The sequence below is a fragment of the Dipodomys merriami genome, unplaced genomic scaffold (assembly GCF_024711535.1).
Source record: "Dipodomys merriami isolate MVZ:Mamm:240054 unplaced genomic scaffold, mDipMer1.0.p SCAF_2, whole genome shotgun sequence".
NCBI lineage: Eukaryota > Metazoa > Chordata > Mammalia > Rodentia > Heteromyidae > Dipodomys > Dipodomys merriami.
This window is the reverse complement of record NW_027203381.1, coordinates 634,734-778,912: the sequence shown is the minus strand read 5'-3', so window position 1 is coordinate 778,912 and position 144,179 is coordinate 634,734. Positions and strand designations below refer to the sequence as shown.

Here is a 144,179-nt window from a genome sequence, read left to right as displayed (position 1 = left end):
ACTGGTCAGCCTACTCGAGCAGCCTGCAGAAATGTGCTGAGAATCCCTGCGTTCCTGCAGACCATGCAGTTCCCGGTGGAGGGGCTGCGGCCGGGTTCTATGTCTGCATGAGGAGAGCATGCTAAGCCAACCACAGGGAGCTGTGGACATACAGGCCAGACACCATGTCCCTGGAATAAAACCAAAAACCATTCTAGATAGAGAGCCCAAATATCCCTCGTGAACCGTTAGGGGAAGCGATACCAGCCAGTAAGTGTTTGTACAGAAATGCGGAGATGCCGTTGGTGGAGGGCTCACGGGGGACCTGGGGTGGGGTGTCGTGGCGGAGGGGACACCGTGAGGGCGGGGAGAGCAGGCGGGAGACTCACCGGAAGCACTGGAGGCCTGTGGGGAGTTCAGCGAGTTGGATGACCAGAAATTCTAGATTCAAAATGGTGCCCTGACCCTGGACGCCCAGTGCTTGTCCACCCTTGCACACCGAAAGGCCTGGAACATGATAAATAAAGGAAAGTCAAGAGCCCATGGAAGAAATAAATTGAGGAAAAACCACTGGACACACTGGGCCCTCACCTGTGAGAACGTGTTGGAAAGTGCTTGGCTACCTGTCGCTTTGTGCTTTGCTGGTCTGGCGCTACTCACGACCTCCCGAGCATCCGGGTCTGCTGCAATGTCTCCGCCTGTCAGCAAAAGCACCAGCACACCCGTGTGGGTTTCCATGCTGATGTGTTTGCCACCCCGTCCCTCTACACTCCTACCATTCAATATGGCAGCCACCAGCACCGTGTGACTATTGCGCATTGGATGCAACCTACATCACTGAGCCTTGCAGATCTGGGTCAAGAAAAGGTACAACACGCCACGATGGTTCTCGTATTGACTTTATGCTACCGTGGCACGAAAGGACACATTGAGGCAGATACACAGCAGCACCAATACTCACCTCCCATCGCTTCTTAGAGGAGATGCATGGTTCTGTGTGTGCAGCCTGCGCTGCATTTACAGTGTTGGTCGGGGCGGCCTCCTTGCTCCGGTCTCCCGGAGCCTCCTCGGCATTCAAGGCCCCGAGCTCTCCGCAGAAGCTCTGTCTCCAGCCTCCGGTGGTCCATCTCCCTCCTTGGTGTTGCATCTTGGCAGTGGCTCCACTCTGGCTTTGGCCCCAACTCCAGACAGCCACCCCTCCCCCAGGTCTGTGCCCAAACTACCTCTTCCTACCAGGCACAGTGGCGGGCCTAGTGCCCTGTCCAGGGAGGCCTCCCCTTCGCTCAGCCTCACCTACAGAGACCCTGTCTCCAGACAAGGCCACACTACAGGTGCGGGGGTCAGCACGTCAGCAATTGTTCTGAGGACACAGCCTGGTCCATCACCAGGAGCACCTGAAAATGGGAGGAGGCAGGTGTGAGGCATGCTGCGCCCCCATCCGATGGCGGGGCACACTGCACACGCCCCCTCCGATGGCGGGGCACACGCACACGCCCCCTCCGATGGCGGGGCACACTGCACACGCCCCCTCCGATGGCGGGGCACACTGCACACGCCCCCTCCGATGGCGGGGCACACGCACACGCCCCCTCCGATGGCGGGGCACACGCACACGCCCCCTCCGATGGCAGGGCACACGCACACGCCCCCTCCGATGGTGGGGCACACGCACACACCCCCTCCGATGGCGGGGCACACGCACACACCCCCTCCGATGGCGGGGCACACTGCACACGCCCCCTCCGATGGCGGGGCACACGCACACGCCCCCTCCGATGGCAGGGCACACGCACACGCCCCCTCCGATGGTGGGGCACACACACACACCCCCTCCGATGGCGGGGCACACGCACACACCCCCTCCGATGGCGGGGCACACGCACACGTCCCCTCCGATGGTGGGGCACGCGCACACACCCCCTCCGATGGCGGGGCACACTGCACACATCCCCTCTGATGGCGGGCACACTGCACACGCCCCCTCCGATGGCGGGCACACTGCACACATCCCCTCCGATGGCGGGGCACACGCACACGCCCCCTCCGATGGCGGGGCACACACACACCCCCTCCGATGGCGAGGCACGCGCACACGCCCCCTCCGATGGCGGGGCACACGCACACATCCCCTCCGATGGCGGGGCACACGTACACGTCCCCTCCGATGGCGGGCACACTGCACACGCCCCCTCCTATGGCGAGGCACGCGCACACGCCCCCTCCGATGGCGGGGCACACACACACACCCCCTCCGATGGCGGGGCACACACACACACCCCCTCCGATGGCGGGGCACACGCACACATCCCCTCCAATGGCGGGCACACTGCACACGCCCCCTCCGATGGCGGGGCACACGCACACACCCCCTCCGATGGCGGGGCACACACACACATCCCCTCCAATGGCGGGCACACTGCACACGTCCCCTCCGATGGCGGGGCACACGCACACGCCCCTCCGATGGCGGGGCACACTGCACACGTCCCCTCTGATGGCGGGCACACTGCACACGTCCCCTCCGATGGCGGGGCACACGCACACACCCCCTCCGATGGCGGGGCACACGCACACCCCCTCCAATGGCGGGGCACACACACATCCCCTCCGATGGTGGGGCACACACACACACCCCCTCTGATGGCAGGGCACACGCACACACCCCCTCCAATGGCAGGGCACACGCACACACCCCCTCCAATGGCGTGGCACGCTGCACACATCCCCTCCAATGTCGGGGCATGCTGCACACGCCCCCTCCGATGGCGGGGCACACACACACGCCCCCTCCGATGGCGGGGCACGCGCACACATCCCCTCCGATGGCGGGGCACACACCCCCTCCGATGGCGGGGCACGCGCACACATCCCCTCCGATGGCGGGGCACGTGCACACGTCCCCTCCGATGGCAGGGCACGCACACATCCCCTCCGATGGCAGGGCACACGCACACGCCCCCTCCGATGGCAGGGCACATGCACACATCCCCTCTGATGGCGGGGCACACACACACATCCCCTCCGATGGCAGGGCACACACACACATCCCCTCCGATGGCAGGGCACACGCACACGCCCCCTCCGATGGCGGGGCACACGCACACATCCCCTCTGATGGCGGGGCACACGCACACACCCCCTCCGATGGCGGGGCACGTGCACACACGCCCCCTCCGATGGCGGGGCACACGCACACATCCCCGGACACACATTGCCATTTGGCCTGAGAAAGTGAGCTTCCTTCCACCAGAGCCTGTGTCTGTCGCCAGCCTCCCGGGGCCTCCTCCTGCGGTGCTGGACTCTGAGAGGAGGCTCCCCGGGCTCCCCGGTGTCAGCAGTAGGAACAGCATCATAGGGAGCACAGGTCCTGCGTGGGGGACACGGGCTGAGCGTGTCGAGGCATGGCTGAGGGCAGCCAGGACCCAGCAGGTAAGACCAAGCCATCTTTGCCACGAGTTCACCTGCTCTGTCTGCAGGAAAGGAGCCAAGGGAGGGCGGGGCGGTAAGCACGAGGGAGGGCTGTGCTGCTGGAGAAGGAAGCAAAGACTAGATCCGGCCTTCTTGCCTCCACCACAGGGCAGTGCGCCCTGCCCTGGCCGGGCCTAGTGCACGGGGCTGGACATGGGTCCCTCGGGTCCCTGGAACACTGCAGTCCACACGTTTTCTCCGCATGGCTGGGAGAACACTGGGTCATGCCATTGTCTTCCTGCATGAGACAAATTCGGCTTGTGCTGTTGGTTCAGAACACCCAGCCAAGTGGAGCAGGGGTAAGGGAGGGTTAGGCTCCCCTAGCCCTGTCAAGCCTGGGTACTAGCTCGTGCTTTTGTGGCTGTGGCCTGGCAAACGACCCCCTAGCTCCATCCAGTTAGGAGTCTGTGCAATCACAGGGAAACAGCCGTGGGTGGAAACCCATCCCAAGACCCTTAGGAACACACGTCCACCCCACTGGCCAATCAGATCAGGCTCATACCCTTAGGGAGAGGAGAACAGGAACTGACTCTAGGCGTCCCTTTCTGGGACCTTCCTTGCACAAGGAGTCCTTTTATACTTTCCAACAAACCCCTTCTCTGTCTGCTTTAAACTTTTTCCTGTCCTTTGATTCTTCAATCCGTGGGGAAAACAAACCCAAACCCTAGACAGTAATAGAAAGACCCAGAGGACAGCAGGGAAGGGCGCTGAGAATAACAGTACCAGGCAAGAGCTTCGCGTGTGCCAGCAAGACGCAAGGACACTTTGGCAACGTTGGAACCTTTGCAGTGGAACCTTTCTGTTTGGTTTGTGTAGAGTGGAGATAGTGGCTGTGGTGATGACTCCCAAGTTGAGCCCCACAGAATTTCCAGTACTCTTAGACCCATAACAGCAGAAGGCCACCGGAGAGCCAACTACACAAACCTAGTCCAGACATAAGACGTGAAGCTTACTCTCGAGGCCAGCCGCCTGTACGCAGCACATTCACTTCCCGGTCAGCATTTCCAGGGCACCGAGGAGACCTCAAGGCTCTGAGGTTTAAGTGGAATTAAACAAGGAAAGGGCTTCTCCACCCCCATTTTGTCTCCTTCGGTAAGATGTATAGAAAATGTAAGGCTTCCTTACCCCAGGGTAAGTCACAACCCAGAACAGACCCGTGCCAGGCTCCAAACGGCACTACTGACCCCTGGTGGCCAGAGCAGGGCACGCCACACCTCGTACCCTCTGGTGACTGCACAAGCCATCCACAGCTCCAGCCCCGCCATCACTCGGCCATCAGCAGAGAGACGTCGGGGACTTGGATCACTGCTGCCAGGATCCACTAATGCACCCACTGAACTTGCTCTCTGCCTACTTGGCAAAGCACTGCCAGGCAGAGGCCTGCCAGCTTCTCCTGCGCCCAAGGCCCTTGAGTTGGGAAAGATTTGTTTGCTGTTAAATCTTAGTTATACCCCTCGGTGAAATCTAAGGGGAAAAAATTCTTTCCCAATGTCGCTGTCGGCAACGTTTGTGAACCCAGAACTCCGTAACGACATTACCAGAAACAGACAGAGGGGCCAGTGGATAAGTTAGAACGCATTCTCCAAGTAGCATGGAAGCCTGATGGGTCCCAGACACGGTGTGACATGGAGGTGTGGTGAATCGGAGGACCTCTGGGTGCATGTCTGTGTCTCCCACACACACACTCCTTCCCAACGCTCACATTTTACACCAACGATTTTGAGATTTTTCTCTCTTTTGATCTGTGAATTCTGAATATGAATATTTTCTGAACTGCTGATGTACAGAAACAAAATGTAAAACTATTGAATCAAAGGAAGTGGTGTAATTTTCTCTCAGAGAACCTGTATTTCACACGTGGAGTCCATCAGAACTTGGAGACAAAGGAATTTGCTGTACACTGAGTGTACACTACCCCATTGTCGATCTGATTCACTCCATGCCCAGCGTGATTGCTCCAGCACCATCAGCTGTCGGGACCAAGTTTGTCTTTCAGGGAATTTTCATTACCATTGCTTCATGTGCCTGAGAGATCTATAAGGCATTTTTAAAGGTGGAGATATTGCCAGTGCTCGTGTATTTACCCGCAAACTATGAAGAATGTCCAGAGTAAAGCGAAAGAGGAAACAGAAGAAAGGGAGGGAGGGTTTTTCCTCAAAGTTATGGAATTGGTGATGTGTTATAGATATGATATAGTGTATTAACAGAGATAGATAGATAGATAGATAGATAGATAGATAGATAGATAGATAGATAGATAGATAGAGTATATGATAGTGTTGTATTATATTATGTATTGGGAGATCAAATGAAACACTGCTGGGTTGGGCCAGGCTATGCCTGACTCCTTTTTGACTGGTCAGAGGTACCAAGTTAAACACTCAATAACTGACACCTTTAGGGAATTCTTTCCTATAAAGTTATAAGGACATTGAGAAAGAAAGGGCCAGGGGCTGGGAAGGTGGCTCAGTGGTAGAGCACTTGCCTTGCGGGCATGAGGCCCTGGGTTCAATTCCTCAGCACCACATAAGCAAAAAGAAAAAAGCCGGAAGTGGCATTGTGGCTCAAGTGGTAGAGCGCTAGCCTTGAGCTGAAGAGCTGAGGGACAGCACCCAGGCCCAGAGTTCAGGCCCCATGACAGGACACAAAAAAAAAAAAAAGAAAAAAGAAAAAAAGAAAGGGCCGGGTACAGAGGATCAGGCCACAAGATCCTGGAATTGATGGCAGCTAAGGCCCACCGCGCCCTTCACCTGTCCGGTGCCTCTCATAACGGGGGGGGGGGGGGGGGAGGGGGGGTGGGTACCGTGGTGTCACCTGGAACAAGCAGGACAGCCACTCTGACTTCCCAGGGGCAGGAAATGCTGCTATCTAAGGGAAGGTGAGCTAATGCAGATATTTTACTCCTCAGTACCTAGATGAGTTGCAATCTATGTCTACAACAAAATCCAAAACTAGGCAAATATGCGGATGATTCTTCCCTACTGGGGCAGAAGGTGTGCTGTCTGCACTAACGCTGACCTGACCTCGGCCACTGGCAATGGGGGCACAGATTCCATTCCCAGGCCCCCCAGGTCCCGTGCTACCAGATGAGCTTGCAGCTTGACACCCGGTGCCTGGCACAGTTACCCTGAAGTTACCTGGTGGCTTAATGTCTTCCATTCCCTAGACATAAATTTATTACTAAGCCAATATGACTCGGATTAAAAAGGCATGAAGTCCCACCCAACCCACTGTACGCCCATCTGGGAAACAAAGAAGCATGTGGAACCACTGTAAGGATTCGTCCCTAACGTTATCCCGGTGACATGCTGATAGATCACTAAGAAAGACCCTTCTGTAAATACTTTAACGTCTCCTCTCTGCTATCAACTCCAAAAATGATGCCAAGTCAAAGACCCGAATTCTTTCTACACACTGCCATCAGCCAGTTTCAGCCAGTTACAGCCCTGCTCCGGGAAGCTGCTCAGATGGCCACCCAGAGGGACACAGCACAGGCTCTGCCTGGAGGAGGAAGAATGACACAGCCCCGTTCTATCCAGAATGACAGCAAGAAAAGGGACTGCCCCGAGGCCCAGACAGAGAAGGCAGCAAACGCACCCAGCACACCAGGTAACTGGAGAGGCAAAGTTCCACCTCCGCCTGACCTCGGTGAAAGGCTCCCCGCCTTCTCCCTGGGTGAATGGAGAGAGACAGGAAGCAGAGATGAGGGAGAGATTAAATAGAGAAGCTACACGAGTCAAACGGCACACTCATTACACGCACATTTGAAGTAGAAGGTTTTGCAGTATCCCTCTTCCTAGTGCAGGTGAAAGTGTGGGTCACATCCACTTCAGGCCGTGGACACCGGCCTGCCACTCTCTAGGCTGCTACATTTCACAAAGCACAGCTAACGGAATGATGGATGGGGAAGTCGCTTGGGCCGTAGCCAGGGGCTCTCTCCTTCTGTTGTAAGACCTGCATCCAAATTTGAGGCTGTGAAATAGCTTGGGTGATCTTAATTTGACAGTTGTCAACATTTCAAAACCACTGCCAAGTTAAACCAAATGGAAGATTTTGATCAGGCCTGGCTCTGTGTGTGTGTGTGTGTGTGTGTGTGTGTGTGTGTGTGTGTGTGTGTGTGTGTGTGTGCGTGTGTGTGTGTGTGTGTGTTGTGTATATCAGAGAGCTGCCAATCTGAGCCTGATGATACACCTGTGCACACGTCTTCAGTCACATCTCATTAACATCTCTCCACATGATGGATTCCACCGGAGGAGGAGAAAACATGGCATTTCAACGTCAGTAAGTTTGGTCCAAGAATGAGTACAATGTGCAGGTGAAAATGTTTCATTAGTGGATTAAGCCCAACACTGTAATCTAAAAATAAGGAAAATATTACACAGAGAGGCAACATCTACATTCAAAGAAGTGGGATACAGTCACAGTCATAGACAGAACAGCTTGCACTTAACCCCTGCCTAGGCTTCTCAGCATGAACATCGCAGTCTAAACTAAACCTGAGGACATTTGAGCCAACTCGCACAGGAAGGAAGCACAGCAGAAGCAATGCTAATGAGTGTGAAGGCAGGGAGACGCTCCTCGGACTTGCCACGGACAGAACATCTCTTTGGGAAGTTAAAGCTTTGGCAGATTAAATAGGGGATAACCAAGGGAAAGAGATTAAAATTAACATGCAAAATATCTGAATCCACTGTGCCAGAAACACAGCCACGGACTTCGGTGGGCTCAGGTGGGCTGACAGTCTCTGGTCCCTTCTGTCAGGGCCAGATATTTAAGTTATGAGGATAAGAGAGGAGCCTGTCTTTTCTACCAAAGTGCATTGCTTCCTGCTTTGGCTGGTGGCTTAGCCCTTGTTCAGGAAAAGAGGAACTGCTTGGGATAAGGAAGTGCTTTTGAAAGGTAAGGTTTTTGTCCTAACCTGGTTTCTTTTCAAGATGGACCTGTGACACATCTCAGATTGTTCAAGAAATAGCAAAAGGTACGGGTATGTTTAGGGATTACTTGGTACTGTTAATCTGATCTCTAAGTCACCTTATATAAATACATTTTACCCACTTCAAACTAGCCAATCACAAGTGAGCCTGTGCTCAGCCAATCAGAGCCGAGAGGTGGGCCTGCTGTGCAGAGGATAGAAGTGTCCTGCCTGCTCTGTGTGCTTGCTCGCCAAGTTTTTTGGTGGATGGCGCACAAGCAAATTTTGCCTTGCTGAGACAGGAGGAGGAGGAGGAAGAGGAGGAGGAGGAGGAGGAGGAGGAGGAGGAGGAGGAGGAGGAGGAGGAGGAGGAGGAGGAGGAGGAGGAGGAGGAAGAAGAAGAAGAAGAAGAAGAAGGAGGAGGAGGAAGAAGAAGAGGAGGAAGAGGAAGAGGAGGAGGAGGAGGAAGAGGAAGAGGAGGAGGAGAAGGAAGAAGAAGCAGGAGGAGGAAGAAGAAGAAGAAGAAGAAGAAGAAGAAGAAGAAGAAGAAGAAGAAGAAGAAGAAGAAGAAGAAGAAGAAGAAGAAGAAGAAGATCCAAAAGAAAAGAAAGAAATTGTGAGGGGAGGAGGAAGGATTCATTTTTGAAATTTGCTTTGCTGTTTTTCTTGTTTCCACCAAACTGAAGTCTTCCATACAAGTATGGTCATATGAATAGAAGGCCCTATTTGAGAACAGTAAGTCAGCTTGGCAGAGTCAAAGGAGCACTTGTAAAAACACATGAGAAACAAGCTGGCAAAAACAAATCCATATAGGCCCACAGGGGAGGGGAAAAATGTTCTTAAAAAGTGGATCGAGATTTCTGCTTAATGCTGTAAGTACTTCCGAACATTTTACCACCTGGACTGGGCTATGATCACAAGTCACCACACCAGCCTTCCCACTGCAGCTCTCATGGATGCTGAAGTGACATCTCCAAGAGACCTGGTGCCCTATCCAGTGACCGCCTGTCCAGTGACTGCCTGTCCAGTGACCCCGTACCTGTCCAGTGACCACCTGCCCAGTGACCACCTGCCCAGTGACTGCCTGTCCAGTGACCCCGTACCTGTCCAGTGACCACCTGCCCAGTGACCACCTGCCCAGTGACCGCCTGTCCAGTGACTGCCTGTCCAGTTACACCCTGTACAGTGACCCTACCTGTCCATTCACCCTGCCTGTTCAGTGACCCCACCTGCCCAGTGACCGCCTGTCCAGTGACTGCCTGTCCAGTTACACCCTGTACAGTGACCCCACCTGTCCATTGACCCTGTCTGTTCAGTGACCCCACCTGCCCAGTGACCACCTGTCCATTGACCATCTGTTCACCCCACCTGCCTATCCAGTAACCCATCTGCCTGTCCAGTGACTTGCCTGCCCAATGACTCATCTGCCTGTCCAGTGGTTGCCTGTCCATTGACCCGACTCAGAGCCTCTTGGCAGCTCAGCCATCAAATCCATCCCAAGCCACAGACTCACCTGTTTTTGCCATCATCCCAAGGTGCTTTGCACACCCGGGTTTCGGCACTCGAGACCTCTGCCCTAACTCTGCGGCGTCCTCGCACCTTTCCCACATGGATCCCATCAGTGGACTTGGAGTGAGCAGAGCTTTATAGAATTGCTCCATGACCACCAAGGTCTCTACCTTGTCCCCAGTGGCAAAGGCCAAGCTGTGCTTTGTGGGGACAGAACCAGAAGCTACTTCCTCAGTTAGAGCGCGCTTCCTGGCAGCGCTGACCCATGAGTCCTGCTGACCACAGAGGCTCGCGGGGTGTCGCGCGAATGCTGGGGGCAAGCGCTCTGCCACCGGCACGAAGGGACAAGCAGCAAGCAGCCTGCCAGCCTCAGGCCCGAGGGCCGCGGATCGAGAGCAGCAGGGGACAGATGTGCTGCTAACATTTGAGCCGTTTTCATCACGCTTGTCAATTCCAGATCATTGTGGACTTGTAGTTGTACTCACAAATGATTCTGGGAGAGATCTCCTGTAGTCCTTACCCAATTTCCTTGAAGGGTGATATCTCACAAAAGTGTAGCAGAATCTCACCTCCTGCACAGTAGCACTGGGACTGGCAGGATGCAGAGCATCGAGGACCATTCGTGCCAGCCCCACCCCCTGCTGACCCCTGCAGCCGCTAGCCTGTCTCTATTCCTATCATTTTATTACTTCAAGAACAATGATGAAATGAAATCAGACATGATGTAACTCTGGGATTGGCAGGTTTCCCCCAATGTCATGTTTGAGGGACTACTGCTTGCCCACTTACCCACAGACAGCCTCCCACATCTTTCCATTTTGAGTTCAGCATGAATGGAGCTATATAAACACCCAATTATGTTTGTGTGAAGGTAACTGAGCCTGAGTGCAGTAAACGTCCATTTTAAAGCAACCACTGCCCCCCCCAAGTGCTGCTCTACCTTACACCCCAAACAGCAGGGCACAGGATGACCCCGTCATCTGACTTTCACCAGAAATCAGTGTTGGCACTTTCCACCTTTCAGTCCTCTTTTTGAGAAACATGCAATGGCATCTTGTTTGAATTTCTGAGTGTACATCTCCCTGGTGGCTGGAAGCACTGGACATAGTTTTAGGAGCTTCTCTGCCACCCAAGTGTTCTTGGATTGACACAACTGCTCATGACTTTCGTCCATGTCTAACTGGACTACTTCTTTCCTGTCTCCCCTTCTCCTTCTGATGAGCGCATGCAGGGAGCTTGTAGTTCATGCCATGCATTTTCCACTCAAGTTCCTATCTGTGTCTTTGTGTCTTCTCTTGCTTTGTTTCTGCCTTCCATTGCTCTGATGAGACTCTATTTCTTTCTCGCCTTCTCTGTCTTCACTTGGTCAGATAGCATTCCCTGCTAAGCACACCTCAGCAGCTCTTTACAAACCTTTTTAGGTAATTTAACATCTCGGTCATTTGGGGTTGGTGGATTCTCTTTTTGCATTCAGACTTTGGGTGCAATGAGTGACTTTCCACCGGAAACAGACGTGCGGCTGTGGGCTGCACAGCTCTGAGCCCTCGGCCTCACTGCCGTGGGCTTCCGCAGATACCTCTCCAGCGGGGGGGGGGGGGGTGGGAGCTGTCCACTCACAGACACGGGCGGACAGAGCTCTCTGCCTTCCCCGCAGTCTCAACAGACACCTCGCTGTCCTGCGAGCCAGAATGCCCGGCCACTCCCTCCCCCAATGACCCACCCATCACCCAGCCACGTGCCATTAGGTCTCCATGAGTTCAAGTGTTTCCATTGTTTCCTCTGCTTTTATTCTACTACAGTCTGACAGGATACGGAGGATGTTTCAGTTTTCTTATATTTGCTGAACCTTACTTTGTGTCCTAGAATGTGATATGCTTTGGAGAAAGTTCCATGGGATACTGAGAACAAGGTGTTTTGTATTGCTGATGGACAAAGCATTCTGTAGATATCTCTTAGACCCAATTACTCCAATTGGTGTATGGTGTCATTTAAATCTGTACTTTTGCCATGGAATTTTTAATATATTTTATTTATGGCTACAGACTTTATGCAATACTCTTTTTCATGGAAGTTTATTTAGGCAATTTTTTTTGGGTCAGTCATGGGGCTTGAACTCTGGGCCTGGGCGCTGTCCCTCAGCTCTTCAGCTCAAGGCTAGCACTCTACCACTTGAGCCATAGCACCACTTCCACCATTGTTTTTTTTTTTAGGGGGGAGGGAACTGAATGCTTTTTCTGTTATTTAACAAAATTGGATGAGCCAACATTTCCTATATAAATGTTAAAAAATGTTGTGTCTTCTTGATGGAGAATTTTCTTTGTTAATGTGAAATGATCAACTATTTTGATTCACTGTGGTTTGAAGTCTACTTTACCAAATGTATAACTACTCATGCCTGTTTAAAGGGCATGTATGCCTAGACTTTTTCCAGAGTTTTACCTTTCCTATAGACAATAGATGGCCATGTCACACTTTTTGATTCATCTTACAATTTTATATCTTCAAACAAAGAATCGGAACCACTGACACTGGGTGTTAAAAACTGAAAGATGTTAGTATTCCCTGTCATTTCCCTCTAATTTCTTGTTTTAAATTTCTTGTGTTCCTCCTATACTTATTCCCTCATCTGGCAAGACACATTTTTTTCCACTTAGTCTGTTTGTGCTGATCTTCCTTTCTGTGTGCAGGATGTCTTTGAGTATCTTAATGCTGCTGTGGTTTTTTATTTTTGTTTTAATTTTATCATGGAATAGTTTGATTTATCCATCTGTTATGAATGATACCCTCACTGAATACTGTTCACTGGAAGTTGTTGATTTTCAGTGCATGAAAACGATCATTTCTATTCTCTTTGCTTTTAAGGTGTCAGTTGAGAAACTGCAATTAGTTCTGAAGATTCCCCTTAGTGATGCCTTTTGCTCATGGAGTTCATTATTCTTTCCTTGGTCCCTGAACATATTGTTTTAACTGTAATATGTCCTGGAGTGGTTCTTTTCTGATCTGGTCTGTCAGTTATTCTAAAAGCTTCCTGACTCAGAATGAGTTTCTCTTTTTCAAGAAGTGAATGGTTTGGGGCTGTTATTTTGTTTACTATGTGTCTTATACCTATACCTAGCCTTTCTTCCCTCATCAAGACACATAATTTATACATGTGGTCTTTTAATAGAGTCCTAAAGTCTGTTTAAATTACTTCCATATCTTTTATCTTTTGTCTGTATTTTTTTCTACTTTTCCTACTATGTCCAAACTATCTACAAGCTCTGAAAGTGTTCCATTCTTTCTATTCTGATTAAAAGGATTTTGACTTTATCTGTATCTCCAGGAATTTAATTGATATCCTTTTTTTCATGTCTTGCATTAAGTTTCTTATTTCATTAGTTTCTGTATATTTTTAATCTCCTTTAGATGTCCAGCTATATTCTCTTTATGCATGCTTATCTGTTTATTTGTATTTGCTTTAGTCTACATTTAGCTTTTTATCTATATTCTCATTGGATTATTTTACTTGCTTGCTGTGTTCTGTGTTTCTGTAGTTGGCTTTTAAATGTCCTAATTCAATTTACTGAACTTTCCTATCATTCCTCTGAGGTCCACATATGCTGGCCTCTCCTCTTTTTTTGAGAGATTGTCACTGGAGGTGCAGTTTCTCTTAATCTTTTCGAGGTGTGGTGCTTTCTCAGTTTATCACATGTATGTCTGTTGGGATTTATTCATTTTAAGACATCTTACAGTTTGGATTTTAATCACTTGTGATATTCCTACGAAATTCATCTGTATATTCTCCTAGGATGGCATGTTAGCTGGGTTAAGGTGCCATTTCTCACCCTATGTATGGAGGTGTATCTTAGCTCTAATAAATTCACCAGTCCAAAATCCAGCCAGCTATTGACAAATGATAAGATACCATTCTTTTTGCGTGGTGCTGTAAGAGGCAGAAGGATCAAGGCACTGGCTTGCTAGTGCTGTTTAGGGCTTGAATGCATGCTAACTAGAAGAGGTGACAATTGACATTCCCACCTTGTGTCTGATGTCAACAGTTGGTTCTGCTCTGTAATGATACCGCCTTTATTTCCTGGACCCTATCAGGCCAAGGGGACTTTGTTTTCATTCCAAATTGTGTGGAGGAAGGGGAAGTTGGTGGTTTTTGTTTGTCTGGTTTGGGTTTTGTTTTTAATTTATTGTGCAAAACTCAATTTATCATAAAAGTGCTAGTCTTTTTTTCAAATAGTTTTTGCAAATCACAATCACGATTTTTGGTCCTTTATTTTAATTATACCAACTGATTCTTTGAAATTTAAACCAATCTCGAATTTCTAGAATAAGCCCCACTCAGACATGATATGTTAATTGTTAGTGGATTTTGCTTGCTAACGTTGCAGCAAGAATTTCTGCATGCGTATTTATGAGCTGGATTGATCTATAGCTTTCCTGGTCGTTCAGAAGTAAGACTGAAGTTCTCTCAGGTCTTTTCTGGGGAAGCAAAGAGTCCTGTGCCTATCAACCCTTCTCCAAGTTTCCTGTAGACATTTCTTTCACCGGTGCTTCCTGTCGGATTTTTGTCAAGGCTCTCTGCACACATGGTAGCCAATAACTATCACATCAAACAATTGTATCTGATTATTTTCAACAAATATCCTAGGAACAGCGACTTTCCTGCAGAGAAAACTGCTTTGGGTGCAATGGCCTTTCTAGGCAGCTGTGTGGTGTCTCAGGTAAGGCAGGGCTTTCGAGGCCTTCCAGACCCTTCCTAGCTCCCTTGGTGGCTACAGAGCTGTAGCTTCCACAGCCATAGTGGCATTGGGTCCACTCATTTTTAAGGCTGTTTCAAAGTTTGGGAGCCTGGTGAGTAGGCCACTTTACAACATCCCAGAGTTTTCATGACCTGTCAGCTCTTTTTCTACAGGACATCTTCTCGTATCCTTGCTAGCTAGTTCCAAACACGTTGATTCCGGTAGCGTTGCAGGACTGTGGAGGAGCCATGCACTAGTTCCACATTTTCACTGTAACAAATCCACAGACATGGTGACCTGTGGCCACATCAGCATGTCTTCTTATGAACCTGGGGTTCAAGCCTGCAAGGACATACACAGGACTGCAGTTCCACTGCATCCCCACACCTCAAAGTCCTCACCTCCAACCACAGCCACAGAATCCTCTCGGCCACAGAAAATGACACACTCCCAGACTCCAGGGAGACACACATATTTGGGAGCTGTTGTTCAGCCTACCACAAACAAATCTGGGATCCTTATTCTGCCCTTCAGGTATCCCTTTTCATGCTCTTTCTTATCTGCACAGACCTGTGGCATCGACTCTGCCCTCTAACTCAGGCTGAGCTTCCTGGCATCTGTCACCATCCACTAGTCATAATACATGTCACTTTGGGTCCACCACAATTACTCTGTCTCTATTCAACGTTATTCATTTATTCTCATGTCTAGCTAGAAATACTTCTTCCCTTGGGACATGTCACACTTGCCATTTGATTAACATGGTTGTTCCCAACCAGAGGTGGTTTGTTGTTTTTCAGGTTTTGCTTTGTATTTTTGCTGTTATTGTTCTTTTTGTTTTGTTGTTTTTTGCCACTCAGACTCAAATTTGATCAGAGAAGGATGTGTGTGAGCACTCTGAGAATAATCAGTTTTTTCTTCTGGTTCTGGGGAGGACTGTGGTAATTCTTTAACAACCACAGTAAATTTTATTTTAATTGACTCATGAGCTTTTAGTCCACACACTTGAAAACTTCTAGCACCACAGTAAGTCCTTGAAGTTGACTTAAGTAGAGAAAAGAAAGAGTTGAAGGGAAGACACAACCTGTGCCTCTAGCTAATTATAAGAAAATTTACTCTATGAATGTTTGAATTCGGGGAAAGCAGGGGAAGCATAATGAAATGGCTCACCCTGATCCTCAACTTGACCGCTCTGAGAAGTGCCAAGGAGATTCACAGTGCAAGGCCTTCCTCCCGGTGTGCCTGTGGGGTGCTTCCAGAGGGAATTCATTAGGAGGGAGAGGCCGGCCCTCCCATCCCAGAGGCCGGGGCCTGGAGGAAATAGAAAGGGAACAGTGCAAAGCCTGTTAGATGTTCGATAAAAGGCATTCTCTGCCTCTCTTTCCCACTCCCTCCCCCACTTCAAAAAACTCTCCTTCCTGTCTTCCTTGAGGCAGCAGCCTCTAGCACCATGTGCTTTTTTCCTCACCCCAGGCCCAGAGTCAACAGAGAAGATGAATGGACAGAGGCTTCTGAATGCACGAGCCAAAATAAATTAGTGCCCCTTCACATTGCTTATGCCAGGTGTTTTGTCAGGCATGAAAATGTCCGACAAACCCAGAAAGCAAATATGAGTCCACGCAGACTAGCTTGTTCAGAAAAATAATTGATCTAAAACTTCCCATGCAAAAAAGAATTCTCCAACCAACAACACCTGATCAAGACACTAACTCTTCAAATGACCCAGAAAGACCCGATGCATAGTCCCAAAGTACTGGTCCTGATCCTCCCCACACTTTTTAGTAGATATACCATCAAAATTAAGTTTTATCCTCAGTCATGGTGACACATCCCTGTAAAGCCCAGCACTTGTGAGGCTGAAGCACAAAAATCTCATGTTTGAGGCCCGCCTACACTCACTAGCCAGCCTGGGTCAGCCTGAGCAACGGACTGAGACCCTGACTCAAAAGATAAAAGGTAACAATAATTAATAACAATATGTTTAACTCAAATTGATGGTGAAGTGGACTTGCATTGCCTGAAAACACAGGTTCCCCAGAGTCCCTCAGACTGTGAGACCTGGGGCTCTGCACACCGCCCTCAGACTGTGAGACCTGGGGCTCTGCACACCGCCCTCAGACTGTGAGGCCTGGGGCTCTGCACACCGCCCTCAGACTGTGAGGCCTGGGGCTCTGCACACCGCCCTCAGACTGTGAGACCTGGGGCTCTGCACACCGCCCTCAGACTGTGAGACCAGGGGCTCTGCACACCGCCCTCAGACTGTGAGGCCTGGGGCTCTGCACACCGCCCTCAGACTGTGAGCCCTGGGGCTCTGCACACCGCCCTCAGACTGTGAGACCAGGGGCTCTGCACACCGCCCTCAGACTGTGAGGCCTGGGGCTCTGCACACCGCCCTCAGACTGTGAGACCAGGGGCTCTGCACACCGCCCTCAGACTGTGAGCCCTGGGGCTCTGCACACCGCCCTCAGACTGTGAGCCCTGGGGCTCTGCACACCGCCCTCAGACTGTGAGCCCTGGGGCTCTGCACACCGCCCTCAGACTGTGAGCCCTGGGGCTCTGCACACCGCCCTCAGACTGTGAGGCCTGGGGCTCTGCACACCGCCCTCAGACTGTGAGACCTGGGGCTCTGCACACCGCCCTCAGACTGTGAGGCCTGGGGCTCTGCACACAGCCCACAGAATGTTTAACCACGTGCGGTGGAAGAATATGATATTTTTTTCTCTTAAAACACATGGTAGAATTTTATTTTTTTCCCCTCAAAGACATGAAGGCCAGATTGACATTTTTAAGTGTCATATACAGACATTTGGAGTACATTCAAGAAGAAGTTGTAAACAAAGATTACCTCACTAAATGTATTCTTAGCATGATTTTGATTAAATGAGATTTTTTTTTCTCACCAACCACAGTCTCAGAATCGGCCATTTGGCTTCAGAAGGAAACATTAAGCATGACTCAGTTCACTGCCTGGTGCTGGACCAGCTAGGGTCGCTTGCAAATGCTAACAGAATCTGAACATGCTCGAAAGCATGGCGGTGAACACCCACACGTCCCCTTCCTCCCACAGACACGGAGTCTGCGTGGTCATAGCCAACGTGGCCCAAGACATCTCTTCCAAATATCTCACCATGTTCTCCTAGAAATACCGATGCACCTGCGGCTCCTGAGCTGTCCACAGGAAGTACCTGGCCTCCCATTCCTTACCTATATTGAACTCAATTGTCAGAAAGCTAGAAGCCAGGCTGAGTTTGGGCTTTAAGAAGAGTAACGTTTACTTCAATATTTACACAGCAATTCTTCTGTATAAAGGGGATAGCCACAGAGCCTGTGAGCTTTAGGTTTGCTTTGGTATTTGCTTCCTGTCCCAGTCTATCTTCCTGTGCTAAGGAATGTCTCAGAATCCAACACTAAACTTGAAACAAATCGAAGGGAGCACCGTTTGTTTAATGTTGTTTGCATTTTGGAGGACTTTTGATCTACTTCTGCCAAAGGGAACGGAGAATATATCCACTCAGATCTGCTTTGAAGGGTGAGGGGCTGAGGCCCACATCACAGAGGAAGTGGGTAAGCCTGCGGCACAGAGGGGGCAGTTACAATGGAACTAGGCCAACCCAAGGAGGTGCACGCGCCATCCCCAGCTGGCCTGCCCTGTGCTTTTGCAGCAATCTGTCTCTCAAGACACCGGGGACTCTGGGGCTCTTATTTCAAGACCGGGCTGGGCTTCTGAGTTGAGCACTGGGGGCCACGTGGGTATGTATAAAAACGCAGTGTTTGTTTGGGACTTTGAAGGAGTTTTCAGATTAGTGGATGGAAAAACACACTAGAATAGGCCGAACGAGGGGTGTTTGGGGAAAAAGACACTCATTTCCAGGCACCGGAGACTCCCTGGGAAGAAAGACCAGAGGGGCTTACTGTAGTGCCAACCACAGGGCAGTGCTCTGTTCGTGAGGAGGCTTTGCTTGAGGAAAGAGTCAGGCTCACTCTGTCAGTAGAGCACGGCTGTGAACTCCCCCTGGGGTGACAGGGAGACTGGATCTGCATTGCAGATCAGCAGTTCCGGGGCGGTGCATGGATTCCAGGCAGGTGCCAGGGGCTATTCAAATCTGAGCCAAGGATGATATGCCCCCCCCCCCGTGGCCACAGACACTTCCAGGCTGAAGAAGGAGGCCCAGTTCAGATAAATGCCTACAACTGGGGACACAGAACCCTTGTTTCTTCTTCCTGGCCACCATTTCAATCCACGAGGCGCAGGCAGGACCATCACTGCCACCTCCCATCCACGCTCCTCCAGGAGACTTGCAGATCCTCTGCCTGGAGGGATGGTTTGAGGCAAGAGAAAACACATGGGCTATCTTTCTAAAGACATAAAGGCAGGCGGCTTCGTTTCAAACAGCCATGCTTTACCCAGTGCAGGCAGCTCGATACCAGAGAGGCGGACATGAGCACGAGAGGGTGCAGCCAGTCAGCTCCCGGAGGGGCACCCTGAGGACAACACGGGCGCACAGCAGCAGAGAGACGGGTGGGGTAGAGAGAAAGGTACAGGCAGCTGAGATCACACGCAGAATGGTGGGCCAACAGCTGGTCGGTCCACCGGAGGCAAACCCACGGCAGAAACTCACAGGCGGTGTAGATTTAAACCTTTGTAAAGAAAACTTAGGAACCCTTGAATATAGCCCCAGCCTCTGGGAAAGAGGCCTGGGGATCCGCACAGCTCTAATGTTTCAAACAACAAAGACAGACAGACAGACAGCTCCTTGTCCTAGCACAGTGGCAGCACAGAAAGACACATGACTGCTTTGTCCCCAGAGACACAGAACCCAGGCCCTGCGAGGCTAGGTAAACACTATATCCCTGAGTTCCCTTCCTATCCCTCATTGTTCAAGATGGGGGTCTCTCTATGTATCCCAATCTGGCCTTGAACGTGATAGCCTCCTGATCAAGTGCTGGGACTGCAGACCTGGGCACTGTATCCAGTGTACTGTTGCTTAGGTGATCCAGCTGCAATCTGCACACAAAGCAGGATGTCCTGAGCAGGTGGGAGCTGCCCACAGACAGCAAGCCTGTGCTGAGGAGGAGACTGAGCAGGCTGAGGAGCTGGCCCCCGGGCAGCAGAGGTTTGGCCTGTCTTCCCAGAGATCGCACACAGACCACTAACAGCACATGTTCTCCTACATTTGCATTTGCTTCTTTGATTTGGTTCTCACGGGTGAAGCCCCAAAAGTGAACACGGAGAAATCTGCCTTGTGAGGTAATTTCTTCCTTCTCCCCTCCTCCCGTGGAGGCCGGCCGTCCAGCCAGAGGATCTGTTTAGGTGTAAATAACGGTGATGGGCGGGAGCCCCCCTCCGCACCCCCTGGCTTCATTACTGTCATCCATGGGAGAAGGGAGAGCAGGGGTCATTTATTAGAAGTTATTTTCCATGCAAAACACTGCATGTTCCCTGTCATTCAGAAGGCGTCATTCTACAGCCTCACTCACATAGTAACAGGGCTCCAGGTCATAACCTTTTATGACATTTGGAATCCCAGAACCTCTGATTAGCGCCATATTTACATATCCTTCAGTGAAAAAGGCCCTCCACTGAAAGGCACGAGGGCTGTAAATTCATTTGGCCTTTCGTCTAGACTGTACATGAACTCTGAATTCAAAGCAGGGTGCATTAAACTGTATCACTTTGTCTTGTGATGGAGTTTCCATTAGCAGACACCAGTTAACCCTTTGGAGATGGACCAGCCTTTCAAGCCAGGAACATCAATTGTGGGAGGTCTTTTCAATAAAATTAATAGTTGCCACTTACTTGAACTACCTTGACCATCTGATCCCATTTATATGCTTCTGTATAAGAGAAATATTCATGTCCAAATCAGTCTTGATTTAATGGCCTCCACAGGCTTTGAAATGATGGAAATTTACTGGAAGTTTAAAGAACATCATTGAATTATTGCATCGCCACCTTATTGGAAGACATCACCAATCATGGACTTTCTGAGCTCCAACAATAAGGTGGCATCTTTCGTTTGCATCTCGTGATCAATAGATGCTTTCTTTTCTTAATTGGCCAAATTATATTATCCCACTGGCTGACACTGCTCTATTAAGTCTTACTCTGGCTTGTTGAGTTTACCACAAGTAGATTGCTGCAGACGGCCACACTTCAACGTTGAGCAGTGGTTCCATCATCTGTCAACTCATAGTTACAGCCTGATTTCTAAAGACCAAACCTAACCTAGAAAATACATCCATAAGTTATGGCAGACTTGTACTGGAAACAGACCATGATATTCTTATTGGAATTCCTGAATCTCCTAGACAGGAGAAACGTGTGAAAGGCCATAAGCCTCCCAGAAACTCATCCTCGAGATGCACTGAATTTCAAAAGACAGATGCATTTTTTAACCTTTTCCTAAAACACAGCCTCCCTCCTGTGAAGCTGAATGTGCGGGTAGCTGGTATAACATTGCATTTCCAAAATTAGCTCCTCTTAGGTATCCTTACTTGCATTTGTTAACTTTGTTAATTTGTTAATTTTGTTTTTAAACCAGGCACTCTGCCCCAAAGTCACGAGTGTAGAAATTCATGTTCTGTATGTGAAAGTGACAGAACTGCCGCATCTAGAGTGGTGGGAAGCCGGGAAGAGTTAGAAAAATCAAAGGTAAACAAACATGGCCCTGGTGGCTCACACCTAACACTCCTAGCTAACTCAGAGGCTGAAGCTGGGAGGGCCACAGGTTTAGGATGGAAAAGTCCCCAAGACTCCATCTCTGCAGAGTGAATTAGATGCAGTCGTACATGCCTGTCATCTGGGCACTGAAAGGAAGCCAAACACTGGTAGATTCGGAGTGGGCCGTCACTGTTCCCGCGGACAGTCAGGGAGGACCTGGAGTCCATCCCCTTTGCTGGGAGTTTGGTTCCCGGCAGCCGGGTTATCAATGAGAAGCCGTCCATTCCGCACAGCTCTCGGTGTGGTAGAGGTACCTGCACCAAACACACTGGTGTGGCACGGGAGGAGGAGGGGTCGTGACACACGTCAGCTGACTCTGAGCCACTCCACCGCGTGGCTGCGTACTGGGCTACTCTCCTCGTCACAGAGAAACAGGCCCTGGAGACTCAGGAGCCTGTGCTTCCTCACATTTGCCGGACTGACTCCTGACTGTTTTAGACACATGCATTTGCTGCAGAAAACACAGTCACACACAGCCCTCAACGCGTTGAGATGACTCAGCAGTGGCTTAGAATGGTGGCTTTTGGTCACATGCATTGGACGAGGTCCTGTGTACACAGATTTGCATCTCAGACAGATAGTTTGTCACCATGCAAAATTGTCTCCATCGGGAGCCATGGTCCAGCTAGCTCCTATGGGATACTGCCCACATAAGAATTTCCCGTCATCATGTGCCAAGCCGATTTTAAAAATGAAGTGCACACAAACCCTATTTTATATATACGGTGGCTCTGAGCGAACAACCAGTAGAAAGCCGACTCCACCTCATTCCAAATGCATTCAGACATTCACTAAGCAAAAGTAAGCACCATGAGAACAAACAATTACGTTATGGTACCCAAATGTACCTTTCATGGACATTTATCTTCTTTCCCCTTCTCAGAAAATGCCCATACCTAGAAAGAAAACAACAATGGAGTGTAAGTACCAAACAGTGACATAAATAGAGTCCATTCTGTGCTTTCTTGTCCCTTCTCTCATCGGCTTCCTGTGCATAGAAGATATAAAATAGACCTTTGAGGATTCCAGGAAATAACTCTCCTTCATGTTCAAATAGCCTATAATATGCACGAGGCGAGCCATGAATATCATTTTAAACCCAAACTGAATTCTGAGCCAGGGGGCTGTGATCCCTTTGACTAGAGAGGACTGGCTATCTCGAGCAAATTTCCCAGAGCAAGTCTGTGAACTCCGTTCCGCACTGACCAATTTCTTTGCACACTGCTGTGGTCACAGACAGCTCACTTAATGCCACGTGAGCTGCAGTCACCCCAAAGGCTGGGGTGAGAACATGGGAGGAAAGAGCGTTTGCCTGACTCCAGAGGTCCAATCCTGCAAAACGCAGCCGCTTTCAGAACCCTGTTACTCAAAGAGGTCAGAGTTGAATGCATGAATGAATAGAGGGTTTTGGAGGACAAAGTGCCAGGCAAATGTCAATTGTGAGCAGAGACAAAAATCCAGAAATCCTGACCAAAACAGAACCCAAAGGGGGTTGGAGAGCCTGCAATCTGAACAAGTTCATTATGTCAAACCCTTCACCTAAATCATAAATGGGTTGACATTAGGTCATGAACTGAAATTTGCTACAGACTGACAAAAACCAAGGTTATAAGAAACCTGTGGGCTGGCCTACGCCCGGTACTCATTACCATATTTTAAAAGTTTCAAACTATGGTGAGGATCCAGTGGGATTTTGCAGTAGAAGCTGCCATGCTATCTGTCAGTGTTCCCCACAGAAGGTAAGGGAGTGGTAAGCCGCACACACTGCACCATGCCTGGGCACGGAGGGCTCTGCCAGGTCCCCTGTGTCCCCTGTACAAATGCCCACTGTCACCTCCGCTGTGAGGTTTCCTCCCCACAACCCTTTCTGGGTGGGTGGCCCCATACAGCAGCGAGGCCTTGGACTGGAGGGACCCCTCCACACACCCCCAGCCCACCCCACACCCCCCGCAAACAACCAGGCTGCCAGCCGCACATGCTCCACGAACCCGGAGACCCGTCTGTGTCCCCAGGGCAGGGGGTGGGCACAGGTGCCACTCTCTCTGCAGGAGCAGGTGCAAACCGCCTGGGCCACGAAACCTCTCACTCTAACTACCACCAGCAAGCTCTCCATGGCAATGCTTTGGTCTGCAAGAGAAGACTTGTTTGTGATTGAGAAGGGACCACTGGGCTCCCAACAGCACTGCTGGCCATAAAAACCTCTCTGAGGACCACACACATCTGGGGACCTGGCTCAAGTGGTAAGTGTCTGCCTAGTAAGCACAGGGTCCTGAGTTCAAACCCCAGGACCAACTACAATAACATAATAGAGACACTAGAACGCATGGCACTCAAATTACATGAATCCATTGGTGATGGGAGAGAACCCTCAATATCAGAGCTGCAAATACTCAGGGCTTCTTTGTGTGGAGAGCTGATGCTCACTGGGAACAAGGTGCATAGTATGGGCGTACATTCCTGAGTTACCCGCACCTACAGAGACCCTGCCCTGGCTGCCCTACAGCTGGGCTTCTCTCAAGCCAGGTGTTTCTTGTTGCCACTGGTTCAGACAGCAGAATCCACCACCTGGGCTCTAGCGTATGGTGTAGTGGACCAGGTGATGCTGTGTAACAACCATGCCATAACCTAACTGGTGCATGTAGTATGTGCTAGAGATAGCCTGGTGACCTAAAACTGTAAGTCTTAATTTTTTTATTGTGAAATAATCTTTAACCCCAACCACAGAGATGGAAAAATAATATCCCCAGGCATATTAATAAAAATACAAAAAGGTTACTTGTATAGTCCCATTTTCCATTTTTATTATTGTTACTTAAGTAATTGTACAAAGAGTCTTCGATTCCACAAGTCAGGTCATGAGTGTAATGCGTTCGGACCAATGTCCTCCTTCTAGTGTCTCCCCATCTCTCCCCACCCCAGCCCTCCACTCAAGCTATGCAGCTCAATCTCTACACAATGTGCATTGAATGTAACTCCACGCGCTCCCTCCGGTACACTCTCCCACAGGTTTCCACTTCCTGCTATTCATTTTGTTAAATGGTTCATTAGTTGCTCAGAGGGTTTACACCATTGGACTCCTTACAGTTCATTATTTTTCTTAAAAATATAATGAATAAACTTACCCAGACATTTTCAATGCCTACATTTTTGCGATTTGAATTCTCCAGGAGATAGTGCAGAGCAAAAAATCACTCGTGTTAATAAGAAGAAATCCCCAAATCCAACAGGTAAATATTCCAAGGTTGATCAAGAGCTAAATCCTTTGGAGACGAATCTCTCCCCGCCTTCCAAGCTATGCGACTTAATTCAAGCCTTTCTCTAATTGTCTACATTTGCTCAATCACTGGGATACCGTGAGCAGTCTTGAGTCTTGGAAACCCATCACCAACATGCTTACCCTAGAGGGGTTCTGGGGGCTCCCTCTGGCCTCACACAGCGCTCCCCCCGCCACTCACTGCCAAGACCTGGGGAACAAAAGCCCGCTGCACTGATCTCAATTTGTTACACTAAAAATGCAAAATTAAAGAAAAATGAGGAAAGCTTAATATTATCAGGGCTTGTGATTGATAATGGGGTGTCATGTTACAATTTTCAATGTTATCAACTGAGTTTTATGTTTCTCTCTTCTAATAGTGACATATTTAACATTTTAAGACTGGATATAATAATTTTATGGGGTAAAATGGATGTTATTAGATGATTATACTATAGTACTCTGTCAAGCTCTTGTATATTAGATACAAAAAGAACTACAATAAAAAGAGAGAATTCTTCCCTGCCCGGAGTGAAGGAAGACCGCCCCCTTGGTCCTCTCCCTGGGCTCTGTGCGGCTGCGGCCCCGTCTGGGGATCTGAGACACCCCACAAAATGGAAATGTCCCCGTCCGCGGCCACCCCTGAGCTTCATTCTCAGGTGGAGCAACCCCACTCCTTCATTCCCTGGAGCGTGTTCCTTGCAAACTGGAGCTCTTGAAGAACAACTCTGGTGACCATTCAGGGAAGGGCTGAGGGATGGTAGCAGCCGGACCTCAGACGCTATGCTTCTAGAAGTATCCGTTGAAGCAGTGTCACTTAAACCTCAGCCCCGGCAGCAAAAGGCAGATCATCTCCAGGAGAGTAGAGGTGTCTCTGGGGTGGTGACTCCACCAGTCAAGGGCAGAGACCAGGACAGATGGGGTTCCGGCTGGTTCCCTGTTGCTAGGAAGGGGCACCGGGGCCCTGTGTGGCCCAGGGCAATTCCAGCACGGGGCAGGGCGCACAGCAGGGGGCTGACGAAAGAGCCAGAGGCACCTCGTTGACCAGATGGGCACAGAGCCGGGGATCCCTGTGACCCTGGACTGTCCTTGGCACACATGCACACACGCGTGGGGCGCCCCGCCCACAGGGCGGGAAGGGCTGACTTATGCTGGGATCACCGGGACAGGTTAAAGGCATCAGCTCTTTCCTTGTTTGTGCTCTTCTTTTTTTTTCCAGTAATAACAGAGAAAGAGGAAATGAAGAAGGGGGTAAGGATGCCAGGCCCGAACAGAGAACAGCCGGTGTTCACCTGCTCACGCGTCTCCTGGCGCGGCATCAACACCTCCATCACAGTGAGAACACCGAGTTTCCCTCGTACCTCATCCTCCGATTATCAGAGACATAGCTGCTCTGCTAAATGCCAAACCTGCAGTTACAGCTAACCATCTTTGTGAGTTTTCTCCTCTCTTCTTTCTTTGGTCTTAAACACATAGATCCCACATCTATAGTAGTTCTTACACAGAAACCAATACAGATTTAGGGATTCATAGTATCCGTATAGAGAAAGAAATAGCTGTGGATTCATACTTCGAGTGTATAATGTGGATATATTTGGTTACATTGCTATTGCAGTTTACTAATATCGGAAATCATAGTAACAAGTCCAGTCTTCACTAAAAACTCCAAAAGAAATACTCTTACTCCAGGAGTAAGAAGCCCAAGAATGCCCAACATGTACTGCTTATGATTTTCAGCACCCGACATAGCTTCTCACCACAGTTCATACAAGGCCAGCAGGAGCCACAGCCTGTTGAGACCCCTAAGCCTCTGGCTGACCTGACTCACAGAACAGCCCAAGGTCAAGTTCATGGTTGAAAAGTCCTCGAGGTCAAGTTCGTGTTGAGTAGTCCCTGTGAGATGTCGACATGCACACCCTTCTGCTCTCATCCTGCGCGTGGTTTATCAATTGAATAATTTAAGATCTCTGACTCAAGAGTCTTCCACAGCAAAATGGAATCAATAACAACAAAAGAACAGAACAGAAAACACAGGGAAATACGGTTCCACTCACTGCCTAGGCCTGAGCAATCAAGCCTATGCTGTGGGTCTGAGCCCAGGACATCTGAGAGCCGGCATTGGACAGGACTGGCCATGTCTGTCCACACACCCTGCTCTCCCCCGTGCAACACAAGGATACCCTGCCCTCCCACTTTCCAAGGCCAAGGCGAGATAGACACGGTGGTCTCCACCAGACAGAAGGAAGGATCCTGTGGAGGCAGGAGAAGTCAGCCACCGAGGTCAGCGCCCTCCTGCGAAGGAGACAGACCAGAGAGTGGCAGAATTTCAAAAACCCACACGTGCTTTATCCTGTAACATGGCGTTGCAGTATGACATGGCTTACCTGCATGGGAAATTGTTGGCCTGAATCCCACCCTGAACTCTCATGTTAAAAGAAATCGCTAGCTAAGAAACAAGATACTGTAGAAGTCAGAAGTTGGCTCAAAATCATTGCTTTCTCTCTCTCTTCTTTCCTTCCTTCATTTCGTTTTGTAGTAGTGGGGATTGAACTCAAGGCCTCACACATGTACACAAATGTTCTAACACTTGACCCATGTCCCCACATTGCTTTTAGTTCCTTTTCAGAGAGGCTCTCAGGCTAACTTTGTTCTAGCCAATCTTAAGCTGAGATCCTGTTCTCAAGGAGCTGGGATTACAAGTGTGAGCCACCATGCCTGGCCTTTTACTGATGTTCTCTAAAGACTCCTGCTGCTCATCTGGCCTCTCCGACGGACGAGTCTGCTCTGAGCTTCGCTATGCGAGGCTGGGGGCTGGCTGCACCGAATGGCATCACCGAAAGTTCTCTATTGCGCTACTGATGTACAGCCGTCCTTCACAGAGGCCGCGCCACCCTGCAGGGGGCAGGTTCATGAGGCAGGCTCTGGGCTGTCTTCAGACCACACGGCAGCTGGAACCGGAGCAGCTCCCCACCATACCCGAGGCCACTGAGCCTCGAGTCCCCCCTTCACTCCACGCCTCCTGGTCACCAACTGTCCCTTCTTCCCCGGGGGCCGGGGACTCCCGTGACACCTTCTACCGGGTTCATTACGCGCATCCGGTGTGGACAATCACAGGCCCGCTGTCCGTCTTGAGTTCCCTTGCTCTTCCCCCCATGCCCCAGGGCTGCCAAGAAAACCGAAGCGTGGTCTTCACGCCCAAGACCAGCAGGTGGACTTCTGATATGCCGGGTAATCGATCGATCGATCTCAGCCCCGAAGCAGCAATGCCAACATCTGTGACTTCCCCCAAGAACAGAAATAAAGTCATCCCTAAAAGGTTATTAATAGATGTAAATAAGAAGTATGTATTAGAGACCAAAATAACTCATTCCAATGCCATGAACAGCAAGGGGAAGTGGAAGAGGGGAGAAGGAAAGCCAGCTTTGAACTTGGTGGGAGAAAAAAAAGTCTGAGAAGACAGTGAGAGGCTCGGTGCACTATTATTAGTGTTATTATTTATAAAGCGCGTTGAGTGAGTAAGACACTTTGCCAAACCCAGACAATAACATGGGCTCTATTTTTACTCAGCAATGGCAGAGACACGGCTCAGAGAAGCCCCACCAAGTCAGATGTTTCAAAGCAAACAAATTCATGTTGCTTTTGTGCTGCCCCCAAATAAGTCAAAAGCCCAGAGAAAATGTTAGAAATAAAAGAGAAAGGAGCCTTGTCGTTGGCAATGTCTTACCCTGTAATCTTGGGGGGAAGGAGGGGTGGAGGGGAGGAAAACAGATTTTAATCACCCTTAGAGTGGCATCAGAAATGTCAACCGATGCAAAGAAAAGTTGTTATTCTAGAATAAGTCACTAGAAAAATCAGTGAACACACACTTTCCATCAAAACCCAAGTGCGGACCACAACATGGAAGCTGCGCCCCGAACGCCGTGTCCTCTGGCGTCTGTCCCGCGGGGCTTCTGCCTCTTGTCTTGCTCCAGATGGCCATGGCACACCCATTCCTGATGGGAAGGGGCGGGCGGGGCGCAGACCTCTGCCCCCTGCATCTGGACGGATGAGGGTCGCTGCTGCTGACGTGTCCTGGTTCCTGCCCTCCGATATCAAAGACCCACCTGTTCCCTAAGACAACGGGTTTATGGGAGCAATTTGGTTGAGCTTCAAATTGCCAAACATTCTAAAGCGGCCATGCTTTAAGTTACAGTGCCACTGAGCTAATTCAGGGACTGTTTTATATTATGACACACTCAGGGCACACTAGGGTGGAGAACACATGGACACATGACAACTTTGTTTTAATTTAACGACACCTATTGCATGAATTGCTAAACAAATGATGGCATAAAGGCAGAGGGCTTCTGCATCATTCACTCTAATGCCGGTAAGAGAATCCAGGACACTTCGGGAACTGACCAGGGAACCAGCCTGGCACCAAGGCAAGGCCCCACTGCGAAAGGAAAGGCTGCAACGCCGTAGTCTGCACTCCAGAACCCAGAGACCCAGAGCACAGCTCGGAGGCGTGGCCCACCTCTCCAAGCACAGGTCTGACTGTACGTCTCAGAACAGACATCAGGCTGGGTGTTGGTAGCTCATTCCTGCAATCCTAATTACTCAGGAGGCTGAGATCTGAGGATCACAGTTCAAAGCCAGCCCGGGTAGGAAAGTCTGTGAGACTCTTATCTCCAATTAACCACCCGACAACTGGAAGTACAGCTGTGGCTCAGAGTAGTAGCACTCGCCTTGATCATAAAGAGCTCAACACCTAGGCCCTGAGTTTGATCTGACAGACAGATCAAAGGCTTGTGACTAAAGGGCGGGTGCGAGTGGGCCGCTGGAGTGGGCCCACTCATGGTCCTGATGTGCTGAGATGGACTCCGTGCCCAGCTGCTATTTTTTATTTCTCACCAGAGATGAGATACCCATCCCCAAACCAAGAAGGCAAGCAGGCAATGACTGAACTGGCAAATCAACATTAAAATGAAGGGGCCTGCTTCAATGGAGACAGATGATGGAAGCGAGCAGACTCCAAGCACAGACATCAATGCAGATAGGTATAAACAGACTCCCAACTGAGTCATGTGACAAGAGGAGGCCTCTCCAGGCACGGGCACAGAGGCAAGGGAGAAGGGAATACCGATCAGAGCCTGGTTCTATCACGTTTTCAGAGGATAGAAGCTAATCTACAGGCCCATCAGGGCAGAATTGGCTGAGTAGATAAAGAGATTCACAAAGTGAAGTGTTCTGGGACCATTAAATGTAATGTCTATTAGCATGGAAGAGGCTCAAATAGGAAATTAAATAAACCAGTCTTAAAAGAACATGCAAAATATAACCCCATTCGGGGGAATATAGAATATTAAATCCTATGATATACTGATGTCACATGCCACATGTAAGAAATTACTTGGAGACATGTTTACCTAAGTATTAATTGTTTATTTCTTTATTATGAGCCTACAGATTTTTTTTACTTATCAGGCTTTTCTAATTTTCTGGTTTATTTATTAAAGGGAAAATAGTTCTAAAAATAAAAATAATGTTATAAGAAGAAATATCTGATGTTATTACAAACCAAAAAGAGAAAGAAGATGGGAAAGACCTAGAGGAAGGAGGGAAGAGAGATAAGAGGAGAAGGAGAGGAGAAAGGGGAGAGGGGAAATCAAGACAGGATCCTGGAAAGGGGAAGGCAGATAAAGGGAGCAAGGAAAAGAGAGGGCAGGAAAGGAGAAGGAAGGAGAAAGGAAGAAGAAGAGAAGAGAGGAGAGGAGAAGAAGGGAGGAGAGGGGAGGAAGGGGTAGAAGGAGAAAAGAGGCAGGGAGGAAGGAGAAGAAGGAAGGGGGGACGGGAGGGAAGCCCACACACAGCACAGGAGGGGACGGGAGGGAAAGCCCACACACAGCACAGGAGGCAGAAACACAAACTGTGGCCCACACAGGTTTCTTTTGTTGACTCTCATCAGCCGAGTTCATTTGATTCAAGTGAGGGAGCAGCACTGGTCACGGCTTCCTCTGCTATTTCTGAACAAAAGGGGGGAAAAATCTGAAATGCGCATAATGAGGTGGCAGAGTGGAGGGTCTCGACTGTGAGAGCCGCCGTCCAAGGGTTTAATATCTCATCATTAGCGAGGGACGCACGACACGTAATATGCTACCCATCGATTTTTCTCCTACCAATTCATTTAAAAAGAATGATGCGGCCAAGTCTGCAAGGAGGCGACAGTAACGCATCAGCCAGGCCCGGCTCCTCATTGAACGCGGCCTCGCAACAAACATGGTTGTGCGGGCAGCCCCCGGACCTGTGATGACACGGCAGCTGCAGGACATGGCCTGCACTCCACCAGCTCGTGGGGAGTTTCTAGAAAGCTCCACCACGGGAGCCTCTGCACCGGACCACCCCACTCCCGTGGTGAAGTCAGGCTCTCGGTGCAGCCGAGGTGACCCGCGTCCCACACACCCGGGCCCTGGAAGTACCCTCCCTTCTCTGCAGAGGTGGCACTGGGTTTGAACCTGGGCCTAGGGAGCATGGTGTTTTCTAGCAAACAGAAAGCATCACAACAGGTGAGATGGAGATATTGGGAAGACCCGGCCCCTGCTCCCCCATCGCACCTTCTTCCCTTGGGAGCAGGGCTCGGCGTCTCCATCTGCCGGCCCTGTCTGCCAAGCCATCCTGGAAACAGAGGCCCCGACGGTCAATCCACGTGAGAGGCTGGGCAGGGCCTCACTGGGTCCAGCCGGGAGAGCACGGAGCGGGGCCATGGAGGACAGGTAACAGAAGAGCAGGACCTCCGGAGGTCACAGCACCATGTCCACCGGCTCTTGGTTTCTTTCACATACTTCCACTGAGTGCTTCTTCGAGGCCCGGCCCCACCTTAACACGTGGTCTGCACTTCCAGCTGATGCTTACTCAGTACTGCCCTGATTCCGAGCCATGCTCCCCACCCACCCCTCCCCACCCTCCCCCCTCCTCCACCCAGCCCTCCCCCTCCATACACATCCCCTGGAAGTCCCTCCCCTCATCCCAGCTCCAACATTACTGCAGGTGAGAATTCTCTGAACCCTTTTCCCCAGACCCAATTCAGGACTCCCGTTTGGACAATGTCAGCGGGTTGTTATGAATTCATCTGAGTGGATATTTATTAGGTACCTCTTCAGTGGTCACATAAGAGGCCTTTTCATTTGTACTAACATCAGTGCTGGTTTTCACTTTTCTGAAAGAATAACTTCTTGCTACAGTGCAGATACATTCATCATCTCTCTTTTTTTCTTCTTCACTTCCTAATGCTTGAAGGCTTTTAAAGGAGGAAACGTACTCTGACTCATAACACTTGCTTCAATATTCTTTATGTCGGCGGTGGGCATCTCTAGAGCCCCATTCTACATGAGTCCTGGGCTCTCTGAGAGGAGAGCTGTGGGGGTCCCCTGCCAGTGCCCTGGGAGCTGCTCCGCTCCCAGGAGCTCTCTGACCATCCTTACAAAGATCTTCCAGAAGAGTGCTCAAGCAAGCAGTAGAGAGCATGTGGCGCTACGAGGTTATTATTTCTTAAGGCACTTCTTCAGTCTCCTGAGTCCTCCAAAGGCCACTTAGAGAACTCGCGAGCACATGCAGGTTGTTCTAGTGCCTTCAGATGGAAAACTCCTGTGGAGGACATCTGGGTTGGGCTGTGGTTTCTTGGCCCCCTTCTTCTTCCCCTCCTTCCTTCTGGCCTTGTCTTAGGATGGTGATGGTGAGGATGGTGATGGCATGCACCATCAGGACTCAGCTAGTCCAGGGATCTCAGCACGAGAAACCACTGATATTCAGCGTATACACGTGAAGAAGGAGCCAAGCAGATGCTGTGTGGCGCGGGGTGAAATGGACTGACAGCAGTAGGGGCTCAGTATGTTTGCAGAAACAAATGATGGACAGGGAATGCACTCAAAATGAGTTTCTTTTCATACGTGACCACTAACCACCATCTAGTGGCAGGAGAGGGCAATTTCAGCACCAGCTTTCTGGAAGGAAATCTACAGCGGGCACAGGTGTCAAGCACCAAGGGTCAGGGCGCCCTGCGTCTCCCTGGTGTCAGGGTTTGGAGAAGCCTGCAATGCGCAGGATATTTCTGGATATAAACGTGGCCACACAGAACACAGAGGCCACGAGCGACAGGCGGTGCGGGCTGGTCAGCTGAGCAGCCTGGTGGCTTCCATCACAGAAAGGAGCCGGGTGGTCAGCCGAGCCCCCCAGGGGGCTGCTGAGCTCCCCGTGCCCAGGGCTGAGTGCAGGACTGCGCATCACACAGCAGAGCGGTGCCTGGTTTCCTCAGCAGATCTGGGGGCAATCAGGAGAAAGTTCTAGTAAATTGAGAGGCGTGAGGAAGGGAACGCTGAGAGGAACGGCAGAATAAAACAGCACCGACGTGAAACACAGAAAGACAGTTACAGCCAAATTATACTACATTATATATCATAATAATATATATAATTTGTATATATAATAATAATAAACAACACACGATAAGCTAACTCAAAGGCTTAGTGCCATCTCAGAACCTGAACCCCTGCTTTCACTGTATTTGATGTTGGTATAATTTGTGAAGGGGAAGGAAAAAACAAATCATTTAACTAGGGATACAGGTGGACCCATTGCAACAATGACATGTACAAGTCATTGTGTTGAAAAACGAACTTTACAACTTTGGCTGGGGTGAGGGGGGGAGTTAACAGGGAGGGGGGAATGGGAAGGGGAAACAAAGGAGGAGGCAACAATGCTTGATAAGAAATGTACTCATTACCTAATTGTAACCCCTCTGTACAGTATTTTCACAATACAATGAAGAAGAAGAAGAAGAAGAAGAAGAAGAAGAAGAAGAAGAAGAAGAAGAAGAAGAGGAAGAGGAAGAGGAAGAGGAAGAGGAAGAGGAAGAGGAAGAGGAAGAAGAAGAAGAAGAAGAAGAAGAAGAAGAAGAAGAAGAAGAAGAAGAAGAAGAAGAAGAAGAAGAAGAAGAAGAAGAAGAAGAAGAAGAAGAAGAAGAAGAAGAAGCTGAACACCACTATGTAAATTGCAGGGAACCTTCCAACCACCAAGTGCTGTAACTCCGACTTGAGGCAAATCCCAAGCACAGAGCTAACCAACCGCGTGGCTATGAGATGCATGGCTTTAGGACATGTCCTGGGATACACATATTCCCAGGGGCCCACCTCCCAGAGCAGATACTCACCAGCTAGTTGGTCGCCAACTGTGGCAATTCGAAGGGGCAAGGGCCCCGTCCCACTGCTTTCGGGGCAGGTTGCTGGGGTCACAGCGGGACATCTAAGAAGGACATACAGACATCAGGTGAAGGATGGAGACAAACACTGACCATGCGCTGTAACTGCTGAGTGATGTGTGTGTGTGTGTGTGTGTGTGTGTGTGTGTGTGTGTGTGTGTGTGTGTGTGTGTGTGTGTGTGTGTGTCAGACCTTACATGAAGCCAGACACACACCTTTCTGGTCCTCCCATAGAGAGGGACACAGAATGCCAGTCTGGTGTTCTGACATGGCCCACCTCCCATGTGGGCTGGCCACCCCTCACCCCTTCCCCTCACAGGGTGCTGTGCCAGCCCACCGGCCACCCCAATGCCCTGGGGCAGGCCAAGGGTGCGTGGTGATGGTGCTGCCCTTGGCACACAGCAGCGGGATGCAGACAGCAGCAGGATGCGCACAGCAGCAAGATGCGGACAGCATCCCAGACCCTGGTGCTCTGTGTGCTGCTCCTGACTTCAGCTCTTCTGCATTGAGAAGTTAGCAATGCCCCCCTGGGATAATGCGGAGCCCAGGATGCTAACCAGAGCCCAGCACTCCCAGTGCTGAAGCGGCCTCTGAAAATGACTTGCACCTGTTGTTCACTCATTCTCTCTCTGGGTCAAGACCCGGAGCCGTCAGCTGACCTGGATGGAGACCATCACTGAGCAAAACACACCTTTGATGGACTCAGGTCCTGATGAGTCCGTCTGGCCTGTGCCAAGTGTGCCAGCCCCCCACCACTCTAGTGTCTGCCTCTGGCTTTCCTCTTCTTCCAGACACATGCACATGCATGCATGCACACACACACAGGCACGCGCACACATACACATGCACACACAAGTGAGCACGCACGCCACTTAATGCCTCCCAGTAAACACACTGTTTCTCCTGGTGCTGACTGGTGGACAAGATGTGTCTTTGCAAAAGCCTCACTCTCAGTGGACGCCACGCAGGAATCACTGGCCGCTGCCAGTCCTGTCTGATGTAACGACGCAAATACATCTTGAATGTACCAGGTCCCAGAAACCCATGCCTCATGGTCCAGCTGAGGTTGAACATCAGCGGCAGGTTTTTATTTTTTGCTGTTACTAGGATTTGAATTCGGAGCCTTGTGCTAGGCTGACGTGATACAGCAGAGCCATACCTCTAGCCCTCCTGCCCACTGCCATTTTGATCTAGTCTTCCTCCAGACGCTCTGCCTGTGCTCTCTTACCCACCTAATTTTAGGCTGTCACCAGTGGGATCACAGGTACATGCCACCATTCCCACTTTGCTCTTGGGACACAGTCTCCTTTGCCCAGTCTGGCTTGGATTTGTCATTGTCCCAATCCCAGCCTCCCCTGTAGCCTAGGATGAGAGGTGTGTGCCACACCACCCAGCTATGCATGCAAGACCGCCCGGGGCTGGTCTTGAACAGTGATCATGTTCTCAATAAGACTACAGACATGAGACATCAGAGCCGTACTATAAGTTTTGTTTTTATTCCACCTAATCATTCCGTCCATTTGATCAAATCCTTCTTGAGTTTCAGGTGGGTTGCCCTGGTTCTGTGGACACGTGGACATGTGGACCTCAGGCCTCTCCCCAAGTAGACTCCACTTCCTCACACCCACTGTGGCCCTCACACTTCCTGGGTCTCCCCACACCCCCAGCATGGACCCAGATTGTACTTCCCTTCCTGCATCTTACCAGGCCAGCCCGGCACAGCGCTGCTACACAGCAGGCAGTGTGCAGGGCAGATGGAAAACACAACTCCCTGCACACGTGCCACAACTTTAGAGCCTGAAATCTTTTGAGCGCATGAGTTGCATGTGTCTCTGGCTCTACGCAAGGGCTTTAATAATGGTAGTTCCCGGAGCGGCTGGAGGCTCTGCCCCTTCCCAGGGTGTGTGTCCTGCTGGGGTGGAGGCTGGCACGTGGCTACATTGCTGGGATGCCCAGGGGACACGCACAACCCTGCCCTGCACCCACGGGTGTGCCCCGGACGCTCACCTGATGTCTGTATGTCCTTCTTAAATGTCCTGCTGTGACCCCAGCAACCCGCCCCAAAGGCAGCGGGACGGGGCCCTTGCCCCTTACAAGTTGCCACCGTTGGTGGCCAACTAGCTGGTGAGCGTCTGCTCTGGCATGCTGTGCCCGCTGACCTGAGGGCGCGGGCGGCAGTCCCCCTTCCCCCCGCCCCCGGTCTTCCTCGGCTGCGGGACCACAGCGGGCTCACCACGGCCTCTGTCCACACGCCTCTCGCTTGAGAGCCGAAGGAAGCTCAACCCACGCCGTGGTGACAGGGACGGGATGCGGGGAGGTGACAGTCATGAGTGCAGGCCCTCAGGGTGAGCGTGCCCTCAGCCAGGCCACGGGCCTGGTCCCCCGCCCTGCCAGGGTGCTGAGGCTCCCCGAGTCTGCACCCGGGACTTCTCAGTGTCCACCCGCCCTGCCAGGGTGCTGAGGCTCCCCGAGTCTGCACCCGGGACTTCTCAGTGTCCACAACAGTCTGTGTTTGCTGCTCGGCACAGTGCAGTAGAGGCACGTCGCTCTATCAGCCAGAGCCAAGCCTGCTCACGTCACCGTCTCTGTCCCTCTGTGTCTCCTGCCATCGTAGGATCCACTGTCTGGGCGGCCGCTCGCTCTGTCTCAAAGCCACTGGTGGCCCACCCTGGGCGAGGGTGGGGGCAGACAGGCACACCCAGGGCACACTGCTGGTCACTTAGTTAGACTTTTGACTACTGTCACCTTTCTACAATGGTAACATGAAGCACACGGAGAGGAAAGCATGTGCCACTGGTTTTATTGCTGTTTCCAAAGGGGAAAACGTGGACCATCACAGCTGCTTCCAATTCAATGTGTTGTGCAGTTGTACAGGGGTGAACATGTGTGCACACACGTGTATATGTACACCTGTGTGCATGCTAATGGGTGTGTGAGGGGTGTGCATGCCTGTGTGCAAGGTCCTGCATCCAAACTGCAGACACCAGTCTTCCACTGAATTCCCACCGGCCCCCGGGGCTGCTGGCCGCTCACACAGCCGGCCCGGCCCGGCCCAGCCCGGCGTCGCATGTACAACAGAGCTGCTGTCTAGCAGGAAGGCCCCTCAGGGAACAGTCTCTGCGCGGTGAACACCCGGGCTGCATGGTGTCTACCCGCAATGTGAACACATGAGCACCGGTGCCCAGCACCTGTCACCTGTAGGGAACTCGGTGAGGTGACCACGCGGGAGGTGGGCATGGCTGGTTGTCACACCCACGAGCTGTCAGTCACCTTGCAGGGATTTGTCCTTGTGTCCAGCCCTTCTCCTAAGATCCAGCTAATAATAATTTGGGAGGGAGGCCCTGTCCTGCAGTCAGCACAGTCGAGAGGCCTCTCAGGAAACCCCCCGCCTCACCACGGCACTTCGCCCCGAGCACCCTGGGCAGCCCAGGCCCAGCCGTCCAGCCGCCACCAGCCTGCTCCCCGGAGCCCTGCTTAAGTACTCACCCTTCAGAGACAGACACACCCTTCCACTTCACCCTACAGAGCGAGGGCCGGCCCACACCTCAGCGGGGCCTGCCCAGGTGTCTCTTTGGTGTGTCCTCCAGTGTGCTAGCACACTATGTCCTGGGAGGGGGAAATGTACATCCTAGAGTCAACATGGATGTGACCATGTGACGTGTTTTTCAACAAATGAGCTGGTGAACGCACACGGAGACTGTGCTTACATATGGAGTATTAACGTTTTTGTTTGTGTCCAGCCAACAAAGCAAACAGCTGGATTTAGACAGGGTGTCATGTGGCCCAAGCCCCCTTCTGGGATGGGGGAAAAATGTCTTACAACTCTCAAGAACTCCAAGATTTGTTTTTATTTATTTCAAATTCCAATAGAATGATTATGCTTTATCTAAATACTTTTTTATCACAACTGAAACATTGAATTATTTTTTTTCAGAAATAGAGTTAAATACATCAATCTAGTTACAAATTCTAATATAAAGAGTACAAAATATAATGTTATAAATTGTATTTTTTTAAAAAGAAATACAAATTCTATGGTTGTTTGCATTTTACTGCCTCAGAGTACCACTTGGCGAAGCTAACGAAGACGTTTCCCTAGGTGGCCACGGTCCAGCGTGCCCCAGGCGGGCAGGGAGCCCCACGCGGGCCGCACCCCACCCGCAGCACCCCTGCGGGGCCCCGGGCCCATCATTTCTGGGGTTTCACGGTTTTGTGGCTGCTCAGTAAATAAAACACTCTGGAGTCAGAAGTTACCGACCTCACAGCCCTGAACAGACGCGGCGCGCCTCCCCTCAGACACAGTGCACATGGGCAGGGTTGGAGCCTCGTGTTCTCGGGGAGGGGAGCTGCTCACGTCTCTGCCGAGGGTCCGGGGTGCCCGCAGTGCTGCCTGCCGCACTCCCCGCGCAGCACCTGCTGGCCCTGGAGCTCCATGGCTCTCCCGAGGACGCTGGGAAGGAGCCCTATCCATGTCCTAGGCGTGTGAGGCTGTCACCCCGCGGGCCTGTGGCTTAGCAGTCGGTCCCGCTCCCAGACAGGTGCACCTCGGGATGGATCTCCACGGCTGCGACAGACAGAGCCAATATCCCTTCACCGCGCGACATGCCCCCAGTGGCCTCCCACTGCAATTCCCTGGAGCACCTTGCTTTCAGAGACCAGTGTCCTTCTTGACTTACAAAATAAATAATATTGGGGAAACCTCTTAAAGCCTTCAATCCTTCTCAGAACAACAGAAAGAAAAAAGAAGAGAGAGTCCACTTGGCTTGAAAAACAATCTGCCTGGTGTTGACAGGGTGAACTTTGACCCAGCTGCGGTCAGCCTGACACTGGCCAGGCCCCGGCTTCAGACCAGACAGACAGCGCCTGCCACTCGGGAAAGACGGTCGAGACGTTCGTTCTCCAAATTAAGGACTACGAGTGATTAACCTGAAAGATCCGTAGAAGCTATCTATGTGTTATTTGAAATGAAGCGTGAGGAGAAGCGGGGGGGAGGGGACCGAGGGAGGGGGCCAGGCACGGGAGGCAGCAAGCAGCAAGCAGGCAGGGCGGAGGGGGGTGGGACACAAGGGCTGCTGCTGCGCATCCAACCCTGCCCTTCACTGTCTGCGTGACATTACACGCAACACTGGGGAACTCCTGGTAGGGTCAGGAGGAGACGACAGACTGGCAGAGGTAGTAGAATGTCAGGAACAGTCAAGAATCCACGGAAATGACCATTGGGCGGGGGAGCACATCTACACACACAGGCTAAATAAATAAGAAAACACAAGTCAACTTAAATACAATGGGGGAACTGACCTAAGTGAATAAACAAGCCAGTCCAATACTGAGGGTGGGTGGAAGAAAGGAGCCGCGCATCCAGGCTGCACGTGCCGGCCAGGCGGCCCTGTTAACTACGGGCAAGGCGCATCTCTGCGCTCCGCGTGGCCCGTCCCAGAAAGCTGCTGTCCTCCGGCTGCGCTCCCACGCACCAGGCTCCAAGCCGGCCGCCGGCCGCGGGGACCCCAGCGCACCCCTCTCTCCAGACGGACTGAGAAGAGAGATTCGTGGGGAGCAAGGACACTTTCAGCTCTAAATGCCAAGTGCCGTTTGGACACAGTAAAAATGTAGACGACACCTTGGTGTCACTTTGGGTACAGAATTTCTTTTAATAAACTAAGACACAGAGAAGACAGACAGGGCCGCGTCCAGAGCCTCTGTACATTCCTAACGGTCACCATTTACGTTCAGCCAAGAAAACAAAAGCCAGACGATGCAGGAATGAGCACTTGGGGCAGCTAGCGAAATGATCAAACACAAATCAACACAAACACACTCACTTCACTGCTCAGTGGCCGAGGACTGTGTCTCTTTCTCGCTCAAAGTAACTTCACAGAGGGCCCCCGTGGTGGCACGGGCCCCTGAGCACGCCAACACGGTGGACCAGCCTCGTACATACCCGGTGTAAGAATAGCCAGAGGAAAGAAGTAAAAAAAATAATACATGTATAATAGAATATAAGCTAGCCAGTTACATTGCATTGTTTGCAAGTGTCACAAAGCCACCTGAACTGTCAAGTAATTTAAACTCAGTAACAAGTAGAATCCAGAACCAAACATCAACTAACAATAACAATAATAACAATAATAATAATAATATAATAATAATAATAATCCAACGTATCATTAGAACAGGAAAACCACACTTCAGGGTGTGTGTGTGTGTGTGTGTGTGTGTGTGTGTGTGTGTGTGTGTGTGTGTGTGTGTGTGTGTGTGTTTAAACAAGTCTTTGTATCAGAAGCCATTTTCTACAAAACTGCAGTAATCCATTACTGTATTAGGTAAACTGTCCCTCTCACCAGTATTAAAGGTTAGGATAATTTCTGTACATGTAAAATTATTGCTTTTTTTGAAAAATATATTTAGCATGCTCATCTTAATCCATTTCCTGCCTTTACAAAATTTCACAATTAAAAAAAAACCCTAGTAAAGCTTTTGCAAAAAATTTCACAGAACATTTTCTTTCAAGGCAGCAGTAACTTCTGATAATGCATAAAATCATATGTGCAAAAATCTGAAACTCTCAGAATATTCCCATCACACGTAGCGTCACGGTAACAGGAAAAGAAAATATCTAGATCTGTGGAATACGATTCAATCTGCGTACACTGCATGGTGTAGTAAGGTCTTACGGGCTTTCACCCCCCACTTTAAAAAACAGAACAAAACAAAACCAAACCCTTGCATCTGCATTCCTATGGAAGAGGTATATAAAGCCGTCCCCACCTCGGCCTGGCTGTCTGTGGACAGCACCAGGCTCAAGGAGGAAAAGACGCGTATTTGCTGGGGTGGTGCAGGGGAGGTGGGGAGGGAACAGAGAGTACCAGAGCTCCGAGGCCCCGCGTGATCTGGGCACCCCAGCCCTGCTCGGGGCTCCTCTGCATTTCTACATCAGGCCCAAATCGAGAGGATTCAGTGGCTAATTGGTAGAGACCTGCAGTCTTTCTTTGTGAGCAGTTTACAGAATGTAGCCCTGTTACACAAAGGTCCTGAGAATAAAGAAAGAAGCCTGCTCTTCCAGTGTCCAACCAGCTCCTTCCCGAAGCAGATCCCACGCGTGCCCACGTCCACGCCTCCCTTGCCGCAGTCAGCAGGGATGGCGGCATGGGCAGAGCGGGCGCGCAGGAGGGCCCGCGGCCCGAGGCTCGTGCAGTCACACCTCCGAACCAGTCCAGCTCGTCGGGACCCCGCCAGCCTGGTCTCCACAGCACCCCAACACCGCCGCCTTCCTTTCCTCTGTTTGCTATTCTCGACACGCACTACGACACGGAGAGCACCGCAGTAGTACTAACGCTCCGTCCACCTCGGTCCCACGTCCCACGTCCTGCTCACATCGCCTCGGTCCTCAGAGCCCCGGCTCTGCTGACAACGTCGGCTTCTCCCCTCCGTGCAAGGCCCATGAGTCTCTCTATTCCAGTGTCTCCAACTTGTCTTGACGAATACGGACGCCTCGAGCTCCCGCCCGGCCGGCCAGCACCACTCGTGTTGGGGGGAGGGGGCACAGCCACGGTGGGTGAGCACGCACATGCGTGGGGGGAGTCACAGGGTTCCGGGCATTGCATCGTTGCTGTGGCTCACAGCTGGCGAGGAGGGGCTGGCGGCTCTGGGCGGGGGTGTCCGGGCTGGAGACGCGGCTCTTCCTCCTGGAGGCATGGTGCTCAGGGCAGCATGGCCGCAGGGATCCCCACGGGGCACTGGCTTGCGGGTGGCACGCCTCTAGGTGTGAGCTCTGTCAGCACAGTCCCTGGGCTGGCACGGCCTGTCCCCTGCGAGAGAAAGGAGACAAGAGAAGCTCAGTACTGCCGTGCGGTTCCCGTGCACGGTGTGCACGGTGTGCTCGGTGTGCACGGTGTGCTCGGTGTGCACGGTGTGCACGGCACCCGGGAACCCTGCCCCCAGCGGCATGGGGTGAGTTCCACCCCCCACAGCCCACCCCCAAAGGATCGGCGGGCCTCCGATAGCTCTTCAATCTGTGTCGGCAGGACAGGGAAGGGCAGGATGGACAAAGCATGGCGCTCCAACACAGGGCAGACGCACAGGGGGGCCGGCAGTTCTACACGAGGCTGAACCAGGGCCCCACAAACATCCAGGCGCAGCGCTGGCCTCACACAGGTCTGCCAAAACTCCGGAGGGCCATCAATAACTGCCACGGCGGGAAACAATCAAAGAATAAAACGATAATACTGGGCATGCGTAGGAGCCAGCACTGAGTTCTCCGATGACAGGCAGCTCACTGTTTGAACAATGGCGTTTACCATCTGAATCCAAAACCAACACGGCAAGATTAATCTTAGTTAACAGTGTTAACCTTGAGCTCCAGTCCTGATCCGCAAGCTTCAGCTCTCAGAATATCCTAGCCTCCGGCTCTGCCTTTGGGAACCGTGAAAATGGGGGGCATCATGAACCAAGCGCTTGAGTTGCTCATTTCAGACCATGGTTTAGGGCTGGCCCTGTACCCACGCCACCTTCCCACATGCATCCTGCAGAGGCAGGAAGAGAGGAGGCAAACGCTGAGGCTGGTGGGTCAGCAGTGCACTTGAGACATGGCCGGCACCACATGAGACCATGTGGGAGAATGCGCTCTGCAGCCCTGCACCTCCTGCCATCGGCTCTGCACGGGGGCACGCGTGGGCTCTGCACGGGGACACGCGTGGGCTCTGCACGGGGACACGCGTGGGCTCTGCACGGGGGCACGCGTGGGCCCTGCACGGGGGCACGCGTGGGCCCTGCACGGGGACACGCGTGGGCCCTGCACGGGGACACGCGTGGGCCCTGCACGGGGACACGCGTGGGCCCTGCACGGGGACACGCGTGGGCTCTGCACGGGGGCACGCGTGGGCTCTGCACGGGGACACGTGTGGGCGTGGGCTCTGCACGGGGACACGCATGGGCTCTGCACGGGGACATGCGTGGGCTCTGCACGGGGGCACGCGTGAGCCCCGCACAGGGACACGCGTGGGCCCCGCACGGGGACACGCGTGGGCTCTGCACAGGGGCACGCGTGAGCCCCGCACAGGGACACACGTGAGCCCCGCACAGGGACACACGTGAGGACAGGGACACGAGGACAGGGACACATGGGACAGGGACCCACGGGAGCCCTGTGCAGGGACACGCGTGAGGACAGGGACACATGGGACAGGGACCCACGGGAGCCCCGCACAGGGACACACGTGAGGACAGGGACACATGGGACAGGGACCCACGGGAGCCCTGCGCAGGGACACAGGTGGGGACAGGGACACATGGGACAGGGACCCACGGGAGCCCTGCGCAGGGACACAGGTGGGGACAGGTCTCCGGGTGCTGCAGAGGCAGCAGCACTAGCACAGCTCCTGGGACTCGGTCTCCACAGCTTCCAGGAAAAATGTCTCCACAATCACTGAGAGAAGAAACAGGCTTTGGATTTCCTTTGCGTGTGTCAGGGAAGCACACGTGCCCAGTAACTGTCACCTCAGAGACAGGCACAAACATGGGCTGTGGATATGAACATGTGCACTGCATCCACACCTGGAGTGGTGTGTGCGTGAGCACATGTGCCATACATAAACATGGTGTCATGTGTGGACATGGTGCTGCGTGTGCGAACATGTCACACATGGCCACAGGTGCCCTGTACGTGACAGGGGTGTCACCTGTGTGAATATGGTGCTGGGGGCATTGTGTCGTGTGCATGAACACAGGTGTTGTGTGCACCTAGATTCTGTGTGGACAGCAGCACGCACACACACACACACACACACACACACACACACACACACACACACACACACACACACACACACACACACACACACACACACACACACACACACACAGGCATCCACTGCATCCACTGGCAGCCTCATCTTTTGACCAGAACACAGAGGCTTGCACAGGGCGGACTGGCCCAAGCATGCGGCCGTCACAGAGGCACAGAAGAGGGCTTCTCTCTTAAAACCGATGGTATTTTTTTAAACTCCAGGACTCAGAAAGTTTTACAAACATTTATTTCCGAAGTGCAGAGTCAAGACAATCTAATGGTTCATGAGATTACTCAGTTACGTCCATAAATCCAGATATACAGATCCTTGCTTTTACAACTCAGTCATCACTGAGATCCTTATTGTATTATCCAATAGACACTGTAGCCCTTACAGAGTTTTAAGAAATGAATGAAACAAGGAAGGAAAGAGCCCCAGAAAAACTCAAACCACAGGGACTGCTTACTTGTACTATTCTGAGTTGTGTTTTCTTCCTACAAGGAAAACAGTGGTCAGAAAATGAGAAGTATAAGCTTCTAGAAAATCTGCATTTTCCTCTCCAGAGCTGGACACATGAGCACCTCAGTGATACTCAAAGTGAAGTAGCGGGCACCAGTGATTCACGCCTGCCACCCCAGCTACTCAGGGGGCTGAGATCTGAGGATCACAGTTCTAAGCCAGCCCAGGGAGGAAAATCTGTGATTCTTATCTCCAAGCAACCACCAGGTAACTAGAAGTGGAGCTGTGGCTCAAAGTGGTAGAATGCTAAGCCTTAAGCAAAAAACCCCAGGGACAGAGCCCAGGCCCTGATTTCTAGCCCTATGGCTTGACATGGGTGGATAACTAACTGGAGCAGCTTTAGGTGTTCTATTTGTGCCCTTCCTCAAAGGCAGGGAGAAGCTTACACAGTCTCAGATGTATGGCAATGACATGCACACCAACCAGAGACAATGCCCCAGGTAGGAGGAATCCCTGGTCATCAAGAAAGTCCGTCTCAAGAAGAACACTCTGTCGGGCCTGTGGGGACCGGAGCCGCAGCCCTGACCTTTGCCCCGTAGCCTGCAGGGCAGTGGCTTCGAGGACCATGGTGCTGGTTTGGGGCAAGCACCAGTTACATTTACCACACAGCTAGCACATTATACTTAAGAGAAAATGGACATAGCCTAAGACACTTGTTTGGTTTTATGAATAAAAAAGCTTCAGCAACTGAGAGCATCTGATCTGTAATGCTTGGAGCCTACAAGATGAGATTATACCTATATTTAATGTACCTACATATAAAATAGATTATACCTGTAGTGAATGTCCCTATAAGATAAATTATTCCTATATTTAAGTGTGCCTACATATAAAAGATTATACCTATATTTAATGTACCTATATAAAAATAGATTATATGGATATTTAATGTACCTACATATAAAATAGATTATACCAATACTTAAATGTACCTACATATAAAAGATTATACCTATATTTAATGTACCTACATGGAAAGATTATACCTATATTTAATGTACCTACATATAAAATAGATTATACCTATACATATAAAATTGATGATATCTATATTTCATGTATATATATATATAGATTATACCTATATTTAAACGTACCTACACAGTTCTCAATCTTATAACAGCATCCCTTGCTAAAATTGAGACAAAGTAGGTTGCCATTTTGTTTTTGCATTTCCTGTTATTTTGATTAATGGAATTATTTCTCCAGCTTAACTACTTTAAAATAACATTGAGAATAATAGGGAATAACTATTAATCATAGTCTTTAAATTGGGGCAAAGAATCCAAACAAATCAGAATAGCAGCATTTTTATTCCAGTAGTCAGTCTGGAGTCTTGACCCTATGCCTGGAAGTGCAGGGGTGGGGAGGAAGGAATTCTGGGGGTTTCAGAACTTACTTTAGTAGTAAAATAATGAGCACATTTTCTCTCTGCAGCACTGCATACTGCTCCCAGCGTCTGCCTCCACACCACAGGCCTGTGGTGCACATACTGCTTTCAAAACATGATAAAAACCAACAATTTCGGGAACCAAAACATGTCTTCACTCCTGTACCCATGTGAGCGCGCAGGTTCTCACGGCATGCGTCTGAGGACCTGGGACAGAGTCCTGTGGTCAGGGCTGCCTTCAACCCAGCCCCAGCGTGCGGGGGTGAGAGGATGTCCCGGGCTGGCGTGGCGAGAGCCCTGCAGCCCGGGACTACGCACTAGCCCCGTGCAGAGCATGCACCACCATGGCCTCTGCACACTCAGAGGGCTTCCAGCTCTTTCCTTCCAGACTGTGTAAACACATGAGATGTGCAGACACACCGTGACCACGCTCTCCCTCCAATAGCACGGTCCCCACCACCACCTGCAGAGAGCGGGCCAGCCTGATGCATCAGGAGATAGGTCCAGAACACAGGACAGCTTGGTGGCCTGGGTTTCTGAAATCCTTGGGATCATGTGAAGGTTTGCACAGGCACATGCAGAAAAGACCTAGCAACGCCATTTCCTCCATCCTCAGAGGCACTGGGGTACGGACAGGCACCCTGATTCCGAGCTGGGTGAGTTAAATCACTGCACTACAGCTCCCTCCACAGCACGCCCCATGACCCGACGGAGGGGATCTGGAGCGTGGAGAGCCCTCGAGACGCCTCAGACACGCCTTCGGAGGAAGATGCAACCCTGAATGTGGCTGAGTCAGGGCTGGGCTGTGTTTGCCCCGGGCACTGTCAACCAAGAACGGCATCTCGAACAAACTGTGGGTAAAGCACAGGTCAATCATCTCTCTCACCCTCCCAAACTAAACAACAGGACCCACCGTGCCTGCCTGGACGACATCCTGTGATGAGCAGAAGCCTGCGTGTCAGTGCGGCCGGTGTCCACGTGGCCGGCTCCCAGACTCCTCTCACAGCGGGGCCTCACCACCATCCCAAGAGACCACCCTCGCTCACCTGTGGGAGGCGGAGCGGGGGCGAACGCCTCTGCCCCAGAACCCCATCTCCTCGCTCATGCCCCTCGCATTCCTCAGAGCACGGCCTGCACACGGGGAGCACCATGACCTGGGAGGACTCACCCAGGACCTCGTGCATCCACCCCAGACCACATCCACCCAGACCACATCCACCCAGACCCACATCCACCCAGACCTGCCTCTGCCGCCAGTCCTGGGAGGACTCACCCAGGACCTCGTGCATCCACCCTAGACCCGCTTCTGCTGCCAGAGCTGGCTGCTCAGAGCCAGCTCACATCGCCACGCCCCTCCCTCCAGACTACCGGACCCCTCCCCCCAGCCAGAGCCCCGAGTCAGCCCACCCTTTCCCAGCCCTCACGTCCACAGTCACATCCTCCACTCCATCCGCCCCCTTCTCCTCCAGCCTCTGAGCAGGGGGTTCCCTGTCTCTCCCATGGATCGCCCTAAGTGCCCTCAGAGGGCAGCTCGGCCACCGCCTGGAGCCCCCACACTGGACTGCCGGTAACCCTGCGCCTACAGCCCTGCCCTCAAAGGAGGGAGCTTTCTAGATCCTGGTGCAAGAGCCCATGTTTGTGACCCCAATAGACCTCTGTCCCACACTGTCCCCTCGTCCAGCCTCACCAGCCGCCACCTGTCACTACAGCTCCTTCCCCATCCTGACCTCGCTCCCTGGCCCCAGTCAGCATGAGGTCATGAGTGTGCAAGCCCTCGTGGTATGAAGTCACGTGTGTGCAAGCCCTCATGGTATGAATTCACACGTGTGCAAGCCTTCGTGGTATGAAATCACACATGTGCAAGCCCTCATGGTATGAAGTCACGAGTGTACAAGCCCTCATGGTATGAAGTCACACGTGTGCAAGCCCTAGTGGTATGAAGTCGCGAGTGTGCAAGCCCTCGTGGTAGGAAGTCACACATATGCAAGCCTTCGTGGTATGAAGTCACGCGTGTGCAAGCCCTCGTGGTATGAAGTCACAAGTGTACAAGCCCTCGTGGTATGAAGTCACACGTGTGCAAGCCCTCGTGGTATGAAGTCGCGAGTATGCAAGCCCTCTTGGTATGAACTCACGCGTGTGCAAGCCCCCATGGTATGAAGTCATGCGTGTGCAAGCCCCCATGGTATGAAGTCACGCGTGTGCAAGCCCTCTTGGGATGAACTCACACGTGTGCAAACCTTCATGGTATGAAGTCACACGTGTGCAAGCCCCCATGGTATGAAGTCACGCGTGTGCAAGCCCTCTTGGTATGAACTCACGCGTGTGCAAGCCCCCATGGTATGAAGTCATGCGTGTGCAAGCCCCCATGGTATGAAGTCACGCGTGTGCAAGCCCTCTTGGGATGAACTCACACGTGTGCAAACCTTCATGGTATGAAGTCACACGTGTGCAAGCCTTCGTGGTATGAAGTCACACGTGTGCAAGCCCTCATGGTACGAAGCACATGCCACTGGCTAAACCACCCACACACCCAGGATGACAGGACCACCCCAATTCCGCCCGGGCCCGGTACCCAGGACCCCAGTCCCAGCCAGGCCTGGTACACAGGACAACAGGACCATCCAGGACCATCCCAGGCCCCCCAGGCCCAGCACACAGGCAGTGCCCCATACAACTCGTGATGAGGGAATATGCGGGGAGCCGGGGCGAACGCCATTACAAGGCGCCGCCCACTTCCTTGCAGCTTTGAGGTAAACAACTCCATATTAGGCAGTGCTTGGCGGGACGGTGGGTCCTGGGCTTTGCGCATGCGCGAGCCACGTAGAGTCCCCAGCCAATCCCGTGGCACCTGGTGACGGTGAAAGGCAGACAACCAATGATAGAACGACACGTGTCCCTATTCCCTATATAAGTGGCCATGTTTTGTGTGCGCGCTCTCTCGCGCTCAAGCTCTCCTACAAACAAGAAGCTCTCCAATAAAGTGTGATCTGAGAAGACTCCTGGTGTGGTGGTCGTTCTTCCTCGCTGGCCGAGAAGGTGTTGGCCCCAAGTGGTGCCGAAACCCGGGACCCACGCGAGAGGCCGAACAGGAGCCAGAACTCAACACACGGAGAGGGGACGTCGGTAAGTATCCCCCGGTATGCTGTTTACTGTAGATTACTGGTTGCTTGCGTTGCTTGTGGTTTGTCTTTCTGGTGGTTCTGCGTTGTGGGGATGACCACAAAGAGGGGGTCTCAAGGAGACCCCTATACCCTTCTTTGAAGGCAAACCGGTTCTCAGCCCTACATGTGGAAGGGCAGGACCAAGAACGCAGTGATCCTGTGAGTGACTCAGAGGAAGAAATGTTAGAGGAGGAGGGAGAGCAGCTCGATCCAGCTGATAATGAAGACTTAGAAGAGGCTGCGGCTGAGTATGAGGCAGACAGATATGGGGGGTGGCGTCCCCAAACAATAAGAGTACCGCAGCAGCCAGAAAGGAGGAAAGGAGCTGGCCCTCACCCGTCGGCCCCCCCGCCGCCGTACCCGCCGGCGGGGCGGAGTCACTTTATAAAAGGAAGCACCTGGTCGCGGCTGGCGGCCGCCTTTCCAGTTTTTGAAAATCCAATTACTAATGAAAGAAATTTTGAGCCGGTTTCCTACTCCCAGCTTAAGGATTTAGTTGAGGCAGTCCGGACTTATGGAGTGACGGCTAATTATACCACTGCCCTGCTCCGAAGACTGACCGTCAATGCTATGACGCCCACGGACTGGTTTGAGGTAGCCCGTACCTGTCTTAATCATGGGCAGTTCCTCGATTTCCGGTCTATTGTTCAAGACAAGGCTCAAGCCCAATACAGACAAAATGTCCGTGACGGGCACCCGGACTGGACCGTAGATATGCTTCTCGGGCAGGGACCCTATGCTGTAGATCAAACAGGATATCCCTTTGAAGTGTATCGACAAGTGAATACTCTTTTTTACAAATCCTGGCGAGCCCTCCCAAACAAGGGAGAGACGGCTGGCAATCTGACAAAAATCACTCAGGCCCCTAATGAGCCATTTTCTGATTTTGTTGCCCGCATGCTAGAGACAGCCGAGCGGGTGTTAGGAAATCTGGAAACAGCCATGCCATTTGTACAACAAATCATTTTTGAACAAAGCACCAAGGAATGTCAGAGGGCAATTACCCCAGTAAGAACCCAAAGCCTAGAAGCTTGGTTAAGAGCCTGCAGAGAAGTGGGTGGCCCCCTGACCAATGCGGGGCTGGCGGCTGCTGTCTTGTCAGCTGCCAGGGCCGCAAAAGATAATAAAGGAAAAGGATGTTTTCGGTGTGGCCAGTTGGGACATTTTAAACGGCAGTGCCCACAAAATGGTGGTCCTGCGTGAAACATGCCCAGGCCGCCAAGGACTCCAGGAGTGTGTCCTTGTTGTAAAAAGGGGAAACATTGGGCCAACGAATGCAGGTCAGTTAGAGACATCAATGGACATCCTATCCCCCAAATTATTCCAAACACTGATTCAAAACAAGAGCCAAAAAATGGGGAAAAGGGCCCTCGTCCCCAGGGCCCGAAAATTTACGGGGCATTTCAGACTCCGGCTCCCGGACAGCACCCACAACAACCCCCCAGCCAAAAAGAGCAACCTCAGGCTCCGCAGGGTTGGACCTCTGTGCCAACTCCGGACGGGTATTAACACAGCAGATGGGAGTCCAGATTGTGGAGACAGACATGACAGGACCCCTAGATGAAGGCACTGTAGGAATAGTTTTAGGACGCTCCTCCTCCACAATGAGAGGATTAATAATTTTCCCGGGAGTGATTGACCCTGACTATACGGGGACTATCAAGGTCCTCTGCCATGTCCCCCATGGAGTGGTGTCCATTTCTCCCGGGGATAGAATCGCACAGCTCCTGCTTTTGCCTTCTCTTCATGGCAACTTCCCTGCTAAGGAGATAAAGAGAGGAGATAAAGGGCTAGGCTCCACTGGAGTCGACCTTACATGCCTGTCCATAACTTTAGACCAAAGACCCATGCTAACTCTCCAAGTGGAAGGGAGAAGATTTGAGGGACTGGTGGATACAGGGGCAGATAGAAGCATCATCCAAAGAGGGGAGTGGCCAAAGCAATGGCCAACTCAAAAATCCTCCCAGACCTTGCAAGGGCTGGGCTATGCTGATGCCCCACAGTTAAGTGCAAAAGAATTGACTTGGAGAACAGACGAAGGCCAGGTTGGAAAAATGCAGCCATTTGTGGTAGACATCCCAGTCAATCTTTGGGGAAGAGATGTGCAGCAACAGCTGAAGCTAACTTTAACCAATGATTACTCTGAGGCCAGTCAGAATATATGAAACAGCAAGGATTTGTTCCGGCCTTGGGGCTTGGTCGGCGTCTCCAAGGATGCAAGGAGCCGATAGAGCCACTTCCTAAGCAGGACAGAAAAGGTTTGGGTTTTTTCTTAGGGGCCTCTGAAAACAAGGCTTCCACTAAAGGTGCAGTACCCATACCTTGGTTAACACAAAAGGCGGTATGGGTTCCTCAGTGGCCCCTCTCTCGAGAAAAATTGGAAGCGGCTCAAACTCTTGTCCAGGAACAGCTGCAGCTGGGGCATGTTGAACCTTCAGTGTCGTCTTGGAATACCCCAATTTTTGTGATTAAAAAGGCCTCTGGGAAATGGAGGTTATTACATGACCTTAGAGCAGTAAATGCCCAGATGCAAATTATGGGGCCCATCCAAAGGGGACTTCCATTACTTTCTGCGTTACCTCGAGAGTGGCCCATTTTAGCTTTAGATATTAAGGATTGTTTCTTTTCCATACCTCTTTATGAGAAGGATAGGGAGCGCTTCGCCTTCACCTTACCCTCTGTTAATCATGAAACCCCGGATGCTCGCTATCAGTGGAGGGTTCTCCCCCAAGGGATGGCCAATAGCCCCACAATTTGTCAACTGTTTGTGGGGGCTGCACTAACCCGTTAGGAAAGATTTCCCAACAGTGCGGATTATCCATTATATGGATGATATTCTGTTGGCTGCGCCCTCGATAGAGATTCCCCATAGAGTGTTTGGGCGGGTGTCAAAAACCTTAGCTGACAAAGGATTGATTATTGCCCCTGAAAAGGTTCAACAGTCTAGTGTTGTTCAATTTCTGGGGACCGTTGTTTCCCCCACTGAGATTAAGCCACAAAAACTTTCCATTCGAACTGGTCATCTTAGAACACTTAATGATTTTCAGCAATTGGCAGGAGATATTAATTGGATAAGGGGGTTTCTTAATATCCCTCGGTCAGAGTTGTTACCTTTGTTTGCCATTTTGGAGGGCGACCCTGAAGTCACCTCCTCTAGATCCCTGACACCTTTAGCACTAAATTCTTTGCAAAAGGTTGAGGCAGCTTTGTCTAGGGCTCAACTTTCACAGGTTGATTTAAAATTACCTATCGATTTATGTATATTAAAAACGAAAAATTATCCCACGGGGGTTCTTTGGCAAAATGGCCCCTTGTGGTGGCTTCATGGCAATTCTGTGGGAGCAAGAACAGTTCAATATTTTCCTGAATTAGTGGCTAAGCAAGCACTTCTGGGCATAAAGTATTGTTTGATGCACTTTGCAAAGATTCCAGATAAATTAATCATTCCATACACCCGTGAACAAGTTGAGGTTTTGGCCGCTACCGTGGATACTTGGGCAGTTCTTGTTTGCTCATTTCCCAATGTAATTGATAATCATTATCCTAAACATCCTTTGCTTGCTATTATTAGTAAAAATTTAGTGCATTTCCCTGTTGTTACTTCAAAGGAACCCCTAGTTAGTGCCCTGACCATCTTTACGGATGGATCAGAGTCTGGACAAGGTGCCTTTTTTGTTCAAGGACACCAACAACCAGTGGTCCTTCATTTTCAGCCGAATGTTCCGCAGGCTGTTGAATGTTTGATTGTGCTTGAAGTTTTTAAAAGATTTGATCAACCTTTTAACTTATTTTCTGATTCCTTATATGTTGTAAATGCCGTTGCTTCCCTTGAAGTTGCTGCTTCAGTTAAGCAGGCCAGCACAATTTCTAATGTTTTGTTACAGATTCAATCCCTTATTTTAAACAGAAAACACCCTTTTTATATTGGACATATTCGTGCCCACTCTATGTTGCCGGGCCCGATGGCAAGGTGTAATGCCCTGGCGGACCAGGCAGCTCGGGCTGTGGCCCTGGTTGCTGCTGATCCTGTAGAATTGGCAAAAGACTTTCATAAATTGTATCATGTACCTGCTAATACCCTTAGGAAAAGATATAATTTACCCAGGCATGTGGCAAGAGATATTGTTAAAGCTTGTAAATTTTGTGTTACCTTTCTTCATCCTCCCCATGTGGGGGTAAACCCCAGGGGGTTGAGACCAAACGCCCTATGGCAAATGGATGTTACTCACCTGATAGAATTTGGTAAATTGAAATATTTACATGTGTCTGTGGACACCTTTTCTGGTGTCATTCATGCCACACCTTTGGCAGGAGAAAAGGTGTCTCATGTCAAAATACACTGCTTAGAAGCTTGGGCAGCTTGGGGAAAGCCCCTTAGACTTAAGACGGATAATGGCCCTGCTTATACTTCCCATAGTTTTCGCGCCTTTTGCGCACAAATGCAGGTTGCCCACACCACAAGATTACCCTACAATCCACAAGGACAAAGTATAGTAGAGAGAGCTAATAAAAGTTTAAAAGAAATGCTTCAAAAACAAAAAGGGGGAATTGCTGAGTCAGCATCCCCCAGGGAAAGACTTTCTCTTGCACTTTTTACCCTTAATTTTTAAATTTTAAATGACAATAATCAGTCCGCCGCAGATCGGCATATGATGGGAAACTCCATGGATATTAAAGACGTGGTCATGTGGAAGGATGTTATCAATAATAAATGGTATGGACCGGATCCGGTTATTACGAGATCCAGGGGAGTTGTTTGTGTTTTTCCGCAGGATCAAGAAACGCCACATTGGGTCCCAAGTCGGTTGACACGACTTGTCAAAGAAGACCAAGAAAAGAAGAAAAATGACTGCGAAATCTCTGATAATGATGATACTACTGATGGTCAAGATCTGCCCCAGCCAGGGATCCTGTCGGTGTTCCCGAGACCGATGCCAGTCAAACATGATGCCAGACTTTTCCCACGATTATTTGTTATCTTTTAGGTAATTGGACTGGTGAATTTGATGAGATGCTGGATCAGCTGCGGATTGCCATTGTTACAGTGAACTCAACGCGAGTGGACCCCGGATTGGTGGAGGGACTCCAGTCTTGGATCTCCTCTGCTGTTTCCTGGTTTAAAGAGTGGGTGGGAGTCGGAATGTTTTTAGCCTGCTGCCTGGGAGGATGCGTGGTCTGCCTATGGTTGGTCTGTCGCCTTCGAGCCCAAACCAGAAGGGACAAGGTTGTTATCTCGCAAGCATTAGCCGCTTTGGAGAGTGGATCCTCACCCCAGATCTGGCTGGCGGCCCTGAGAGGCAATTAAGCCTTACCATCCTGCATAGCCTTAGCACCCCGAGGGATCAGGGGATCCCATTGCACCGGGACAGGTATGCAACTTGCAATTTGGGACAGGGTGCGAGGCAAGTGCACTGCACTTGAGGAGGACCATCTCCTCAAGAAGAGCATGCTGGGTTGCAAGTGGGTTGATGCCCAAGATCCCACCTCTGCAAAAAAGGCATCGGACGGGCCTGGTCATCACTGGGGAAGGCGCCCCTCAGGCGAAGACCAGTGCAAGGTCCTCTCATTAATGTTTTAGACAGAGGCCCAACCTCTACTCTTACCTGTTGCCAAAAACAAAAAGGGGGAACTGCGGGGAGCCGGGACGAACGCCATTACAAGGCGCCGCCCACTTCCTTGCAGTTTTGACGTAAACAACTCCATATTAGGCAGTGCTTGGCGGGACGGTGGGTCCTGGGCTTTGCGCATGCGCGAGCCACGTAGAGTCCCCAGCCAATCCCATGGCACCTGGTGACAGTGAAAGGCAGATGACCAATGATAGAACGACACGTGTCCCTATTCCCTATATAAGCGGCCATGTTTTTTGTGCACGCTCTCTCACGCTCAAGCTCTCCTACAAACAAGAAGGCTCTCCAATAAAGTGTGATCTGAGAAGACTCCTGGTGTGGTGGTCGTTCTTCCTCGCTGGCCGAGAAGGCGTTCGCTGCAGGAATAAATAATGATCCCATCTCCAAGTATTGTTCCAGTTAGGTAATTTAGCACCTATGATGCATGTGTGTCAAAACTCTTTCAACTTTTAAGTGTTGCATCAAGTAATTTCTGCATGAGCAGTGTCATGTGATCCAAAGAAAGCTTATGATGTATGGCTCCTAAAGGCCATAGGAAAAAAAAACTGGATTTACATATTAATTAGTCAGCGTGAAAGTACTCCAAGCATGAAAATGAACAGGGCTGCTCTGTGAGAATAATAAGGTATGTCCCACATAAACCAGAAAAGTTCTCAAATTACGTATCCTCAAAGCAATGGCACAAAATTGCAATTACTGAGAGAAGGGTAAGAAACAAAAGAAAGCAGAGATTTCCACCTCCATTACTGATCTGCTTTTTAATTATTCTGGTCAACAAATCTCTATGGGATTTTCAAGACAAACCCCGAAAGCATTTATGGCAAATTAACTTTCCTTGAAGACCCAGGCTACTGAGGAATGACGAATCAGCCCGAGGTAAGGGGAAAGAAGGGGTCAAGACCCGGTACAGAAAGTCCAGTACCGGACGAGGTGCTGACCAAGCCCAGATTTAGCACCAGGCCTGCAGCCAGTGTGCCAAGTCTTGTATGAAGATCTTGTGCACATAAGAGGACTGAACTCTGGATTTGTGCCACACAAAGCCACAGGGATGGCGGAGGTAACCACTGGAGGTGATGGGGAGCGGGAAGACGCAGGAAGGACCGCGTGGGCTCAGAAAGGCGACGCGGTCAATTAAATGGCTGTCTGAACCACTGCACCTCACATTGTGGAAGCGGGCTCAGGCCGAAGGCAAATGTGGAAAGCAGGCTGCGGTGTGGACCGAGAAACTCAAGAGCCGTCCTCACAGGCCTCTGCTGGGCTTGGGAGTCAGTCACCTGTGTGAGCAGAACGCACGGCCCACTCCAGCTGGGCTGGCAAAACATGCTCATCGCCCACGGCACCACGCCCACAGCCAGCACCGCTCCCGCAGCCAGCACGGTGCCCTGCGGCCACGGCGTGGCCACTGATGTCAAGGGCAAGGCCAGCCCCCTCAGCGGGCTATGGCCCGCAGTGTGTGGAACACCTTTAGCACGTTTCCAGCTCATTTCACAAATGGCCACAGCATCACAAAGTAACTGTTTTACATTTCAAAACTACGGGTTAGACTGAGAGAAACAGCGCTTTAAGAAGATGCACTCGTGTCCAGGCTTCTTGTCATGATCCATGACACAGAGGCTTTACACAAGTCCAACTTCTACGAGGACTTAGGGCAGGCATGAATCTGAATAAAAACAAAGGGACTCGTGACCAGGTAACTTCAGTTCCATCACTTAGCCGAGGCCTGAGGGGCAGCCACCGCCGTGGCACGCCGTGTCCTCAAGTGAACCGTATCCCATCCCCACTGGCTGGATACTGGACTCATCCGGGCTGGACAGCCCCACCTGATACCACCACCCCGACAGGACTGGGTGGAGGAGGAGACCCAAAGCTACAGAGTCCACAGCAGTGGGAGAAAGCCAGAGCAGCAGAGCCAGGCAGGAGTGAGACCAGAGGAGGGCGGGCCAGGGAGAACTCGGACCCCACAAGCCGTGGGAGGAGCCTGTGGGGCAGCTCCACCCTACCGGGTGTGCACTGGTGGCTCTGCGTGACGGCCACACATGCGGGGAGGCACAGCACACATGGGAGCGTGCAACAGCACACACGGGAGCGTGCAACAGCACACACGGGGGCGTGCAACAGCACACATGGGAGCATGCAACGGACGACGGGGCATACAACAGCACACATAGGGGCGTGCAACAGAAGACGGGGCATACAACAGCACACATGGGGGCGTGCAACAGATGACAGGGCGTGCAACAGCACATGGAAGCATGCAAGAGCACACACAGGGGCGTGCAACAGCACACACGGGAGCGTGCAACAGACACACGGGGGTGTGCAACAGCACACACGGGGGCGTGCAACAGACGACGGGGCGTGCAACAGCACACACGGGAGCGTGCAAGACACGGGGGCGTGCAACAGCACACATGGGGGCGTGCAAGACAGGGCGTGCAACAGCACATGGAAGCATGCAACAGCACACACGGGGGCGTGCAACAGCACACACGGGGGCGTGCAACAGACGACAGGGCGTGCAACAGCACATGGAAGCATGCAACAGCACACATGGGGGCGTGCAACAGCACATGGGGGCATGCAACAGCACACATGGGGGCGTGCAACAGACACACGGGGGTGTGCAACAGCACACACGGGGGCGTGCAACAGACGACGGAGCGTGCCAATAGCACATGGGGCATGCAACAGCACACGGGGGCGTGCAACAGCACATGGAAGCATGCAACAGCACACGGGAGCGTGCAACAGCATACACGGGGCGTGCAACAGATACACGGGAGCGTGCAACAGATACACGGGAGCGTGCAACAGCACATGGGGGCATGCAACAGCACACACGGGTGCGTGCAGCAGCACACAGGGCGTGCAACAGCACACACAGGAGCGTGCAACAGACACAAGGGTGTACAACAGCACACGAGGTATGCAACAGCACACACGGGGCGTGCAACAGACACATGGGAGCATGCAACAGACGACGGGGTGTGCAACAGCACACGGGGGCATGCAAAAGCACACACGGGGGCGTGCAACACACGGGGGCATGCAACAGCACACATGGGAGCGTGCAACAGACACATGGGAGTGTGCAACAGACGACGGGGTGTGCAACAGCACACGGGGCATGCAAAAGCACACACGGGGGCGTGCAACAGACACACGGGGGCATGCAACAGCACACGGGAGCGTGCAACAGACACATGGGGCATGCAACAGCACACACGGGGGCGTGCAACAGCACACGGGGCATGCAACACACACAGGAGCGTGCAGCAGCATACATGGGAGCGTGCAACAGACACACGGGGGCGTGCAACAGATACACGGGGCGTGCAACAGCAGGGCCACAAGCATAGACTACAAAACACGCATTCCCATGGAGGACGCAGGCATAAGGCTTTTAAAGGAGGTAGAACGTAATATATTCCCAAGCAGACTCAGATCCAAAACATCCTGGGGGAGAAAGTCTGAACACCCCGTGTTTCCATCCACCGTCAAGTCTCCACCAGTCATCACCCATCACCCAGCATCTCCGCAGGCCCTGACTTGTATGGGGGGCGGGGGGGTCGTAGTCACAGCAAAACAGTGAGCGCACCGACGCGCAGCGGCCGGGGAGCTGTGGGACCTCGGGCAGTATCACAACCCAACACCACTGTGGGAGCAAGCAGTCCGTTAGCAGAGGACAGGCATGCCTGCTGAGTGCACACACAAGCCGCCAAGTCCATTACAGACGCACTCTGGTGGAGCAGACACCAGCCTAGCCCGTGGCTGGAAAACACAATTTCCCGTAACACTTACAGCGAGAGACCGCGATAATGGTGGCCTGGGGCCCTGCCCCTTTCACTTCCGACTCCACGCTGCAGAAGGCAGTCATGGACAGCGTTAATCACTGGTGTGTGTGCACAGGGGCCCTCCTCCTGTGGGACTTGCCATTTGGCCGTGTCATTTTGTATCAGGCTGGCTTCTGGGGGTGTGTGCACTCTGCTCAGGTGGTACTGTCTAAAGCTCTGGACTGCCATGACTCACTGTTAGCTGCCCAGTCAGGTCTCCAGTTGGCTCTTTACAGAGAACTGGGGTCCGTGGGACACCCTGACCATCTTGGCGGGGGGGGGGGCAGGGGGGGAGGGCTCTGAGTTCTATCTGTGTGGTGGCCATATACTTTATTATCATAATCGTGTATGAAGAGTCTAACTAAAATGGAACATTTGCTCCCAGGCTTGACTCCCGTTAAGCCCCGTGGCACACATACACGTTAGGTGCTAGCAAGAGAGTAAGGACAACTGAAGGACGGGTGGGTGACCGCCCTCCCACGTTGCACAGGGGCCTGGCCGTGTGGCGTAGGGCTATGGCACCTGGGTGTGCCCACTTCCCTGGTGGGAAGTCTTGCTGCGCTCCGCGAAGGCCGAGTCCTTCAGGCAGCCTGCCGCTGGAGCGTGAGCAGCACGGCACCGTGTGGCCGTGTTGGCGTGGAGGTGAGGAGGTGGGAGGCAGGGGAGAGGAGAGCAGCGCCGAGGAGAACGTCATTCCTCTGCCTGACAGGCAGGCTGTGAAGCCACCTCCAGGCTGACAAGTGTCAGCCTTCGTCTCGGATCAAGCGCAGGCCAGGCTCCAGGACAAGGTGGGGACAGGGTGGCACCCGGGCTGTGTGGTGGGCACGCGGCTCTGGGCAGCTGGACACCTGTCTCTGTCAGGAGGCACACTGAGCAAATCAGGGACACCAATGCACAGAGACAAGGCGAGAGGACAGCAGACAGTGACAAGAACCACTCTGACCCCAGGAGTCAGACACACAGGCCTTCCCGCCGGCCTGCTTCCCTCTGGGAGGACATCAGGACCCCTGCCAGGACTGGCAGCAGCCCAGGCACACACACAGGGACGGAGGGCCGGCACTTCTACACCTAGCCGTGGGCCCTGGGCTTTCTTCTCAGTCCAGACAAGGAGGAGGAATGGGGTGTATGCACCCCTCCCCTCCCCCACCATGGCTCACTGCTCCCACTGGGTAGCTCCAGAGGATCCCCAGGGGTCTGAGTGCCAGCACAGGGTTCACATAACCCCACCCCACAAGAAAAAAAGACAAGCAGCCTTCACCCAGAAGAGCTCTGCCATTCTTAACCAATGTATCGTTGAGCTGAGCTCTACTTACCTAGCACTGGACATTCAAACGGAAAAAGAAAAGGACAAGGAGGGCACCTTATCCATCGGGATGGAAAGCACATCTCCAGCTGTTTCTCTTGCTCTCACTTACAACGGATCCACAGACCACATGATCGCTTCACCTTACAGAGCGCACCTGTGCGCTGCAGTGGCTTCCCCCCACAGAGCAGGAAGGAGCTCCCAGGAGGAGCAGATCCGAGGAGAAGGAGCGGCACGGGGACCCGCCCTGAGGAAGCTGCGGGCCTCGCGGTGAGGGGTGCTGGGGCCTGCGTGGGGTCAGCACCGCTCAGAGCCCACTGCGGCCTGTCCAGTCGCTGACCGCTCTGGGCAGCAGCGTTCTCTCCTCTCACTCTGGTCTAGTGGAGTCTTGGGAGTTCAGTCCCACTGTGCCGTTGAGTTGCTAGGAAAACCACCTCTGACAACTCTATTTCTCTTCCGTTTTCCTGTGTGTCCCACACAGAATCTCAATGCACAGCCCAACTGCACCACAGAAAAGCTACAAGGTGTGTGAGTGTGTCTCATGTTTACAACATGCTATGCCAGGACCAATCCTTTTCTAAGTGATGGATTTTAGCAGCCGCCCGAAGGACAACGATGGGGAAATCGCAGCACAACTCAATCCTCCCTACACTGGTGCACTGCCTTCCCGTGCATCTTAGCATACCATTGCTTCCTTGCTGATTTTGGTGTTGGTACTGGGGCTTGAACTCAGGACCTGGGTGCTAACGCAGGTTTTTCACTGAGGGCTGATGTCCCACTTCTTGAGCCACAGATTCACTTCCAACTTTTTTGTTGTTTAACTGGCTTGGCTTTGAACCATGCTCCTCAGATCTCAGTCTCCTAAGTAACTAAGATTGCAAGCATGAGCAGACACCTTGACACATGTCCTTTAGGGTGAATACAATCACACGCAAGCCACTACAAACTTCTGAGTTGACCACGATGGTTGAAAACGTCACTTGAAAACCTAGTGAGAAAATGACTAACACACTGACGAACAAACTCAGGGGTGGATGGAAAACTGGTTTTAGAAGTGAAGGGAAAAGGCCCAACCTCACAGTGGCACACAGAGCCTTGCGGCATTTCACTGATGACCCCGTAAGCCACCATCTAAGAAGAGAAAGAAAGCTGAACAATTATCCCAACAAAGAGACCAGAATGTCCTTCCCTGACACCCCACCGACAAGTTCCAGCAAGAAAGACCTTAGGTACTGCTCTGCAGAATCGCCCCGTTCCATAACACAGGCACGCCACAGTCCGGAGGCACAGAGGACCCAGCTTTATTCCTGCGCGGTCATGCCCGAGAATGATCACAAAATGGGCAGGCTTCCATCCTGAGGGTGAAGCTCTGAGCCCTACACGTCCCACCTCTTCTGAGTAGTTTCTAGCTGGCTTTCTTGCTCAAAAGAATGCCACCTAAGCCAGAGAGGAAAATTATCCAAGAAGTAAACTCCTCAGCACATGATGCGTTGCTAGGCTCGTGTATGGTACATGACACACGCCATGACAGAATCACACATGTTGGGCATCATGTACGGTATATGGAACATACCACAGAATCACACGTGCTGGGCATCAGGTACAGTGTATTACCCCCATCCATGACAGAATCACACGTGGTGGGCATCATGTACAGTACATGGAACATACCACAGAATCACACGTGCTGGGCATCAGGTACAGTGATTTACCCCTGTCCATGACAGAATCACACGTGGTGGGCAGCACATGTATGGTGCATGACACACATCCTGACAGTCACATGTGTAGCACCCACCATCATGGGCTCATCTGCTGACAGCCTTTCAGATGTCTCTTTGCACACTCTGGCCACCCCTGACAACATGACAATGCAGTAGCTGCACATTCAGTCAGCCTCCATCGGAAGTTAAGACCTTCAGATCAGCAGAGGACACCAACTAGAAGACACACAGCAAACACACCAGGTGACCGGAGGAAGATGCACAAAGTACTGGCATACCCATATGATAGTACAAAAACATTCATTCTGCCAGGGCTGAGCACATAAGCATGCAGACACACGACTCACAAGTCAGCTACATCCACAGGGCAGTGCTGAGCAGGAGGCAGTCGAGAAGCAAGGCCTCCGGGTTTAGCTTCCGGTGGATGACATGCACATAATGCAACGCCTGCAGTCCCTGGCACCGAGCCCCCCACGCAAAAGCCCCAACATTCTCTTCACCTCCAGAATGTTCACCAGGGAGCTGAGCCTGCTCTGGCTGAAGCAATCACAGGCTTCTCAGACTGTCATGCAAGGAGCGAGGACAGACCCGTCCCAGGGAGAGGGTATGGCTCTGCCAGGAGCAGGGTGCCGGGCCAGGCAGAGGAGGGCAGGGAGGGAGGAGAGCAGGCCAGGGGCTGCCGCACACGGCCTTTTAGCTTGCTGTGCGTAGACCAAGCGAGAGGCCCCCAAAGCTAACGTCACCGGGCTGGGCGACGTTCAGACCCATTGGGGCATTGGGTCTGCAACTGATTTCTCTAGGATGTTAAAAGTGACCCCCGTAGGCAAGTATGTTCTAATACTGAGAAGTGAAGCACACTTCCCCCAAGAAACTCTTTTCAAAGTGAGCCTAAAACGCCCGGGTTTGCTGACTCGTGCCTGACCGCGTGCCGACAGGTACCTTAGAAGAAGAAACAACAATCCAGGAGGAGCGCAGTCCCTGGGAGACCACCCACTCCCTGCCTGGGAAGAACATCATTTAAAAGCCCTTAACACCATTTATTTTTTAAAAATCTTTGTAAGGAAAAGGGAAACATCTCAGGCTACTTGATCTTCCAAATCTGTCACTAGAATTCTCAAACCCCACAGCTCACATCTACATTCTTAGGAAAAAGGAATCAATTCAAGAGCCACTGCCTGGACCCACAGGGTGGTGAGCAGCCTCTCCACCGGGTCTCTTGGGCTCACCAAGTGCTCGCCATGACCAGGAGCTGAAGTGCACAGCCCAGGGAATCTGAGAAGCAAGGTAACAGTCTGCCCATCACCCAGACATTAAAATGTGCCCCGATGGCTCAACCTGCAGATTACCCCACCCACCGAGGCCCACAGATGGCTCAACCCACAGATTACTGGACCCAGGCAAGCAGGATAGCTCACAACCCAAGGATGCCGGTTGGGGTGGAGCTGCGTGGGGGCATGCTCACCTTCCACCTGCTCCTAGCGCACAGAGCACAGCCTGTACCATCACCAGCCGGCCCTAGCAGCCAGGACACAGCGCCTCCTGCAGAGCCTCTGGGCCCACAGAGGCCACAGGGGCCGAGAGCAGCAGGCCCCGGGACAGAGCACACAGGGCTCTCCCGCTGCAGGTCAGCTCCCCCGTCCACCCACATCGCCATCATGCAACGCACCTGTCACCCAGCAGGCACCACGACCCCCACACAGGAGGGACTCCATGGCTGAGTCCACACACCCGCCAGGCCCGGCACCCCACCCCTTGGCATGGCCCCCCCTTGACGGGGCCCCTCTGCTCACCAGTTCCCCAGCCCTGCACCATGTTCCCTAACAGTACTGCCATCTTCCCACAATCTCCGGACTCAGAGGCCATTTTGAGAGGTCCCCTATTTCAAGAACCTGTGGATTTGTTTTAAGGGTGAGGGTCAGGAACAGGGAAAACCCCTCCCAAGGTGGGGAGGGGGAAACCTATTGATTTCATTTGGTTTTTGGTTTTGTGAGGCACGGTTTCATTATATAGTCCAGGCTTGGCCTCCAACTGGCGATCCTCCTGCCTCAGCCTCCTGAGTGCTGTTTGGGTTTTTGACAGGACCTTAACTTCCTAGCATTCTGCATGTTAAATGAGAATGGCCTGTGAGTTCTGTCTGAGAACCAGTGTTGCATCCAAGACATGTAAATCATGGGCAGGAGCAAAACCAGAAAGCCCTCATTAGTGTCCGACCAGGATCCCAGATGCTCCAAAACTTAGAAAAAGCTCTGGGCACTCATACGACACCTGGTGACAAACCCACACCTGACGCTGGTGTGGCTGCACACTTGAGTTCACACATTACTTCAAACGGCTGCATGGAACTACAGCCAAGCTTCGGATCTAAGGTATATGTGAATTCTAAGCAAATTCTGTCTTTAGACTTAGGTCCCGTCCCCACTGTACTGTGAAAACCTTCAAGGACCCAAAGCGCTCCTTCTCCGAGCTCAGCAGCATGGCTAGCCACTAGCGATGCCCGTGGGACAAGAGCAAAGCCACTGCAAGGGTTACTTGGTTGAGAACTCTGGCATAGCTCAAACCCCCAGCTTCTGCAACGTAGGACTTGGGCAAGTCTCTGCTTACCAATCCTGTGTACTGTGTAGTAAGTTCTCCATTGCTTACATATAAAACTGAATACTCAGTTCAAACACACACTCTTAAAAGACAAGTACAATGAGCATCTACCAAGGCTTTGTTAAAATGTTTTCCACAAGAAGGGAGCAGAAAGGACAGTCAGAAGTCGCTGTCCAGGAAGCACAAGAGCCCAGCTCCGGGACTGGGAAGAGCTGTTCCGTCCATGGCACAGCAGGACAAGAGGTGACAGTTCTATCAGAACAAAGGACCGGCCAGGACAGCCCTGGGGCCGCCAGCCGGCAGGAGGGCGCCCGCGAGCTCCCCGGCGCGCAGGACCCACCCCCCACCCGTCTTACCTCTGTGCTCCGGCCCGGGGCTGCTGACCCCCCAGCCCTGGTAGAGTGTGGTGAAGTCCTTTGGAATGTACGTCTTAAAGATGCTGAGGATGTCCAGGCGTTTCTCCTGGCCCTCGGCCGCGGGCTCCTGCTTGGCGGAGTGTATGACGGAGGGCGTCGTCCCGGGCTGGGCCTGCGCCGCGGGGTCCCCTCTGGTGGCTGTGGCGCAGGTGGCCGGCGTCCTCAGCTCCGGGGACGGGGGCTCACGGGGAAGCGGGGACGGCCCCCCTTCGCTCTTCACAGGAGGCGCACCCTGAGGCTGCGGGCTGAATCTGGCTTTCAGAGAGTCCGGGCCGCTGTGCTTATGTGGGGGACCGGAGCTGGCCGCTGCTGGAGACACCCCGAACTTCTCTGTGGGCTTGCTGTTGGCCGCGGGCTGGGCTGCCACCCGGGTGATGACGGAGGGCGTGGGGGTGGCGCTCCTGCCGAGGCCCCCGGAGCCGGCGGGCGGGCCGGGCTTGGCGCCAGCCTCCAGTTTGGCCTTCCCCAGAGGTCCCTGCCCACCGGCGGTGGCGGTGCTGGGTGTCTCCTGGCCGTGGCCAGGTCTGGTCTGTCGATACCCGTCGGGCCCAGACGGGCCCCCGGGACGGCCCTCCCGGCTCTCAGGCAGGCTCGTGGCTTTCGTGGCCCCCCCGAGAGGCGGGGAGCCACCCTTGGGTCCCGGGGCCCCGCCGGGCGCCTGCGTGCGGGTGAAGCGGGCGAGCAGCAGGGGCTGGCACTCCTTGCCGCCGAGGGCGGGCGGGGGGCCCGTGCGCCCGCTGCGTGTTAGGAACGCCAGGCCGCTGCGGATGCTCCGGTAGCCGTTGGGCTGCGCCCAGGGCGGCACGGCGCCGCCGCCGACGCGGTGCCAGATGCGCTTGTGCATCCACAGCACCTCGGGGTAGTAGGTCTTGTGGGCGCAGTAAGGACACGGGTGGACCACCAGCGCGGCCTGCGGGGAGGGCCCCGCCTCCCGGGGGTCGTCCCCGCCCGACCTCGTGCTTAAATCCAGGGGGGCCCCGTCTGGGGCAGGTGCCCTTCTTCCTCCCCCCGACAGCTCCTTGCCGGACGGGTCAGGCAGCTTCTCCTTCGGGCTTGCCGCGTTGGGCTGCGGGCCAGTTCCCCGGGCACCAGGAGGGACGTCGGCTCCGCGGCCCGCACCCGGCGTTCCCGGTGGGGAGTGGAAGGCCGGCATCTTGAGGTCGAGAGCGAGCCTGTGTTGGTCCAGACGCTTGGACGGGGTTCGGCTGCCGTTCTCAAATGTGGATGCCACCGAGGCCGCTGTCACGGGCCTGGACTCCCGGCCGCCTCGGTCCTGCGTGTGACTGCCAAGTCCGTGGCTCTCCTCACCGCCGGAGAGCGCAGCCGACACCACCTCCGTGGAGAAGCAGCAGCGCCGCGACCGTACCCCTGGAGGATGCAAATGCAGAAGGGAGGTTACCATCGCTCATCAGAACACAGCGGGACAGGGGCCGTGGCGGCCAGATGCCCAAGACACGCGCCCGCCCGCACGGGCTGCTTCGGGGCTGGGCCCTCTCCCTTCTCACCGCAGGGAGGCCATGCTACACTGGGCAGACGGACGGGCAGAAATACATACACCAGCGGCATGTCCCGTTCCCTAAACCACAGCTGGCTGCTGGTGAGCACAGGTGGCAGAGCAGGCTAGCCACGCACGCTGCGCACGCGCCCTGCACCTGAGACCAGGCTACGGGGGCTCTGATCACCCAGGTCAGGACAGACACGGCGGGGGGGGGGGGGGGGACCAGCAGCTGCTTCAGAAACTGAGCCACCATGTGACGTCATCATGAGAATCCTCATCACCAAGACCCATGTTTTAAATCCAAAACCTTGGCCCCAGTCCCTCCAGAGGCCCGTGCATGAAGCGCTTGGTGGCGGTCTGGCCACCACGGTGCGGGTGGGTCTCCAGGCCGCAGGGGCTTCTCCACAGCCCAGGCAGCAGCGCTGCCGGTGGATGCGGCCCGGCCTCCCAGAAAGCCCAGGTCTGCGTGGACCGAGCCCCAGCTCGGGACCCACACCGGAGACTGCCAGGCCTCTCCTCTGCCCAGCTGCTGCGGCAGCCTGGGGTCCCAGGTGCCACTCAGGGCACGAAAACGCCAGGCCCTCCCTCCCACAGGCTTTTAGATATTCACGTTCAATGCAAGTAGGTTATCTGCTTATCTGGAGCATTCTTTACAATCTAAGAATATATTTCCCAAGACAAGACCTGGGAATCCAATCGAAGTCTTGGCCATAGTAAGAGACTCTCAGGTGCTGAGCCGGTGGGAGGGCGGGGGGCGGGGGGAGGCATGGGGCAGGCTGGCAAACGCAAGCTGCAACGGGCAGCCACAGGTAACAAGCCACCCTCAGGTGAGCACGGTGGTGCTGGTGGCAGTGCTGGAAGGGGGTGGTTGGGGAGGAATGAGGCCTCAGCCACATGCTCCAGAGCAGAGCTGGAGGGCTGGGCGAGGGTGGGAGAGGAGGGGTCACTGGCACTGCTGAGACAGAGCACGGTCCAGGCGGCTCTGGCGCAGATGTGTATGACTAGGAGAAAGGGAGCTCCCTGTCACAGCAAGCCTCATGGCAGGCGGAGGGAGGTGCATTTATAGCAGGCAGGACCAACAGCCCAGCTCCTGATTGAGAACCTGAGGTGTGTGCCCAGAACCTCACTATGTGCATTCTGACCCCAGTGGTCTAGGCCTTCAGCTCCAGGGAAACACTGTCCTAGAACGTCTGGCACCAGAGATCAGCAGCATAGATAGCCACACTAGGACCTCCAGCACCACAGAACATCGTCTTAGGACCTCCAACACCGTACAACACCATCCCAGGACCTTCACCACCAGAGAACACTGTCCTAGGACTTCTGGTACCAGAGAACATCATGCTAGGACTTCTAGCATGAGTAGAACATTGTCCTAGAACCTCCAGCACCATAGATCATCTCCTAGGGCCTCCAGCACTGTAGAACATCACCCTAGAACTTCCGGCACTGTAGAACATCACCCTAGACCTTCTGGCACTGTAGAACATCACCCTAGACCTTCCAGCACTGTAGAACATCACCTGAGAACTTGCAGCACTGTGTAACATCATCTTAGGACCTCTAGCACCATAGAACATCATCACAGAACCTCCAGAACCAGAGAACATCATCCTAGGACCCTCTACCACAGAACATAATTGTAGGACTTCCCACATCTTAAGCCAAGATGTTAAGTGATACAGTCAAGGCAAACAACCCTGAGCTGCCAAAGTAGCTCACAAGGTAGGCACATGCCAACCACTGCCCCACGCGGACCCAGGAAGGGCAGAGGGCTGTGAGACCCAGCTCTCTGCAGGGCGGGCAGGCCTTGACACTGGCATCCGAGGTAGCCTCTCCAGTACCTCCCATCCCGGACAGGGCCAGGAGCGGAGGGTGTGGGGCCTCGGGGAGGAGACGCTTCCCCTGAGGAAGCCCAGGTGAGCAAACCCTGCGGGAGCACTCGCCGGGAACACAGCACGCCTCCTGGCTCTCCTCCCATCGCCCAAGCCAACACCGCCGCGCCCACCGGGCCACGCCTAGAGCTGTCACATCCCTTTTATCCCAACCAGGTCAAAGCAAACGCAAGACCCGGGCCTCGTTCCCAAGTTGTCCCATTCCTTACCTACCCTTGTTCTGGGGAAAACAGCCATCGCTCACTACTGGGCATGCCAGGTGACCTCCCAAAACACTAGGTCCCCCCGTGCCCCCGAGCCTCCGCCAGCACGGCGTGGCTCACGTCCCCAGGGATCCCCGCTCCCAGGTGGGGCTCTGTGCAGGACCTGCACCCGAGTGAGGCTTTCCAGGCTTCAGAGCCCGGAGCCGGTCCCATCCACCCTGCGGCGGCCGGGACAGGCCCGGGACCCTCTGCACACAGGAAGTGTGTCCCTGCCGAGCGTGCTCCAAGCAACGGGGCTCCTAGCCAGGAGCAGCTGGCAGAGCAAGCCGGAGAGGACCGGGGTCACCTGCAGCCCACGCGCTCCTGCTGGACAGCAGGGCCAGGCCACCTGGGCCCCGAAGATAATGCAGGAGGGTGCCCAGGCCGGTTCCTTCCGGGGGACCCTGAGGTCTGTCTGCTCCAGCCCGGCGGGCCCAGGCTGCAGCCACCCTGTCTCTCCCAGACAGAGGCCCGGGGCCACCTACGTGCCAGCGCGCCCCCCCCCCCCCGGCCTGCATGCTGACCGACCTGCACGCAGCCCCGGCGCTTCCCAAGCATCCGCTTTACACAGCAGCCACTGAGCCGCTGCCTCTCATCCGCGCATGGAAGGTGCGGCCAACGAGGCTGCCCTGCGGCTGTCCCCACATGTCCGTGAGCAGAGGATACAAGCGTGGATCCACGGACAGAAAGGGGACCTTGGGGCACTAAGGAAGTGCTGGCCGGTCCTGCCAGCCGCCGCGGGCGGCCTCTTGCCCTCTAGGGCTTAGGGTGCACTCACTTCTGCAGAGGCCTGGGCCTCTGAGGCCACACTGAGCCCCGAAAGCGAGGACCCCAGGTGGACGGCAGTGAGAACCGAGCAAGAAGCACTAGCAGGCCTCAGCAACGCCCTGGGAAAACGGCACTCGGAGGTTAAGGCCAGAGGCCCACACCCCTCACCCCATTCTGATGAAGAGAAGTGGGACCTTGCTTTTCTTGGGATTCCAGAGCTGCCTCCTGAGCAGGGACTCCGGACACAGCTCCATCAGAACCGCCGCGCAGACGCCGTGGCCTGAGACTGCACACGGGCCAGATGTGCATCTGACTCACACACAACGCAGCCACAATTATCACTCTTCTAAGAGGAAAGGAAGCCAGGCACCGGCGGCTCACGCCTGTCATCCTAGCTGCTCAGAAGGCTGAAATCTGAGGATAGTGGTTGGAAGCCAACCGGGGCAGCAAAGTTCAAGAGACTCTTAAACCACCAGAAAACAGGAAGGGGAGCTGTGGCTCAAAGTGGTAGAGCACCAGCCTTGAGCAAAAGAGCTCAAAGACAGCGTCCAGGCCCTGGGTTCAAGCCCCATGACGGGAGGGGGGGACAGGGGGATGAAGAAGGAAGAGCCTGCTATGGCAGGTCACTTCAAGTGACTTCACCCCACAGGCAGCCAAATACACCAGTCATTTTATCATGCTATTTCCATGCTGTGACCCGGCCACAAAGCCACTCTGACATTATGTGCACTGTCCCCTCCCTGGAAGGACGAAGGGCACCATGCCAGGGCAGAGCTCGCGCCAGCCCCACCTCTCGACCCGATTGGCGCGCCAGCCCTGGCGGCACAGAGGTGGAAACCAGAGCCCCCTGGGCCATGCCCACCAGCCCAAGAGCGGGCCCCAGCCCAGCAGAGCCCACACCGTCGGCTCTGGGACTCAGGAGCGACGGGCAGGAAGGCTCTGGAAGGGAGGTTCAAGGCAGGAGGCCAGCGACCAAGTCTCCCCGGGGCGCCTGCCAGACCTGACGCGGACACGGGGTGCGGGCATGGGGCCTCCACGCTCACGGCCGTGGACAGACCACACCACACGGAGGCTGGCGCAGAGTGCTGGGCTCCACAAACATCCCCCCCCATGGCTGGCCCAGCTCACGGACCACACAGGCCTTCAGCACAGCCCCACACAGACCAGATCCACTCCTCCACTGACACAGATGGGGTCGATCTGAGCGCTCTGCGATTCTGGCTTCCCGCACACAGCTCACTCCACACCCCGCACCCAAGGCTGGCAAGAGCAGATCTGTCCTCTCAAAGCCTGCGCGCGGAAGACCAATGCCTTCTCGAAGCCTGTGCGCGGAAGACCACTGCCTTCTCAAAGGTCTGGAGCGGCTCCTGGGCCTGCCTGTGGGCCTCCCATTCCCCCTGAGGCATGGCGGGCCCCGGCCGCAGGTCCAGGGGCCGCCGACCCGCCGGGGTCGTCTGTGTCCGCGTCCCGTGCATCTCCTCTTCTCTTCTCAGTGATGTAGGGGTTTTCACAGGTATTTTTAAGCGACACAAGGTGAAGCCACACGTCTCCCGTGACAGTCCGAGCTGTTGACACAGCTTAGTCCCTACCTTTAAACAATAGCCGCTGGTGATGTCTGAAGTGGACCCTGAGATGGGCCCCAGCTGGTAGGATTCCATTTTGAGCTTTGCCTTTGTTTTAGGGACTTTAGACTTGATGGGCCTAGTACCCAGAATGAAAAAAAAACACGTCTGGTCCCCCTCCCTTAACAACCTAACCCACCCTTGAGTCAAAGAGTTAAAGACTGACCCATAAATTAGATAGGTTGTAATCTGGCTTGAACTGGCGACACCACACCATGGTAAACCCTGCCTTTTGCACAAGCTTACGGTAAACTCCGCCTATTGCCACCTGTGTGTGGTCAGTATGACTGTACAATCCTTTGTGTGCTGTGGCTCAAGGGGTAGAACACTAGCCTTGAGCCAAAGAGCTCAGGGACAGCACCGAGGCCCAGAGTTCAAGCCCCACAACTGACAAAAAATAAATAAAATAAAAACCAAAGCACGAGGGCCGCTGGGGCCGCAGTATCAGCTCCCGAGCCTGTGCTGTGGCCCTGGCTGGTCAGTGCAGGAACCTTCTCAATAAAGTTGCTTCTTTGTTAATAACTCTGTTGCGGGGGGCTCTGCCACTGGGGGTGGCTGGGTGGGCTTGCCCGCCTGAGTGGGATCTTCCTACTACAATGTGGTCTCTGGGGTGCTGTACAGCAACCGCTCAGCCCAACCTCGGGGCAGGGGGCCCGGTGCCCCATTTGGTGGAAAGTCTGGGTCCCTAGGTGGGGCCTAGAGTCCCAGGCAAAGCGTCCAATGTGGACACTGAGGGCTGATCTGGGCTTCGAGGGCCCCTGCCCTCCAACCCCCCCTCCTCACTCCCCTCACCCCTGTGTAGAGAGAGGCTCGCTGCCGCAGCACAGGAGGCACAAGGCAGGCTGCAGCCGCCCAGTGAGACAAACCCGACAGAAGCCCGTGGGGTTCAAGGTTCGAGGTGTTCTGGAAGCCCCGCCGAGGTGCCGGGAAGGGAATGAAGAGCTGGGACGGCCGCGTGGGCAGGCGAAGGGGGATGGAGTGGCTTTCAACCCAGGTATGCACGCGTGCGACAAAGCCCGGAGAAAGCCGATGAGGAGCGGGGTGTGTCACTGGGGCAAAGCCTCCTGAGGCCCAGTTCCCCACCCAGCCGGCAGCACCTGCCGCAGCCCGCCTGCGTGCCGCAGCCTGGGTTCTAGAACGCGGGACCGTCAGCCAGGGCGGCAGCCTCCGGACCAGGACACAGGCACTTCCAGGGCCAAGCCTGACCCAGCCGCCCCTCAGTGAGCCCCCCGCCCCCCGCTCCGTGGATTAAGGGCCAGCCTTCCACGCTTCCACGGCAGCCGGCGCTCGGGGCTCCCGGGCGAGCTGGCTATCCAGGCAAGTGCTTCTCCTGCCCCGGCAGCTCCAATTACCAGGCAGGCTCACTTCCCTTCTCTTCCGCTTCCTGCGTGCTCCCCTGGCTGAAAGAGAACGAGCCACCGCCGCCCCGCCGCCCAGGGCTGGACCGGGCAGGGCCAGGATGGATGTGTAAAGGGCCTGCGCCCAGGTCACAGGGGAGCCCCGCCCCCACCACCCACAGCCGCTGCCCTCCCGGCTCCCTCCTGCACTGCACCTGGCACTGGAGAACTTCCAGCCATGGTTACCCAGCAGTAAGGACCAAGAGAGGTGGTTTTGAGAGCAAGAACAGCACCATTTTTAAATGATGCTTCTCAGATGAACCTTTTAACCCTGATGGTTAAACACACACACACACACACACACACACACACACACACACATGCATATAAACACACACAAAACATCAGGAGGGGGAAAAAGGAACTACAGGGAAGGAGAGAAGGGGAGGGAAGGTAGCCCTGAAATGTTCTCTGTGCAGAGCCGAGAGGGCACTGGCCGGTGGCTGGAAGGGCAGAGCGGTCCCGCCCCACCCACCCCCGCCACCAGTGAAGCCCCTGTCCACACACCACCCAGCAGTCCCTTTCCCCCCCCCCCATCCTGGAGAAGGAAACCACCAAAAGCAGTTCCAGTTCCAGGGGCCAGGAGAGCAGATGTTGGGAGAAGGGGCCCACGGGGCACCACGGTTCACGAGAGCTGTCCCCACTTTTCTCACTGAATGAAAACAGCGACCAGAATGCAGCCAGAGCCTTCCAAGGAGAGCCTGCGGCACTGGGAGTCATCCTGGTGCCCAGCAGCAGCGCCAGGCGCCGGGGAGCGGCCCCCCAGGACAATCATGAAACCCTATCTTACCCCCCGGCTACTTGGCTGACTCTTGCTGTCTTAAGAGGTTAATCCACCATCAATAATTTACAGAACAAATACCAAGCATAAATAACTCACCAAAGTACTATGCATCCTCATCTCAACAGAAAAATATGGAAAGCGCTATTTTTGTATTATTATTATTGTTGTTGAAGCATGACTGGCTAGATTTGACAAGAGAATTTAACTTAAAATGTACCAGGAAAAAAATAAACAGTCTCAGGAACTTTTCTTGTTCATCAGTACAAAATGAGCACTATAAAGGTTATCAAATCCCTGAGCGTCCACACCAAGACACTGAGTATCATAAACACATGACCACATCCCAGAAGCCCGCAATGAGCTGATGGCTTCCATGACTTGACGTGACAAAGTCACTGCAGTTGGGTTTGTTTTGCTTCAAATCAAATCCATTCCAATGTGAACAGAACGTATTTCCTGACGACCCAGCCTTCATCACGGTGCACACCTTGCCCTCTTCTCCTAATGCCGAGGCTACATCATCCATGTGAGAAAACTCAAACACACCAGAAGCCAAGAAGAAGAAATGTTACAAATTGTACATTTAAAAACCAGTGAATATTTATAAACCCACACTAAGTAGGTTTATAAAGTGCCCACGAAGATCTTCTAGATGGAAGTCTTAGAAGAGCAGTAACTGGAAAAGAAGGTATTTGTGCCATGTTTAGATGGCACAATGTTCACAGGGAGTGCAGAGCAAGAGTCAGACACCAGTGGTCACACCTGTAATACTAACTGCTTAAGAAAGGCTGAGATCTGAGGATCATGGTTCAAAACTCACCCAGGCAATCTATGACATTTTATCTCCAGTTAACCAACAAAAATGTCAGGAGTGGCCCTATGGCTCAAATGGTAGAGAACCAGCCTTGAAAGAAAAAATTCAGAGACAGAGCCCTGCCTGGTCCTGAGTTCGAGCTTCAGGACCAGCACCTAATAAAACAACCCCACAGCAGCAAAGCTGAGTGAGTGGGGCTGCGTGGCCCTGGCTGTGCTCTGAGGGAGTCCCTTGTTCTTCAGAAGGGCAGTGACGCTGTACTTCCTCCACACAGGCAACCCGCACATGTGTGCGCTCAAAATGCATAACTATCCAAACACAAAGTCCAAACTCTGTACATATTCTACAGAAACCATAATGAGCCTTCTCTTTTAAAAAAAATCACGATTCTGCATCAGCAGAGTCTTCAGATTTAAAGTCCAGCACGTGTTTGACCGGCCAACAAAGGCCATTTCATAACACAAGTGTTCAGTGTTCTGAAAGAGGACAGGCCCCGACTGAGAGCAGCTGCCCGCCCAGCAGCCACCGCAGTGTGCGGGTGTGGCCACCAGGTGGCGCCTGTGCCCAGCGTATGCGCGGCTCCTGGCCTGGGGCGCGGTGTGTGGTCTGCTATTCCAGACTCCGGGAAGATCACCAGAGGGTGCCAAGGTCTTCGGGGAGCTCTGTCCTCCTCCGGTACAGGATGGCGAGGTCTTAGGGCACCTTACACTTCCAGAGACAGGACTTGAAATTCAATAATACACTTGCATTATCCAGCCAAAGACAAAAACAAAGAAAACCAACATTAAGTGAACTGAGCGTCCTCGCACTGACACTGACGGCCACGCGCCCTGAGAAGCACCAGCCGTCAGATCCGTCCACGGAATGAGGCAGCCGCTGCCAACACACGCTGGATAATCTGCTGATGGCTGGGGCAAGATAGGACTTAACGCCAAAGGAGCGAAAACAGGACAAGCTGGGAGGGAGGGCGGGAGAGAGGGAGGGAGGGGAGGGGGGAGAGGGAGGGAAGGAGGGAAGGAGGGGGAAGGAGGGAGGGAGGGAAGGAGGGGGAGGGAGGGCCAATGTGGAGGCGCCGCCCCCCGGAACGCGGGAAGAAGGGTTTTGCGAGGACAGGTTCACTGCGCAGGGGTGGGAACAGAACTTGCTCCATTCTTCGGGCCTGCCTGTGTCTTTTCTCTCTGGTCCGGCCCGGGTCGTGTCTCTGGATAAAGGTCACTGAGAGGGTGTGAAGCTGCTTTCCAGCCGGGATGCGCCGGCTTCTCGCCCGCACGGTGGGCCACAGCAGCCTGGGTTCTGCGGTGGCCCCAGCTGCGGCCTGGTGGCCCCAGCGCCCGGGTGGCGTGGGTCAGGGCCGCGCAGCTGGCTCAGGACGCAGCGCCCGGCCGTCCCGGCTTCTCTGCTGGGAACACCGAGCCGCCGTCCGGCCGGGCCAGGAGCGGAGGGCGCACAGCTGACGCCGGGCAGGGTGCTCTGAAAGGCGTCCTCCGGCCAAACCCTGCAGCCCGGGCACGGACGCCCTGCTCATCCGCGGCGGGGGACGGTGCCCGGCAGGGGCCGAGGACGCGCGGCACCCACTGCCCCGGGCACCCGGCCGCCCGGCCCTCACCCACGGGGTCCGACCCAGCGCGTGGGAAGAGCATGACGTCACCGCGTGGGAACGGCGCCAGCGCGTGGGAACGACGTCAGCACGTGGGAAGGGCAGGGCGTCAGCGCGTGGGAAAGGCAGGGCGTCAGCGTGGGAACGACGTCAGTGCGTGGGAAGGGCAGGACGTCAGCGCGTGGGAAGGGCAGGACGTCAGCGCGTGGGAACGACGTCGGCACGTGGGAACGATGTCAGCGCGTGGGAAGGGCAGGGCATCAGCGCGTGGGAAGGGCAGGACGTCAGCGTGGGAACGTCAGTGCGTGGGAAGGGCACAGCGTCAGCACGTAGAAAAGGCAGGACATCAGCGCATGGGAAGGTCAGGGCATCAGCGTGGGAACGTCAGCGCGTGGGAACGTCAGCGCGTGGGAACGTCAGCGCGTGGGAAGGGCAGGGCGTCAGTGTGGGAATGTCAGTGCGTGGGAAGGGCAGGGCGTCAGCGTGGGAACGTCAGTGCGTGGGAACGACGTCAGCGCGTGGGGAGGGCAGGACGTCAGCGTGGGAACGTCAGTGCGTGAGAACGACGTCAGCACGTGGGGAGGGCAGGACGTCAGCGTGGGAATGACGTCAGCGTGTGGGAAGGGCAGGGCGTCAGCGTGGGAACGTCAGTGCGTGGGAACGACGTCAGCGCGTGGGAAGGGCAGGACGTCAGCGTGGGAACGACATCAGCGCGTGGGAAGGGCAGGGCGTCAGCGTGGGAAGGGCAGGGCGCCAGCGCGTGGGAAGGACATGACGTCAGCGCATGGGAAGGGCAGGGCGTCAGCGTGGGAACGATGTCAGCGCGTGGGAAGGGCAGGGCGTCAGCGCGTGGGAAGGGCATGACGTCAGCGCGTGGGAAGGGCAGAGCACCAGCGCGTGGGAAGGGCAGGGCGTCAGCGTGGGAAGGGCAGGGCGTCAGCGCGTGGGAAGGGCAGGACGTCAGCGCGTGGGAAGGGCACGGCGTCAGCGTGCGTGGGCCTCACCGTCTTCCTGGCGGGAACACAGCGGGCAAAGGAGGCGTGCCACGTGGTGCGGGCCCTGGCGGGCAGCGCGCATGGGCACCTCGCTGGGTTTTCGGCCTGGCTGCAGCGGGGCCCTGGGCGTGTGGCCGCACACTGTCCCACCGCGCTGGCTGGTGCCGCCCCGGAGACGGGGAAGCAGGCCGGGGCTGCGGGCCAGGCCGGAGCCGGTCCCGGCGCCCAGACTTCACTGCGGCGGCCCGGCGGGTGGTCCCTGCCCCGGCCTCAGGTCTGTGCGCTGTTGGCCTGGTCACAAACGCGGCTCCAGCGACCCACGCCCGGCACACGCCCCGCACACGCCCAGCACACGCCCAGCACACGCCGATCGGCCAGCGGAGATCACCGAGAAGAATGGAACCCGCGGTGTGCACACGACCCTCTCCGCACACCAGTGAGAGCAAGCCGGGCAGAAGGAGAAAGAAAACCCACAGGGGTCCAAGGAGAAGCAGCGCAGCATCGCCCAACTCCTCGCAGGCCCAAGACGCTGCTGCCCTCTCCTCTTAGCCCATCCCTGGGCCCCGCCCCGGCGCCCCGTGGCCTGCGCACGCGCACCGTGGATGGTGCCACGAGGTGAGCTTTTTGGTACCCACAGCACATCTGGGAGGACGACTCCATGGGAACCAGAGCCAAGCACTAGTGTGGAGACGCTCTGTGTGCCCCCAAAGGTGACCAGCCTTGGCTGGGGGGAGAAGGCAGAGAAAAGGGAGGGAAGGTCAGCTGACTACCACCCTCCTAGCCCAGTCAGCCTACAGTGCCAAAACAAGAAAAAGGAGTTTCTCGTGGCTTAGCTGTCTAACGAGCGGGAGGTCCTGAGTTCCATCCACAGTACCGCCAAAACAATAAAAAGGTTTCTTAAGTACTTGCAGTGGAACTTAGTCAAGTCTCAGTACCACTTGACTTTCCAAATTACACGTATACATGTGCATATCCAACGCACATATGCTGCATATGTGACTATAAAAATATATGTAATTGATTGATTCTCTGGATAAACAGTGGCATAATTGCTGTCCTCGTCTGAACTACAGCAACGCAAGGAACTGAATGCCCATCCTCTGCAGAGTCCAGCACTGCACCCAGTAAAGGTTATCACTGAGAAGACACCTGTTTCTCACATAGTTATTCAAAGACAGACCCAATATCCTCTCAAATAATCCAGCAACACAACACACACACACAATATCCTCTCAAATAATTCAGCAACACAACACACACACATAGAACTAGCACACTAGAACACACACACTAGAACTAGCACACAAGTAACAGCACATATAGCACACAAGAAACAGCACACATAGCACAAGCAACAGCACACAGGCAACACACAGCACAGGAGCAACACAGCATACGTGCAGCACAGCACAGGAGCAACACACAGCACATACAGCACACAGCACACGTGCAGCACACAGCACACATACAGCACACATACAGCACACAGCACAGGAGCAACACAGCACACGTGCAGCGCACAGCACACGTGCAGCACACAGCACACATGCAGCACAGCACAGGAACAACACACAGCACATGTGCAGCACATGCAGCGCACAGCACAGGAACAACACACCGCACACATGCAGCACACATACAGCACACAGCACAGGAGCAACACACAGCACACATACAGCACACAGCCCACGTACAGCACACAGCACACGTGCAGCACACAGCACACATACAGCACACATACAGCACACAGCACAGGAGCAACACAGCACACGTGCAGCGCACAGCACAGGAACAACAGCACACGTGCAGCACAGCACACATGCAGCACACAGCACAGGAACAACACACCGCACACGTGCAGCACACATGCAGCACACAGCGCGTGTGTGTCACAACACAGGAGTAGCACACAGCACACGTGCAGCACACAGCACACATGCAGTGCAGCACACATGCAACACATACAGCTCTCTGGCTCACAATCACTTTGCCCCACAGAAACTAACTTTATGCTCAGATATAAAATGTTTCCTAATCTAACCCACTCCGGCCTGTGCTAAGCACAACTGTATAAAACTAAAAATTGAAGCTTAAGCCGGATGCCAGTGGCTCACGCCTGTCATCCTAGCTACTCAGGAGACTGAGATCTGAGGATCCCAGTTCAAAGCCAACCCAGGCAGGAAAGTCCATGAGACTCTTATCTCCAATAAACCACCAGAAAACTGAAAGTGGCGCTGTAGCTCAAGCGGTGGAGTGCTCAGCTTGAGCTGAAGAGCTGAGGGACAGCGCCCAGGACCAGAGTTCAAGCCCCACGACCAACCAAAAACCAACCAAAAAAAAAAATGAAGCTTAAATTTCAAATCTGATAGAAGCCAATAGTAAAGAAGAAACATTGTCACACAGCCTCAGGAACAAAAACATCACAGCAGTCTTCAGTCTTCACATATTCAGACAGTGAGACGTGGCTAGAGGCTGGGAAGCCTGGCTCAAGGGGTCAGGTACCAACCATGAATGGAAAAGCCCTGAGTTCAAGCCCCACACTGGCATTCAAAGGCTTTGCTAAGCAGTTCCATGCAGTTTAAATAGTGTGTGTGATTATCAAACAGCTCACAAGATTCAGGGGATGAAGCTGGGGATCTGACACAGTCTAGGAGCGTAGTGCTCTATCCCAGGACCCGATGCAGTCTAGGAGCATAGCGCTCTATCCCACGAGCAGCCATTACACAACTGAGAAGACGGGCACCAATTAAACAGGTTACCTATGACCCTCCCTGTGAAAACACTCACCTGTGCTCTGTAACTTCTCACCGAACTCTGCAGAGTATGTGTGAGCCCATGTGCTGTTCCAGCATACCCATGAGCACGTGTGCACAGGTTCCCGTGTACACTGTCCTCAAAAGCATATTAACATGATATTTAAGGAAGATTTCACTGGAAAACAACCTAAGTTGGGAGACCATTTCCAACTCTGGTGTTCCTCCTCTTTCCTGTGTGTGTGTGTGTGTGTGTGTGTGTGTGTGTGTGTGTGTGTGTGTGCGTGCATGCACCCGTGCACGTGCACATGCATGTGTGTATCCTTGAAATTCAGGCTAAGGCCCTAAAAATCTCACAGATCACAGACCTGTGTGTGACTCTAGGCTCTGAGGCTACACTGAATGCACACAGCTGCCACAGGGTGGCACTTGTATAAACTAAACTTTCCAGCCACACATCCACAGACGTGTGTCATTCAAATCCACACAGTTCTGAGTCAGCAGTCAGCCAACTGCAGATCAAAAATAACTGGACAAACTGAATGTGTACTCAACATCTACAAATTTTGTCTTGTCATTCCTCCCTAGATAACACATTACACGATCAATATGTTCCTCGCATTGAATCAGGCAAATTTTGTCTTGTCATTACTCCCTAGCGAATACACTAGAACGATCACTACGTTCCTCCCATTTTATCACGCGTTAGACACAACTCAGAGATCACGTCATGTGACAAGATGTTCTCAGGTCACACACACACACCATTTTCTATGAAGGGCCTTGAACAGTTACAAACTGTGAGTTCCCAGAGCTCCTGAATCCAAACATCACCGACACTATTACAAAGTTTTCTTTGTAGGTTTCCTTATATTTCCTTCAAACTCCCAGCCCCAAAGAAAAAAGGTCATCTACTTTGCTAAGGACACTTTCTTCTTAACAAGCTGTCTTTCTCAAGAATAACTGATGGGAAACATACAATAAGCCAGTAACTTCTAAATGTGGACTTTAAACTATGATCTTTAATGTCTTTAAATGACAACAGTCTCCCATTCACCATCCCAGTGAACACAGCGATCTATGTTCCAGACCGAGTAGTCTGTACATACGTGTATTCATCTCTCATGAACACAGCTCGCCACGTGGATCGGCCCGGCAGCCTCGTGAGTGTCCAATGGAACGACGCTGCCCATCAGCTAGGCCCAGGGGCGGCCCACAGCCGTGACCGGCCACTTGGACTTTGCAATGGTGGCCAGTGCTGGTGATGGACACTCGGCCCGTGGCACCAGCTGACCTTCGCCATGTCTGATTTCAAGTCACAAAGCCACAAGAAGGATGTCACGGCTAGACCACAGGCAGGAGGCTGCATCTCAGCCCAGTGCCCCCTGCCCAACCTGATCCATCCCAGGTCCTGCCCAGCGGGCTGCTCCTGGGGAGCTCTGGGCCTGTCAGGAGGGGTCCGCCAGCAGCAGCTAAGGTCTCGGCCTGCCGGGGAGGACCGCTTCCACAGGATCTCAGAGGCAAGCATCCCTCTTCACTTCCTAGCATAGAGAACTCAGCCAGGCATCATCTAGAGCTTCTGAGCCAAGCTCAGTGTCCCCGGCCCAGCTTGTGTACAGCGTGAATGAAACTGCAACGGTGCAACTCTCCCAAGTTAGCGTCCACCGTACCATGGCAAGGGACACCCTTCACCAGCCCATGCTGGCCTAGCTAACATGTAGAGTGGCTTGCACATGAGTTAACATACTGCTAGTGACCGTTTTCAAGAACCGAAGTTAAACGCAGCAATTTATATTGAAAGAGAAGAATAGGTTGTTTCAACAATCTAGCATCGGAAATGGAATGTACAATCGTTCAGAATGTGAGGTCATTCCCAGCACAGCACCCTGGATCCTACGTCTTACTGCAAGGGAAGAAAAGGCTCTCAGAAAAGTCACATTTTAATTCAGTCATGAAACCACCGGGCAGTATGATGTTTTAGCAAACAACGAGCGTCCCCGTTGGAAAGCGTGCGGAACCCGCCCGGAAGGGAGCCACCTCCCGTGCTGGGCACCCATTCTGCGCAGAGCCCTGGCCTCGGCCTCCCGAGCTGGCCACGCTCCCGGGTGCCCTGCCACAGCTGTGACACGTCCGGGCGGCGTTAATGACCAACCAGGAGGAAGGTGTCTAGACCTATGAGTAAGCAAGTGATCCCCGTTCACGTCCAAAAGTGTGATCCAGAACACATGTTCCACCAGGGCAGTACAACTGTGATTTTTCTGGGAAACCCGTGGTTCCTAGAAGCCGCCACTCAGCCCCGCGGCGTGGACACCTGGCCGGCCTCAGCAGAGGGCCTACGGTCTCGCGTCACACACGAGCAAAGACTGCACGGCTGGAAAATAATAATTCCTTCTTAATGCCCATGACCTCCTTCTTAACACCACCTCTTCACTCAGTCGAGTCGAGATAAAAGAACCGCGCAGCCTCCTGACTTCCCTCTCACAGGGGACAGGCAGCTTTAATCTCAAATTACAGCTGTTGTGCATAAGCAAACAAAGGAGGAAGAAAAATGAACACAGCAGTATTTAGCCCCTCGCATCTTGGCAAACAACCCCCAAGGCCTCCATAAATAACCCGACTCGAGGTCAGCATGATCACGATATTGAGAAATAAACACATTTCCACAATGGCGCTCCGCTGGCAGCCGACCGGTGACTGCTGTAAAGTTTGGAAGTGAAACTTGGCAAAGGCACCTGCAGTGCCTGACTGCAGCAGCTGGAGCGGCAGGGCGCAGGGCGCCAGGCCCTCCCCTCTGCACCACTTCAAAGAACAGGCTCTCCCAGTCCCAGGCAAGGCCTCCAAGTCGCCCTTCCACGCTCCACCCACTTCCAACAATTTATTAACTCATGAAACCCTGGAAGCCAGATCCCCAAGAGCAAGGCCGGCAACCGAAATGGAGAAACGTTCTTAACATGAACCCCACTGACTTCACCCCCTAGGGCGGACACACAGCCATCTGTGGGAGACATACTCCACATTCCCAGCACATTTACCTGGGCTCACAATCCAGGAAGGCACACTTCATCCTGAGAGACTACTCCAAGATTTAGATCTCCTACGTCTCCAGGCTTAAAGATGAGAAGCAATAAAACATGAAAGGGTTTCCCCGTTTGTGACATAATTAACAGTACTAACCTGTATTAACAGTATGAACATGGAAGATTTTCTCACTATTTCACGTGTGTATGGATGGATGTAATGTATGCACACACACACCGATGCATAATAGTTCACTTTGTGAAATCACTGCTCACTGAGTTCCTGTATGAAAGTTTCAAAATGCCCTAAGCTAATCAATATTTACATTATCTCAAGCTCTAAGAAGAAATGACATCTAAATATTCAAAAGGCAAGAGAATCTACCTATTCGATATAAAAAACACGTATTTCGCTAGTCAGTGACTTACAAAGGTTTTTCAACCTAGAAATCAAACATAACTGAATTTTAACACCAAATGACAAGCAAGTTCAAAATAAACTAGCATGCCAGCAAAGTACACTGCCTTTCGACTCCTCTTTCTCACTGGAGTCCTGGCACAGTCACTTATGCCAGGCTGAACACCCCTCCCGAGGGACACTTGGCCTTCGGTGACCCTGGCCGCACACTGACGTAGACAGAAGACAGACAAAGAAGGTTGTGTTTGCTGGACCAGCCCCGAAGATGAGAAAGAAAGTAGAAACAAAGGTCCTTCAGTGACAGCTTCGTTTTAAATATAATTCTAATCTCTACTATCTCTTTAGAAACCAAGAGAAACTGCAACTTGGCTTTAAAATACGTAACAACAACCTTGTCCTAAAGCTCAAACTTCAAGTAAATTATGTCACAAGCAGTCTTCCAGCGAGTGAAAATGAAAATGGCTTCCTCCTTCAGGCAGCGTAAGAAATGGCAGGGTGAAGGGAGGAGGTGTGCAGAGGGCTGCAGCCCAGAACCTCATTCACCAGTGAAAGTGGGGACCCCAGGAAGGTCACGGGACCCCCAGGTCCCGCTGGGGCCAGAACCCGCTCTGACTGAGGACATTGTCTTCACACAGCTCCACCAAAGACCCGGCTGTCAGGAGACTCGTACGTCTGAGCCACTCCCACTCTGAAATCCCAGGCTCTGAAAACTGCCAGAAGTGACTCACCAGCTACTTCCTGCGCCCCGGGAGATCCTGTCGGAACTGTCCATCTGCCTACAGGCTCCCTCCAGAGTTCATGAGACAGTAAGTCAGCGTCAGGGGAGAAGACAGCCATCCTCTACGTGGGTTCATGTGCACAAGCCGATGCAAACCCCAGAAACGCAAGGCACAGCCCCAGCCAGACAACAGTCACAAGTTATCTCTGAGCACGGAAGGCTTTTGTCTTCTTTTTCCTTACCTGCATTCTCCACAGTTACTAAACTGCACAGGATATATAATAATATAGAAATACGTCTATTCCTGAGCTTTCATCAGAACGTACACAACACAAGCACAGAGTGTCCCGTAAACATGGCCTGTTACACTCACTCCTTACCCCCCACCTCCCATCCCAGCATGCCGTCCGCCCGTCTGTGCGATCTGCCCCGCCACCCGTGCTTCCCAGCTCTTCTCAGCTCACTTTCCACCTCCTCCATCTCCACCCTGCCTCTGTCTCCCTCCCACTTCCACGCAGGGGGTCCTATCACCCACCCCATCCAGTCAGGTGACTGTCAGGGTGGTAACGCCAGACAAAAAGCACAAACTCACCCAGATGAATATAGAGCCCAAACATCCCGATTTCAAGTGTGCCCACGGTGGGCACATGGCTCCAAGAAGCCAGAGAGGAAAGAGTGCACACTCACAACACACACGCAGGTCTATACCACAAGCAAGTCGCTTTTCCCTCCACGCCACCCAACTTCTGCATGAGACAGGCCGTCTTCCAATCTCCAGCTTCCACCCTTACCACCGACACAACGTCCATCTACTCACACTCGTACCCCCTGTGCTGTACGCTCTACCTCCTGCACGACGCTCAACACACCCTACCACCTGCGCTCCGCACGCGGCTCCACCCAGACTCTGGTCGCCACTGCCTCCCGGCAGGCGAATTTTCCCAGTAACCCACAGCCCAGTCAGTCGCCACGGCACACGGGACAGCACACGGCATGGCGTGCAAGGCTGGGGAAGGTTGCTCCGCTTGCACACAATTTGAATTCTTTGAGATGTCTTCAGATTTAAAAACAAAAAAATGCCCATGCTCGGTCAGTGTCACATGTAGCAAATTCATGAAAAGGTGCACTTACTCTATAGACCATCCTGAAGACTACTTCAATGTGAACACAGGTTCCAAACACAAGAGATGATAGGAAAACAACGGACAGCCGGGCAGCAGTGCTCACACCTGTAATCCCAGCTACTCAGGAAGCTGAGATCTGAGAATCGCAGTTTGAAGCCAGCCCTGGCAGGAAAGTGCAGGAGACTCTTATCTTGAACACCAAAACACCAGACGTAGAGCTGTGGCTCAAGTGGTAGAGCACTAGCCTTGAGCAGAAAAGCTCAGGGACAGTGCTTAGGCTCTGAGTTCAAGCCCTACTACTGGCACCAAAATAAATAAATAAAAGGCAAAAGTACTTTACCTGCTTGTCTTTCGAGAGTTTCCGGAGCAAATTCTCTTATTTTTTCTGCCCGGTTTAGCAAGGATTGATTTAGTAAAATAGGGCGAAAGAAAAGAAATGGAGAAGAGAAACTTCGCTGCCCTTCACGCAGGAAACGGGAGTTAAAAGACTCAAAATGGTGTTTTTTATCTGTAACTTTTACTTCACAAATTGAGCAACACCACACACAGACCGTGTCAGTCCAGCTCCTTCCCTGGCCTAGACCATGGCTGTAGGTGTGATCCTCTTAAAAGACTTAAAAAGAAAAGCTCCAGGCCAGGTGTGGCTGCATGCGTCTGCAGTAGAGGGTGGCATGGCTGCAGGAGCATGGATGGAAGGCGGGGAGGCGGTGCACTGGCAGGCCAGGTGTGGCTGCATGCGTCTGCGGTGGAGGGAGGCGGCGGCCGCCTCTGCACACAGGAGCATGGAAGGCGGGGAGGCGGTGCACTGGCAGGCCTGGTTGGGTTTGGGAGCCCCCTCCACCTCTCCCGATGAAGGCACCACCTGCCCGCGCAGGCCCTGCTGAGCTGTTTGCCAAGCTCACGCTGGGGTCCTTCTTGAGTTCAGAGGAATCTGAATAGCTTCGGATCTCAGAAACTAAATAATGCACTGGAGCCCCAGCAATTATTTTAAATAAAGCCATGACTACTCGGGCAATCGAGTCAGCCCTGTTGCTACCCATGCACCGACACCACACTGGTGTTCGGGGAGCTGGGCACCTGGCACATCTGCCATGGGACAGGGAGGAGTGGCCCGAGAGGAGCCCCAGGGAACCTGAGCCGGCTCTACACAGGCACGAGGCCCAGGCCTGCCCCAAGACTCCAGGACCACGTGGGGCAAGGGTCTGGCCACACAGGCACACGGTCAGTCTGGTCCAACAGGGCGGGCATCTGTCAGGACAGACCTGCAAGGTGAGGTCCTGGCCGTCCAGACCCCGCTAGAGGATAAGGAAAGGTCAGGACATGGGGCTGTTGACCAGGAGGCACATCCATCTCTGGACAGCAGGAGCGGGATCCACAGCAGCTCGAGGTCCTGGGAGAAGCTAGACCAAAAGCCCCGTAACACCAACAAAGGAGGGGCCTGGATGAAGGACACGGGGGTAAGACTGGCCTCAGAGAGAGCCGTGTTCTACTCTGTCCACTTGGTGACAGGCAGATGTTTTTCATTTGTTTGGTTTGGTTTTGTCATTCGTGGGGTTTGAACTCTGGGCCTGGGCGCTGTCCCTCAGCTCTTTAGCTCAAGGTGAGTGCTCTACCACTTGAGCCTCAGCACCACTACTGGTTTTCTGTGTGGTTTATTGGAGATAAGAGTCTCACAGACTTTCCTGCCCGGGCTGGCTTTGAACCGCAATGCTCAGACCTCAGTCTCCTGAGTAGCTAGGTTTACTACAGGAGTGAGCTACTGGTGCCAAGCTAGGCAGATGTGGCTTATACCACAGACACTGGCTGTCAGAAGATAGACCTCGACAGATGACACAGGGAAGGACAAGTCAGTCACGTGGATGAACCCCTTCCATACACTCCTGAGGACGAGCAAGTGATTCATTTGTGTTCTTGGTCATTATTTCATCTGACATGCTCTCAAAAATCATACCAAGTTCCACAACTGTGACTACAGAAGCACCATGAACCCCAAGTCCTCGGGGACTCCAGGGAGTCCACATGCGGTCTCTAAGGGTTCTGTCCATACATCAAGTAGGACCGTCCAGCAAAGAGCCTGAGACCAAGACCGCACAGGCACACACATTCTCGCGTGCTGGGGCGGGACATCGCAGAGGTCAGCACTGGCCAGTGACTTTGCCTTGGGAGAAGCACCCGTGTTCTAGCAGGTCCCCTGAGACCATGAACCGGCAGGCCTGTGCCCAGCACACCTGAGCAAGGAGGGAGCCGCCCCACTTCAGAAACGCCCCGTGCAAAGACAGATCCTCGGGCTCGCAGGGCCGGCTCCACGCTCACCACGGGTCAGAGCCACGTCAGCTTGGGGACAGGACAAGGAATTCCCGGGAGAGCGGGGGTTGGCTGGGATTGTTTTCACGAGGATTAACTTAGCGTGTGTTTCTTTAGCCAAAACTAAGTAAGGCTAGCTCACACACAGACACAGCCTCTCCAAAGCAGAGGAAGGAAGGACGCCCCACTGAACAGACCCTGAGTTTGGATCCATCTCCTGCTCTCCAGGCAGGAGTGTTCAATCCGTGCACTTATTTACTAGCTGTGCACACCGTAGGCCCGGGCACTCCCACACATGGGGCCGTCTGCAGGGCCCGGGGGTCTTCCTCAGGTCCCGCACTGTTCCGTGCGGGGTCTCCAGTGGTACGGGAGTATCAGGATTAATGCCAACGCTCTCCACACATCTCGTGGGCACCCACCAGCGGCTCACCAGGTAGATGCAACACTACTAGCAGGCCCCGTGGTGAGCTGGAGATGCCAGCACACAAGGAACATCCACCCAGCCTCACAGGTAGACCTACCACCTGAACCCCAACACAGACCCAGAAACAAACTCCACTCCGTGCCCCAGTGGGCAGCATGGGTGCCAGCCCATGAGCCCGCCACACCATCCTTCCCAGGGTACAGTAAACTCGGGGTACAGTGCCTTCAAGATGGCCAGCCTCATCAAGGCTCTTAGGACTCAGGTTGAAGACACGGGCAGCCAGCCTCTTCCCCAAGGAAACTGAAGGGAATTCGGGGTGTCTTGTACCCCAGCACTGCTCTGATGGCCCCTTGGCAGGGCTAATACACGAGGCTCAGGTCTGAACCCTTGTAAAGTACAGACAGAAAGCACCCCCTCATCCGCCTCCCCAGCGTCTCCCCGTCCCGTGTGCTGGTGGGAAGTGCCAACCCCCCACCCTCAGTCCACACGGGGCGAGCAGCTGAGCAGGTCCCATCTGCCAGCAAGACCAGACATTTCCTGCGTGCATTCAGGAGCCAGCCTGAATGCACTGTATTCAGAGAGCATCTCACCAGGTAAAACCCAGGGCGCCCAGCCGCCTGGACGGCTTCAGTTCCAACAAAGAACAAATCATGTTGAGCATCCGTATGTCTCCAGCCCCGCCTGGTATACACTGATGCTTTTTCTTAAAAATGTATTTACTGTTTGCGTCAAATTCAAATTTAACCAGGCATGCTGTATTTTCATGTGCAAATCTGGCAACCTTCACTCCAAAACAAGCTCAGTATTTGGATGAGTTACTTCGCACCAAGCACTACACGAGTGCGAAACTTGGTCCAAAAACAAACAAACAAAATGTGCAGGGGCTCACACACACACAGAGACATACGGATGAGGGGGAAATTGTCTTTCCCCTATTTGTAGCATCGTTAATTCACTAGGAAGCGTAGACTGTATTCATGGCAGAAGCGGGGAGGTGGCCAAACCACAGAGCAGGCACCACTGAGATGGCTGGCCTTCGGGAGGGGGGGGGAGAGCGCGGGGACCAGGGACCCAGCAGCCAGCCCCTCATCCTTCTCTGGATGGACATCTCACCTCTATGCCCCTGCTCGGGTCCCTACAGTATGGAGAGAGGACTTCAGAAGAGGCCTCCAGGGCCCAGGCTGGGGAGCAGGGCCCCGGGGAAGGAAAGGCTCCAGACAGGAGCACAGAAAAGCTGGCCTTGCTGCTCCACCCCACCTGAAAGCAGTTGCTGCTAAACCCACAACTCGGCTCCAACACTTAGCACTTACTGCAATCCTGAGGAAGATTCTTCAACTGTCTGCACCTGAGTTCTCATCTGAGGTTATGCAGAGACTAATCACACCTATATCCCATTAGCTTATGCTAAAGGTTTATAAGAAATATAAAGTCTCCACCACATAGAAGTTCAAAATAAGGGCTGGGTACCCGTGGCTCACACCTATATCCTAGCTATTAAGGAGGCTGAGACATAGGAATCTCTGTTCAAAGCCATCTGAGGCAGGAAAGTTCATGAGACTTATCTCCAGTTAACCAGTGAAAAGCTAGAAGTAGAACTGTGGCTAAAGTGGTAAAAAAGAAAAAAGAAAAATTCAGTGTAGGGTACAGTCCATGTTTCAAATCAATGGATAGAAAGACTGAATAATGGTCCCCTGAACAAACTAGAGAGCATCACAAGAGAGAAAAAAAAAAAGTTAAAGCAGGCATCAGTGGCTCAAACGTGTAATTCTGGCTACTCGGGAGGCTGCGATCTGATGATTACAGATCGAAGCCAGCCCATGAAACTCGCATCTCCAATAAAACTACTCAGAAAAAGCCAGAAGTGGCACTGTGGCTCAAGTGATAGAGAGCTAGCCTTGAGCAAAAGAAGCTCAGCGACCGCGCCCGGGCTGAGTTCAAGCCCCAGGACCAAGGAAATAAAAGTTAAGAACCCTCACAGAATGCTTGCATTGTTACATGGATTAATGCAATGTGAGTTAGGCAAATAAAACTAAAGCTAGCCTTATTCCACAAAAATATTTTCATAGAGGGGTTGTATGTAATATTTAAAAAAGAAAGAAAAAAGGAGCACCTCTCACTTTTAGAACTTTCATAAAGACTTCATAAAGAAGAAACAAATGAAAAGGTTAGGAGAAAGTATTTGAAACGTACATAAAAAAAACGATTCAAGTCTAAAATATATCAAGAGTTCCTATAAATCAGAAAAACATAAGTTTTAGAAAAATGTACCAAGTCCACGAACCACCAAAACAGGCAAGAAATACAAACGACCCATACACATCAAAGCCAGCCTGCTGTCACAAAACGGTCCGCAAGCAATGGCTACACAGTTTCACTTCTTTCAGAGGAGCAGTTTTCCACACTCAGATGACTGAGGGAGGGGGATTTACACACCCGTGCGCTGTGGCACACTCATCTGGTAGTGCCTCCAAATGCCCAACGTGCAAAGCCCCAACGCCAGCCGTGTCTTCACAGACGCCGATGCCCCGGTGTTCCTGTGGCTACCTCAGGAGCATGGTGTGTGAGCGTGCTTGTGTGAGACAGGCAATCCACAACCCGAACATCCATCCACCAGCGGGCATAAATCAGGACTGCGTCACGCTTCCAAGCAGCTCAGGAGGGAGACGGACCACCAGCACGAGGCATGAGGATACCCCGACGAACCTGAGCCACAGCCAGCGGGACCTCGCTACACACCCAAACCCAGGGACGAAGGTGGGAGTCAAGAGGCCTGGCACAGAGTTCGAGGAGGCCTGCAGAGACGCCAGTGTGGCGGCGTTCTGGGTGCACGCACCTCACGTCAGCTGCTCGGAATCAGCACACACTGGTGGTTATCAAGGACGCCCAGAGCGCGACACGCAGCTGCAGTGCTCGCATGGGCCAGCCTGGCAGGCAAGTCCAGCGCCGTAACCAGGCTGAGGGATGGCATTCTCCATCAGCCTCCCATACCCCGGTGACCACGGGCCAGACAACACCAGGAAGTGTTGGAGGAGTAGTCATGGCTATCGGAGCCCACCGCCTTGGCCTGCGGCCTTCAGCTCCAGAGATGCCCCAGCCGAACATTCCCATTGCCTCTGTCACCTGAAATTCAGGAACTTTCCACATCCTCTTCAGGGCCTCTTACACTTCCCTCCCCATCCAGACCTACAAGGCAGGTGTGAATTCGACCTCAGATCCCTCTCCCCCATCCTTTCTCACAGGTGCCTAGCAGTGCTTCTTAAAATGAAAAACAAAACAAAGAACCTCAACCCATCTATTCTTCCTATTTTGTAATCCAATGCCACAAAATCTTCTATAAATCACCTTCTTATGAATGTTGTGGCCATTAAATAAAACCAGTACCATTACAGATCACATTAAAATCAAAGAAATACGGTAATTATAAAGCAGGCTCAAAACTTGATCATCATGTCCGTACCAAAAATGTTTTTCAACACCCAGTGCAACTGGAACCAAATGGCTCCAACTGTAATCAATGACTAGACCATTGTGGACAAAAAACAAAAAGGAAACTTATTCTCTGATTCCAAAGGCAGCTGCCGTCCTCATCAGCTTTCTGGTATCAGAGACCAAATGTTTACAGACTTCGCGGAGGCAGCAAACTCATCTGGCAGCACCCCTGAATGACCATTTCACACGGCACATTTCCATGACCAATGAGGTTATTAAATGAAAACAGGAATCACATTGAAGTTGGAATCATTTACTATTAAGTGCTGAAAGTAATTATTCTGGAGCAAAAGAAAACACAGGAGTAATGCCAGATCTGGCACGCTGACAGCCCGAACGTCTTACTAACTTGTGAAAATACTTCCCTCCCATCAATGGCTTCCTTTACAGATAGAGGACTCAAGGTCTCCACTAACAGTATCACCATGCTAACCAGGACATAGGGTGAGGAAAGAAAATGCTGCTTTCTAACCTTTAATCCAATGGTAAACATCAGTGGATGTGTTAATTCTGAGTAAAATACAAATCTAAATCTGCCATCACTTTCATATGCAAACGCTTGTGCAAATTACTCACACAAATAATGGATCGTACATAAATAGCCCTAATGAAGACTGGTCTCAGATTAGATCCAGCATGCACAGAATTATCTAAGAAACATACAAGTGAAAATTAAGATCTCGTGCTGGAGATGAGCACACAATGAATCACTTATTAAATAAAACTTAAATGCTTCGAGCATTTACAACCAAGTCCAAACTTACTAATGATTTCAGGAATCTACACAGAGCAAGGAGTCTAAGTGAACAGTGGGCCACGGGTTCATTCAGGCTGGTGGATGGCCCCAGCCCATCACATGCTACATGGAGCGTTAGCTCCTGAATGAGGCAGGTGGTCAGCAAGTCTGTCCTCAAGGTCACTGGCAGTGCCCGACCACCAGCCGGCCGTGGGCTCAGCCAGGCCACTGGCCCGACTTCCAAGGCTTTGTGGTCTGGAATGGATATTTAAGTGTCCGCCCCACACACAGGGACAGTCCTTGAGGAAAAACCAACTATTATGACTTCTGACTAAAGGCACTCAAAACTCAACCTGGCCAGGCTCTGGTGGCTCACGCCTGTAATCCTCGCTACTCGGGAAGCTGAGATCTGAAAACGATGGTTCGGAGCCAGCCCAGGAGGAAAAGTCCATGAGACAGCTCCAATTCAGCACCAAAAAGCCCTAAGAAGAGCTGTGGCTCAAGTGGAGGAGAATCAGCCTTGAGCAAAAAAGCTAAGAGACAGAAGCCTTCCCCGAGTTCAAGCCCCAGTACCAGCACAAAAACAGGTAAACAAACAAAATTTAAAAACAAGCCTTCAGCCTGACTGGCTTGTACAGCACCCCGGTTCTGGCCTCTGGTCCTCAGCACGGGGCTGTGCTGACCACCAGGACGGTTCACTGGGATCCAACCTGACCCCCTGTATGTGGCAACTCGCTCCGCCCATCACCATCCAGGCTAGCCAATGCCCCAAACCCTCCACACTGGGCTGAGACTCTACCATCTTCCTGCAGCCTCTGGTCTTGGCAGACCACAAGGCAGGGGCCTCTCTGTGGCATGCAGGACGCCAACAACCCAAATGGCCTCTTTCCAAGAGGGCTGCCCATGCCGTGTGGGACCTGGTGGGGACCACCCCGAGAGTGAGCCACGTCCACTGCCCACTGTTCTGGTGTCACGTGCTACTCTGTCCTCGGTCATAGCCAGACAATAAGACAAGGCCACCAAACAGTGACTGGAGTGGTCACCTCCACTCCAAGAGCAGCCTCACCGGCGCTTTCTCCACCTGCCACCCTCTACACAGGGATGCGCTCCAGGCGCTGTCACCACATCCCATCCAGTTCTGTCCACTTCCCTTTGGAGGAGACGTTTGTGCCTCTTCCACGCCACGAGCACCTGCCACTTGAGGACACGGCGGCCGATGGCAGCCTTCATGAGACCCACAGTGAAGGAATGGGCAGATCTGCAGCGACCAACCCCACACCCTCCAGACAGCCTCCATCTGTACCTGAACCCCACACCCTCCAGACAGCCTCCATCTGTACCTGAACCCCACACCGTCCAGACAGCCTCCATCTGTACCTGAACCCAACACCCTCCAGACAGCCTCCATCTGTACCTGAGCCCAACACCCTCCAGACAGCCTCCGACTGTACCTGAACCCCATCACCCTCCAGACAGCCTCCGACTGTACCTGAGCCCTACACCCTCCAGACAGCCTCCATCTGGACCTGAACCCCACACCCTCCAGACAGCCTCCATCTGTACCTGAACCCCACACCCTCCAGACAGCCTCCATCTGTACCTGAACCCCACACCCTCCAGACAGCCTCCATCTGTACCTGAACCCCACACCCTCCAGACAGCCTCCATCTGTACCTGAGTCCAACACCCTCCAGACAGCCTCCATCTGTACCTGAGCCCAACACCGTCCAGACAGCCTCCATCTGTACCTGAGCCCAACACCCTCCAGACAACCTCCATCTTTCCCTGAGTCCTGACTCCCTGGGAACCCGTGGCTTCCTGTGGCACAAGCCATCAAAGCTGTCACTTCCGGGAATGTCCTCAGCACTCTCCCGGCAACTGTGACTTCCATTCCATACTTCCAACACCCTGTGGTCTCAAGTAACTTTCTCTCCGACCCAATCTGCCTCTTGGTAGGACCAGTTGTGCTTGCTAGAAGCAACACAGCCCTGTAAGGGACAGGGCCCCAGGGGTCCAAGGCTGGGCTAGGGTGATGTGTCCTGAGCCCACCCTCAGGGATGGATTTGGTGGACAGGACAAGGCAAGTGGCCTTCGCTGAAGCCTTCTGTTCCACACACAAGGAAACACCAGGGGAAAGTAAGAGAACACATCCCCAGCCAGGTGGGCATGTCACAGCTCTGCAGGCATGCCACAGCTCCACAGACACGCCATGACTCCACAGACACGCCATGACTCCACAGACATGCCACGACTCCACAGACACGCCACGACTCCACAGACACGCCACGACTCCACAGACACGCCACGACTCCACAGACACGCCACAGCTCCACAGACACGCCACGGCTCCACAGACACGCCACGGCTCCACAGACACGCCATGACTCCACAGACACGCCATGACTCCACAGACATGCCACGACTCCACAGACATGCCACGGCTCCACAGACACGCCACGACTCCACAGACACGCCACAGCTCCACAGATACGCCACAGCTCCACAGACACGCCACAGCTCCACAGACATGCCTCTGCTCCCTGGGCACACCACGGCTCCACAGACACGCCACAGCTCCACGAACACACCACAGCTCCACAAGCATGCCACAGCTCCACAGGCATGCCACAGCTCCACGGACACACCACAGCTCCATGGACACGCCACAGCTCCACAGACACGCCACAGCTCCACAGACACGCCACAGCTCCACAGACACGCCACAGCTCCACAGACATGCCTCTGCTCCCTGGGCACACCACGGCTCCACAGACATGCCTCTGCTCCCTGGGCACACCACGGCTCCACGGACACACCACTGCTCCACGGACACACCACAGCTCCACGGACACACCACAGCTCCACGGACACACCACTGCTCCATGGACACACCACAGCTCCATGCACATGCCCTCTCCCAGCCCAAACTGGCTCCCAGCCCTGCATCCACGGTGAAGGTACAAGACCATTTTCCTCCTCGACTGCTCTCACCGCTGTGCGCACTCCTGAGGGAGAAGGGGGGCTGCTCAGCCCGTGGGTCGCCGCACGGCCACATGCTGCCCTGCTACTGCCAGTCCGGTTTTCAGCCTGAGTGCACCTCGTGTTTTCCCGTCAAAGCAGACCAGGCAGTCAGGAAGGAAAGAGGATGTGTTTGGCACACAGAGGTGGCCGGCCACGGGAACACAGAGACAAAGGAAGCTCCAGCATGGCCTGCCTCCGCCATGTTTGCGTCTTCTGAAGATGCGCTAAGTCCCCAAATGGACGACGCTGCAGTGCTTGACCAGCTCCGCCCAACAGGCCCTCTGCCCGCCTCCACCCGACGGGGCCCAGCCATCCACATGCCACGCTTCCCACTCCAAACAGCGGAACGCTTGCCATGTCCTTCATGTCACAGCGGGAGGTGGCCTAGGAAGCTCCAGGGCGTGACAAGGAAGGGACGAGAGCCAGGCTGGCCAACTGAGTTCACTGTAAATGAGACTGCATAAACGGCCACGCCAGCGCACCACTGCAGCGACCCCGGGAGTGGGACCCTTCCGAGCCAGCGCACCCTGCCGTGCTGCCCGCCCACCCCGCATTTGGTTTCTCTCTGTGCAGCACTCCCACGGGGCCCGGCCCTCAGAGAGCCGCCACGGTCCCTAAGATAGTCCGTTTTCCTAAGCAGTGTTCCTCGGAGCTCCTGCCCCCACTCTGTGTGGAAATGGGTATGCGTACATATTATCTATAATATATGCTACATAAATATGTGACTCACTTATATACCCGTGAGCTCTCTGTCTTCCGAATTAAAACCATAAATGGTACAACCTCTGTGCTGGAGCCTTGTCACTTTTGCAGCCAATCTAGTTCAGAAACAGACTGTTCCAACTACTACTACCCACAACCTCACTCTCCTGCACACCAACCAAGTCACTGAGGACAGCTGCCCCGAAGCAGACGGCAGTGTAACCACCACCATTCCCAGGAGACACAAGGAAGTCCACCAGCAGGGCCTATACCAGTCCCTGGGGCCAAGGCTCTCTCCAGGTAAAGTGACGGCACTGACAGAATAGGCTGGAGGACACAGCCCTAAATTCTACCTGCAACTCTGCCGCCCCGGGCAGGGTGACTCTCAGGAAAGCTACAATCCCAGCTGTGCCTCATTTCTGAAGTCACTCACAAACAACTGTCGCCAGCCATGCCTTCCAAGTGTTTTCAGTGTCGAAGGATCTGGGTACCCTAGCATGGGGAAAGGTGAGCGCTGACCCCAGCTCTGCACACTTCAAGGGGAAGGAGCAGAGGGCAGAATGCTGCGGCTGAGAACGGAGCCTTCTTCACAGCAGACTTGCTTGCAGAAGCCGCTGTGGCACGGGCCCAGCCAGGCCCAAGAGCTGCCCTGGGCTCTGTCCCCAGGAACAAGGTGACCAGGCAGACACTAAACTGCTGCCAAGACCACAGAGCCTGGGCATTAGGTGGGAAGGCACTGTCCTGTGCATCGCAGAAAGCAACTTTGGCAGACCTGAGAACAAACACATACCATGTTTGTAAGAAGGAAACAATACTCTCCACATCTAATGACCCCAAGAAGAGACAGGAAGTGCCACCTAATGCGGACTCCCAGCTTCTCAGCGTACCATGGACCGGTGGATCCATGACACAGACGGCAGAGCTCACCGAACTTCCCAAATCTTAACAATACTTCCCCTCACCGTGGAGACACGCACAGTTCTAGCAAATGCCACATCCAGTGTCCAATCCACCAAGCAGCCACGGCATCATTAAACCACAACTCCAGTCATAAGAAGACAAGAGCTGAGCCAGGGTGGCGAGCAGCAAACCTGGCTGTGCACCAGAAGCTGCAGGGAGAAGGCTGAAGAGCAGGGGTGATTTTGTGCTCCTCTCCCGGGACCTGGCCCTAGGAGGACAGAGCCAGGAGGCTCAGGGCTTGTGCTGCCAGCCACCCACACCCACGTTTACAAAAGCACGGACAGAGCACAGGCTCTCAAAGGACCAGACAAAGCACGGGGTTCACATTCTGTGGTCCGCGCATCCGAATGCGGCCAGCCCTCAGTCACACACACCCCATGAACCCTTAATAACGAAGCGGCTTCATCCCTGATGGTGAACGGCAGCCTCCAACTCTGCTCTGTCCCGAGGAAATGCTTGTGGGTTTATTCTTCACTGCCTACCTCAATCAGCTCTGCCCATGGGCTCTGACTCCTGGGATTCTAGAACTTTCAGAGAAAAGCAACACTCACTAGCAGGTTCCCAAGAGGAGTAGACACTGCAGACAGACTCCCAAGCTCCAGAACTAAAAACATCACCTTTGACTCTCAATCACCTCAAGAAAATAAAGACGGAAATGCCAAATGTGTATTAAAAAATATAGGAAAAAGGAGGAAGACAATGAAAACAAAGCTGAGAGTTTAGATGTCGGCTATTTGGAAAGTAATCTGTTCCAATTAACTGTCCCACAGAGTGACAGGAATCTGACACAATTCTGAGTTTCTCTTCTACACAGCTGTATGGAGAAGAGAGGCAAGCAGAGGGGCATGTGTATTCATGAGTAAGTGTGCATGTGCACGTAATGTGTGGACATTTTTTAGAAATACACGTTTAAGAGGAACTCATGTTCGTGTGTGTTATATGCCCATTTTTAGGGGGACATATAAATTTGAGGCGCCCGTGTGCCTGCAGATATGTACTTGCACGTGTGTGGTACATTATGTATGCGTTGAGTGCTTGTGCATATACGTGTGTGTGCCCAGGCATGGGGCCTCTGTGGTGTGTGTGAACGTGCAAGGTATGTCTGCATATGTTGAGTGTGTGCTAGTGTGTGCATGTGCATGCATCAAACATTCACAATCGGGTCTAGGCCAGCAAAGCAAGAGAAGGGTACATTTAAAACGAGTAAATCCGTGGCCAATTTCCTTACTCTGAAATTATGGCCACCCAGGAGAGACCAACAACTCACAAAGATGAATTTACCAGCCCTGCAGTGTATAACACAACAGAGGGCCAAGTGAAGCTGGCAGGCACGGCACAGGAGGGACAGGATTCCTGATGGACGCGCGGCGTCTGGCAGGGGATAGCTGTGCTCAAGGTCACTAGGGCGCAAGGCCACCTGAGCATGGGGTCACCTGGGTATGAGACCTCCCCTGGACACAAGGACCTGGACACAAGGAAGCCAGGACCCGGAGCCAGCTAGGCTTGGCGTCACTGGGTCTTCAAGGGCCACCCGAGCCCAAGCTACTGGAACTTTCTCAGCCCGAGCCCGCCCACTCACCTGATGCAGGTTCAGGCACAGCCTCCTCACTGCTGTCGTCCACGGCCTCGTCGGCCAGGCCGGAGCCTGGCGAGTCGGCCACGGCACAGGCTGAGCCGGGACTGCTGGGCTGCGAGGCCGAGTCCCCCTCGCTGAGAGAGCTGCAGCGGACGCAGGCCGCGCGGTCGCCCTCGGCCTCGCGGTCCCGGCGCGCCCGGCGGTGCACGCGTGAGTGCAGCACCATCTGGTGGTAGGTGCGGAAGATCTTGCCGCACTCGAAGCACTCTGAGGACTTGTTGTGGCCGGCGGGCGCCGCGGCTCTGCGGCTGGGGCGCACGGCCGGCCGGGGATCCAGGTGGCCGGGGAGCAGGGGGTCGCCCGGCACGCTGGCCCTCTTCCTGGGGGGACCCTGCGTGGCCGCCACGTCCTGCTCGCGCTTGCGCTTCTCCTGGCTCACCAAAATGAACTCCCGCCTGTCCTTGTCGAAGGCCACGTCCCCGGCCAGCGCCTCATCCCAGCTCCCGTACTTGAGGTACTCGGCCGGCTCGGCCACCTTCCCCCGGGTGGCCAGCTGCCAGGCCTGGTAGCTGTTGACGGGGTCGAGCTCCGACACCCGCCTTCCAGCCGGCCCACAGGGTGCCACGTCGGCAGCCACGGACGGTCTCAGGTTCAGGCACTGTAGGAAGAACTGTTTGGTGTCCGGGGGGCCCTCCCCGGCACCCTCCTCTGCGGGCGCCCGCGTCCGGCTGGCTTCCACCTTGCGGTGCACGGCATTATGGGCGTTCAAGCTGTCCAGGTTTGTAAACAGGTTCCCACACTTGGTGCAGACCTCGTAGAGGGACAGGCCCGCCACGATCACCTCCTCCTGGACCACGTTGTTGATGGTGGCAATGGGGTCCAGCTCGCTCTTGGGTCGGTTCTTGCTCCCTGACTTGGGGCCGTGGGCCTTCATGTGGTTCTTGAGGAACCAGGGCTCTTTGAACCTCCGGCCACAGATGTGGCAGCCGTGGTCAAAGGAGCCCCGGTGCTTCTTCATGTGTGCCTTCAGGAACCAGGTCTGGCTGAAGGCCTGGCCGCACACCTCGCAGGGGAACTCCCCGGGGCTCAGCTCCAGCTTGCCGTTCTCCACACAGGCCTCGCCTCCATTGGGCACCTGCGCGGTGATGTGGTCCCGCTCGATATGGCCCAGCAGAGACTCCTCTCGCAGGGTCACGTAGCTGCACAGCCTGCACTTGAAAGGCCTGTGGGCCTGCTGCACGTGCAGCTCCAGGTCCTTCTTGCGCTCAAACTGGCTCTTGCAGAAGGAGCACCGGGCCCGGGCCTCGGCCTCCTCCGGGGCACCAGCGGACCCCTCGGCCTCCTTCCGGCTGCTCCGCAGCAGGATCTTGCCGCCGTCCGCCTGCGCTGCCCCGTTCAGCATGCGGTTGCAGGCCGACGTGCTCTTGGTGGGGCTGGCGCACCCATCCAGGCCCTCGGACACGCGCATCTCACCCAGCTGCGTCTCGCCGGCCTCGGGCCCAGGCCCTTGGGCCAGGGTCCCCGTGCGGTGGCTCCGGAGGTGGATCTTGAGGTTGCCCTTCTGGGAGGCCCTGTGGTCACAGTACGGGCACTTGTAGGGCTTCTCCCCCGTGTGCTTGCGCATGTGCTGGGACAGCGAGCTCTGGAAGGGGAAGCTCTTGCCACAGATACAACAGCTGTGGCACGCGGCCTTGTCCCCGTCCACCTCGTGGCTCCTGCCGGCCCTGGGAGGGCTGGGCCCTCTCCTCAGCTCCATCTCCGCCTCTCTGTTGCGATCCATGGGGGCGACGTGGGCCGTGGGAGCAGCACAGTCTTCTGCCGCACAGGCCTGACCTGAGGGCGTCTTACGGCTCCATTCTCAGCAAGACCCCTGCCCAGAGACCAGAGATGAGCCCGGAGATGTGGAGGTACATCGTCTAGGAGAATGTGGAACACAGCCACGAGCACCTGCAACAGAGAAGTTTGGAAAATCTCAGGAACACAGCATACAGTCGTGTCCACGCAGGCCCGTCGGCACGCCCTGACACAGACACTGGCAGATGGGCTCACAGCAGTGTGTGCAGAGAGACCCTGGACACGGATGGGCTGGAGTCGCCTCACAGACCCCACCACGTAGCTGAGCACGCCTACAGTGCTGGGAGTGGAAGCTTCTCCGAGCCCTGCCATGGCCAGCACCCACGATGAGATTCGGAGTGAGAATCCTGGCTGGGGGAGGCCACAGCCTGGAAGGACGGCTTGCAGCAGGAGTCACTGTCCGTGAGCGCGCGGCTCCCTGTCCCGCCTCCTGTTGCTGGCGGGGGAGGACCACCATGCCACGGCAGGCCCCGGCTTTGCCCCTCACCCACCTGTGCCCTTCACACCCCCTCACCCCCTCACCCGCCCGCAGCACCTGCAGCAGAAAGGACAGGAGGAAACACCCCACACCAGAGCCCTGATATTCCTCCTGGCAGCGGCCCCGCAGATCCAGTGGCAATAAACGTCCACAGTAAGGCCCTGTGCGCCGCCACCGACTCCTCCGATGCCAGGCAGCTTCCTGTCCTGCTGCAGGGTGCCTCACAGGGTGACGGGGAGATGGGAGACAAGCCAGTCCTGCAAGACTCGGCTCCGCGGTCAGTGGCCACATCCACCACCGGCCACAGGACACACGCTGTCCTCTGCACTCACCAGGACAGCCCTGTCCATCTCCTCCAGATGACTTGAGGCCTGTGGTCAGACCCCAGTCCCGGCCACACCTCCGCCCTCACCTGCCCAACACAAGACAGCACCTTCCGCTTTTCACCTGACCTTCCCCAAAGGCTCCTGACAACTTCACCAAACCCACAGGCCCTGGGACAGACGGGACAAGTCAGTGCTGGACAGGGCTGGACCCCGCCGCCCAGCACCATCTCCCCCCTGCGCTGCATTTCTCCCCACGCCGTTCTTCACCAGCAGCTGGAGGCCCATACATCCCCGTGTAGAGCGCACGAGCTGCATCCTCCAGGCCTCCACACCACCCTGAAGGGAAAGACACAGAATGGGAAGAACACTACAGCCATCCCAACAGCTCCCACCTCAACTCCACTACCCAACAGCACCCCGGTCAGCAGCAACTGCTGCTCCCTGAGGACACACACAGGGACCAAGAAACAGTCAAGATGACTTCCCAGAAAGTGACCCTCCTGGGGGGTGGAGGGCCAAATCAAAGATGGACACCCCACACTGCGGCTGTGGCAATTTTGCTGTGGAAGACAAGGCCAGAACCTGGCCCCCAGGCCTGGAAGCTGTCCTCAGAACCTGGAACACAGAACAGGAAGCTGTCCTCAGAACCTGGCACACAGAACAGGAAGCTGTCCTCAGAACCTGGCACACGGGACAGGAAGCTGTCCTCAGAACCTGGCACACAGAACAGGAAGCTGTCCTCAGAACCTGGCACACGGAACAGGAAGCTGTCCTCAGAACACACACAGAACACGAAGCTGTCCTCAGAACCTGGCACACGGAACAGGAAGCTGTCCTCAGAACCTGGCACACAGAACAGGAAGCTGTCCTCAGAACCTGGCACACGGAACAGGAAGCTGTCCTCAGAACCTGGCACACAGAACAGGAAGCTGTCCTCAGAACCTGGCACACGGGACAGGAAGCTGTCCTCAGAACCTGGCACACGGGACAGGAAGCTGTCCTCAGAACCTGGCACACGGAACAGGAAGCTGTCCTCAGAACACACACAGAACAGGAAGCTGTCCTCAGAACCTGGCACATAGAACAGGAAGCTGTCCTCAGAACCTGGCACACGGAACAGGAAGCTGTCCTCAGAACCTGGCACACGGAACAGGAAGCTGTCCTCAGAACCTGGCACACGGGACAGGAAGCTGTCCTCAGAACCTGGCACACGGGACAGGAAGCTGTCCTCAGAACCTGGAACACGGAACAGGAAGCTGTCCTCAGAACCTGGCACACGGAACAGGAAGCTGTCCTCAGAACACACACAGAACAGGAAGCTGTCCTCAGAACACACACAGAACAGGAAGCTGTCCTCAGAACCTGGCATATAGAACAGGAAGCTGTCCTCAGAACCTGGCACACGGAACAGGAAGCTGTCCTCAGAACCTGGCACACGGAACAGGAAGCTGTCCTCAGAACCTGGCACACGGGACAGGAAGCTGTCCTCAGAACCTGGAACACGGAACAGGAAGCTGTCCTCAGAACCTGGCACAGAACAGGAAGCTGTCCTCAGAACCTGGCACACGGAACAGGAAGCTGTCCTCAGAACCTGGCACACGGGACAGGAAGCTGTCCTCAGAACCTGGAACACGGAACAGGAAGCTGTCCTCAGAACCTGGCACAGAACAGGAAGCTGTCCTCAGAACCTGGCACAGAACAGGAAGCTGTCTTCAGAACACACACAGAACAGGAAGCTGTCCTCAGAACCTGGCACACAGAACAGGAAGCTGTCCTCAGAACCTGGAACACAGAACAGGAAGCTGTCCTCAGAACCTGGCACACGGAACAGGAAGCTGTCCTCAGAACACACACAGAACAAGAAGCTGTCCTCAGAACCTGGCACACGGGACAGGAAGCTGTCCTCAGAACACACAAGGAACAGGAAGCTGTCCTCAGAACCTGGCACACGGAACAGGAAGCTGTCCTCAGAACCTGGCACACGGAACAGGAAGCTGTCCTCAGAACCTGGCACACGGAACAGGAAGCTGTCCTCAGAACCTGGCACACGGAACAGGAAGCTGTCCTCAGAACCTGGCACACGGAACAGGAAGCTGTCCTCAGAACACACACAGAACAGGAAGCTGTCCTCAGAACCTGGCACACGGGACAGGAAGCTATCCTCAGAACCTGGAACAAAGAACAGGAAGCTGTCCTCAGAACCTGGCACACGGAACAGGAAGCTGTCCTCAGAACCTGGCACAGAACAGGAAGCTGTCCTCAGAACCTGGCACACGGAACAGGAAGCTGTCCTCAGAACCTGGCACACGGGACAGGAAGCTGTCCTCAGAACCTGGAACACGGAACAGGAAGCTGTCCTCAGAACCTGGCACAGAACAGGAAGCTGTCCTCAGAACACACACAGAACAGGAAGCTGTCCTCAGAACCTGGCACACAGAACAGGAAGCTGTCCTCAGAACCTGGCACACAGAACAGGAAGCTGTCCTCAGAACCTGGAACACAGAACAGGAAGCTGTCCTCAGAACCTGGCACACGGAACAGGAAGCTGTCCTCAGAACACACACAGAACAAGAAGCTGTCCTCAGAACCTGGCACACGGGACAGGAAGCTGTCCTCAGAACACACAAGGAACAGGAAGCTGTCCTCAGAACCTGGCACACGGAACAGGAAGCTGTCCTCAGAACCTGGCACACGGAACAGGAAGCTGTCCTCAGAACCTGGCACACGGAACAGGAAGCTGTCCTCAGAACCTGGCACACGGAACAGGAAGCTGTCCTCAGAACACACACAGAACAGGAAGCTGTCCTCAGAACACACACAGAACAGGAAGCTGTCCTCAGAACCTTGCACACGGGACAGGAAGCTGTCCTCAGAACCTGGAACACAGAACAGGAAGCTGTCCTCAGAACCTGGCACACGGAACAGGAAGCTGTCCTCAGAACCTGGCACACAGAACAGGAAGCTCTCCTCAGAACACACACAGAACAGGAAGCTGTCCTCAGAACACACACAGAACAGGAAGCTGTCCTCAGAACCTGGCACACAGAACAGGAAGCTGTCCTCAGAACACACACAGAACAGGAAGCTGTCCTCAGAACCTGGCACACAGAACAGGAAGCTGTCCTCAGAACCTGGCACACGGGACAGGAAGCTGTCCTCAGAACCTGGCACACGGGACAGGAAGCTGTCCTCAGAACCTGGCACACAGAACAGGAAGCTGTCCTCAGAACACACACAGAACAGGAAGCTGTCCTCAGAACCTGGCACACAGAACAGGAAGCTGTCCTCAGAACCTGGCACACGGAACAGGAAGCTATCCTCAGAACCTGGAACACAGAACAGGAAGCTGTCCTCAGAACCTGGCACACAGAACAGGAAGCTGTCCTCAGAACCTGGTACACAGAACAGGAAGCTGTCCTCAGAACCTGGCACACAGAACAGGAAGCTGTCCTCAGAACACACACAGAACAGGAAGCTGTCCTCAGAACACACACAGAACAGGAAGCTGTCCAGGAAGCTGTCCTCAGAACCTGGCACACAGAACAGGAAGCTGTCCTCAGAACCTGGCACACAGAACAGGAAGCTGTCCTCAGAACCTGGCACACAGAACAGGAAGCTGTCCTCAGAACCTGGCACACAGAACAGGAAGCTGTCCTCAGAACCTGGCACACAGAACAGGAAGCTGTCCTCAGAACCTGGCACACAGAACAGGAAGCTGTCCTCAGAACACACACAGAACAGGAAGCTGTCCTCAGAACACACACAGAACAGGAAGCTGTCCTCAGAACCTGGCACACGGGACAGGAAGCTGTCCTCAGAACCTGGCACACGGGACAGGAAGCTGTCCTCAGAACCTGGCACACGGAACAGGAAGCTGTCCTCAGAACCTGGCACACGGAACAGGAAGCTGTCCTCAGAACCTGGCACATAGAACAGGAAGCTGTCCTCAGAACACACACAGAACAGGAAGCTGTCCTCAGAACACACACAGAACAGGAAGCTGTCCTCAGAACACACACAGAACAGGAAGCTGTCCTCAGAACCTGGAACACAGAACAGGAAGCTGTCCTCAGAACCTCACACAGAACAGGAAGCTGTCCTCAGAATGCACTCAGACCCCAGACACCGCAATGACGCTTCCCACTGGCACCACCTGGCCAGCCCACTGTCCTTTACCACCGCCTGTGTGGCCGGGAGGTCTCCTGTGCATTCCCAACCTGTGGGCAGCAGATCTAGCCTCACCATGCCGCTGCTCAGCTCTGCCTCTCGAACACATCATTTGACAAAACGATGCATTCCACCACACCTTCTTCCAAGGCTGAAACTGGGAACTTGCAAGACCCTAACTCAACTTTATTCAGCAAAAAGCACCTTGTGTACTAGGATTTTAGGACTGATATCCTACAGGCCACTTGCTCTACGAGTTTCCCAGAGAGGGAATGACAGTGCAAAGCTGCTTTTGAAAATATGTTGCATGGTGGGGGGAGGGGGGAGGCTGGGAAGGGAGGTGAAGGGTAAACAAAGGAGGAGGCTGCAATGCTTGGTAAGAAATGTATGCATTATCCTGCCCATGTAATTGTAGCCCCTCTGTACAGTATGTTCTCAAATAAAATAAAATAATATTAAAAAAAAAAGAAAATATGTTGCATGGTTTGGGAAATAAGTTATTTCTTTTTTTGAGAAGCTGGGTAATTTAATCACATTTATAAAAACATGGCGGGAGGGGTAAACTGTTTGTTAAAGAAAGTGTGCCTTTGTTGTGCAGCAATGCATGATGGTGAGAGAGAAGCAAAGAGAGAAGACAAAACAAATACACACACCAACAGTGTGGGTGTCAGACACATATACCAGGCTGCCACACCTCAGACACACCCCCTCCTCTTTCCCTCTGTGGCCCAGATGGTGCAGTTTGTTCAAGTGACTGCCCGGACTCCTTGCATTTGCCAGACCTGCGATAAAGTGAACCTGTGGCCAGTGTTGCAACCAACAGACTGCATCCTCTGGTTGGGTCTCTGGGAGCCACAAGGCGTAGGTGGCCTCTCTCCCCTCTCTCTCCTCTCTCTCTCTCTCTCTCTCTCTCTCTCTCTCTCTCTCTCTCTCTCTCTCTCTCTCTCTCTCAAGGAAAAGCAGCAGAGTCTTAAAGAAGCAGCACAGGTTTTGAGTGTCCTCTGCATCTCCAAGGTCGCTCCTGACGGGGCTCCTGGGCACTGCCTCAGCTCCACCCAGGGCCTCAGGCCGGGCGGGATGAAGAGGGCCCTCCAGGCCTGACTGCGCACACTTTTCAGCAGACCCAGAACGGAGAACCGGAGACCAGCACAGGGCACTCAGCTTCTCGGATCTCATGGGTCAGGAAAGGAAGCATGGCTACAAGCACAACTGTAAAAGCATGGCCCGTGCAGAATCAGGAGAAATTTCCAGAAGCCAGGAGGGAGCAACGTCTAGTGTTTACAAGTACTGGCTAGACTCCCTCAGGGAACTGAATCTAGGAATCAAAATAGTGTGGTTGGACTGGAGCTCCAGGCCCGTCCTGGATCTGGCAGTGAAGCCCATCAGATCTTCCCCAGCCAGCACCAGTCAGCCAAATCTGAGATACTCCTGAATCCACCTGCTCCTGAGCCAACCCACAGCCAGGAGCACAAGCAGCTGACCTCACCAAGACACCAGTCCCTCACAGGCCTCTGCCCTCCTAGAGAAGAACCCAAAGACCTCAGCTCAGCCTCAGAGCAACTGCTAATGCCGTGCTGTAGCCAGCACCCCAGCCTATGGCGTGAGTCCCGCTCTGCAAGCCAGCACTGCTCCAGCAGTCCAAGTTCCTCTCTGGGGGACCTTCCCCACCCACTTCCAAGTCCACACACCCAACAACAGGCTGGAGGGGCATTAGACTACCCAGTTCCGCCATTAATGTAGGTAGACCGTGGGATCCTGAGTCTGTTTCTTCATCCTCAAAATGGGACGACTGTAATGATATCTATATATATATTCTTGTGAGATTACACCAGTGCTCGCAAGTATCATGCCAGGCATTCAGTACATGGCCAATACGGCTTAGATTATAAGTCATCACTGAACAAATGAACCAACTGAGGTAGAATACCCAGACATACCTGCCACTGGTAACACGTGGTTTAGGTTTAGCAAACAAAGAGACAAAAGGGCAGCAGTGTAAGAAGCCAACGACACAACCCGGTGAGCTTATACCAGGGCACATACACCTCTAAAAACTGCACCAAACCGCTGCAATCATCCCTAAGAGATGCCACCATTTAGCCATTAAGAAGCAAACTTTAGGGGCTGGGAAGGCAGCTCAGTGGTAGAGTGCTTGCCTCACATGCATGAGACCCTGGGTTCGATTCCTCAATACCACATACACAGAAAAAGCTGGAAGTGGCGCTGTGGCTCAAGTGGTAGAGCGCTAGCCTTGATCTGAAGAGGCTCAAGGACAGCGCCCAGGCCTAGATTCAAGCCCCACAGCTGACCAAAAAAAAAAGCAGCAAACTTTAATGCAGACTCGGTGTTGGAGGGTATTGAGCGATAGTTATTCTGTTCGGCCGAAGACACTGGAGAGATGTAGTGAAATATTTAGAGGCGCATTACAAAATGGGAGCTAAAAGAGGGGTGGTCGTTACCAAAATGCCAACAACTGTAGACCCAGAGTTAGGTATGTGCATTCACATTCATCTCCCATTTGGGTGAGCTAGGAACCTTTTTTTTTTTTTTTTTACAAAAGACTTTAAATCACACACACACACACACACACACACACACACACACACACACACACACACACACACACACACACACACACACACACACACACACACACACACACACACACACACACACACACACACACCGCCCCTTGCCACTCCAGCCAGAAACACAACAAAGAAAACAGGGCAGAGGCTCAGGGGCCTCCTTGCCCGCCTCCACCCCCACCACCCCAGGCCCACTAGCTCCGCGCCCGCAGGAATGTAGCTTGGGAAATTATCTTTCCTACCTTCCAGCTTTCCAGAAAAAAAGTCAAAGGAAAGACAACCAACTTGCAAAATAAGGGTTTCCTGAAATGGAAAGGCCTCTCTGAGTTCCAGGAGAGGCATGTCCAGACACTTGCTGAAGCTGAGCTGGGCAGAGGAGGCGGCCAGGAGGGACAGAAGGCACAGACTAAGGAACCTGAGCCCCTGGGTTCGGGGGCTGTCCTCTCCTTCCTTCTGCGAGATGAAAAGCCAGTAACGCGGCCAATGCTCCCCGCCATAGTTTCAGCCAAACTTCCCTTACACAAGGCACCGGCATGTTTTATGAATGTTTCTACACAATAAGAAAGTTCATGAATCGACAGTCAGTTTTACTGTTTTCTGCTCTGTCTGTTGAACCAGCAACACGGGCTAAATGGTTTGCCCCCTAAAATTAGCAAGACTTTACTGGGGAAAAGGAACGAGGGGCTAAATTTCACCTGTGTTTGAAATATTCAAAGTAATTCCCCAAAATACCCCAACTTTAGAATGTGTTCAATGAGGCAGGCAGGGGAGGGAGCGAGGGGCTGGTGCCTGCTGGAGTTGCTTTCCGTTCTGGTGCCACCTGTTAACCTGATCTGATTGTAAATGGGGGGGGGGGGGGGTCCCCACCCTGGACGGCTCAGCAGACCCACGGCAAGCGGGAACAGCGTGGAGTGGCAGCCGGCTGCAGGGCTCTGTGGGAGCTTGTTCTCCACAGACAATGAAGGCCGTACAAGTCACACTGTAGAATTATGAGGCATGAATTAAAACACATCATTAACATCGTGGACAAGCTTATCTTACTGCGGAGACAAAAGGCCCATTCTCCAGGCGAGTGGGGAAAATTCCCGGACAACAATGAAGAGTTCCTCTCCCCACAGCCACTCTGTGCCAGCCGAACAATTGCAGCTCAGAGTCCCCCAGACCCGGGTCCCACAGAGCTCCATGAAGTGGGTATTCAGTGGCGGCCGCGGGGCTCTGCCCAGACCCCGAGGCTGCAGGATGTCCCCAGAGTCATCAATAATCCATTATGAACAGGCCACATTTCCACTCTCACAGGAAGGCAAAATAGGAGGCCACCAGAGCGGTGCATTCACCAGAGCCCTGCCCACCTCCCCACCAGGGATGAGGACACGGATGCCACTATTTGGGACTGCGGTGAGCACCCCCACCCTGCCCGCCGATGGCCCTGGCACGGACCCCGCCCAGGGACCATGTGCAAAGCTATTTCTGCTGCAAGCCCTCCTTCCAAGGTGAGGCTCCAATGTGCTTTGTCAGAAGCAAAGTGACAGAATCCCCTTGTCTGCGACAAGGGAAAGCTGCCTTGCCATGGCTTGGCAATCCCAAACACCAGAGAAAGGGCTGGCAGGCCAGGCTCCACCTGAGAGACCACCAGCCACCGCAGCATGGTTCGCGAGGATTTGCCGCCTCCCACCAGGGATCTGAACTCCGCCTCCATTTATAGCAAAAATGCTTTTATGACCTAAATGTGAGCCCTCTGCAGCAGTTTACCTTTTATGTCGTTGTTTACCTTAGGCTGACAAAAAACAAAAAGAAGAAATAAATCGCTGCTTCAGGAGAAGAGAGACACCATCCTCCAGATAAAAGCCCAAAGAAACATTTGCCAACAGCTAAGATAACAGAGCAATGTATTACCCCCCCCACACACACACACACACAAAGAAAAAAGCCATCAGTGCTATGTAAGCTTTCCTGTGTCCTTCACTGAAATATAGATAGGGAAGGTAATCGAACACACCTGTGGGGGGGGAGGGGGGAGGGAGGGATGTGAGGGCAGAGCGTATTATCGATTCTACTCAGAAGAGGAAGAGCAAGTGCAGGAAAGGGGGCCAGACACAGATGGGGAGTGGGAATCTGCTCTGCCGGCTGTCCATAACACACCCTGGGAAGTCCAAGGAGTCGGGAGACTAATAAAATGGTGCTGCTGTGAAAGCAGGGGGCACCCTTCCCACATCAAAGGCAGGAAGCCTCTGGTGCCCGTCTGTCCCTCCATCCCCAGAGGATCGGATGCCAGTGGCTTGTTATTTACAACTGTCTGCTTCTTGGGCCTTTTATTAGTGACTTCACCGACCTCTCTGCACTGGGGCAGACAAGGTCTTTCTGACTGGCAGGCAGGACAGCAGGAGCCAGGGCCTGCTCAGCCACGCTCTGCAGAGAGGTGAACCTAGGTGTTCCAAACCTCCCGGCCGCCGAGGGCTGGCACGGGGACTTCAAGGTAAATCTCTCTTCCTGCAGCAGCAGGATTTCCATCCAGACCCCCGCCTCCAGACTCCGGACTACGTCCCCCAAAATGGTCAGCTCAGAGGGAGTTCTACCGGTCCAACCCGCTCTGGGAGGGCTCAGAGAGACGGAGCCTCACCCCAAACCCCGCTTCCCAGACCCAGGTTATTACTGTGTCCCTTCTTACACCCAGGCCAATGCTGCAAACAATTCAGGAACACCAAAAACTTGGGGACAACCAGAGAAAACAAAGAATCATAAATTTTTCTTGTATAAAGCAAGCGCAGAAATCCAGAAAGCCTTAGTTACAATGCAGAGAGATTGTGATTTAAAAGCGTCTAAGAGTTTGCCCACAGAGCCTACATTTACAAGTGCAGAGACTCTTGCCAACATGGTGTCTACAGTAAACATTTTCTCAAATTCTTTTAGATTAGCAGCAGTAAGCACAAATGTATCAGGCAGACTCACGCGCCACTCAGTATAGCGCTTTCCAATCTCACCAAATATATATTTTAATTCTAGTAGTTGACTCTAAAAGAAGATTCAACCCAGACTTGTTTCCACACGTTAAGTTGTGTCTTTTATGTCAGCAAACCAATAGCAAAGAACAGCCTTTGCCCCCACCCCAGCACAAACAAGGGCCTCTTACCTAAAAATAACTTCTCTCTCCCCACAAAAGAAAACAAATCACAACTAATACCTACTGAACATTATCTCCTTCCCTCTACTCTTTGTGAAAGAGCCTAGAAGTCGCCAGACTGGAATGAAAGAAAGAACTGCCCAAGAACACAGAGACAGATGACTGTGCTCATCTAGCCATGAAACACCCTGTTAAACATTACCTTACCAGGTGCTGCTGATCAGCACAATGTCAGACCCCAACACCCCTTCATTAGGAGTTCACAGGGGAAAAATAAACACTTCAATAATCAATTTTACTGAAATCGAAGTAATCATTCACATATAAGTATACTTTAGTAGCATGGCTAAAAGGGACACCACATGTATTATTAAGATTTTGTTTGTATTCTTTATATAAACACCGATCAGTTCTTTGAGAGGATCCAAATTTACAAAAGGCCAAATTGTCCCAAAATGCTTTTCTGTAGATAGTACACACACTGTGCTCCGTTCACATCTTCTGTAACAGAACCTGGTTTGTCTCTGACACACACACACACAGCAGCTTTGAAAGCCTGGGCCGTGGTGTTACAGCTCACAGGATTGATCCTGCACGGCTTGTCTTAAAACATATTTCAAACACACTTAACAATACATTGCTGCCAGTTCTACATGTTCAAGATGAAAGATACCTCTATGTTCCATACACAAAACAAAGCAGGATAAACATGCCAAACGCCAGCACACACACACACACACACACACACACACACACACACACACACACACACACACACACACACGTAGCACAGCGGTGTGCCTTGCTCATCAGCTGAGGCAGGCTGTGTACTCGCAGTGATCTTCCAGAGATGAGGGAGTGTTCTTAGAAGGCGTAGCTTCTCACCAATGGCAGCTTGGGAGGAAATATAAAAGACAACAAGGCACAATTCTAAATTCCAAAGCATCTACCCCATCCCTGGGTCCCTAAAGAGCGAGTTCCCCCTCTCCCCACAGCCTTACCCCAGTAGAGCTGGGAGAGTCTGGGTATGAAGTTACGCCTAAATTACACCTTAACGAAGACGCCCGCTGTCCTCAGAAACAACAGCCATGGCACCTATGGTTACTTGTAAACCCAGACACGCTCTCACTAAGGGAAAGCCCCTTTCTCATGACAAGGTCTGTATTTAAAATTAATGCCAGGACTCCTACAAGTATGTGCAACCAAAGAATGCACAGATCAGATCAACAGTGCTTCTCACTCTTCCCTTCAATCCGCCAAGCACAAGCCACCAGGATTCCTCTTCTCCAATTTTCCCAATGCAAATGTTGTGAGCAGGTGTCAAAAGTGCTACTGGGAGACAGATGGAAAGTGGAAAGGAAGTACCAGCAAGCCAGGGACCTGGAGCACACTCAGCACACGGCGCATGATGCAGAGCACAGGGTATGAGCGTCAGGCAGGAGGGGCCTGGGAGGCCTGGCTGGTTCACTGTGCAAGCATGCACAGGCCTTGCTGTTGAAACTGGAAGAACCCATGCACCGGAGTCTGCACCCGTGTACAAGGTCTGCACCGGTGCACGGGAATTCTGGACCCATGCCCAGGAGTCGTCTGCACCCATGCACCAGAGTCTACATCCACGCACAGAAGTCCATGCTCATGCACCAAAGCCTACATTCATGCACTGGAGTCTCCACGCATGCACCAGAGTCTATGTCACAGAGATGTGCTGGCTACACCAGTGCGATGCCCAGACCTCAGCAGGGTGGGCCTCATCCACTCAACCAACCAGGACCTGGAAACAAAACCAAAGAGGACCCCGGGTGTCTGTCTCCACCTTGAGCACTACCAGGAGCTGCCTCTCAGGATTCTGTGAGGAACACACTGAGACAAGCAAGCATGCTGTGACAAGGGAGAGGCTGCCTTCAACTGCCACACCACCCAAGATGTTTGAGACAGTCTGAGAACCATCCATAACAGATAGCGTGGTGCAGAGTACTCCACTCCATCCAGCAAGGCCTCCTGTGGGGAGCAGACGCTGGGCACTCTTCTCCGAGACCAGGCCCCGAGACAGGCTGATGCTACACACCTCTGTGTACGGACGCAGGCATGACCAAACGCTCTGAGTCAGGCAGAAGCCTCTGACTATAACCCTCCATGAGAACTCTGGGAGCATCTCAGCTCTACACTCCATTTCAAGTGAGGCACACGGGCACGTGCACTATGTGTATACATACACACTCACTGTGATGCAGATTTCTACTTCCTATCTTATGATAACTGAGAGTGTGCTTTGTGTTTCAAAAATCACTTTGCTAAGTGAACCTCTTCGTCTGTGAGGACTGGTGAACTGCTCAGGTCCTCCTGCTCACTGTCTGCAGTGAGCACACACACACATAGAAAAGCCTTGGGCTTCCAGCCTGCAATTAGCTGGATTAAGCTGACAGGCAGTGAGAGAGAGTACGTAACCTAGGGGCAGGACAGCAAATGGAAGACCAAAGGCAAAGAGTGCAGACCTTCCACACACAGGGCAGACCTTCCACACACAGGGCAGACCTTCCACACACAGAACAGGCCTTCCACACACAGGGCAGGCCTTCCACACATAGGGCAGACCTTCCACACACAGTGCAGACCTTCCACACACAGTGCAGACCTTCCACACACAGAACAGGCCTTCCACACACAGTGCAGACCTTCCACACACAGTGCAGACCTTCCACACACAGGGCAGGCCTTCCACACACAGTGCAGGCCTTCCACACACAGTACAGACCTTCCACACACAGGGCAGGCCTTCCACACACAGTGCAGGCCTTCCACACACAGGGCAGGCCTTCCACACACAGGACAGACCTTCCACACACAGGGCAGACCTTCCACACACAGGGCAGGCCTTCCACACACAGGGCAGGCCTTCCACACACAGGGCAGACCTTCCACACACAGTGCAGGCCTTCCACACACAGGACAGACCTTCCACACACAGGGCAGGCCTTCCACACACAGGGCAGGCCTTCCACACACAGGACAGACCTTCCACACACAGGGCAGACCTTCCACACACAGGGCAGGCCTTCCACACACAGGGCAGACCTTCCACACACAGGGCAGGCCTTCCACACACAGGGCAGGCCTTCCACACACAGGACAGACCTTCCACACACAGTGCAGACCTTCCACACACAGTGCAGGCCTTCCACACACAGTACAGACCTTCCACACACAGGACAGACCTTCCACACACAGTGCAGACCTTCCACACACAGTGCAGGCCTTCCACACACAGGGCAGACCTTCCACACACAGTGCAGACCTTCCACACACAGTGCAGGCCTTCCACACACAGTACAGACCTTCCACACACAGGACAGACCTTCCACACACAGTGCAGACCTTCCACACACAGTGCAGGCCTTCCACACACAGGGCAGACCTTCCACACACAGGGCAGGCCTTCCACACACAGGACAGACCTTCCACACACAGGGCAGACCTTCCACACACAGGGCAGACCTTCCACACACAGGACAGACCTTCCACACACAGGGCAGGCCTTCCATGATCACACAGAACACACTGCCTGACACTGATGCTGTCTTTGAAGTACTGTACACCATCAGCCAAGCTTCTCAGCCCCCCCCCCCGACCAGCGGCACCCCCGCACCCTCTTTGCGGGGCCTGACACCGTGGCACAGCAGGCTCCACCACAAATTCTCAGCCAACATGTATTTTTCCTGGGCAGCACCCGTGATCACCAGAGGTGACCCCGGGGCAGATGCAGTCCCAGGTGACAGCCCAGGATGTGGCCCACCCCCAGGGACACACCGGCCACAGGCTGCACAATCAGCTGTCAGGAGAAGGAGCACGCTGGTGTTAGGGGAAAGCCAGGCGAGGCCTCTGTGCAGGGGGCCTTTCTCACGGCACAGGCTAGACCCACAGTGCCTCTCAGACTCCCGCCCCTAAGCTGGGGAACAAACTTAGGGGAGTTCTGTCTAGACACATCCCAAAGTTTATGGAGGGTCATGTCCACCCTGGGCAGAAGAGCTCAGTGAGTCCCAGGCCAAGCGTGGACCGCCGCGCTTACACCAGTAGCTGACTGCACACTGCACTAGCGAAGGACGGACTCCTGGGCTTAAGGCGCACACGGCCCTCACGTCTGTCTAGTGTCCTGCCATGTCCACATGACAACACCGTGTCCGTCCTGGTCCAGAGCCCACTTCCTTCAATGCTCCACGCCACCTCCCACCTTCCCGGTCTCCATCCCAAATCCCAGCTCTCCTTCAGGACCTCCATCTCAACTCCTACCCCCAACACCATTTCTAATGGCTGGAATGATGCCCTTGGGGTGTTGTGAGAGGAGGCTGGGACATCAACGGTGTAGGATGTATGGGGACGTGAGCCAGAAGGTGGGCTAAGACCCCAGCCCCACACGCCTGCAGTGCGAGGGAAGTTTGGAGAGGGGGTCATTTGTCACCTACAATGTTAACAGGTGTCCAATGTTTATTTGTAATGCAAGGTACATGTCACGGGATCCAAGTCCCAATACAAAGAGAAAACGCACCTCAAGCACCCGGGCTGGATGGTGTGAGCCACAGCAAGGTCAGCTCCCTTCCGGTCGCTAACCCAGAACATGCTAATGAAGTGAGAACTTACGGCCAGAGCGGGGGACTGGCGTGCTCCATCACCTTCAGCAGTGAGCTTTGGCGAAACTTTGACACAGGAAGTGTTTCCTGGGTACCCACCACAGTCCAGGCCCTGCAAGCACGGAGCTGTACCCGCAGGGCTGGACAGGAGCTCTGCCAAGGCTCCTCTGCCTCCCCTTGCTGCTCAAGATTCTCTCCCCAGGTCCATGGATAGCACGTAGGATTGCTCCTCTTCCTTTCTCTACCAGAACACCTTTGAGCACTTCCAAACTCCCAGCATCTGTTCCAACGTGCTCCACGAGTGTCTTTGCAGAGTACCGGGGAGCCTGTGGGGAGCCTGCGGGGAGCCTGCGGGGCCACTCACTCACGGCTGTGACTCAAGGCCAGCAACTGCATGGCTGTTAAAGAGTATACGGTGGCCACGGAGGGCCATGGGCCACAGCATCCCTGAGGTCCTGGCTCTGCAGGTCTCAGAGCCTCCTGCAAGTCCACCCATCTCACAACTTCAAATGACCACACCTAAGACTCCTGGAAAAACAAAGTGCTCGCAGCTCACCATCTTCTCCCAGGACACCAAAAGCCCTATGGACTTGTGCCCAAATGTCCTTTTGGGGGGATGGGGTCACCGTAAAGATGCGTCTTGGCACGCAGGGTGGAGAGAGACCAGCAGCCTCGTCAGTGCAAGGCTGCCTCTCTCTGGGGGAACGCTCTCGAGGAATTTCACTCTCCTCCTCTCCACGACCTTATGTCCTTGTAAACCGTGGGCAATACAGAAGCTTCCCAAGGATGTGTTTTTGCTTAACAATTTCCCTTCCGATTGTTACCAAATACTTCCGACATGTTTCCAGCTATGCCAAGAAAAATGGTCCTATGCCAAGGTCAAAGGGAAAGGAGCCCTTGCAGAGGCTCAGGCCAGTTGGGAACCCCAAAAGCACTGCTGGGAAATCCCAGGGGGTAGGGGGGACAGGTGCAGAGCCCCCCACCCATAGCCATGTGACATGGCAGGTGACTGTGCTATTGGGTCATAGCACCGTGTCTACTTATATAACACCCAAGTCAAAACGTGTCCTTCGACATTATCTTTAACTTTCTTCTTTTATATGTTTTGCCATCCAGGTAACGCGCACAATCTGGTGGCTGGTGCTTGTCTTTAATGTCATTTTTGGCCCTCACTGAGGAGCCCCTGCAACCGAGACCACCACCATTCCAGAGTCCTGGAGCCCAGGGCCGACCTCCTGCTGCTGGACACTCCAAATCTGCCTGTGGCCAGGTGGAATGGAGAAGCAGCATAAAGGTTTTATTCTCCAGCCTCAGAGGAGGAGCAAGGCTTCAGTGGAGGCCACTGGGGGAGAAAGAGGGCTTTCTGAAGCTCCAGGCCACGGGAATGACCTATATCACGGGCTGACGCTGGCCTTCCCAGGCTCAGAGGAGCAGAGCTCCAGACAGGCCATGGCAGGGGAAGAGCACCTCAGCTAAGTAAACTCCAAGCCTACCCTTCAAACCTACTCAGCAGCCAGACCCCAGGATGCGAGAGCCAGGAGGCCACAGAGAAGCCTGCCAGGCTGGGCTGAGCACAGCTCCCCTCTCTCAAATCCCCTCACAAAGGGAAACCCAAACCCAGGCTGGGCCTGTCCTGCAAAACAGCCAGCCAGGCCCCCGTTGAGAGCACCTCAGACACACCTTAGAGACAGTGCCATCAGAGGGCCGACTCCTTCTCCAAGCAAAGAGTTTGTGAAGTTAATGGAACAAAATCCATGGAGAAGGGGCTCAAAAGCAAATGGGAGGCCGGGCCCTGCCCTGGGCCAGTCAGCCTAAGACACAGGCCTGCCACGGCCAGGGCCACTGGCCACTGCATCTCCCTCGGGGGCCGCCTGCATCGCTGGGTCCTCCAGGGACCCCTCTAAACACACACGCATCAACAACCAGCACTCACACATGCACACCCCACCACACAGGCCTGGGATGCACGAGGCCCCGGGGTCCAACCCAGCCCACAAAACAAAAAAGCAACACATATGAGAAGCGTGGGAGCAAAGCCAGGCCTGGGCCCGGTATCCTCCAGGATGGGGCAGGAGCCTGGGAGCAAAGCCAGGCCTGGGCCTTGTGCAAGCAGATCGGGCAGCGCTGCCCCTTAGCCCATGCAGTGTGCACTGCACAGAACCTCCAGACAGGACAGACTGACCAGTCGCCGGGCCCCCTCTCCCTGCCTGGACCTCATGACTTCAACAAAAGCAACATCCTCACCCAAACCGGAACCAGATACTTCACTTCCCACAGCCACCTAGTCCTCACCGTACACTACAGGTAGCTGTGTTCTGTCAAGGAGACTTAGGACCAAAGAGAAGCACTTCCTGGGAACCCAGCCCAGGGTCCAGTACCCACTACACACATTTCCAGTAATCCAAAGAAAGTCTGAAGAGGCCAACCCAACCCAACTCTCCACGTCAGAGCCCCACACAGTGTTGCAACCTACAGAGGCAGCCTCAATTTCTAAGCAGAAGTTTGGCAATTTCCTGCCCTGGCAAATGTGTTCAAACTGTAGGTGCACTCAATTCCTGCTTTTACTTTCACCAGAGATTTATTTTCGGGTGTGGAATAATGGTGCACATCCTACCTGGCTCAAGGTGCCAAATGCAAAGCACAAAGGAAGGAAAGACAGAGAGAATGCGTTTAACCCTGCCCACCAATTTCTGGCCCCTCTGTCAAACCAGAGAACCTCCCTCGGCAGGGCCAGACTGAGCCCTAAGGAGCAAGGACCAGCCGGTGAACTCTTCACCACAGCCACCAGTCACGGTGCCCGTCAGTCACCGTGCCCAGCCAGGGTAGACCACGGCTCCAAAGGGGGCAGGGTTCAGAACGGGCAAGAAACGGGGCATTTGTGCTTCCTGCATGCCCCTGAGATACCCACAGGAAGGCAGGCCGTGTCCTTCAGCACATGTGGCCCGGGGCAGGCCGAGCTCCCCGGGGAAGGAGGACCCCTGCACTACGTAAGAAGCCTGAGGGAGGAAAGGTGCACCGACACCCTCTTCATCCCTCCCCACTCCCTGCCCCAATCTCAAAGAAGAGGCGCTTCTGTGATAAGGACAAAGACAACTCTGGGCTGACAGGTGCCCTCTGCCCCCAGAGTTCTAGCACCTTCTTCCCAATCCTTCCTGAAGAGTTCTGTTTTGTTTGATGAAGTCATTCCACCCACAGGTTCAGCTCCGCGCCACAGAAACATAAAGAAGCCAAACGGTGGAATGGGGGCCTACGGTGTCTCGTGCCAGCCAGAAGGGCTCACCTTCTTCCAGCAAAATACATCATCAGTAAACTGGGCAGCCCAAATCACACCCAAACTTAATATTATCAGGGGTTTGCTGTCCTGTGTTGTTTTTGTACATGACTAAAAAAGGCACACTGGCTATATCTGTCCATTTAGAGGGCTCTTTTAACACAAGTTTCAATTGAGGTCTCTGAATGTGTGCATTGTACAGAGTAGGCAGACGAGAGAAAGCGCTCAAGACTGGGGTTCCATGTTTTTCCTTCTACACTGAAATAACCAAAAGCCTGTAAGAGTTTCCACCGCTGCGCTGAGGATGAAGTGCTTTCTTTCAATGTGAGAAGAAATTTAAATTACCGGGTTGGGATACGGGAAGAGAAGAGTCACTTCTTTAAATGAAAGAAACGATGGTTAACTTCTTAAAAAAAAAAAAAAAAAAAAAAACACTTCACTATTTCTGAAAAGATACTTTAATGTTGGGATTAAAGGAAACTTCACTTTCTATTTTTATCTTCTTCCATCAAGACAGCCCTGGAAGGCGAGATGCTAAATCATACACACTCAGTCCCAGCCCCATTCAGCACCCTTCAACAAACATGTATTCATTGCAGAAACCATCATGGGCACTTAAGAATGGCCTTAAAAGTGGCCAAAAAGGCAAAATGTATATATACATACATATGTTTCATCACCAAAAAAAAAGACATGCATTTCTAAAACACTCTGAAAATGGGAGGAGGAGAGAGGAGGGCGCAGTGGGTGGATGGATTTGAATTTGTTCACAGCACAGTGAGCACACGCATGGAAATATCACAACGGAACCCCTCATGTGACAGCCGTATGTTGGCTCAGAACGAAATAAAATGCTTTAAGTGCTTCAAATAACTCGAAAAGTGGGAATATCGCATCCTCCTAAGACACTGTCACACCAAGCATACATGAAAACAAATATTTAGAAGGCACCACTAAGCTGATGATGTATTGTTAAAATTAGATGAAATGTATTAATCTTCAAATAGGCTCATTTCATTCCAACCGGGGTTGGACCTGGAGATGTCAGGGGCCCTCATCACAAGCCGGGAGCTGTTTAAAAGAAGCCAAACAGAACCGAGTGTGTTCGACGGAGCCGCCTCTGCTTCCGCGTTTGAGGCGTCACCAGCCTGCAGGGCTGAGTGGATGGCTGCAAGCGCTAAGAGCCAGCAGGCTTGGAGAAGTTTCCCTTTGTTGTTGGTTTTGTTTTTATGCCAGCTTTTCACTAAGTTGTGGAACAGAACCCCCAGATTCTGGCCCACAGACACACGCTTCCCCTCCTCCCTCCCCCCCAGCCGCCAGCATCCAAAGGCAGCATTTTAGATGTAGGTGGCGGGCTCTCACAGCGGGCACCCTGGCACCCAAGGCCTGGGAAAGCACGCTGGCTCAGATGGGGCCTCCAGCGGATCCCAGGAGCCCTTCCAGAAATCAGCTCTGGAATGTTCCACTTCCTCCGCACTAGAAATTCCCTTCAGACCCTATTCTCTGCTCTCTGGTTTATCCTGAGAATTTTAATCCATTCGATTTTTGTTACCAACAGTTTTACAACCACCCCCCAGCCAAAACTACTAAAGTTCTGCCTTAATTCACACTAAGGACTTCGCATCTGTGGTTTTCTGTAAGTCCCTTCGTACTGTAAGACTTACTCTCCACTTGACAATAATTCCATAAGGTTAAATCAAACCCATGTTTAAAATTCTTCTATAGTCCTTGCTCCTTCTGAAGCAGTTTTGGTTGACTGGAAGGTTTTGTGTTAGCTGATTAATTAGAAAACAGCTTTCAGATGCTTTACCACATGAAAGACAGGGGCCAGGAAAAATAAGACACAGATAAAAATTCTAATGCCAAGCAGAACCTTCCAGAATAACCGTCAGGGTCCAAGGGACCCAGCACTAGTGCTAACACATCGACCTTCACCCCCATCCCCATGGAAGAAGAGACACAGGAGCGCAGGGTCTTCCTCCCTCTGCCCCTCTGTCACCTCTGCAGGAGTGAATTCCACGCACATCGCCAGCCCCTTCCCCCAGCTAGGGTCCTGTCTTAGATTTGTCACTAACCCCAGTGACCTTTCCCTCCCCATCTGTAGACTGACTAGTATGGGCAAATTTTGAGGATTTTCCAGTTCAATTTTCTCTGATCCTGGTGGAATCTGGGGTTCACAGAGGGCTAAAGCCCTCCCTACAAATGGCCAGGCCTCTGGGGTCCACTAGCCCCTGGCCAGGGCCTCTCAAGGTGAGATGCTATAACACAAACTCTCTAAGGATCCTAGGATAGTCCCCACCTCAGCAATCCTGGACACCAAATATCCACCTTCCTGCAGCTTCTCCCGCCTCAGCATCAACGAGAGCCACAGTGGCCTTCCAGCCCCGGCTCAGCGCGTCTGCCCTGACTATCTTCTCCAGACCAGCCCCTCTGGAATGACTGCACCACATGGACAGCACCTCTAACATGAGCTAAGGCAAGATCGCATCACTGCTCTCCAGTGCCACCATCTACCCATAGCCGGTCCTCCTCCATACGCCCCCAGCATCAAAGCGCCGGCCCACGGTGCACAGCCAGCCTGGATACAGACCACCGGGTGTCCCCCACTCATCCCTCTGCTCCATCCCAGACCTGGGGAAGACCAGCCCTGCGTACCTGGCCCTCAAGACCTCCCTCTCCAACATCAGCCTGGGGACAATCTCCCAGTGCCACACACTTCCACACATACATCCACACACTGCACATAGGTGTGTTTCAATGCACAGTTTGTGTACACAGTACACAGACTTACATGGATATGTGTGTACCTACAGTGGGTAGACACATACACAAGCACATCTGCACATGTGTAAGGACGCTCACAAGCACATGGGCATGTATATGCACTTGCAAACACCATACATGTACATACCTGCAGGCTTAAACACAAGCACGCACGTGCACCTGCTTACATAGTAGTGTATACCCTGGTATCTGTACATTCTTACATATGTACATATGCAGGCATGGCAAACTCACACTTGTGCACACTTGCACATATACACACACACAAGCACACATGTGTGAATACACACAGGCACACACACACACACCTCTAGGCCCCAGCAACACCACATTCTTTTCCTTTCTTGGGCTCCAGCCTATTTTTCTGTTGCTTGGATTCTTCCTCACCCACCCTTTCCCACTCCTCCACAAACTCCACAAAAGTCAGAGTCACCAGATGCCCTTTAAAATTGAAGGGGTGAGCTGGCAAAAAAAAGTTCTGACCAAAGAAGTGCAAGCTGAAAATAAAAGGGAAATCTAGTATTGACCATTAACTGATTTCCCTGCAAGCAGGGAAATCAGTGTAAGAATCAAGTCTACCCAGGTACCACCAATGGCGCATGTCTATAATCCTAGCTACTCAGGAAGCTGAGATCTAAGAATTGTGGTTCAAAGCCAGCCCGGGCAGGAAAGTACCTGAGATTCATCTACAATTAACCAGCACACAGGAAGTAGACGTGTGGCTCAAATGGTAGAGCATCAGCCTTGAGGAAAAAGCCAAGCAAAAGTGCAAGGCCCAGAATTCAAGCCCTAGTACTGGTGCTCATGCGCGCGCACGCACACATACACACACACACACACACACACACACACACACACACACACACACACACACACACACACACACACACACACACACACACACACACGTCTGAATTTCCAGAGTCTATTGAAGGTCCACAAAACCTAGTACACAAAAGATCAACAACAAATGCAGAGTCAGCAGCCTAGAAAGGTCTGAGAGGAGGAGGTCTGGAGGAGGGGCAACAAGATAGTTGGAACAGAAGCATCTGAAGACTTAAAGGAGAGGAAAGGTAACTAGACACACATGAACAAAAATATGAAGGAGCATAGGAAAATTTTTAAAAACTGAAATTCTTTAATTAGGAAAGAAGACTAAATGACTGTTCCAGAAATAAGTGTAACATGGGATGAACTCATGAATAAGGGCTCTATGATTGGATTAAAAACTAAATCCAACTATTTGTCCTCACAAAAGGCACCCTTCCCCTCCAAAACCAAGGCCCTCCGAAGAGTGGCACCCACAGATAAAAGCAGACCAAACAAAAGCACCCAAGAAAACTGAAACTGCAGTGCCAAGGCTAACTCAGGGGTGGGGCCGTTTGGTAGCAGAGCACTCCAAGCAATGCACAAGACCGAGGGGAGGGGGACCCTAAATGTTTAATTCTTCCTTAAAAGAATAACACCAATTCCACAAAGATCATCTTACAATTATAAAGGGTAATGGTATCACTGTCTTACACTTGTACACCCAATAACAGCAGAAATAACACAAACAACATGGAATAAAATACGTAAGGCCAAAAAAAAAACCTACCACACACACACACACACACACACACACACACACACACACATACACACACACACACACACACACACACACACACACACACACACACACAGAAAAAGCAGATCTTGGTGAACGGATAAACACTAACGGAGAGAGGATCTAAAAACTAAAGTAGTTTGGTGGAAGAGGGTCAGGCTCTTCCCCTCCAGGCTGACACTCCAGCAAGGTGACTAGCTGACTCTGGCACACACCAGAGTCCTGCGCAGGCCCTGTGCACAGCACACAGCGCACAGCACCACCCCAGGAGCACCTAACACCGCTGCAGCTGTACTAACGCCCACACTTCCAGATTCCCTTCCCAGGCAGCCCTCACACCCCAGGAAGCCAGTGTACCACACATCAGGGGCGGGGGAGGGCCCAATGCCCTCCGCTACAGCACCTACACACAGACAATGGCTATACCCACAAAGGAGCAAAGGACTAAAACGTTCCAAGGTGTGCTTTCAAAAGTAACCAACTAAAGCCAGGCGCCAACGGCTCAGGCTGTCATCCTAGCCACTCAGGAGGCTGAGACCTGAGGATCATGGTTCAAAGCCAGCCCAAGCAGGAAAGTCCATGAGACTCTTATCACCAATTAACTACCAAAAAAAGCCAGAAGTAGAGCTGTGGCTCATATGGAAGAGCACTAGTCTTGAGCAAAAAAGCTCAGGGACATCACCCAGGCCCTGAATTCAAGTTCATGTTATATTCCCAAAGTGTTACAGACTTAACATCAAGCCTTCTCATTAACACTTTTTAACAGTGTTAATGTTATATTACAAAAATTAGTTGGAGACCAACTCCTAGAGCTCCATTTTAATTTGTGACATTAAAAATGTACATATTGGTAAGGGAGAGCACAGAAATGGAGGGGCAAAGGTCAACAATGTTGAAAATGAACTACACAACTTGTGGGTGAGGACGGGAGGGAAAGACTGGGGGAGAACAAGGGAAGAGGTGACAGAATGTCCAGAGATAGATGGGCTCTACCTGACTTATATAACTGTAACACCTCCTTACATCACCTTTAACGACACAGCTTTAAAAATGGAGCCATGTCCAGGGACAGTGATTCATGATGTAATCCCAGCTGTGTGGAAAATGGGAACGATGGAAGTTCAAGTGCAGCCTGGGGTAGAGGAGTTAGAGAGACCCTCACTCTCAACTAGTAAGTGGGCCTGGTAACACAGGCCTCTAACCCCAGACACAGGAAGGCAGAGATCCGGTTGGTCAAGGTTCATGGCAAGCCTGAGCAAAACCTTATTGAGAATCCATCTCAACAAACAAACCAGACTTTTGTCATGCTAGCTGTGTGGAGAGAATGATTTGGACCTGCGGCCCACCCCAAGCAAAACCACTAAACCCTATTTGAAAAATAGGTCTAAAGCTAAAATGCAGGTAGGGTGTGGCTCAGGAGGTAGAGGAAACATCTGCTTAGAAACCATCCACGCTGAGTTCAAACCCAGTACCTCCAAAAAAGAAGTCATCAGGAGGCTTAATACACATAGTAAGCTGATATATCCACATGCCTGCGGGACTGACACATAGAAGGCAGAAAGTAAAGAGCAGCTTGCCTAAAATTACATCCATATTGCAAAATGCCTATCACCTTTTTTTCCTCTAAATGCAATTTCCCCTTCAGACTGTCCATGCTGAGTCGTAAAGGTCCGACTTTAGTCTATGACCTTTGTGTTTTGTAAAATTATCTAAACAACAAAGGTTAATCTGGGCATGAGGAATGCTACTCTAAATGTATTTGGCTAAATTACCAAAATAAATGGGTTTGGAAAACCAAGTGATGCGTTATCAGCGAGAAGTTGCAACCGTGTCCTTTTTCAGTTAGAAACATATGACATCTTCGTGTCATTTGTGAACCCTACATGCGTTATTTTTGCAGGTTTTACGTGTCTTGTTTTTTGAAAATTTCTGCACAGGTCTTAAAGAAAAGCACCTCTCTCTTCGTCCCCTCAGGCAAGAGAAACCGTATGACCCTAGATACAGCTGCTAAAGTATTGTCCTGACTCCATAATTAAAACATGTGGCTCTGTATTAATTCCCTAGGGCAACAGTATTTGGCTCAACTGGCTGCCAGCAAAGGAAATTCTACCAAAGAAACAAAAGCCACACGGTGGACTAGGAGGACGGGCCGGAGCTCATTCTCAACTACTCTAATTCCTCTCCCTTAAAAATAGGACGCGGGCCATTTTCTAAGCTCCAACTTCAGACATCTTGAAGTGTACTAAACAAAGTGCCTTTCAAATGAATATGAAAGAAATTCTGCCTGGAATGAGTGGCTGTGAGCCTACAGTTCTGTTCTCCACTACCCTGCCCTCCCACACCGTCCTGGTTGGTCTAAGAGAGATGTTTTCATCAGAACACTTTAATTTATTGTGATACAGAAGTCTCATCTGACCAGCAAGATCCTAAGGCAATTGAATAACCATAAATTTCACATGACTGGTAGAAATGGCCTGAGCTCTTGAGCCCCTGATGTACAGCCATTGGGGAGAGCCTGCCTTAAATCATTTGCAAGACAAGGATTCTCTGTTGCAACCTAACTCATGGAGACTCAGAGATTTAGCAAAGTGGCACAGCCACACTGAGTCCACTTGCTGAGAGAGGATGGCCCCCGCAGCCAGTGTGCCCATATTCCCTTTAACACAGCCTTTTGCTACATTTGCATACGCCCAAAGCACTGGCAAAAGAAAGAGAGCACTGGAAGCCCAGCTCACCACTGTAGGTCTGGACTTTGCCATTCCACCTGAATGAAAGTTAGAAAGTCCGGTAAGTTTTCTGAACGCTGACTGATACCCAAAGGCCGCCAGATAATGGACAAGAATCCTGGGTGGTTTCAACACCATTTTACCTATTGAAACAAGCACTTCCGTCCTTAATCCTGCCAGATGTGGAACTTGACCCTCCGTCAAAATAATAAAGATGCTAATCAGCGTGTCTGGATTTGCCAAGAGGGGCTGATGGGTGACCGGAGTGTCCTGTCCCACCAGGGAACACACGCTCTGTGAGGAAGCAATGTACCTCTTACCTTGAAAACGTGGCCGGGGTAAGCCCAGCAGCAGTCGTAAGATGCAAAGGATAAAGCCCAATTAAACTGTCTGTCCCCTCACTGCCATGGCAGGCAGTACTCAAGCACTTAGGAAGTGACTTGCTGGCTCCTTCATACTGCAGCCCCTTCCACCTGCCTGCCTTGAGTTTCCCTTCCCTCTGTCTTCCCAGCCGCCTCGAGTTCTCCCGCTCTGACAATGGCCCCCCTACGAGGTGTCCCTCGTGGGAGCCACACTGCTACTCCCAGCCCCACAGGGGTAACGACACACAACACACAAAAGTACTGCTGAAACCAAAGTTCATCTCACTGTTCTTCACCCTCTTCTCCTCAAGGCCTGCGTGGAGCTGGGTCTGCTTCCCTCCTGACTCTGAGCACCAGCACCAGTACCCACCGATGAGGATAAAAATGAGCAATTATCATTCCACAATGCCTTACTGTGCTATGCTATCTCTAGTCCTCAGGAGACCAGGGAAATCCTTTGTTCGGAGCCATTCTGGAGAAGAGACAAAAGGGCCTGACTTCCACCGTGCGCATCCTCTGTCAAAATTCCCTTTCAAACTTTGGTAGACATAGAACACAAAGTGACTGACTTCGAACCAACCATTGTGCTTTAGATTGCTAGAGCCCGGGAGGAATGGTGGGCCACAGCGTGTGGAAGCAAGAGCTCTGACACCCCCATCTCCCCACGTGATCGAAAACGAGCAGCAGCAGACACAAGGGAGGCGCAGTGTGGAGATCTCTGAAGCACCAGCTGTGGCCTGGGCCTCCTGAAAAGGACACTCCAGGTCCCTGTGGCCCAGACGGTGCCCGGCGGGCTTCAGGTCTCTCTCTCTCTCTCTCTCTCTCTCTCTCCTCTCTCTCTCTCTCTCTCTCTCTCTCTCTCTCTCACACACACACACACACACACACACACACACACACGGCCCTCAAAGGCTTAGTGTAAAGAAGACAAAAACTATTTTACGAATACTTCTTATGTCAATTATACATTTAAGAACCATTTAGAGGGCTGGGAAGGTGGCTTAGTAGAGTGCTCGCCTAGCATGCATGAAGCCCTGGGTTCCATTCCTCTCTACCAACATACACAGAAAAAAAAAGCCGGAAGTGGCACTGTGGCTCAAGTAGTGGAGCGCTAGCCTTGAGCAAAAGAAGCTGAGGGACAGTGCCCAGGCCCTGAGTTCAAGCCCCAGGACTGGCAATAAAAACAAAACAAAGAAAGCTACTTAGGACATGGTCAATGAGTTGCTCATGTGGGTTTGATCCGATTCCCTTCAGCGCTGTTAGTGCGGTGCGTAGAAAGCACAAAGCCAGCGGTGTGACTGGTACCGTACCTCACGTGTGTGGGAATGGCTGTGCACAGCCTGGCAGCGGCCACGTCCCACCTGCGGCCATGAGACTGTCCACGAGCTAGAAATGTTTCTGACATTCCCAGGTAGCCACAAGAACATTTTATGAGACATGAAATTGTACGGAATGTGGGTTCAAGTGTCCATCCGTGAGGGGCAGTGACATACCGTCTCTGCTTTCAGGACACACGGACAACCCAAGCTGCTCTGTCCAACCACCATCCTTGCTGGAACCAAGCAGCTAGGAAGCTTCACATCTGCTCCTTTGTGGTTTTACACACAGACTCGGGTGTCTTCCAGGTGAAGAGAGAGGAGTGCAGCCCACCCCAGGGGCCCCACACCACCACACGGTTGGGTCAGGCAAAACCAAAGTGCCCCGGTGCACGGAAAGCCAGAGCTGCCACGCTATGTGGCATCTAGATCTCGGTACACCAGCCCAGTGATGGCCCAAAGCCTCTCTGCATTTTCTGAGAAGGCCACCTGTAGACTGGGGTCCCTAAGGGAGGACTCCAATAGTGGCCCTCCCTGTTTCTGCGGGACTCCGCCAGACAGAGTAGGGTACGGGCAGGGTGGACTCCAGGCATCCACAGCCCATGCCCTGTAATCCCCAACTGCTCAAGCCAAGGAGAACACAAACCCGACACACATTCAGCCACACAAGGGGATCACGAGGCCAAGGGAGCTGCCCTCAAGCCACCGACCGAGAGAAACCAGGCTCAATGCAGTCGCTGAGCAGTGGTCTGAGGCCTCATGAGAAAGGGGACAAAAAGCACTACCAACTTCACACAGCTGCGCTGAGACTTAAAGGACATGACATCACAGGAGTCTCCAGACAAGTGTTGGCTGACAAGAAGTGACGCCCTCCAGACTCTCACCTGGGGGAGGGGTTACTCAGGCATTTCCCATTTTGATAAATCTACAATGAAATCAGTAATAAAAATCCCACTCAGATAACAGGAAACAGTAATGTTCAATGGTTTGAATCAGACTGTCTTCAAGACTAAAACGCCACTCTCAACGATACTTTGGGGTTGAGCTCCTTGCTACGACCGCAGGATTCTGCATCAAAAGGTAGCCACAAAGCCAGGCACCCATGATTCCTGCCTGGGTGGGAAAGTCCCTGAGACTCTGTCTCCAATTAGCCACCGAAAAGCTGGAAGGAGAGCTGTAGCTCAAGGACTGGAGTGCCAGCCCTGAGCATAAATACTCAGGGACTGTGTCCAGGCTGCGAGCTCAAGACCAAGATAAAAAAAAAAAGTAGATACCAGGAGCCACTGTTGGCCAATGCAGTCTTCATGTTGAGAATGTTACTGATTACCTCGTCTCTATCATGACTTGCATCCTGTAGAGAAAAATGTCCAGTTTTAAAAGGAATGCACAATGTCCCCTCTGGTGCTATGTACAGAAAAAGACCTTCCCATGGGACAACTGGTAGGGCCCTCTCACTGACCATCCATGCCACAGAGAGGTAACGGCCATGGCCCCAGGTCCAGTCACCACAAAGCTGTACTAAACTGATGTCCTCTCGCTGAGCAGGGGCAGGGCCTCAAGACCCTCCACAGCATTTGGTACAAGGCGACTGGATTTGTACGCTCCTCATAAGCTTCTTGCCAGCGGCCAGCGGGCGTCTCAGACTGTCTGCCTGTGTTGATAACTGTGACCCAGGAATGGTACAAAGATCCAAATAGTCCTGGACAGAAAAACAGGTCCCCACTCGAGGGAAGGTGACAGGGGACATGATCTTATCTTTCCCACCTCATCACGCTCTCCCATGCATCGTGTTCCTACTCGCTAAGTGTATTTTACTCTGGATTCAATGTGCAACCTAAACTACCATGTGTGGAAAAATAGAAGTATAAACAAGCAAACTCTGCCACTAACCCGCAAACAAAGTGACTTCCACTACCCGAAACCCAAACAAGCTGGGAAACTCGTCAGGCAAGGTCATAAGGGACAATGTCAACAACCCCAGTACTAATGTAACAGGGGTTTGCCAACTGTTCACTACCACAGAAAAAAACTATGTTCAGAAATTTCTAGAAAAGCAGCAAAATTACCAGTTTACCATGTGAATGATGAACAGGTACTGGCACTGTCCTGTCTGAAAAGGGAAAAGCCGGATCTGGGTCTCCATCCAGTAGAGGCTTCCCCCTACGAGAGAATCTAGAACATGTCAGCTGTTTGCTCACAGTGAGAATGTAGGAGAGGTCTGCGAAGGTTCTTGTTCCATGAAGACCAGGAAGCCTTGCTGCCATTCACTGGAGCCTAGACTCCAAGTGGTTAATAACACACAAGGGTCCACACACAGACACAACCCAGCCCAATGCCCGCCAGTGCAGGCCATGGATCTGGATCATCACTGACAAAGATGAAGAAACACACCATCTCCTGCTTGGCTGGTTCAGTCCACCTCTCTCTCCTTTCTTCCTCTCTCTCCCTCCCTCCCTCCCTCCCTCCTTCTCTCTCTCTCTCTCTCCCTTTCTCTCTCACATACACATACACACACTGGCCACCTTGTCTACTTGCACCAAAGGTGACCTTAGCAACAAGTGGCACTCTGCTACTCAGCTCTCCATCCCTAGCAGAGATTGGAAGGGAGGGAGGGAGGGAGGGAGACAAAAGAGGGGAAGCAGGCAGGAAAAAGGTAAGGGGAGAGAAGGGAAGGAAAGAAAGGAGGAGAGAGAGGAGGGAGAGGGAGAGGGAGAGAGAGAGAGAGAGAAGGAGCGCGCAATGGTGTTGGTATTGATGGCTACCACTGAGTTTCCCAAGAAAATCTGGCTGATCTCTGCCAGGCACTGGGGCCACAGATGGAGAGTGGTGCCTGGCCTTGATCACACACACACACACACACACACACACACACACACACACACACACACACCTCCTTCTCTCTGGAGTTGGATCTAAGCACAACAGATAATCAGAAAGGGCTGCATACAAATGGTTTTAAACAACTCATCATTCACCAGGGCAACTTTGCAGCCCGAACTCTGCCTTTCAACATTCAGAGCAACCCTGCTCTCAAGGTGGCCTTCTGATGTCTTATAAAGAAACTAAACTGAGAGGGAAGGAAGGGGTAATGCTACCCAAAAAGAAATGTATTCATCACCTTATTGATGAAACAGTAACCCCTCTGCACGTCACCTCAGGGGGAGGCTGGGAAGGGATGGGCAGGGGAAACAAAGGAGGAGGCTACAATGCTTGATAAGAAATGCACACATTATCTTGCCCATGTAATTGTAACCCCTCTGTACAGTATTTTCACAATAAAAAATAAATAAAAATTAAAAAAATAAAAAAATAAAAACAAATGTATTAGGAAAAAAAAGAATTTTAAGAAGAAAACTAAACTAACCTGGCAATGAGTCCTAGACTCCATCCTTCACAAGGCTTGGCAGGGGATCTTGAGTTGAAGGCCAACCTTGGCTATATAGCAAGATCCCAAGGGGATCTTGGCTATATAGCAAGATCAGAAGGGGGGGGGCAAGAGAGGGGAGGGGGGAGGGAGAGAGGGAGAGAGAGGGAGGGAGGGAGGAAGGAAGGAAGGGAGAGAGAGAGAGAAGCCTGCTTTGAGCCCTGCCCCTGGACAGAGGCCCACCCTCCCTCCCCCAGTCTGTGGCCTTGGCTAAGTCAGCAAATCTTTGTCTCAACACCTGCAGAACTTTGGGATTCTCCCAGTAATCATGTCTATGTCTCCTGCAATTATAACACATACATAAGACATTTGTTCAATACAGTTTAACTTCTTAAACAAACCCTACCTTTAAAAATTAACAAATTTACAGAGAAATGTAAATAATGGAGACAATACATGTTTTCCTTATGACCATTCTATCAAGTGGGTTTAACATTCAACCAATGGAAAAACCTGACTCTAGGATAATGGCCGCTCAGATCAAGAAGGTACAGGTGCATTACATACTCTCCGCAGGGGATGGGGGTGGGGGGTGGCAGAGCATTCAGCTAGCATGTGTGAGGCCCTGGCTTGTATCAAAGCACTGCAAGCATAGTACCTTGCCCCCACATAAGCACCTAATGGTGCCTCTGGGGCTCAAAAAACCTAATCTCATTTTCCAAAATGAGAGCCATTCTCACAAATGCCACGATTTAACTGCTGCTTCACAAGACATTCTCTCAACTGTCCCTAACTTACGCAACAAAACTGGAAACGTGGATTGTAAATTGTCTCCTCTACACATACAAAGTTCCAGTCACAGATACTTAACAACGTGGACACAGAACCAGATGACAGTGGCTCAGGCCTGTCATCCTAGCTACTCAGGAGGTTGAGATCTGAGGATCACAGTTTGAAGCCAGACTGGGCAGAAAAGCCCATGAAACTCTTACTTCCAATTAACCAGAAAAAGCTCAAAATGGAGTTATGGCTCAAGTAGAAGAGTGCCTGCCTTGACTGGAAAAAAGCTAAGGAAGAACGTAAGACAGTACCAGTACAAAGGAAAAAAAGTGTATGTAGTAGGAAAATTAACCTTAATTTCTCAAGTTCACATCCCAAGCAGTCCATAATCTTCTGTCAACCTAGAAAATAACTGATAAGCCAATCTTCCTTTAAAACCATTAGCAGATTCTATTTTTCTGTCACCAGGGTAATTTACAAAGGCTAATTTTAATCCTGCCACTAAACCACTAATCCCATGACTCCACAGACTTGTCCCCAAGTTTACACTGTGATGGTGTGTGTCCACCGACAATCCAGCTATTTATTAAAGGTCACGTTTCTTAAAAGTTGATTTTAGAACAAGACTATCTTTCTTGCCTCTTTTTTTGGGGGGGAGGTCCGGTCGTGGGCCTGAACTCTGGGCCTGGGCGCCGTCCCTCAGCTCTTCAGCTCAAGGCTAGCGCTCTACCACTTGAGCCACAGTGCCACTTCCAGCTTTTTTCTTTTTGCTTATGTGGTGCTGAGGAATCGAACTCAGGGACTCAGGCATGCAAGGCAAGGCTCTACCACTGAGCCACCTTCCCAGCCCCTTCTTGCCTCTTTTTAATAAATAAAATAAAAAGCTATTCTGAGAGGGGAGGTTTAAAAAAATAAGATTGAGCTTGAGCACCTGGGTTTGTCTTCTCATCACAATAACGTTAATTTAAATTGTGCCTGGTGTTCCTCAAAGGGACAGATTACTGTCATTATGCTAATGGTCATGCTAAAGACATGGCAAGGCTGGGATTACACCTTTGGATCTGGGGGAGATGATTATCAGGGACCGATGCTATGTTTTCACCAGCCTCAGCAGCTCCTCCCCAAGGCACAGCCAGGCTCTGAGTGACAGGCTCCCCTCCTGCTCCACACAGGACTGGGTATGAATCTGTTCATTTATTTCCCCTGGAAGAGGAGAAATAGGAGGAGGAAACTGAGCCAGGCATCCAGAGGCACAGCTGCAGGCCAACTGCACAGCCATACAGGGTGTCAAATATGAAGGGGGTGGAGCATCCCATGATGCTTTGCATTAACCACCTCTTGAGACAAGACACTGGAACCCACCCTTGGGAATTAATCATGTATCTACCCAACATTCGAGGCCGACATGTGTAAACATAAAAATGTCACAGTCACACCTGTAGGCAATTCCATGACAGCATAAAGTTTTATTAAAACTATGATGCAATTTAATAAGCCAGGCGCCAATGGCTCCTGACTATCTATAATCCTAGCCATTCAGGAGGCTGAGATCTGAGAACTGCAGTTTGAACCCAGCCCAGGCAGGAAAATCTGTGAGACGCTTATCTCCAACTGACCACCAGAAACTGGGAGTGAACCTGTGGCTCAAGTGGTAGAACACCAGCTTTGAGGGGGAAAAAAAACAAGAGACAGCATTCAGGTCCTGAGTTTACGCCCTAGTACCAGGGAGGGAGGGAAGAGGGAGAGAGGAAGGAAGGGGGGAGAAAGAGAGAGAGAGAGAGAGAGAGAGAGAATGAAAGGAAGGAAGGAAAGAAAGAAAGAAAGAAAGAAAGAAAGAAAGAAAGAAAGAAAGAAAGAAAGAAAGAAAGAAAGAAAGAAAGAAAGAGAAAGAACGAAAGGGGAGGAAGAAAGGAAGGAAGGAGGGAGGGAGGAGGGGAGAGGAGAGGAGAGGAGGGGAGGGGAGGGGAGAGAGAGAGGGAGAGGGAGAGGGAGAGGGAGAAAAAGAAAGAAAGAAAGAAAGAAAGAAAGAAAGAAAGAAAGAAAGAAAGAAAGAAAGAAAGAAAGACAAAAAGAATAGAAAAGGAAAAAAACTATGACATAAAACTAGGAAACTCATTTATTCACACTTTAAAGGGAAGAAAAAAATTAATTTTCTTGTTTAGCCCTATTTTTGATTGTAAAATCAGAATAATCAGAAACTAAGCAAGGGCCTTTTTCTGACCATATCCAACTTCTACCGTTTTCAAGATGCAGAAATGTTAACTGCTCTGGCTCTCTGCTTTACTGAATTAACACAATCACTCAGCACTTAATGGCAAACTATTTCCACCCAAACGAGCTCAAGAAAAACATGAAACTCGCTGGCCGCCCCTAAGTACCCAGAATAAAGAGGCTGCTGAAGCTGGGCGGCCTCCCTGGCCCTCTGGCTGGAACGCATCACTGCCTGGCCTAAATTTCAAAGAACATTCTCGAATGCTGAAATAAATCAATGCCCAGCACAGCCCCTCGTCAGCTCATGCAATATAGGTTAAATAGTACCATATGGCAAAGACGGACACATGTTGCCTTTTGCCGAAACAAAGGATAAAAATTCCTAAACAAATGTCCCTTGTTATCTCCCCGTGGGGAGAGGCGGGGGTCAGAGGGGGTTCCCGGGGCTGATATGCTGAAAAGCCCTACATGTCCACCATTAACAAAAACCCTGCTCCAAAAAGGAACCTCAAGTTGATTTGTTGTGTTGGGTTGTTCGTTTTTTTAATACTCTGACAGCCAACACCCTGTGTGTGTCTACCAGCGCCACCCGACCCCAGGAGTCAGGCAAGGCGGCAGGGACGGGCATCAGCAGGCCCCCAAGGCAAGAGTAGGTGGAGGGAGGGAGGAGCCCACCTGAGCTGGGGCACACCACCTGCTGACCTGGGCTGGACATGGCCTTCCCACACCCCACAGCTCAGCCTGCACTTCATGAGGCTGTCTAATGTCTACCTCTGGAAGCACATGTCCAAACCGTAACAACTTGACTGAATTCTTAACAACAAACAGCAAGGGAGACACAAGAGCTACCCCCATAGGCAAATACTTGAAACCTACAGAGTTGTCTTTTGGATGATTTTTCTCCTATTTCCGGGGGGGGGGGTTAGGGGGGGAAGGGCGCCTTACTGATTGCTTAATATTTATTTACATGTTTGTTTGTTTTCTAAAAATAGTTGGGGTTCTCAAGCCCTAGCTTTGTAATAATCTTCGGTGCCCTGTGATTAAACCCGGCTCTTTTCACAACACTGTTCTCAAGGCAGGCGGAGGGCCACCAAATCATACTTCCTTACAGTCAGGAAGGAAAGCCGTGGACTGTGCACATGGAGGAGACGGCTTCAGCCCTGGCAGAGGGAGCCACAGCTGTCCCAGTCACGTGTGACCAGATGCAGGGGCTAAAGAAGGCACAATGGACACTCATAACTGCCAATAACCACCCCCTCCCCCCACAACAAACTTCCTCCACTTCCCTGGACTGACGGGAGGCAGTTGCTCCCTGAAAACAGGCTTCCTCGCAAGAATTAATTTTACAGTAAAGAAAAGAACCAGCCTAGATAGGCCAGTTCTGAGTCATAGCATGCCTTTCTTTATTCTTCCTCCCATAAGGTACATTTTCTTAACAAAGTCACACTAGATGTGGTGATGTCAATTTTCCAAAATTCTGGAGTAATCTCAGCTCTCTCCTTTCTCTCTCTCTCCTTTTCCTCCTCCCATTCCCTCTCCTTGTCCTTCTCCCTCTCCCCTCTTCCCTCTCTCTTTCTCTTTCTCTCTCCGTGATGAGGGAGCCTCCCCATCCACCCACCAGCTCTGGAGAGAGGTGGGGTTGTGTCAACCAGGGCAGAGGTCATCCTCCATAAAGCAGGGTCCCGCCTCTCCCACCCCCAAACTTACTAGTTCCTGGGACCAGAGAGAATGAAGGCCTGGGCTTGAATGTAGAACAGGCAGACGGCCCTGCAGCCCCCATACACATCCAGGGCCTTCACCGGCCGCAGCCACCGCACTTCTGGCCAGTTGGGTAGAAAGGCTGGGGGCCAGAGCCCAAGTGAGCTCATGCAACGCCTGGCCACTGCAGGCCTGGCCCACCGGGTCTGCCAGCCTCCTGGAACCTCCATACTGAAATCCCCTGAGTCTAACACTACCTCCTTTAGACTCCAGGATACGGAGGCTGAGGCTGGGGCGGGGGGAGCGCAAATTCAAATGAAAGCCAATCCCCTAACCACCCCCAAAGGGGCCACTCCCCAGCCTGTGAGCTAAAGACTGTCAAGAAATGAGTCCTTCCTGCCTCCACCATAACAATTCTGGACCCAGAGGTCAAAGGTACCAAGTCATAAGCAACCCAGGGAAATCCTTTGTGTGGGTGGCAGTGAGGCAGTAACAAAACCCCAGGAGAAATCCTGTACTAGAGGAGGTCAGCAACACCCACAAATCCACCAGCTCTGGGAGGAGCCAGGCCCACACACAGCCCCCAGCTCGGCTCAGGAAGACAGGGGTCAGCTGGACATTTTCACAGCTCCCAGACCCCTGAGAGGCAGAGATGGAGCAGCAGCGAGCTAATTGATTGTGTCAGAAGAGCACTAAAACGTATAAACATTTACAGCATGGGAGATGTCGGCCTGCTTTTGAAGAAGGAATGTTACTCCCAAGCCCAAATGTTTATGATGCAGACATCTAATCAAATAAGTGTAAGCTCCCTTAGCTTTCTCTCACAGGTTCTAGTCACTGTGACGCTGCCAAAGATGGTGAACATCTCCAGATAAATTTGAACAATCAGAAGCCAAGGAGAGGGTATTTCCTCTAATGCTTTCCTGAGCCACAAACCTGGTTACACCATGAGCAAAATACCTTTGGTAATTAGGTAATTATCACATGTCCTTCTCTGCTAAGTTGAGAGTGGAATGAAAAACAAAACAGCGAAATGTCTCCCTGGCTAGCCCAGCACATTATCAAAGGAAAGTGCACAAGCTGGGGTGAGCTCCCTCCGGCTGAACGTAATCAGCTTACATTTCAGTCTCCCATTTCTATGGCATTAAGGTATAATGCCGCTGAAACTCTAAACACAATCTCCAGTCAGACCTATAGCCCCTCCCATAAAATTCTTGCTCAAAGCTTCTTTCTGGCAAAATTTATGAATAAGATCGACACAGACCCTGGAAGACGAATAAATAGAAACCACAACAACTCCACACACCGAATATGGTTCTTTCTAGAACAATCCCCCAGTGAACGGGACTTAAATTGCTAGGTCACATTATCATTCTTCCCTATTTGGGACAAGTGGAAGCCATCTGTTAGAGGACTCCTCACTTCAAAGTATTCTTTAAAGAATCCCCATTTCTTTTTCACATAATTGTTGCTAAACTTAATCACATCAAATGCTTCACTTATAAAACTCAAACAGCTCCTGGTAGGAGCCACCAAGGCAAGTGGAGTTAAAAGTTTCATTTATGGAAGTGGAGAGGAAAGTGCTTTTTACAATGTGACCTGTTTGGGGTGACCTCTCTCATTCAATTCACTTAATTTTGGTCCCTGAGACCTCTTACCAAGCAATGTGGAACTGGAAATGTGGAACTTCGGACTCCAGCAAAATTTCATTAGTTACCTCTAAAGCTATGCACAAATAACGATGTAACAGTGTGATTTGTCAGGTTATCTGATGTAAACTATTCTCAGGAGTTAAAAGTTAAAGTTTTTTGTCCAAGGACATTTCTGTATCTGAAGTCTTTGGGAAAGCTACTTTGATTTAAAAAAAAAAAAAGTTTCCAGAAATACAAATAAACAAAACCCCCTTTTCTGTGAGCACTGTTGAAAACAACGGCCACTAAGCGTGCCCCTGGTGTCTCCTCTCTTAGAAAGGCCTCGTCCCACCCCTGGCTCACCACAGACTCACTGGCGTAGCTTTTCTTCTATTTTTAAGAATGTTAGCGTGCTCTGAATGTCTCAGCATATGCGAACGAGCAAGTGTAGGAAACAAGGTCCTACTCAGGAGCTATGAAAATATGAGACTCGCTTTGTATCTTATCAATATTTTAATTCAATTCCCAAACTGCTTGGGAGTTTCACGCTGAGCTCACCCATTCGAGATGGCCGCGGGGTCCCCTCCACCGAGCCACTGTCAGAGAACTGAAGTGCAGGGTGCGCCCAGGACCCCCGACCCGCACCCTGACACCAGCGGCTCCAAGTTCACGGGGGGGGGGGGGTCCTCACATTTGTGCACAACAGTGGTATGGGGCATGGCTCATTCTGGCCAGTCTGGGTAAATAAAAATAACCCAGATATTCTGACGGCACAATTAAAGAATGCAGGAGAAAACGAAAGGGGAACCAGGGATCGAATGAGCTGTCTGGCACCGAGCAGCGGGGAGAACCCGGTCGGATGTCACCGGGGCCGAGCCAGCGCGGTCGGGCCGAGCGCACAGGGGGGCAGAGGACACCATCTGAGCGAGGAGGGTCCCGCCGGGGCTCACCTACCCGCTTTGCCTCTGCCTGTCCACTCCTCCCGAGAACGACCTCGACCCCCACCGGCGGGCTCCCCGGGCAGAGCCTTCCCGCGGGGTGCGGGGTGAACCCGTCCCGAGGCCCCCGGCGACCCCCGCCCAGGGGCCGGGCTGCGCGCGCCCTTTGTGGCACACCCCGGGAAGGCCCGGCCCCGCGCACCGCCACATCTGGCCTGGCGGGAGGGGTCTGCCGTCCGCCGCGGCCTCCCGCACGCCAGGGCCCGGCTCAAGTCCTACACGATCGGGGCGCGAGACCCCCGCGCCCGAGGGGGACACTCCGCCCTAGGCCGGCCCTCGGGGACCCCAACTCAGGTGTGAAGACTTCGGGGTCGCCGTCCCGGGAGGGGGGGGCCGCGCCTTTCCCACCGCCCCCCCCTCCGTGGAACAAAGTGAAGTTGAAAATAGAAAGCAATTACCTGGGCTGCGCCGCGCCCCGGCCGCCGCGCCCGCGCCCGCCCCGCGCCCCCCGCGCCCCCCGCGCACGGACCCCCGCCTTTGTTACGGTGCGAAGTTGGGCTGCGGGCCCCCGGCTCTTTCACTTCTTGGGTTACAGTGCAGCGTGTGACGTGCGCTCCGCATGACGGGGGCGGGGCCGGGCCCGCCGTCCCCGCCCCTTCCCGCCCCGCCCCCGGCTGCCCCCGCCCCGGGGCGGGCAGGTAGGGGCGACGCGGGAGTGGGCGTGGCTGAATCCGAGGCCGAGCCCACCCTCCGCCCACCGAGGCGGTGGGACCGAAGCGGGCCGCGGGGGGGTCGGGCCCGACGCCGCCGCGCACCCGGCGGAGGTCGCGCGAGGCCGCCCGCCGACCCCCGAGGGCCCCGGCGCCCGCACGCCCGCATGGGGACCCGGGCCTCCCCGCCGGGGTCTCCGACGAGGATGGACACGTGGGTCTTGCGCCCACCCCCCGCATCCCCGCGGCCCGCGGGCTCCCCAAAGACGGCGAGTCCGCAGACCCGGCCCGGCGGTGCCCGGCCGCCGCCGCCGCCGCGCCCTCTCCCGCCACTCATCGCCAGGGGCTGTCCTCGGGGGGCCGGGGCGGGGACGGGGGTGGCAGCCGCGCACCCCGTACCCGGGCGCCCATTGTGCCGCACGGCCGGGCGGGCCGCGGAACTTTGGCCGAGCGAACTTGCCGCGGGCTCAGAGCCCGGGCGCGGGAGGACACCGCGGTGAGCCCCGGCGCTGCCCGCTGCCCGCCGCTCAAGCTCCCGGAGCCGCCGTCCCGGTCGGTTTTGACGCCGGGCGGGTGGGCTCGGTCGCCCGGACCTCCAGTGCGCCGGTGCGCGCCGACGCCCCGGAGGGAGGGAGGAAGGGAAGGAGCTGGCGGAAACGCTCGCCGGATTCCCCGGTTGCCGGGAAGCACAGCCGCGGCGTTCCCCTCTCCTTCCAACTTGAATCCGAACGCGCCCCCGACGCCCTTTCTCCCGGGAGGACGCGAGGAGGGGGCCGGGTCTCCGCCCGGGCTGCTGCGTGCGCATCCAGCCGGCCGCCGCGGGTAGCAGCGTGTCCACGTCCACATCACACATCTGGACCAATGCAGGAGCCGGCGGGCGCGCGGGGCCGGGCGGACTCCGCGTGCAGACACATGGGCGCGGGCGCGCGCGCGCGCGCGCCCCCAACACACACACACACACACACACACACACACACACGCCCCCAATCACCACCGGGATGCCGAGCGCCGCCGCGGATTGGCCGGCCGAGCCGTCACTCGCAGCCACGGGGCGGGGGGACGCGGGAAGGCCGTTTCTTTTTTCCCTCTCCGCCCTGCGGCTTCGTGTCACGGTAAAACAACGGCGGAGCCGGGAAAGTTAGCCATCTAGACGGATGGAGAGCGCCGGCACCCCGGCCGAGGGGCCCCGAGACGGCACCGGGGCGCCCCTCTGCATTGCACCTCGTCCTCCCACAGCGGACGAGGGGGCTTCGCAAGGGGGCGGACGCGCAGCCCAGAGCTGCTCTGCACACCCGACGGGAACTTTGACCTTTCCAAAGGAGAAACACCAGAGCCCGTCCCCAAAGGGCGGACGCCGCCTCGCGAGTCGGAGCTCGTCCTTTGGATTTCATAATTCGCGCGGGGGCCGTCGCCGGTCCCTGAACAACTGACCTGGCCGGAGGTCAAGGGGCATGTTAACCGACGTTCCTCGTGCGGGAAGCACTTTCCAGCCGGGGCCCCAGCCGGTCCTCACCACCCCCTCCCCAGAAACACCTGACGTCACAGCCCCTGGGGGGGCTCGGCCCCTCCAGCTTCTTCCCGGCCAGGAGTGCGGGCCCGCCGGCCTCGCCCCGCTCCGCCCCGCGGGCTTGCACGGGTCCCACGACCGCCTTTTCACCAAGAGAAATCAAAGCAGCAAATGGCGCTCGGCGCTTTGGCTTCCATCGGGCGGGGAGTCAAGACCCTGGAGCAGGCATGCCGGTCCAGGGAATCCTTGCACGCCCGAGGGACGACCAGACACACTCACACCCGCTGACACGCGCGGCCGGGCGCGGGCAGACCCCGCGCTGCGGCGAAGGCTGGCAGTAAACGGGGCTCACGCACGCACGCCCCGATCGTCAGGCACCGGGCTGGGCCCCGAGGCCACGCCGGGGGAGCGACCCCCGAGTGTGTGCACACCAAGTGTCCCCCGGCTCGCCGACCCTGACCCCGGGCACCGCCGAGCCGCTTGGAAACGACGGGGCGGCGCCGTCCCCGCCCACCCGCGCCACCAGGACGGACGTGCTCCACACGCACACACACGCACAGAGTGCACGCGTGGCCGTCCACCCCGCGCGGGTTCCCCCCGCCCCCTCCCCACCCCGCGCGGGTCCCCCAGCCCCTCCCCCCCACCCCGCCCGCTCGCCCTCACTTGGGCAAGTCCTCGCCCCCGCCCCAGCGCGAACTTCCCTCCCCAGAGTTCCACTTCTTCACTGTTGGGGTCACTCCGCAGCCCATGGCGACAGCAGGGGCGGGGGCAGTGGGGGGAGCACCGATCGTACACGCGCGGCCCCCAGGCTGCGGCGCGCTCGGCCCGCAGGCATCGATCCCCGCCGCCGCGGCTCCCCAGCCCCGCCGCCCCGCACCCACCCTCATCAGCCCGAGCGTTTTACTTTAAAGTAAGGCAATTTGCTCTTTGTCTCCTAACCGGTGCGCACCCGAGTCCCTGCCCGCCTCCCGCGTCGCCGCCCACAGGGGTACAAAGCCGGGGCGTCCCCGTGCCCCCCCCCCGCCCCTCCACTGCGGTAAAAGCCTCCTCCCGCCGCGACGCCCGAAGTTGCACCTTCCCTCCGCCAGAATGGCACCGCCAAACAACTACCAACTGGGAGAGCCAAGTCCTCCCCCCCAACGCCGGGAGCCCCTCCCCAGAGCCCCCCCCCGGCGCACGCCGGGGTCCCGCGGCCCCCGCAGCGCCCCCACCCCGCGGCCCCTACCTTGGAGAGGAGGCGGCGGGCATGGGAAGGAGGAGGAGGTGGAGGACGCGCGCGCCCCGCGCATCTGAAGGTGAAGCCGAGCGCCCGCGGCGCGGAGCCGAGCGCCGCCGCACTCGGCCGACCACGCCAGCTGCACCCGGGCGCGGGGGACGCGCGAGGGCGCGCGGGCCCCGCCACGCGCCCGGCCCCCTCCCAGCGCCGCCCGCGCGCGCCCCGGACGCGCCCGCCTCTCGGACGCCCCGGTGCCCGGCCCGGCTCGGGGGGGCCGCGGGGCGAGGGGAGGAGGCCGGGCGCCCGCGGCCCGGCTCGGGCCCCGAGCTTCCCCCAGCCTGGGAATGGTCTGCCCTGTCGGAAACGCACGGGCTCCACTATTGTCTCCTCGGCACAAAGTTGGGCCACATTGCGGAGAAAGTCTGCAGGCTCGCGATGGCTGAGGCCCGGCTCGGTCGGCCCCTCGTCGCCCCGACTGGCGATCCGGCGGCTAGCGGTCGCCCCTCGGCTCCAGATCCCAGGCTGCCGCAGCCCCGGCTCCCGAAGCCTGTTTACGCGCGCGTGCACACGCATCCATACGTGTGGACGTGCGGGGGATGCGGGGCCTGCCGGCCCGCACCTGGCCGCCGAGCCGGGAGCCCGGATGGAAGCCTGGGGACACCCCCGCCCCCTCCCGCGCGAGGTCCGGGCGCGGCGCCCGCCCAAGTTTCGGGGGAAGAGTTTGTGGCAGTGCGGAGGGCGCGCGGTGCGCGTGCACGGCCTCGCCGGACGGGGCTGCGGCGTCGCCGCCGCCGGGGGCTCGAGCCTCCCAAAGTTCAACTCATCGTGCTTTGTGTCCCGAAAACTTCGGCTGTGCACCCCGGCTACTCCCAGGGGCCCCCGTGGGTGGCGGAACTAACTCCTCCCGCGAACCCAAATCGAATGCGACTGCGGCGGAGCTTTGTGGGTCCCTGGGCAGAAGGGGGCGGGGCGCGGGGCCGCGCGCCCCGCGGGGCCGGGTGACGCAGGCCGGGGCGCCGCTCTCCCCCCCCCCCAATCTGGCCATATTGGTTGCTTTCCGCGGTGGTCACCCCGGGCGGCGGCGCTGCGCGTGCCCGGCTCCAGCTGCTCGTGCAGCCCGTGGCACAACACCCGAAGCTCGGGGGCCCGCGGAGCTGCGGAGGGCGGTGCCTGTGCCCCGGCCCAGCTGAGAGCCCGGCGGGGGCCGTCCTGCGGGAGGCGTTGGCCGGGTTACGCGCCCCCGCGGGGCGGGGGACCGGCGGGGAGGAGGAGGAGGAGCGGAGGCCGAGCGCGGCACCCTGGCACGCCAGCTCCGGGTGATGCACGGTCGGTACTAATCTGTTAAAGGTCATGGACAATTGTTGCTGGCTCCAGCCCGCACGCCCAAGTGCGGTGTCTTGTCCCGCAGTCGGAGTTCGGGCCGAGTCCTGACCACTCTGGAAATAAATGCACACGGAGAGGCATCGCCCGAATGAATTACAGGGCTATAAATAGCACGTGTGAACCTGTAATCTCCAACAGAGATTAAGATTCGCGAGCTCCAAGGTTCATTTTTTTAGAAATGGCTTGAAGTGGGTGATTGTCAGTGGTTACTCCTCCACATCCTCTGTCTTCTCAGATCTAGTTCCAGAATGCAGGGTCGCGCCAATCATTTCCATGTACTGAAAAATTGACAATTTACCTTAACCAACAGTGAGCAGAACTCCCAATCACCACACAAAATTGTAGTTTTCATGGATGGCCCCCTTTCTGTAGTTCTCCCTTTATTTTATTTTATTTTTTTAACTTACCCACATGTGGTTTAATTCTGCCTAGTCTGTCTACAATAACCCTGTGCTTTTAAATGATTTCCTTTCTTCCCCACCAGGCTGAGGAGGAAATCTGATAGGTGGAAGCGTGGAATTTTGTGCAGCCCCCAGGGCAAACCTACACAATGGCAGCTTGGGGGTGGGGGGAGGCAGGATTACTTTGTTACTAACTGGAAATGCATTTGCACTGGTGGTATACAGAGTCATCTGTCAGCAAACCATTACTATCTTGTACTGTACACACAAAAGGGTGGCTCTTACTTTAAAATATTTAATGAGTTCTCATGCTGTTCTTATAACCACAGCTGACATTGCCAGTTGTTCAACTGTTTAGTTGAAAAATTCAAACCCCAACATCGCTTTCAAGATTGAGGACACGGTCTCTAGGGTTCTAGAAGAGGGCCTTCACTCCTAAAGTGTTTAGATAATTTACTATATTGGGGAAGAGCAAAGTTATCGGTCTTAATGGTTAGTGTGTAGTATTTGTAACTTTATAACACACAGTAGTTCTAGTTGATAAAGTAGTTGTGAGGAAAACCCTTGAGGTGCATTGCATTCATAAACTGATTTGTGGAATGCTAACCCCTTCGTACAAATACTTAAGGATAGCAAACATATTTGAAATGAAAACCTTTATTTTCTCCTGCTGACTTCCAGTGAATGGTTTGTTCAGTATTTGGGACCCTGCCCATCCAGCAATTTGATGAGCCGGATTTGATTGGGGATGTTTAGATAAGGAAGATTCTAGAGGGATTCCAGTGGAGAATAATGAGAGTGAAAAACAAACAAAAACCAAAAGGAAGCCCTCCTCCACAGGCCTGTCTGGGTGAAAAGCTGTCCATATTGTGGCACAAAACCCCAGACTGGCTAAGAATACATTAAGTTAAGAACATGCTTACAAAAAAAAAAAAAAAAAGAACATGTTTACATCTAAGTACTGCGATGGGAAGACAGTTCTGAACGCTGCTTACTAGAAAATATTTAATGCTAATCTTATCTCTGTGCAAATTTATTAGGATTTTCTAAATAATAGCTTTGAGGGTGACATTATGTACATAAGTCAAGGGACATCCTTGGCTCTCTGAACTACCTTAAATTCACTGGTTTCAGAGAGACAAGGGAAGGTTCTGTTGGAGCTGTGGACAGGTTGAGAGGGAGGAATGCAGCTGGGAGCTCAGTGTCACTGTTTGCATTAAGCAGCCTTCCTGTGTAGAAGGAATCAGGTCTCAAAAACAGTGCCTCTATCCTTCCCTGCTTTTCTTGGCGCTAAACATGTAATACTGTGAGCTGAGAATGCCCAGGAGGAGGAAGTCTAATCTGCCCTCCTATGGGATTGAACACAGGGGACGCTAGGAGGGGTGCAGAGCTGCAATTCTGACCAGGGCGGCTTCTGCATGGCCGTCCAGCCTGCTGTAGCCCGAAGCATGCTCAATCTAGCTTTAGAAACTGTTCTGAATTCTCATGTTATTGACAGTTAATTCTGTTGATGGAATAGGCTGTGTATATTTCTCACACACACCACACGCACTCATCACATGCAAACACACCACCTGCCATACCTGTCACATACATTACACAGAGCACACACACAGCACACATGCACACCGTGCACGTGCACGTGTACATACATGTGTCACACCACAGGCACCTACCACACATGCATGCACAATCATCACCTCCAGTCAGCACGATCAGATTCTCTCTGTTCACACTCAGACAAATCTTCCTGTGCAGCAGTGCACACAGGTCAAACTGGCTGAGTCACAGTAGAGACTTGAATTCCTGTGGAATTCTCTCTCTCTCCCATATCCACATCTGAAGATCCAGTTCCCATTTGCGAAATACGGAGAACTCTCCATTCATTTACCCCCATGGTGGAAAAATTAAGAATTGTCTCACAGAATGAGCTCTTTTTTTTCCCCCGTCTATCCTTGGTTTCGACCCAGGAATTAAAAAGAAAGCCAACACCCTCCATGCCGACCCAAACACCATTCTCACTACAACACAGATTTCCAGTTGCTTACTGCTGTGCATGGGACTTGAGTAACAACATAGGCTTCACACAAAAATGCCTGTGTCGGGAGCTGGGC

General features: G+C 53.2%; 1 protein-coding gene across 3 annotated transcripts; it reads right to left on the bottom strand.

Annotated features, from left to right (window-relative positions):
* Positions 1-37,637: 37,637 nt before the first annotated feature.
* Znf516 (zinc finger protein 516) lies at positions 37,638-137,443 on the bottom strand. Of its 3 annotated transcripts, none has more exons than XM_070028941.1 (4): positions 137,378-137,443; positions 97,009-98,952; positions 64,092-65,519; positions 37,638-41,609 (listed from the first exon to the last, which is right to left on the bottom strand). In XM_070028941.1, exons 2-4 carry the CDS (start codon positions 98,783-98,785, stop codon positions 41,560-41,562), a joined length of 3,255 nt encoding a protein of 1,084 aa, XP_069885042.1. In that variant the 5' UTR covers positions 98,786-98,952; positions 137,378-137,443; the 3' UTR covers positions 37,638-41,559. The 3 variants fall into 3 exon arrangements, with proteins under 3 accessions (XP_069885042.1, XP_069885040.1, XP_069885041.1); XM_070028939.1 differs by lacking the exon at positions 37,638-41,609 and adding an exon at positions 53,261-53,768; XM_070028940.1 differs by lacking the exon at positions 37,638-41,609 and adding an exon at positions 63,869-63,947.
* Positions 137,444-144,179: the final 6,736 nt, after the last annotated feature.

What these genes read in the sequence shown, in the direction of transcription:
- Znf516 (XM_070028939.1), bottom strand. Translation starts at nt 98,785, where the DNA reads ATGGATCGCAACAGAGAGGCGGAGATGGAGCTGAGGAGAGGGCCCAGC. An exon ending in TGTGCCTGAACCTGCATCAG is followed by an intron (nt 65,520 to 97,008) that starts GTGAGTGGGCGG and finishes TGCATCCTCCAG; the next exon opens with GGGTACGGTCGCGGCGCTGC. An exon ending in CCCCGGGCCGGAGCACAGAG is followed by an intron (nt 53,769 to 64,091) that starts GTAAGACGGGTG and finishes TCTTTAAACCAG; the next exon opens with GAAACAGCAGAGGAGATCCA.